The 143,887-nt window shown below is 40.7% G+C and overlaps 11 protein-coding genes across 14 annotated transcripts in view; 9 read left to right on the top strand and 2 right to left on the bottom strand.

Annotated features, from left to right (window-relative positions):
* Positions 1-31,244: 31,244 nt before the first annotated feature.
* Positions 31,245-37,180, top strand: cdcp2 (CUB domain containing protein 2; the record flags this gene model as incomplete). Its single annotated transcript, XM_084057583.1, has 6 exons — positions 31,245-31,311; positions 31,676-32,023; positions 32,494-32,835; positions 33,374-33,727; positions 36,169-36,347; positions 36,853-37,180. 6 exons carry the CDS (start codon positions 31,245-31,247, stop codon positions 37,156-37,158), a joined length of 1,596 nt encoding a protein of 531 aa, XP_083913709.1. The 3' UTR covers positions 37,159-37,180.
* Positions 37,181-37,254: 74 nt separating this feature from the next.
* On the bottom strand, positions 37,255-44,815 carry tceanc2 (transcription elongation factor A (SII) N-terminal and central domain containing 2). The gene is made up of 4 exons (XM_084057584.1): positions 44,601-44,815; positions 43,945-44,086; positions 41,273-41,466; positions 37,255-37,773 (listed from the first exon to the last, which is right to left on the bottom strand). The coding sequence occupies exons 1-4, from the start codon at positions 44,700-44,702 to the stop codon at positions 37,585-37,587; spliced, it is 627 nt and encodes a 208-aa protein (XP_083913710.1). The 5' UTR covers positions 44,703-44,815; the 3' UTR covers positions 37,255-37,584.
* A 505-nt stretch (positions 44,816-45,320) lies between these two features.
* tmem59 (transmembrane protein 59) lies at positions 45,321-50,977 on the top strand. Its single transcript, XM_084057871.1, has 8 exons — positions 45,321-45,545; positions 46,320-46,425; positions 46,693-46,787; positions 46,895-47,047; positions 48,523-48,595; positions 49,045-49,171; positions 49,496-49,613; positions 50,214-50,977. The coding sequence occupies exons 1-8, from the start codon at positions 45,390-45,392 to the stop codon at positions 50,364-50,366; spliced, it is 981 nt and encodes a 326-aa protein (XP_083913997.1). The 5' UTR covers positions 45,321-45,389; the 3' UTR covers positions 50,367-50,977.
* Positions 50,978-52,180: 1,203 nt separating this feature from the next.
* LOC311044990 (low-density lipoprotein receptor class A domain-containing protein 1-like) lies at positions 52,181-53,061 on the top strand (the record flags this gene model as incomplete). Its single annotated transcript, XM_084056799.1, has 3 exons — positions 52,181-52,331; positions 52,480-52,608; positions 52,852-53,061. 3 exons carry the CDS (start codon positions 52,181-52,183, stop codon positions 53,004-53,006), a joined length of 435 nt encoding a protein of 144 aa, XP_083912925.1. The 3' UTR covers positions 53,007-53,061.
* lrrc42 (leucine rich repeat containing 42) lies at positions 53,051-55,961 on the bottom strand. The gene is made up of 7 exons (XM_084057587.1): positions 55,340-55,961; positions 54,469-54,600; positions 54,227-54,348; positions 54,058-54,143; positions 53,871-53,984; positions 53,659-53,743; positions 53,051-53,546 (listed from the first exon to the last, which is right to left on the bottom strand). The coding sequence occupies exons 1-7, from the start codon at positions 55,744-55,746 to the stop codon at positions 53,242-53,244; spliced, it is 1,251 nt and encodes a 416-aa protein (XP_083913713.1). The 5' UTR covers positions 55,747-55,961; the 3' UTR covers positions 53,051-53,241.
* A 692-nt stretch (positions 55,962-56,653) lies between these two features.
* Positions 56,654-66,357, top strand: yipf1 (Yip1 domain family, member 1). Its single transcript, XM_084057297.1, has 10 exons — positions 56,654-56,798; positions 57,068-57,198; positions 57,926-58,080; positions 58,186-58,266; positions 58,477-58,564; positions 59,487-59,603; positions 59,757-59,923; positions 60,068-60,250; positions 64,324-64,432; positions 65,665-66,357. Exons 2-9 carry the CDS (start codon positions 57,165-57,167, stop codon positions 64,402-64,404), a joined length of 906 nt encoding a protein of 301 aa, XP_083913423.1. The 5' UTR covers positions 56,654-56,798; positions 57,068-57,164; the 3' UTR covers positions 64,405-64,432; positions 65,665-66,357.
* A 1,146-nt stretch (positions 66,358-67,503) lies between these two features.
* Positions 67,504-68,302, top strand: LOC311044989 (uncharacterized protein; the record flags this gene model as incomplete). The annotated part of the gene is made up of 1 exon (XM_084056798.1): positions 67,504-68,302. The coding sequence occupies one exon, from the start codon at positions 67,504-67,506 to the stop codon at positions 68,254-68,256; it is 753 nt and encodes a 250-aa protein (XP_083912924.1). The 3' UTR covers positions 68,257-68,302.
* Positions 68,303-70,113: 1,811 nt separating this feature from the next.
* Positions 70,114-84,742, top strand: ndc1 (NDC1 transmembrane nucleoporin). Of its 2 annotated transcripts, XM_084056596.1 has the most exons (18): positions 70,114-70,276; positions 71,941-72,061; positions 74,178-74,279; positions 75,628-75,802; positions 75,924-76,056; positions 76,250-76,358; positions 76,473-76,524; positions 76,808-76,940; positions 77,135-77,227; positions 77,336-77,417; positions 77,729-77,896; positions 78,636-78,908; positions 80,088-80,200; positions 80,345-80,395; positions 82,080-82,143; positions 82,309-82,409; positions 83,677-83,837; positions 83,941-84,742. In XM_084056596.1, the coding sequence occupies exons 1-18, from the start codon at positions 70,244-70,246 to the stop codon at positions 84,002-84,004; spliced, it is 2,028 nt and encodes a 675-aa protein (XP_083912722.1). In that variant the 5' UTR covers positions 70,114-70,243; the 3' UTR covers positions 84,005-84,742. The 2 variants fall into 2 exon arrangements, with proteins under 2 accessions (XP_083912722.1, XP_083912723.1); XM_084056597.1 differs by lacking the exon at positions 80,345-80,395.
* A 540-nt stretch (positions 84,743-85,282) lies between these two features.
* On the top strand, positions 85,283-121,133 carry glis1a (GLIS family zinc finger 1a). Of its 3 annotated transcripts, none has more exons than XM_084057483.1 (9): positions 85,283-85,413; positions 94,557-95,718; positions 102,044-102,205; positions 105,243-105,356; positions 107,464-107,608; positions 108,917-109,073; positions 118,423-118,574; positions 118,828-118,953; positions 120,172-121,133. In XM_084057483.1, the coding sequence occupies exons 2-9, from the start codon at positions 94,801-94,803 to the stop codon at positions 120,315-120,317; spliced, it is 1,920 nt and encodes a 639-aa protein (XP_083913609.1). In that variant the 5' UTR covers positions 85,283-85,413; positions 94,557-94,800; the 3' UTR covers positions 120,318-121,133. The 3 variants fall into 3 exon arrangements, with proteins under 3 accessions (XP_083913609.1, XP_083913610.1, XP_083913611.1); XM_084057484.1 differs by lacking the exon at positions 85,283-85,413 and adding an exon at positions 86,840-86,927; XM_084057485.1 differs by lacking the exon at positions 85,283-85,413 and adding an exon at positions 91,959-92,006.
* A 4,776-nt stretch (positions 121,134-125,909) lies between these two features.
* On the top strand, positions 125,910-134,977 carry LOC311045648 (uncharacterized protein). The gene is made up of 2 exons (XM_084057604.1): positions 125,910-126,024; positions 131,920-134,977. Exons 1-2 carry the CDS (start codon positions 126,012-126,014, stop codon positions 133,155-133,157), a joined length of 1,251 nt encoding a protein of 416 aa, XP_083913730.1. The 5' UTR covers positions 125,910-126,011; the 3' UTR covers positions 133,158-134,977.
* Positions 134,978-138,252: 3,275 nt separating this feature from the next.
* The window catches only part of best4 (bestrophin 4), a gene marked incomplete at both ends in the record, with an annotated part of 7,827 nt that continues 2,192 nt past the window's right edge, over positions 138,253-143,887 (top strand). The window contains 9 exons of the mRNA XM_084056797.1: positions 138,253-138,404; positions 138,484-138,584; positions 139,454-139,687; positions 139,955-140,109; positions 140,268-140,345; positions 140,510-140,662; positions 140,752-140,832; positions 141,306-141,454; positions 142,460-142,585. Of these exons, the coding sequence (XP_083912923.1) occupies positions 138,253-138,404; positions 138,484-138,584; positions 139,454-139,687; positions 139,955-140,109; positions 140,268-140,345; positions 140,510-140,662; positions 140,752-140,832; positions 141,306-141,454; positions 142,460-142,585 (1,229 nt within the window). The remainder of the gene's footprint in view (positions 138,405-138,483; positions 138,585-139,453; positions 139,688-139,954; positions 140,110-140,267; positions 140,346-140,509; positions 140,663-140,751; positions 140,833-141,305; positions 141,455-142,459; positions 142,586-143,887) is intronic.

The raw sequence follows: 143,887 nt of genomic DNA, 5'->3' as shown, positions 1-143,887 counted from the left end.
CTCACCACCGTTGCACATTATAAGCTACTAGTGCAAAGCTACCTCTACCGGTACTTAATACCAGTAGAGGTATTAATACTGTACTGTATAGTGTGTCATATGCCACAGTACACCACCATGCAATAAATCCTTAATTTAACTCTGATAGTGTTAAATGTAACCAAATGATGGACCTGTAAGTGTCCAGATCCTGAGGGACATTCAGTTGTCATAGAAGCTCTGCAGTGAGTGAGCATGAAACACATGAGTAGAGAGATACAAAATAAATAGTAAGGTACGGTAAGGAAACAATAAAAAAGAAGACTTAAATTCTGCAGTTGTACTGGCTGGCCTTGCATTATGTTTGAACCATTAGTAGATATAAAGAAATGAATAAGTAGCATGCACAATATTATCACAGGCATATAAAATAGGATTGAAGTTTATCCTGGCCTTTTCCAAGTGCCCGGGCTAGCATAAAGTATGAGCCATTTATAGATTTAAATAGGTATAATATCATTTAACAGATAAAAAAATATATAGGCATAAATATGTACAATTTGTCAACAGTAGTATGGGCATATATAATCTACCGGTACATTGTAATATGCACAGAACAGAATATCAGCAGTGGATATGGTGTGAGGCTGATGTGTACAGCCAGCTACACAGTATGAATACAGATAAATATGGATCAATATGTATCGTGAATCTACAGTGAATATATACAATAATGCCATCTGAACAGAGGTATAGGGAAAAACTTTGTTTAAAATAAGTTTTATGCTAATGTTCCTCATGTGTTCCATGTTGAACAGGCTATGAAACCAAATATCGCTCTGGGACAATAAAGTCTAATCTAATCTATAATGAGTGTGAGAATATCCAACTTGCAGCTGGAAACAGAACAGAGGCCTAGAGTATGGTTAACCGGAAGGTGTATTTATTCATCACCACAGAGACAAGAATGATACAAATGGACCAACTCTACAGGACCGTTGGCATGATGGTGTTTGGCTTTCCACTCTCAGCTCTCATCTGCTGTCAACTGGCAGCCATGCATACACCAGCTGAGCTAATGAGCTTGGTCTGCACCCTGTCAAGGGGTGTTTCTAGATCTACACATATAAATAAACATACCATAAAAACATAACCCACATACATCATCTTAAAACTTTCAATGAACACCAAGTAAATATCAATTCTTCACACTACTACAACATTACACTACCACAATATCCTTAGCAATTACAAATGTATATCACAACCCCCCTCCGCCATTCTGACTTGGTCCAGCCCAATTACACTGGCCCCAGAACAGCACCACTTGGTACATGTTAAGCTTTCAATAATCACTTAGCATTACCCATATTGCACCTCTCATACATTTTTCACTTGGTCTCTATTGCACTCATATATATTACACATTGCCCTTGCCCCTAATGATTATCATTCAATAAATACTTAAAATCATGACTATTAATTGTGCAAAATACAACTGTGCAAACTGCTATAAAGTGCCAAACATCAGTAACAGAAGACCTCTCTGTTACAATGATCTATATGGTGAAACATACAGCAGTCAGTCCAAGGTGGCCTCTGATTATTGTGTACATCCCAGTAGTCCATGACATGTATTTCTAAATACAGAAAATACATCAGCATCTTTTTGGAGGGATGCTGTTCATCCTGTAGCGACACGAGAGGCTTTGCATTCCAGTCGGGTACCGCGGTCAAGAAAGAGCCCCTCTCAAGGTCGATGGTGCCGTTACAACAAGCCTAATTGAGAATTTGATCTGGTTGCCCCGGGGGGTTGGACACAGTGCTGCTGTGAATGTTAAGGATGAGCTATCCGAGTTTGATCAGAAGTAATCAAAATGCTGGCCTACTTTTAGGTTGATACCTTCTTTACCACCTCAGAGTTTCCAATAGCCATACAGTACCTTCTTAACCCATTAAGACCTGAGGCCGATTCTACAAATGCCTTCTAAATCAGTAGTTCTCAAACCTTTTTGTGTCAAGGCCCCCGAAATGTATATATATATATGGACGCGGACCCATATGAAAATGTTTTATGCCAGGGACCCCCCTAAAGCTTCAAATAGTGGGTTTAGGCAATATGGCCCACAAAAAGGGCCCTTATTTTTTCTGTGCTCAAAATAGGGACACAGAGCAATATCACAAAAAAGTTCTAAAATTGGGGTGCTACCTACTACCTTGACCAAAACCCAACAAAGAATCATTTATTTGTGAGAGTTATGAGTAGAGAACAGTAGACAATAATCATTAACTTCTCTAACCAAACCAAAAACCAAACAAGCAGAGCAATTCAAATGACTCATGTGGAACAGTACTTTTACACTTTAGCACTGTGTGTGCTGTTTGCTGTTCAGTCCTGTATGTTCACTTCTCCTCTTTAGATGCAGTATTGGACTGTGTGATATTATTCCTGTATGTTCATATGCTTTGCATCAGTTCCTAAGAGTTTCAAGTGGGATCGTATGCCAGAACAATTGACTTGCATGGACCTCATACATTGCAATAACGTGTTGCTGATAGTGATTCCGAAATTATACAATCTAATGCAAGAAACCAACATGGAGAAGTTGCAAATGATCCTTGTCAGCCAAGAAAATTGAGACATATTCTTTTCATTTAGCAGAAGTTCATATGCCATCAAGAATTGCCGCAGCACCAGAAAATTATCATAAAAACATGGGGTAATGCATAACGGCATTTTATGAGAAAATCCACACATTTTAATCCAATCCGAGGAAGAAACAGCTGCTGGTACTGTAGGTACACCCACTGTAAATAGCTTGCATAATGAGACCCGAAGAGAAAGCAGGTACTGTATACGCCACAAACTGAATAATACGCTGTCTATCCCATACTGCCATTCATACTAAGAACCATTTACTATGGAAACTATTTGTGGGCAATGGGCATGATAGCCTATGGCATGCAGCTCATGTTAAATCTAGTTCAGTGTTTATTACAGGAAAACAGCGTTTGCATTCTGGGATACAAAGCAAAACGTTTATTTGCAGAGAATAACGGCACCCCAGTGAGACAGACAGGTTTGAATCATTCATTAGGTTTGACTTCAAAAGTAAGTTTGATAAAAAATAAAAATAAAATAATAATGAATACATTTTTAAAAAGAGTCATTTTTCAACCAGTGGCAGCAGTTTGTTTGATGGGCAGTTGAAAGAGTAGCTCGAGAGAAAGAAGAAAAACAAATCACACCCTGAAATCGAGCGAGGGAACTGCGTGTCCTGATTCTACATGTTGACAAGCCAGTAATGATTAGCTTTCTGCCAGGATTCTCCATAGGCAAGTGATTATGACAAGCTCCACAAAGTATGGCACCCCTTACCTGAAGCCCAAACAAAGAGAGAACATCACATTTTCGTGCTAGGATCACATTTTAGTGCTAGGAAGACGGAGTTTGGTTTTCACCCACCCCCGCCCCACCAGAGTTTGTTGTTATTATTCAGGTTGGCAACGCAGGTGGAAATTGGTTTTGCTAATGAAAATTACTTCCTCTGAAAACAAATGAACTGTAAATGCAAATTAAAAAAAGGTGCGTATATGTTCTCTTTTTCCCCTGCTTTTTTCTGCAGGTGCTCAAGTGGAATGAGTGTTGTTGAATACGAGTCATTTTTCTCATTGCTGCACTCAGTTTTGCCCCTTACTCAGGATATGAGCAACACTAAGCCTCCATGAGAGGAATAACCTGAAATGGAGGAACACTTCAATGTTGCCCTTTCCTCCTCTCCTCCACGAGTGATTATACAATTGATTTTTTTTCCACCAGTGGTGCCTGTTATAGAAGCAGTAATAACAATTTATCTTGGCCCCTTGTTCCATTATAGCATGGCTTCTGCGAAACCAGAGGAAAAGTGTTGTGTTTTATGATTTATGGGGCCTATTTGACCTGTGCTTATTAGAGGGATCTACAGAACGCGATGCAGCCCTCGGAAATAGACTGCAGCCCGGCTCTGCGATGGAAGTGTGAACACGGTTTTCAGAGAAGATGGAAAAGTTTGCTTTGCTTTAATAGAAACAAAACCCGATCTGGTGTGAACAACTGTGTTTCAATGTGCAGCAGTTCTGCCGCTATCCTACATTACACTTTGGCTTACTGTATGGTTAGGTTCTAATTTAGAGGTCAAAGAGATAGAAATATTAGAATAATACATTAAACCCATCCCCAAGACACTATTATTCATGAGTTGGCATGCCTTTCACTGTAAACCTCCACAATCACAGTTTGATAATAGACATCCTTATTACATTTCATACAGCAACACCAGCCGTTGTGTGTCCCAGAGGTTTGTAACTTAGCATGGATGGGGGGTAAGTAGGTGAGTGAGCAGTGAGATGCTTATCTTGTCATCCAGGTGTCCAGAAATTGTTAGGCCAGTGCCTCTGGGACACTGTGTGGCGGCTCTCAGGGACCTCTGGTTATCCCTCATTGATTGGTATTTATGGAGCTATTTAAGCAAAGGCAGCTACTCTCCCCTCTTTCCAAATCTGGGACCCTCCTGTGTCTAGTGATAATATTTAACTGCTGACTTTATCGTCTCTCCCTCATCTCCTTTTTTCCAGCGAATGTGCAGCATGTTAAAGTCTGACACAGCTCCATGTGTAGCATGCTAATTCATCTGTACCCTGTCGTTTATTTCCATTTACTCCGATCTTGCACTTTGTCGCTCTGGATAAGAGTGTCTGCTAAAATGTTTGAATTGTAAATTGTAATCTGTGGCCCGGCTGATTAAAGATGAATATCACTGCGGTGCTAAACACAGACATGCCACAGGCACTTTCATCCATGACTACATCTGCACAGGACTCAGGAGCATGTACAGTAAACATTTACACTCAGGCCAACATTGCAGATCTTGGGCTCAGTATGTAGAGGTCTAACTTTAAAACTGGAAATTTCAAAATAAGGTAGACATGGTGGACCATGGACATCAACATGTTCATATTAATTGTAATAAAGTATTAATTCATGTGCATGTTTGCACATGAACAAACTTGATGCCTACACTTTGTCAACGGCTAGCCAAATCGCTAAACAAACTAATAATATTCACCTTAATATATAGACATTTATAGGTTTATAGGTTATAGATTTAGGGTTAGTTATTATGAACTTTGAATTAAAAAGTCTAGGATTCAGTAAACATGGTCAACATCTAGGCACATTATTGACACTTCTTTTTTGTGATTTTGTGATTAATAAACATCCAGTTTCAAACGCTTTTTGCGCTTTGGACTTTGCAGAAACATAAAGTGAGTGACAACATTTTCTCTATGGCAACCGGGCTGGATATTGACATGTATTCTCCAAAAACAGAAAGTAGCTTAATCAAATATGTCACATGTTCCTCCCCTCTGGACAGAAAGTTTGAGGAAACTAACTTATTAAAAGAAAAAAATGAACAGAGCTGCAGGAGTATCAGAAAGACTTAACAGCCCTTCAAATACTGTGCATACAAGGAAAAAAAGACAGAGACGTAAAATCTTTACTTATCCTTTTGTGACTAACAGGAATTTTGAAGCCATGGTGCATAGAAGAATTGTGTAACACAATATTGTCATAAAGAAACCCTTTTAACGTGTGTCATAAATACACAGTAAATTACTTTCCATAGGGCCATACTCATAATTTGACTCATAAATACTGTATGGCTTTGAGAGGATGTTCAACTTGTCCAGCTACTTATTAGTGCACTGCACACTGTTGAGTGCCCACTGTTCAGTGCACTTTACAGTGCCAAGCCCTGGAACATTGGAGGCGTTTAGTCCAGCCCATAAATCTTTAGGTTTTCACCCGACAATTGCAATATCTTCAAGTTATTTCAGTAAAACAAATACCAAGAATATGGTACTGTACGAAGTACTCGTATCGTCACACTGACTTCTTTGTTCAATCGCTTTACTTTTTGTGGAAAGATTTTTCACGCATGCTCAGCATTTTCAAATCTGGTCCCCAAAGTCCTCGAAAATGTTCTTTCAACATTCCAGCACTTGGTTGACTAAATCATTCATAAGACAATTTCCATTTTTCAGTGGAAATTGTCACTGGACAAAAAAAAAGCACAGGGATTTAATACAGTAACAGTTATGCTTATATTTCAAAATAATTGGATGTTTGCAGGAGGTGGAGGTGAAGCACTGCATTTTTGTTAAATAACAGGTTGCGTGTGCTCCAGGGCACCCAGAGAGGTGACCTTATCTTCAGCTTATAAAGCAAAAACATCATGCCTCCGTCAGCTGATCAATAGAACAACACTTGAGAATTGTGCCCTCTTCCCATTGGTAGAACTGTCGCTATTTACTGGACAATCACTGCTGAGGCTACAAAAGCACAAAACGTTTGTTTTTTATATTTAATTGTAACAGTGGCATGTTAGCTGCTGCAAGATGTCACTCGGTGGAAAGTCACAGTCAAGAGCTTTTCTGCAGCTCTGTGAAACTGAACCTTTATTTCTACATAAAAGCCATCAGAGGTAATCATTATCTCCACAGGGGCCAGGCAGCAGGAGTGATCGGTACGCCGTAGTATCCTATCAGGTGTATTTCTCCTCTCAGCAAAGCTGTGGGGTGGTTGAGACTTGAGCACCACAGTCTTTGAATGCAAGCGGACTACTAATGAACCGGGGCAGTTCGCTGCCGTTACCCTGATGATTTGATCTGGCCCTTGCTACCATCTTCCCTGGCCAAACACAATACTTTGCACAGCTGAAATGAGCAGACCCTGACAAGCCGGTAACATTCCCTCACAGTCACAGCTGAGACAGAGCCAAGAATACAAAACTTTTGACTGACACAAGGTAGAGGTGTGTGGGGGGACTGATCTCAGAGTGCAACAGCAGATCTATTAGTAGATCAAATGTTCTACCTGATACCCTAAATACCTTGAATGGGATTTGTATTTACTTGATAAGCATTCTACCGAGCCATGGGGTAGTCCAACAAGATGGTGGAAGTCAAACGAAGCCCAGACTGAATATGCTTAAAGGAAATCTATGCTCACAACAACCCCAAATCATTCCCTCTCTAATATTCATAGAAACATGTGTTGAAAATTGGATTCCTCAACCTGGACTCTGAGGCTCAACATTTTGCAAACATAGTTCATCCATAGTATCACATTAGCATGCTAGTGTTTACAGAAAAGGCACACACAACCCAGTATGTTATAGCATGCATGATCAAATTTCCATCTAAGATTCTATGCGTTAGTATTGGTAAAGCCTGATTTAAACGTATGTACACGCCAGTGCTGATTCACCGAAAATAGCAGATCTACAAGCTCACAACACATTGTGATGAGGATGAGCTTGTAGATCAGCTATTTTCATGCGCCATGTTCCTCAACTCCAACCCTTATTTCCTACTTATGATAGCTGCACATTATGAAATGTGTGGCTGCCTGAGGGCTTTTATGGTTACTTTTAATACTTTCGTGCCAATTAAATAATTTGTTGAGCTGGGAAGCAATTGTGAAACTGTTTTAATGACTGTGTCTGTGTACAGTACAGTATGTACTGTACAGTAAGTACAGTATGTACAGTATGTCACTAGTCCTCAATGACTCAATATACTGTAATTGTGAAATCACAACACAAGGCATGAAACTTCATACCTCTTTGTCAATATCTGACTGACACTATATATGAGTGGTTCACAAAGTGGGGTCCAGGGACCCCCAGGGGTCCTTGGGGGGGTGCCAGGGGGCCTCCAGTGAAATGAGAAAGTTTAATTTCACTATTATGTCAATGTCTAGAAGTTAGTTCAATGAGAGAATGTATAAGAATTAGTATTCAGATCATACAGTAGGTTACACTCTCTTCACTGTTATCTCCCCACTTACAGTAGAACCGTTGTAGAAGTCTGTACTAAATCTAATCTAACAACAATTTGGTTATCAAAGGTCAAGAAGGTCAAGGACACAAATGTCATTTGGTAACAACCTGTTTCAGTAGATACACGCTATATTCTGCTTCTGATTATTGCTTACAGTTCCCGTGACAACCCCACAGTCCAGAATGACTATCGGCAAGCGACTGCAGGAGCGACTCTGAGTAGCGTGGATTAATGTTTCATGGTACTTTTCTACCGATCCTTTGCAGAGAGTGCATTATCTTTAAGTTGTGTTGCCTGGTATGGCTCATTATCCATGAATAATAAAAGCAAACTCATCAACCTTTCCAACCAGATAGCTGGGGTAAAACTTGATAGTGATGTCAATGTATGAGACCTGGGTACTCAAACAGGAGAAAGCTATTACTGGTGATGCAACGCACCTGCTATACCACCATATATATCAATACCACCTTATGCCATCAGGACGATGGTATACAATACCGACGTTACAAACTCAGGCTCAGAGATCATTTGTACAGGATTTTTGAACAAACAATTCAGTTCTGCACATAAGTGATGTCTCTGCTTATCCATGACTTTCTTTGTAAGGGATGTGTATTGTGTAAAATGTATTGTTATAATGTCTATGTATTGTCTGTGTGTTTCTGTGTCCTGATGACTACGTGGTGCAAAATGAACTTAGGACCAATAAAGAATCTATTTTTGAGCCATGCATTTTTTATGCACAGCTCTAGGTTGCTCTTGTTGCAATTAGTATCATTTACCCCATACACATTTCCCAGTGCTGCATCCCTGGAGCAGCCTGCAGTGCCTAGTCAATGGCATTTCAACAGCAATGGTGGACCCCTTAAATGTATGAATCTAAAAAATTGATACCCTCCAAATGCCAGTTCACACATGAAATACGTTACATCTGTTGGTGCCGGAAATCACACCACAGAAGCTGTGGTTGTTAATTAGCCTCTCCAGCTGAAGGCCAATACTCCACCTCTGTGACTTGGTATTTATGTACTCAGAATGGCCAGCACACTAATAGATCATGGCGGTCCATTTCCATTTTCCATTTTAGACCCCCGGCTGCCACATACGTGTCAAAACTGCCGGATGCCAATATCTTCAACTTCAATTTGTGGGAAGAGGAAGGGGCACAGGGCATTAGCATAAACCAGGATTACTATGCATGACTGTCACTTCAAAGATAATCAAACAAATTAGAAAATTCTTCAAGTGTTCTCGAGTGTTGGAATGACTCAGAGATAATCCACTTTACCGTTATTTATTTATTTGTTTGTTTCCTCGCCATCAAGAGCATTTGACACGATTATGTAACTTGGGAGAGGCGCTGATGTGGGGCAGCAGCTGTGTGAAATGTGAGAACAGACACAAAGTGAAAACGAAGAGGAAGGGAGACGGGAACAAATGGACAAAGGGGAATAGCAGAAGAAGGACAAAAGTCTAGACGAGGAAACAGAAATACGGGAAAAGCCAATAATCTACACTATCCCACTTTTAACACGCCGGTTAGTCGTTATCATGTCCAGATGGAGTGCTGTGCTGAGACGGGGGACACTGAAGGGGTGTGTGTGTGTGTGTGTGTGTGTGTGTGTGCGTGTGCGTGTGCGTGTGAGTGTGTGTGTGTGTGTGTGTGTGTGTGTGCGCGCGCGCGCCTTTAAATCCTAAATACATTTCCTCCAGATACAAGAACGCTCGCCCCAAAAGAAGTTCGCCCTGGTTCAAATCCGGCGACTTTGGAACAGTCGGACCCACGTATTTCTGGTCACCAAAGTCCAGTCACCCCAGTCAAATCCGACATCCTCGGAATGGTTGGACCCACCGGGTATTTCTGGCCACCAGAACCTACTTGGCCACGTTTGACGTCTCGGGGGTACCGAGACTAGGGGGGGGGGCGATGATTTACGATTCTGTCCCTATCGGGATGTAACTCGAACAGCGCTGAAGCATAGACTGTAAAAAGAATGGACAGCGTTACGTAGTCTGACCAAACACTTCACAGAGGTGTTTGTCACTGTTTTAGGTTTGTATCGAACTGCTTTTTATCACAGTTTTCTGTATCCTGTAATCAATTTAGTAACTTTTTGGCGTTCTGACGTTCTCTGTCGGCTTCTGTCTCGTTCCATTCACAGCTTCAATATAGCCTCCACACACATTTATCAATTTACATTTATTAAGTGGTGTAGACCAAATAATGGGCGTACGGCGAGATCATCGCAATTTTTGGCATTTATCGATCCATCGTGACTTTGTCTTCAGCGTACGGCCCGCTCAGATCTCACGTTAGGTCTGAGGACGTGTAGACTTTGGCTACACCCCATTCAGATAAGATTGCAAATCTGGCTACATTGACGATTTGAAACGAAATAAATGAGTTTATAGATCTGCTATTTTCAAAATTACGAGCGCTTATGCGAGAGCATTTTCGGGAGTCGAGACTGGTGCCGCTGCAATCTTTTCATGGACCGTGAGGTCTCCAAACGTACGGTAGCGTGTCCTATGGAGTTATGTGCAACCTGGGTTAAGGATAGAAACACAACTGTGATTCTTCATGCTGTGGATTTATTTGGGCCACCGGGAGATCGTAGATATAACCATCCAGCACACACCAGCATTCATCCATAATGTTTATAATTCATTCGCCAATCACTCCATAAATGTTCAGATTAAGACTGCCTTCCCAGGCTATCTCTCATTAACGTGGCGTCACGGCAGCCTGTGATTCACGGAGAATACATGATTGCTTTATTTTAGAGTAACTAGAATGCGCACTGCGCACTGCTTGTAATGGGTTACATTAATATACAAACGTATTCCATTCATGACGATGTGATTGGTGTCATTCATGTAACTTGACAAAGATTGTACCATCACGGAATACATGAAAGACTGCTGTTTCCACAGTGTGCCAATGCTACACAGTTGGGCTTGCAAGTAGGTGCCTGTATACGTTTATAGAGGTATCTAAAGAGCACAAAGTATGTTTCTGAATGGCTAAAGTACTGTCACCCATTTCCTGTCTGGCAACCAAATCTCGCGATACCTCCGAGACAGAAACAATACCTGCCGCTGTTTAGATGCCTCAATAAAATGATGTACAGTGCTGTGCACATCAAAAAGCAAGTGATTAGAAAACAACATGTGATATGTCTTCTTTTATTTTCCTGAACCGATTATATGACAAAGGTCGCAATCGTTCAGAAATAATGTTTGTTCGTGAGCTGGTCCAGCCGGCTCCATTCACTGTAATGTATTTCATCGAACTTCCGGTGCGAGGTTTGTAACCCATGAGTGTCATGGCGCATCCCCGGCGTCCAGCACATCTCTTCCTTTCAAAAGCTTCCTTGGTTTAGTGCAAGGAAGCTGGTGCGAGCGAGGGGAGACCGACCGACAGAGAATATACAGTACAGGAATAAATATCTGATAAAACAAAATGCAATGAATCAATTTCATTGGCTTACGCCATTCCCAATGTTACGTCATCAAAATATTATCTAATTAGATTAGCCTGATTACCCTTTTTTTAAATGTTTTTTTACAGTACAGGTACAGTTTTACTGTTGACTCGAAACATTATCAAACCATTTCCATTTAAACCCTTATTTATCAATTTTGCTGATGAATTACTTGTTAGTTTTTAATGAATTGTTTGTGATTTGAATGAACTATCTATGCATTTAATGAACAGTTCATATCTATTTATTGTATGTCACATTTTGTACACCCTCATTTTGAATGTGGGTTACACCAGTCAGTCAAAAGATTTTCTCTGTCTTTACTTAACCCAGTTGAAGCTAACAGAACTAAATCTCTATGGGCAGAGGCAGCCTAGTGTATATTTTAGAAAAGTGTGTTGCTACTAGTCACTGGGAAACTCTCTGGGTGGGACTGTTGATTTATCGTATGTTTATAGGATTCCCAGCGGTCTGCAAAGTGAATTCTACATAGCACAACAAAGTTTCAAACGGAACTAGGAATATCTAGGGGGCAGACTATTGAACAGCCGACAACACTTCTGCGTGCCCTTTATAAAGGCTCTTAACAACCAACTGCTCCAGTGGAACTGCTCAGTGACCTGTTATACAGACAGTATAAGGCGTAATAGTGCTGCTTCATTTCTTAGCTATACAGTAAGTGAGTGAATAAGCCCCACCCCACCCCAACTGCAAAAACTCCCCCAGGGCCTGGGGGAGTTTTTCCAGGCTGTCACTGTACATAGGAAAGTTTGGTCATTTTGCCAGGTTAAATGTTTAAAAGCTTCAGAAAGAAATTAATGGAGGAACAAATGCCTTCCATGCATGAGTAATGTAAACTAATGACATCATCTGTAAGAGCCTGAGGTCTCATCACACAACCATAAAGTTTAATAAAGTACAATAAAATGTGATTTTCACACGGTGCCATTCATTTCCATAAGCTCTGTGTTTACTACCCCCCTTGTCGCCTAGATGTCCCACTGGGGCTGTATGCAGCGAGAGGAGTGGAGGGGTGGGGAGGGGTGCTCTGGTTGGAGCGGAACACTTTCACGGCTCCATTTTCGTTTGATGTCATTAGGATTTCAATTCACAACAAATTACTTTAGAATTTCACAGCAGCCCCCTTCTGGTATGACCCACTTTTGTCTCAGTAGTAGAAGACAGTAGTCTATAGTGTGGATGCAGAAGCCCAACTTGCTCCAACAGATTTCTCTATTCTTGCTTTGGTGGGGATTATCTTTTTCACTTTATTTGTTTGGCCAGTGGCGAGGGCAGCCTGATAGCCGCTGCGCTGTCCCACAGTGACACTGGGCGACCATAGCAGCTTGCTATTTTCATCTTGTTCATAACGCAGTCTGGGATCTGTGGGACTCTGCCAACAACACTAACTCCACGGTGAGGCTGACGGCATGATAGAAAAATGGCACACATTGAAAGTGAAAAAGAACTTTCACCACCGTGGTGCATCCGGCTTTGTCGGGCGTCTAGGCGAACACAATTGGCCCGTGTTCCCCGTTCGGGGGAGGGAAGCCGGGCGGGGAGGGTGATATTGGTCACTGCATGTACTCCTGCGGGCTGTCAGCGGGGAGTGTTGGGGCGGGACGAGTCGAACGAAGGCTCTACGTCCTCCCGGTGGGGGCTCCTCAGTAGTGACAACACAGAAATGTGTGTGGGGAGGAATCAATTGGCACAATGACTAAATTGGGGAGAAAAATGGGATAAAAAATAATTGGCTACTCTAAATTAGGGAAGAAAAAAAAAGAACTTTCAACAAGCGCCTAATTCTGTACAGCAGAATCCACTGAGTGAGCATGCCACTTAATTATCCTAGTTTGAATCCCACACTCATGACATGCCTCATAGGTCATTGCCCCTCTTCTTTCCCATCTCTTCACTGTGAAAACAGTTGAATTATTTCTAACTAGAAAATATGGTCAGTAATATTCTCAGCCAAGATGTCATTTTGTCTTTGTTGTGCTTTTAGTGCCACATCGCCTTATGGGCAATATAACTTCATAACCCTAACCTCCCATCCTGCCTTGTAAATGGCACTATCACTATGGATCCATGATTTTTTTTTTAAAGTGCAGATCTCTCTTCAGCAGGACCAGGTAAGGTTGACACTTGTAACTTTAAGCGTCAAATCACTTTTAGCACACGTTCACTGCAAACAAGGCTTATTAAAGGTGATGCGGTATAAATCCAGTGCTACGCCTTTTTCAATTTCCTGCCTCAGTGAGCATTCTATGGTAGCTGGGGACCCCCGTCTCCAGGAAATACCTCACAAAGTGACATCACATGGGGGGTAATATGGCACATATGAAACATAGAAACAGCGATGCGACACAAAGGGAATGGGGGCTCTGACCAGGAGGATACTGAATCTATAGTTGAATGTGACTTGGATGTGGATTTGGTCCATCTCAGAAAGTCAGAGACTAAGAGCAGTTAGACCTTCAGGGTCCCTATAGCCTACCTAGTCAGAAAATTGGAAGGTCCTTCTTCAGTGAATTGGTGATATTTTTCATCCACATTGGCTAGCGTTCATCTGCAGCTGGTTGGAAGGACATGAAACTAATTTAGGTAAATTAGGTACATGGTTGTTTTCCGCCATATTTCTTCTGTTAAGAATAATGTTATTAATATTTCCGGCCCGGGAACTTGTAAGATGCGTATACCCAGCAACACCACATGAATGTATTGCATCTGCTTGAGGAGCTTAGAGAAGCAATATGACTATAGTCTATGTATAGTATACAGTAAAACTGTTTAAATAATTCACTATGGAAAGTATACACATTTTCACATTGCTGTCTGGCAGAAACCTCTCCAGATTTCAATGTTGTGTTTTTTTTTATTGTACATTAATGCCCTCACTTGTGGAACTTGTTGATCGGCTATTTTGTGTAAAATGTCTTTGTGTCTTTTCGCATGAAAGCTGCAACCATGCAGGTAGAATAAGCCACTCTGTTTGTCGGTTAGACTGTCGGTCAGCCAATCCAAAGTTTTAAAGCGTAAACTGAGAGCTGGTTGCAGTTTACCATGGATTATGTGCTTTTTATTTTTTCTTGTATATACTTTCTAGCTTTTAATACCTGTGAAGCAAGCTGTAAACATAATGTTTGTATTGATTATTATTAGTATTATTATTATTGATGTAAAAGAAAAACAGCAAAGTTGTAAGTGGAACCAGAACAACGTCTGACACCAGGACATTAAGTGAACAATGCTCCACAGAAAACGTCATATTCTGGGGAATGATTGAATACTAATGTGGCTAATGAATGCTCCACCCTTGAGTTTATTAAGTGCATGCCGGTATCCTTGAAGTGAAGTCTAGTTCCCCCCCACAGATGCTCTTAAACATCATCAGTTGCACGTGTGCCGGCTCTGACAGGTGGTCCCCTGCCGGGAAGCAAATGACCCCCCCGATGCTGTCAGTCACACTGACAAAGGTGACATTAGGAATGAATCCCGCCATGATAGAAAGGGCATCTGCACAGCATGCGCATCTCTTTAATGGCCGCTCCCCAGATGAGATGGGCACATAGACATGCAAATGTGATCACTTTTGAGTGAATATGCACCCACAGGCAGGACAGAATGTCTCCCCTCTCTCACTGCTGGTAAATTAATGCGTACGAGATGTCCACACGAGAAAGGACAAATAGTTTGTAACGTCAACAGTAGGAGTGATAAAAGCACCATTGGCCTGCACGCTGACAGAAGCCTTCAAATCATTTTTGTAATTGAAAGTATCACTTACACATTTTCACCTCCACTTCTCACACCCTGTCCCGGCAGTAGAGAGAAGTGCACCAGAGTGAATGATAGATAGTGTACATGTTGAATCCTTAACAGCCACCCTCTGAAAATAACCGTGCTTGCAAGAAATATGAAAAGGCTGATGTGTGGAGAAGCTCAAGGAGAGAAATTGAGCATCCCTGTGCTTGCTGAGCAAGATCATCTCCCGCAAGTGATGTTGGAAACAGTCACCACCCGATCCTCTCCTCTTGTCTCATCCTGTTCTTTCTCCTGTCATACCTTTGATCTGCAAGCCATATGGGTGTCATGATGGATGCTCCATTATTTTCTCTCTTCTTTGGTAACTGGAAAAGAATGAGATGTATGTTAGTTCAATTTTGTCAGGCTAAGCTTTTAACTCAGATGAGACTGCGGTGGTATCTGTCTGAACATAAACTAATACTACTAGTCTACACACCAACTTAGATGAGTTGCTAGGATGCACCACTGCTTACTTGAGAAACCACTACTAATAGGCAATTAAGTTTTCACAGTACGTGCCCACAGCAACGTACAGGGTGGATTCTAAAAAGCACACAATATTAAGAAAATGTTCTGCAGGCTTTTAGTATGGCAGAAGAGCCTGACACAGCTCTGACTTGCATGTTAGGAGAACCCCAAATGTCATTGATCCCCCAACAGATTTGAAATGAAACTAAGAAAGCATCCGAGAAACAGTTTTTTTTTTATCTCACACGTTCTCTCTATTCTGTGATTAATGCAGCAAGGCAGATTCAACATGGCTCCATGCCAAATGTGAATAGGATGATGAGTACACCTCCGGAGAGCAAGGATATTTCCCATGGCTCAGAAAATCACAGAACATTAATAAATAATTGATGTCATGTATAAAATATCATTTCTGCATTATTCACTATTGATAATGGTTTATCCACAGGTACATATTTTGTCTGGTACAAACTACAAATCTCTCATAAATTGCTATGAATCTTTGATGGAATCTATGTCAGTTATGCATGTTTATTGTAACGACATTGTGATTTAATGTCTTAGTATGCAGGGTTCTGCCAGGATCCAGGAATTTCAATTAAAAACATTTTTTTTTAAAGTACTTTCTTACTTTAGGAGGAATTTAGGATGATATTAACTTGTGATTAACGCCATATCAGGCTATCTGGAATTTGAAATTGCCAATCCTGCCAGTAGTTCTCTAGATATATTGGCAAAGCCAAAGTGCTGGACAGACCAACCAACCAACCGACCGACCGGCATAGCCAGCCGCTACGTGGGGCAAAAATCAGGCAGAACTTGTACATTAAGAATGGGTAATCATGAATGGGAACTTTCATAATAGCTTCCACGGTAGCTTCAGTTTTGACTCCTTCTTGGATCATATGATAGACTAAGAGACAATTTGACAGCTGGGAACCTGCTTCACAAATACTGGCAAACCAAGGACATCCACCATAGCAGCCCAAGTGAGAAGTCAATGAAATGGTAATATGATATAGTGAAACATCATCCGCGCACATACGCTAACCTAAAATACATTTCCATTTTCCATTCCTGGAGACAAAACACATTCGAATGAGGAAGGAATGAGGAAGGTACATGTGTGACATCAGACGTAGAGTTTGGAATGGAATATTTTAAGCTCAGTGGCTATGCAACCTTCCACATATAATAAGGTAACTAGGATGTAGAGAGGGAGGGAGATTGGCAAGATTGTTATCACATAGAAAGCCATATTAATCTTATTCCTAGCACACACAGCCATGATGAACATAAATAAATACAAAAATAACTTGGCAAAGGTTAATGTGTGGACACAGACATAATGTGTTGTGTTGTAATAATAATAATAAAATATAGCATTCTTATGCCGGAGCATGACACATTTCATAGTAGGTGAAATGGTGTTAAGTTCATACGTCTGTAAAAAAAAATATGATATGAAAAATATATACACTAATCGATCAAACTGAATCAGTTGAACCGAGAAAATAGAAATATTTGTGTCTGGGATTGTGTTTTCTCACATTATTCATAACATGCATCTGTCACCCGCTGGTCCTCCATCCATCCCTTCTTTTTTGAATTGTATACAGCAGAAAGATAAAAGAATAACAAAATCTCACTCACTGGAAATGTTGTATGTATTTAAATGCTCTTGACAAACAGATCACAGACCCACTCTTGCACACAACACAGCCATTATAACACCACCAAAAACTACATCTACTTGCCTCTCATTTCTGACCTTGATAACAACAACAATAACAACAAAGAGCCAGACCTTGCTGGCATAAAAAAATCAACAGTCAAGACCAATTCAGCTCAGCTTCTTTTTGACACTAGTCCGAGCTACAAGCCTTTATATCTCTGTTGTTGTTTTTGAGATGCAAAAGTATTCATCAGCAGATGAGAGTCCACTATCTCTCTCACCGTCCCACTTGTTCGGATGTCTTGCAGCTCGCCCCGCTGCTTATGGTAACGTTGGTTCTGACTAATGAATAAAGACTGCAACTGAAAGGTCATATTGATATGTAACAACATAAATCATACTCACTTTCCCTAAATGTACAAGTCAACTGAAAGAAATTGCACGCAGGCAAGTGAAAAACAAGAAGCCTCTCTTCTGAACAGAGCCATCAGGTAGGGGACCACCTGCAACGAGGACTATAACTAGACCAAATTGGTCCAATGCCTTTATCTATCCAACAGCGACTGCCGTTAGCAAAAGGGAAGCCACGGAACAAAAGTTTTATGATATGGCAGCGGTGGGCATCATCGAACCATCCAACATCCCCTGGTCCACCCATCATCCCTGTGCGTGAAAAGGACAATAACTGGAGGCTATTAGTAGATTACCGGCAGCTAAACGCGGTGATCCAAATCACATAACAAGCTCCAGCTGGTTCAGCTCTTCAGACCTCCACAGTGGGTACTGGCAGATAGTGCTATCCCCTGAGGTTCGGACGAAGACAGCCTTCTCCACCAGAAAGAGATTATAGCAGTTTCAGGGCAAGCCTCTTGGCCTCTGCAACTCCCCCATTACCTTTGAGTGGTTAAGGGAGGTGGTCCTGGCCGCTGTGTGGTCAACCTCGATGACCTCCTTACCCACGCAGCAGATTTTGAGGGAACCCTGTCCAGCTTTCTGGAGATATTCGAGGTCTCTGCATTCCTGAGCTGTGGTCACGGGTGAAGGGGTCACAATTTCATGCAGATATGGAAGAGACTACGAGAGAGGCACAAACTGACCCTGGAAGCACTCATCAAGGCTGGGTTCCTCCAGAAACTGACCTATTAATCCAGCTGCACAGCAGAGGACTTTGCTTTCGGGGGCTCAGGTGTGGGTGTTTCATCCGTAAAAAGGGATCTCACTGAAACTTTAAAAGAAATGGACGCGGCCATGTACTGTGGTTCCAAAACTGTAGCTTGGGGGGCTGTAAGATGGATTTCCACAGGGAAAAACACAGAACACAGAAGAGAACCGGGCGGAGGAGAGGCCCTCCACACAGGACGTCCCTCCACACTGGTCGCCCCTCACCCTGAGCCTCACTGGAGCCCCAGAGCCTTGGAAAGCGAAGGAGGCACATGCCTCAGAGACTTTGTGTCGGTGTGTGGGTCACTGGGAACAATTAGACCCCTCAGGTGGGGGCAGTGTAGCGTCCCAGGGCACGTTAACTCAGCTGGGCTGGATTTCCCAGCATGCCCACACACGTTATTATTTTATTATGTTCATTGTGTTGCTGTTATTTGTTAAAGGTTTCATGACATGCTGGTTTTACAAAAGATTAAAGTCTTTATCATGGTCCTTCAAACGTGTATTAAAAGATTTTAACTGAAAAAATCACTCCAGTGAGCCATGGCAAGTTTTTTTCTCTCTGTGTTCTGAGGCCTTTTCAGCTGCAATGAAAAAAACTATTTGCCTGCGGGTATCGCTGTTGAGGGATTTTGCCTGTCAATCATCACCTCTGCTCTGCCCCCCAAAGGAGAAGGAGAGGGGTGGGGAGGAAAGGGGGCGGGATTAATGGACTTTGACATCAAAGTACCAAGCACTTTTATGGGCCTAATTATTCAGAAAACCCCAGACCTCAGAAAATCCACTGAATGTTCAAAGTTCAGTTTTTTTGGGTGTAACTGAGGTCAGAAAAGCAAAAACAAAAAATGGAAAAAGGGAATATGTTGTGGGGATTAATGTGTTATGTTGTTGCCATGTCCTTCATTTTACTATTTATCTTATGGGTTATTTTGGTGGAAAACCATAGGCGTAAGAGGTAGTCGCTCTGAGAACCCCCCCTTTCCTCTGTTGCTCATGAGCTGACCTTAGTTAATAATAATAATAATAATAATAATAATAATAATAATAATAGCTTGAATTTATATAGCACCTTTCATGAACCTAAGGACACTTTACATAAAAACAATGAACAACCAACAAACAAACTACCAAACAAAACAAACAACTATTTGCCATAATATTATGTAGACTATAAGCCTGAGGGATTAGGTGTCTTTTCAAGGTCAAGTGTCTATTGGAGCGGGTCGTGTGCAAACATTTAAGTAAAACTGTTTCCTGCATTAATGTGTTATCCTGGCGTTTCCTGAGAATTATCAACTCACCGGTCATTACAATGTAGCATATATTTACATACCCTAGAAATTAAATTATAAAATGTGGAACAAAGAACTGGAACCATAACATAGCTATATCTCCAAGCTCACCGCCAGTTCACATCTCGGTCTTTATTTATAGATTCAGCGTAGGAGTCGCCTGTTCTGAGATTTAAAGGTAAGGTAACAAGCATGTTGTAGTGTTCAAAACGACAACCCCTGCTTTCCCACACAGTACTGTGTGCCATCAATCAGGGCAGCGGGGACTAATAGAGCTTCAGTGGCCATCAGAGAAGAGCGACCCACTGATAGATGAGGGAGCATAACATCAACAGCACGCCGACCCCCACCACACCACCCCTTCACTGCACTCCCATCAGTCTGCGTGCTAGCAATGATAATGTCTCCAGAGAGCAGAGTTTGATGACCTCACTGTAACACGCACCACGCACTGCAGGGGAACCGAAATGAGAAAAAGAAGAGGCGATATTAATTTCCTTTGTTTTGTTACACAGAAAAGAAAAATACATGTGATGTTTAGGAGGAAGACTGTTTAATTAGACCCCCATTGATCTAAGTAATTGGCCATTCAGCATCCCAGGAGTGAAACTGGCCAATAGCCGTTAAACCTTTATTTTCTGTCACCCTAGCTACCCCCCTAACCATTAATATATATTGGTGTAGCAGTCTATATTTCTAAATGACTCAAGGGTAGGATACTCACTGGGTTTCAATGAGGGGTTGATTATTTGTAATTGTTTATTCATGCAAGGTAGATTATTCCTCAAGAGGACCAAGTGTCTTAAGTTATGAATTCATATCGCATAAAAACACAGGGCTCATTTTGTTTTGCTGTGAATGCAAGGCTATATCTCCCTCTGCCTGGATTACAGTTTGCTCGATGAATAAAGACTGCGTTCATATTCAAAGTAGGGAAATGTCACAGAATAATTTAGCTGGGCTATATTTTTGCCAGTATGCTGTTATTAGTTTCTAGCTGAAGTACGTAAACTACTCGTATAGCAACACAGCAGCATGACCTTCAAACTCTCTTACATATTTAAGGCCGTGTGAAATGTGTTTTCATATAGTGAGATGTAATTCTTCACAATATTTACACAACATACTTTTTTATGTAGAGGTTGCAGTGACAGTACATTGTGGATCTAATGCCTATCCAGCCAGTATACAGCTGGTGCCCCCCACCACAGACCTGGAAATGGCTGGTACTCAAGCCATCTGTCAGGAAGTAGTGGGTTGCACCAGCCCCAAAAGGCCACCAAGGCCAGAGGGGTCAACAGTAGGGAGCATCATGAGTGTATCTGCGCTATTCTGACATCCGTTAATGGTACAGTGCAACAATTTCTGTATGTGACCTTGAATTCAGCAGGCATATGAAATTGCATGGAAATGGCTGTTATATTATGGTATTTGTAACCAGAGCTGCACCAAGGCTAATTCCAATATAAACGCTTTCATCTCAGACTTGGCATGGAGGATTTCTGTGTCGAACAATATCTTGAATCACAGGCTCTCAGAGCTGTCTCTGTGGGATATTGGCATTTTGGATATCACACCCATATGGAGTATGCTTCCTTCTCAAGCTGGCAAACTATCATGGGCATGGCATTTAAAACTAGTGACTGCAGTGTGGAAGGTTGTAGCTTAACAGCCCTGCCCGTAAGCCCACATGTACCCAGTATTGGACTGTCACTTGGCAGTGCCTGTCACTTGGCAGTGTGTTCCTTCATGCAGCTCCTGGTGTCTTCCCCTTAACCACTTACGGTAAGCCCTATATACTTTGTCGAACAACAAATACCTAAAATAGCTGATCTACAAGCTCAGAAATGTGTCGCATTGCGCCATGCTGTGAGCTTGGTAGACCATGCAGCTATTTTTGATAATTTTGAAATAAAATTGAAAAAATAAAATAATGAATTGGAAAACTTTTACCGTGGTTAAGCCTGATTTATAGGCCTACTTCACGATTCAAGACATTGTACAATGGAGTATGAATTAGGCATTAACTTTCAAATGATCAGTCTCAATAGAAAAAGCCTACTAAGGAATGATTTTAAGGAATGTTTCACTTATGATTACAAATGCACCAGAACTGACTGAATTATCGGCCCGGTTCTATTCATGACATTTCCAATTCCCTGCCCTCCTATTTGTCGTCAAACAGTGGAGGAGTTTACCGTCTCACTGATTTCTTTCCCCTTCCACTTAATCAATCCATTCTGCCTCTTAATTACTTGTGTGAATATTCATGCGAGATCACAGCAAGAGCAATCTTCTGATATACTGTAGCTGATGATTCAGATATTTAGGACCCAGTGAGGTAAGGGTACTAAAACAGCTTAATTAAATACTCTAAAATAAGGGCCATAATTGTACTCTGTTTATGTGCCAGGGCTCTCTATTCCCCCTCCCCTGAGGTCGCTGTTATCTGGAGTATTTACACTGGTTTACACCGGAGCATCACTACAGTGAATGATTAGGCTAATTAAAATGCTGTCACTTTTTTCCCCAAAAAAGACATCTACACAACTCTGTTAGAAATGATGTAGGCCACTCTACTTTTGATGAGACTCGATGCTCTTCAATCCATATTTTATCCATGCACTAATAGTAATGGGACTGGTTATTATAATTGCAGGAATATATTATTTTTTACAGTTAATGAAAGTAAACCCAAACAGGATCCTCTTAGGATAATTGGCATACTTGGAAAAGATAAGGCAAAATAACGTTGACTCAAGCAATAATGAGTAATTGCAATACGTCATGCTTGAAAAGATGTGGACCCTTTATTTGGTATAGTCTGTTCCTCACATTGAAGATGAAGATATAATAAAAAATATTGTTCTGAAAGGTGGGGGAAAACTGGCTAATCCAAAGGGGATCACATCAGGTATGACTTAGTTGTCTATTACAAGCAGTCTAAGGACAGTGTGTTTGTGTTTGCACACTTCCAGATACGGGAACCTGCAGTTCCATTATGAAACTAACACAACCTGCAACAAAGCTTCAGAACCAAATACTTTACTAGACTGTCTATGTTTGTGGAATCTGTAACACCTGTTTTAACACCTCATAGATGTATTTTAGCTTTGAAAATATTTGTAATCACGATGGCACTTCTTGGTAAACTAAAGGCTGTCTAAAATGATTATTGTTATTATTTTGCAATTCAGGTGAACAATCTCTTAAATATTTAAGATTTAGGAAGGTTGTGTGAAAATGCGCGCACACACACACACACACACACACACACACACACACTCAAAAACAAAACAAAACACATATCGCTCCTCTTTAACCACAAACAGGATAGCACCAAACACATTTACCCTAAAAAGTCAAAATAATTACTGTATCTAACAGTTACTTACAGTATTGATTCCATTCAGCAGAGACCTGAATGACATGGATCCCTTTTTTTCACATTTCTTGTTGACACAACTCCAGCATTGTGTAGTTCCAGGTTCAAGTTCAAGTTGTTTATTGTCATGCAACATTGCAGTCAAATTACTTTACTTTAAGCTTTTCTCAACAGTGTGAACTCACAATAGCTTAAATTCTACCTTCATTTTCAGTTACGTTCTACAGTAACGTGATCTGGCTTGTAAAGCAGAGAGGGGTTTTTTGTGCAGCTCAACTGGAAAAAAGGTTAGTAAGAAATTACACATTTTCACAATGTATAATCAGCCTCCCTTAACACAAACATTATGTAAAACACAGAAAAAAGGTATCTTGACCCTATCGATCTTTACAGCCAGGGCAGGAATTTCACGGCGGTAATGAAGGCTCGAATAGTATGCCCTGAGGCTGCAGTTGCCTTGATGCCCTGCCGGTACGGCCCCATCTGAATGTCTCTGCTAGGCCGAAGGCGTGGCCGAGACTATGTTTTGCCCCCTGTCCGTCCATCAGTCCGTCCGTCAGCTAATCTCCGTCACCGTTGGCCCGATCAACGTGAAACTGTGCACACACACTCCCCAGAACCTCTGCCCCAAATTTTAATCTACAGATTTTGTCCAAACATCACGCAAAACGGTACACAGTATCTCTATAGTCATGTGATCAAGACGGATCTGTCTTGAAACTTTGCAGGAGTGGTCCGTTTTTAACAAAATGCACAAAACCATGAACACAGCATGCAATTTCAAGGAAATTGCCTACACTCCCTAGGCCAAAGTAAAACCTCTGCCCTACATTTTTCACATCTGCTTTTATAGCGCCACCAGGAGGCCGACATTTGCGAAACAATTTTGATATTAGGGTACTGTCTAAGATTAGCATCTAAAGTTTGCAGGAGTGGCTCGTTTTAAACAAAATGCCTCAAATCATGAACGCAGCGTTTGATTGCCGTGAAACTTTGCGTGCACATTCCCACTAGGTTGAGGAAGAACATAGCACCACCAGGAGGCCAATTTTTGCAAGATGTTATGATACTCCTACACATTTTGTAAAAAAAACGCAAATCGGTACTTATTATCCCTATGATCAAGACGTATCTGTCCGATTTTTCATATTCCATCCTGATTGCCGAGTTCCGAACATTGCTGGCCCACCTACTACATGACCTGGCGGAGATTAGTTACCATATTTTTTCTGACAACAGTTTCTAAAATTGATGAACCACTGGAAAAACTGTCTTATTTGTGATAGTTTGACACAAACCTATCACTGATGTGCCAATACCACAAAGCTGTGACCTTTGAGTGAACTTCTGAGAAGAGAAATGTGGACTGAGAGAAGACAGTTTGATTAGCGAACAAATAAGACAAGAAAATCAGCATGTTACTCATTGCTCCTATATCACAACAACATAGACTTCGCTGCTCCAGTGGCCTAATTCTCATTGGCCATAACACACTGAAGTGCTATGCCTAATGAGTAATATAGACTCATCTTTGTAATATTAAACATAACATTAACTAACACTAGCTAGCTAGCTAGCTGGCTTTGGTTCAACATTAACGTATAACAAATAATCCCCCGGCCCCCTAGCAATCGTCATGCCAAACAAGCAGAGAAGGAGAAGCTTCTAAATACAGAAGAGGCCAAACATTCAACCATATGATCCAAGGAACACCAAGTCCAGTGACTATTGATTAGTCCAAAGCAGAGCTATGTGAACTTCTGACTCAGAATTTTGTATCAACATTGGTAACTTGCAAATAATTTCACTGAAAGTTATACTATGTAGGCCTATTGAAGATACATTTATCCTCAACCCTGAAATTCATTATTTCCGTAGACCTTGAATTGATTTGGCCTTTTTGCCGTCAAACATTTACACCTAAGGCCAAGTGGTCTTGCCCATAAAAGTATGAAATTCCAGGCTTGTAGCCATTGCAATAGCTACAAGCCTGGAATTTCGTATTTTTACGGAAGGATCAACAGATATTATTTGGAAACACAGGCATGCATGTGTTTCCAAATAATATATGTGTTAATCCTTCCGTGTATAAACAATATAGACTATTTTTCCAGAGTATGAACAATTTACATAATAATAATTCTGTATGGAGAACTTCAGCACTTCCTTTTTATTCCATGGTACTTTCTAGCTAATTTCTCCAATAATTATGTACTCTCATCATTTTGGAGTGAATCGTTGACTGAGATGGTTTATATAAAGGGAAGCATATTCTTAAACATAATATAATGTAGCTTCATCATGGATGAAAGTAATATACTAGGTATCTTTCAGACTGAATACATTATTTGATTGTCTGTGTGTTAATAGAGGCAGGCGCTCATTATTGCTGGCCATAATCACATTTTGGGCCCCATGACTTGCCAATGCCATGAAGTATCAATATTATTCTTGGTGGTGGGAAAAAGTGGCAATGTAACAAAGCATGTTTGAGAGAATTGGAACTTATAATGAGGGAGGAAAAAAACATGTCTGGCTGCAAGGGCATCAGCTGGGAATACAATGCACAAGGTTGTAGCAGTTCCCCTGTATTCATTCAGCCTGGGTGGTCTGCATGCTACAAGAAAATTGCCACCACCGCAATGGAAATTGGAAAATGTTAGATAAATGTCATAATTTTGCGTTTGACCAATCCCCTGCCCCTCAGTGCCGCAACATAGTGTATAATCATAATGTTTGGAATTGGAGGTTTAATCATAATCATTATACATATAAATACATGTACTCTTTTTATGTACAGCTTTAACACAGCCACCTGCAGTAGTACCCAAATCTGCACATAACAGAGACAAACCTGGAATTAAAATCCCAAATATTTCCCATCACCATTCCACAAACAACAACAAAAAATATTATTGGTTGAACACTCCGGTGGCAGTGTTTTCTGAACAGCAGATGTTAGCCAATTCAGAGCTTGCTGTAGGCTCTGGCTGCAGACATACCCCATAGGCCTATATTTAAAAAATATTAAAGAAGAAAGCACACTAACCAAGCACTGGGAACGCTCAAATGCGGGATGGAGATGTGCTCCTCTGTTTTCAGTCATGGATATTATGTATTATTTCTTCCATCACCTCCCCAAACCCCACCCCTGAACATTATAGTATAATGTAGCAAACTATATTAGACTGCAGAGAGTAATTGTCAGGGAGAACAGTATGAAACATCTACTGTACTTTGGTAGCAGAATATCACATAATTGGAATTTACAGCTAAGAGATATATTCTATTTTTCCAGTTTCTTTTTTATGTTTTCAAAATGCCAAAAAGAGAAAAGAAATATCAGCAGAATAAGCAGCTGCCTTACTGCTATGTTTAAATAAACTGTCAAATATCCCCACAAAGCCCAAGAGCACATGCACGCGCGCACACACACGCGCACACACACACACACACACACACACACACACACACACACACACACACACACACACACACACACACACACACACACACACACACACACACACACACACACACACACACACACACACACACACACACACAACAATGGCTAAAGAAGGCTAATTGTCAGAACCCCATCATTTTGTGTACTTTAGAAGCAAAATCATTCAATTAAGTGCCAAGAGACTCAATGGGCAAATATTTGGCAGCGCCTGAACACTGTATTTATTTATTTATTTATTTACTAAAGTGGCCCTTTATTCAACCTAAAGTTTTCATTAGTTTAAGACGCCTCCTTCTTTGGATTTGAATAAGTGGCATTTATTTGCTAATAGGTGATTTAATTGCTCCAAACAAACGATATCTTTCTGAAACACATTTCAGCACTGCCCAGTGCCCACATCCTTGAACAATGACAAGCATTCAGAGAGGATAGAATTAAAATTCAAAGGCGAGGCAGCTCATTTTAGTTCCAGGAACTGCTGTGTGAAAAACACTTGACTGATTTTAATCACATTCTTATTTATTTCAGCTTAGAGCTCTGCATGACTTTTTCTTTTCTTTTTTCAGAAGCTGGTGGTGAATTTCTGTGGTCTCGTGGTGCAACAGCACCATCTAGTAGGTTTCATGATGCATCTGCAATGCACTCTTTGGGCAGTAGATATGGATTCAGCCTGCACTCAAGGATTTGTAGCACTTCCAGGGTGGCACTTATTTATTTGAAGAACAGCCTATTGCTAAGGGTGTTTTGTCTTCCTGTCTGTTCCTCCCTCCATCCACTCACCTCTATTTTTCTGTCTACATGAGTCAGGTGAAGCTGCCGACAGGGAAGAATGAGTCAAGTACTGTAATATGACATGCAGTTAAATCAGAAAACTATGTCTGGAACATCACATCTGCAGCATTCCCTTCAACAGTAGCCAAAGGGGTAAACAGCAACCCACACATACACATACACACGCGCGCGCGCGCGCACGCACGCACACACACACACACACACACACACACACACACACACACACACACACACACACACACACACACACACACACACACACACACACACACACACACACACACACACACACACACACACACACACACACACACACACACACACACACACACACACACACAAAATGTTGTCTTCAAGTGAGACAACACTGACTCAGCTATATAAAGTGGTACAGCACTGCAGATTATGATGAGTGAGCGTGGGTAGCAGTCAGGCGTCTGAACTAAGGAATTACTCAACAACAGTATTATGTTCTCCGTCTCCATCATGAGGTTTAAATGCACCATGTTAAGTCCCAAGATCATGATAATAATAACAGGCTTAATAGCAATAAAGTATTTTTGTTCACAGTGGGTTTCTTAATGATATAGACCATAACACCCTGCATTTACCATCACACTTCATCATCACTATCCCAAATCCCTAGAGAGCCAGCCATACCGATACATTATACTGTATAATGCATAAGGAGTTTGAATCCAATGTGCACAATAATATGATTTATATGGTGTGCCTCTGCAAGAGGCTAGCCATGCAGTGTGTGAGTGTGCGTGTGTGTGTGTGTGTGTGTGTGTGTGTGTGTGTGTGTGTGTGTGTGTGTGTGTGTGTGTGTGTGTGTGTGTGTGTGTGTGTGTGTGTGCACGCGTGCGTGTGTGTGCGCAGGCGTGCGTGTGTGTGTCTGCCTGTCTGTCCAGAGCTAATCTCATAAACCTCTGAACCGATAACCGCCATACTTTGTATGCTTGCTACCAGTAGGCCACAGACATACTGAGCACTTATTTATACTTTGAAACATTTAACCTTAATTTCATAAAGGAAGTTATTGGGGCTGTCATAGGGTTGCCACCTTTCAGAAAATGAAATAAGGGACACTTATTACGGGCACGCAGCCAGCCCCCCAAACCCCTGAAATGCATAGAAATCTATGAAATCTATCAAAAATAAACATATTTATTTTTAATCTATGAAAAGAAATTGGGGAGCCAGCCCCCTAAACCCCTGAAATGCATAGAAATCTATGCATTTTGTTACAGTTATAACTATAACACACAATACAAACACAAGTCCTATTCACATAATAATCACAAGGAAATACAATGCTTCAGCCAAAACATGTATTGTGTATGTATGTTTTGCATTTTGAAATTGCCAATTGTTTCCAAAATATGAAAAAGTAAAACATGCATGCATGCATGATTTGAACATGCTAAATGTACCCTTCAACTTATTGTTTATGCCATAATGACATCCACAAGTGCTTTAAGTGCAATTATGCTTTAATTTGATTGACATGATTTCACATACCATATTAGCCGGGGGTCGCTTGGCAGACAAGGAAGTGTGTCAGTGCTTCCTGGCTTCTTCTCACTTTATGTTGTTTAGGCTACACCATGGAGTCTACCATGGCTAACTGAAAAACTTTGCCTGGCTTCTACATACTTTTCTGTCACACTTTCTAACCACCCTTATTTTATTCCCCACTCAGTCCTATACTTCTGACGTCTCAGTCAGTCTTTAGTTTTATATTTAGACGTTCAACTTGTGTTCTGAGCCAGGTGATACTGCGCATTGTCATGCTTGCAGGTTTGTTGTGGTTTGAATGGAGAGAAGGTGGGTAGGGGGTCGTATCTTAGCAACACTGAAAGCGCTAACTCTCATTGGTCGTGTCATGAGTAAATGAGCCAATGAGCTGCTGAGCGCACTCTCAGACACCAGCATCAGCTCACACTCTCACATCCAGGTCACAGCAACGAGAGGGGGCAGGATTACCTACCTGGGTTCCATCTTGCAGGCAAACCTCTCCGGTAACAAAAACGCAGAAAGAACGATCAAAAAGGTCAACAAAACAACACGCTATTTGTGGAGGATTGATCGTCTAGTCAGTAAGAATACTCTGAAGATTCCTGCAGGGGCTAATACAAGGTCTTTATGATTATGCATGCACTTCATGTTATCACAACACCTCCAAGGCCTTAAAAACAAGGCTCCAAACATCCCAAAACAAACTTGTGAGGCTACTTCTTGGCCTCAATCACAAAACCCATCTAACACCTGCTCATTTTGCTAGGATTGGATGGCTTAGGCTTGAGGACAGAGTACAGCAACTTGCTATGGGCCTGGTCTTCAAGATACACCACAACATTGGGATCCCCCTGTATTTGTCAAAATACTTCCAAAATGTTAATGAAGTCCATGATCATAACACCAGAGGCAGCTCCACAAATCATGTTCAACACAGATTTGGCTCAACAAAGGGAATGAACTCGTTCTCATGCTATTCATCAAAAATGTGGAATGCCCTACCAAAAGGAGTAAAGGAGTGTAAAACCCTACTCACTTTCAAAACTGCCCTAAAGATACACCTTCAGGAGGCTGCAATTCAAAAATGGCCCCTGTCCAAGTCCTAACCTACCCCCCTACCCCCCCCCCCCCCTCTCTCTTTCTTCTTTTGTACATATTTTTCACTCTTCATACCAGTAACCTGGAAATGATTGTATGACATTCTGTATAGTAGTGTGTATGTCTGTCTCTTATATGTCATCATGATTTGTGTGCATGGGGATCTCATCTTAAACAAGCTTAGTGCTTAATGAGTTTTCCAGTTTAGTAGACCTTGTATTGTGAATTTGTACTTCCATGTACTGTTATGTACTGTCATGTACTGTTCTCATGTCTTACTAAATAAAGTACATCAATCAATCAATCAATCAATCAGGAAGTGGAGCAGGACAGCAGAATTATATTACCGCAATGTCTCAAATAAATCACCCTGTCGTTCATATTGATTCCATGACTTTAAAATACGGAACAAAGTGAGTCTGGTATCAGTTCATTACGAGACACGTCTTTCAGTTTCCAAATACGGGACTATTTTATGGGACGGGTGGTAAACCCTCTGAGATCGCAATGAAACCTTGCCAAATTTGGAGTCATACGTCATAGATGACTGATGTCACATGCTGGTCACATGAAGTCAGAGATCCATTGGAGCCAAGTGTGAGATCCACACTGGAGCCTCGCCATTTCTACGTGGATCCCGAGACCCACATAATTACCTAGTTAGTTTTCCCCCATTTTTTCCACATCCGGTAAGTTGCTTCTCAGAAACATCACCTCTTGTGTTGCAGTACACATGTTCATTAAAGATTTAAATACAGATTATGCTACCATCTTTGTACTTAAATCAATCAATGTATGACATCAATAGTATTGGGCCCTTCTCTAACCCTAACGCACACATCCTGATCCTGCTAATGATGCCATTTATACAAGTGACAAATGTGACTATCCTCTCTCTCTTTTATCAGGCCCACAGCAGCCGGTGTCCAGTGTGAGTGACAATCATAAAAAATGTATACCATCTCTGCAAACAGTGTCCTGACAAGCCACTCAGGCACATTCGATAGCGGTCATTAAAATTTAGCGAAGGAGGCGAAGGGTGGCCTTACTATCAGGTTCCCCTTTCAGGCTGTGGATGAATTTTTCAACGTCCCATTACAACTACTGGCACCTTTTGCTGACGTCTCAAGGCTGTGAGCTCTGACATTGCTGTTCCCTTTCTCTCTTTCTCTCTCTGTTGCTATTGTATGTGAGGCGTGACAAAAGCAGATTCAACAATAACAACATGAGTCTCAGGGTGGCTATATTGATTAATTTACTTTTGGTCGTTCACAAGGCTGACTCTAAAAAAGGTGAGTTGCTATTTGTTATCTTGATGGTAGCCTGCACTTGATGGGAGTACTTCATCTTATAGGCACTGTATACACTGTAAGTTGGACCTCCATTGTTCAATGTCAGTTTTTATTGCACCATCAAAGGTTGTATCAAGTTGTTAGGAAATGGGAAATATCCAGTAAAAAAATAAGTAAGCAGGAAAGAGGAAACCATAAATTATGAAGGCCATGTACATTACCATAGCTCAGGTAATACTCTCTTGACAAACTGTTTGTCATGGGAATGTGAACCAAACAAATGCATACATGGCATGCTGTATGCATCTTCCTGAGTTCTTTTTAGAAACTGACAGATTTGTATTTATTTTTTAATAACTTCCAGGTGTCAAATGCGGTGGAATTCTATCGTCTTCATCTGGCAATATAACTAGCCCCAACTTCCCAGGGTTGTACCCCTACAACATTGAGTGTGTCTGGCTGATTGTTGTGGCTGAGGGCTCCTCAATTCTGCTTACTTTCCACCACTTTGAGCTGGAATACCATGCCAACTGTGCTTATGACTACATCAAGATCTACAATGGTATATCTGAGGATGAGGGGAACCACCTGGGGACATTTTGCGGTGACATCTCCCCACCCCAGTTCACCTCCTCCTGGAATGTCATGTCCATCATCTTCCGCTCAGACCGTCATGTGGCCCATAGAGGATTTGTCGTAGGCTACAGGAAAGGTGATCTCTTATATTCTAATTGCTTGGCAAGTAGTGTGATCCAAACCTTTATCTCAACTGAGAACTAATAGTTAACATAAACTTTTAGAACAAGTTTAACATTTATTACTGCATACATTATATACATGTTGTGATCTTCATGGTAATTGTTTAGGTTCATATCTTGGCCAGAAAATGAAACCCCTTAGTTGGAAACATATTAAATGGAAATACCAAATATAAAGGTAGTCTGTGCAATTCAGATTGAGTGCAAAAATATCCATGAATTAAAATGTTGTTTTTACTCTGTGATATGGCAAAATATATAATGCATCAGATATTACAAACCATTGCACACTTACATTATTTCCTCATTACTCCCCACTCGAGGTTTGTTGTATTGTTTCAACATAGAAAGTTCAGTGATGTCATTTGTTTTCACATCGAACCGATAACTGCAACATCCACATTTCGATTCCACCCCTCTCTAGATATGTGCGGTGGAGTGCTAACTGGTCTGTCAGGTGTCATCTCCAGCCCGGGTTACCCTCAGGAATACAGCAACAATGCTGACTGCTCCTGGACCATCCACGTCTCCAACACCACTGTGGTCAGCCTGGTCTTCCTTGACTTCAAGCTGGAAAATAACGAGGGCTGTAATTTTGACTTTGTGGCCCTATTTGATGGTCCCACCATCACCCACCGTCACCTGGGTAACTACTGTGGGGGGGATACACCCCCCAAAATTGTCACCACTTCCAATCAGCTTCTGGTCGTCTTCAAGTCTGACTTCAACATCGGAGGACGGGGATTCAAGGCATATTACTACTCAGGCAAGGCGGTTTTCCCCCCTGTCAGTTTGAAATAAAAAGCATGATATAAATCAAATGATAGAAAACAAAATAATATAATGAACTTAATTCATAAAGCACTTATCAAGACAAAGTTACAGTGCTTTACATAAAACTGAATAAATAATCAAATAAAAGAATATTAGAATAAAAACATTATGTGTACAAAATGTGCCGTTTCTAATAAGAAACATTAACAAGATCAAACAATAGAATTTCAAATAGTTCATTTGGAAAGGCATTTTCCAAAGTATTACGAATATAATATAATAAGATAACTAAATCCAAACAACACCCCTTTTCACACACACACACACACACACACACACACACACGCACACACGCACACGCACACGCGCACACACACAGAAAACATGTTTACGATGCCAAAGCAAATATGTTAAAAAATAAAATTCATCATCACATTTGTATATACTGTGTCACAGTACAAATGTGATGATGAATTCTATTTTGAACATGCAAAAACAGTAATAATGTCTTATTTCCTGTATTTTTGCAGGAGAATGCCAGCAGGTACTTTCATCATTAAGTGACAACCTCAGTAGCCCACACTACCCCAATATATATCCAAACAACATAAACTGCCACTGGACCATTACTCTAACAGCTGGATATCGGGTCAAACTGTTCTTCCCATTCATGGAGTTGGAGGATCGCAACAGTCTAACGGACGAGTGTGACTATGACTCCGTTGCAGTTTATGATGGAGACAGTCAGACAGACACCCTAGTGGGGCGCTGGTGTGGCAGGGAACAACCTCCCACCATCATCTCCAAGAGCAACAAGCTACTGGTTGTCCTCAGCACAGACAGAAATGAGGCTCACAGGGGCTTCGCTGGCTCATATGTTGGAGGTGAGTGTAGGCTCATCAACATTCAAGACACCTATTCCAACCATATTATACACTCACAAAGACAAATATTCACTGGGTAAGAAATATGTGGAATTTGGCTCGGATATACTAGGATTAAAACAGAAATTCAAATATATGGCAAACCAATATTATTGCCTCAGAAAATAGCCCCTTTACAGTCTATGACAGTGGTTCTCAACTAGTGGTCCGGGGACCACCAGTGGTCCTTGACGGGGTTCCAGGTAGTCCCCAGCTAAATGATGGAGAGTTGGTAACCAAATGGACCCTTATAGATCTTTAACTCTTGAGAGTGTACAATGATCAAAATGACTTGGTTTCATTTTACGCTCTCAAGAGTTGAATTGTTGTTAAATCTGTTATTACTTAATTAAAGAATTGTTATTTTGATCAACGTTTGCCTGTTATCTCTCCTACATGGTACCACAACAATACAGCTTGGAATTGTGGACAAAATCGTATCCAACAATAACTAAATATTCTAAGTCTTGGGTGTGAGAGGCTAAATCTCATCAAATGATGGTCCGTGGCTCAAATGTCGAATAAATAATGGACCTTGATATGAAAAGGGTTGAAAACCACTGGTCTATGAAATATAGCACTTTCATCTACAAGGTGAGAGCTATAGTCCAGGCAAACTAGCTAATTTTGGACTTCAAAATCTAAGTAATTGTAACAGAATTATTTTCTTCACAGACCATTTCTATTAAGTCACCACAAGAACTACAGGATGTTATTACCAAAATAGTCTAGCAAACTAGCATTTCACATCAAAGTAATTGTAACAGAATTTTTCAGAATCATTTCTATGAGGTGTCCAAAACAACATACTAAAAGTCCTAAGAAATCCTTGTTGCAGAAATATGTTTAATTGCCACCAATACAAGATGTCCACCCATTATTGTCAAAAAGCCATTTAAAATTATGGTGAGTTCAATTTTCATTCCTGAGATTTGAATTGACTTCCAAATCCATTTTGAGGTGAGGAATTTAGATAAAATACCCTGACTGAAGTGCAAGGTGTTTTATTTGGGTATTTGCATCTCTTTATGGCTTTTTGACAATAATTGGTGGACATCTTGGATTGATGCCAATTAAACATATTTCCGCAAATAGGATTTCTTAGGACTTGTTAATATGTTGTTCTGGTGACTTCATAGAAATGGTCTGTAAAGAAAATAATTCTGTTACCATCATTTTATGACTTTTTGACAATAATTGGCAGACATTTTGGATTGATACCAATTAATCATATTTCTGCAACTAGGATTTCTTAGGACTTTTAGTTTGTCGTTCTGGTGACTTAATAGAAGTGGTCTGTGAAGAAAAAAATCTGTTACAATTACTTTGATGTGAAACGCTAGTTTGCCTGGACTATAGTCTACTCTCTCCCCCACGCAAAGCATTCGTGGAGCAACGCATCGCTGTAACACCTGATTGGCCGCTACAATTGTCCATATACCACAGTCTTAAAGGTACAGTGTTATTACCTTCACATTCTTGTGTACCCCACACTTTAAAATCCAATTCTAAAAATCCAATTATATTCAATTTTTCATAATTCTACTGCACACTACCAATAATGTATTTGTCATGAACACTAGTGAACACCATCTTTGGCTGCATGGTTTAATGTTTTCAAGCATTGGAGAGCACATCTCAGTGTCTCACCATACATTGGAAAGTTTCATACTTTATTAGACAGGCAGATGTCTAATGAAGTCTTCACATAACACCTGGTTTCATATCCCATTGTTTCCCAAACATTTTAGCTTGAGATCCAAAAAAAATATTTGGTGTATCCCCAGGACCCAAACTTAAACAATACACAAATTAATTAACCACATAAACCTTAATAATGATATAAGCTGATCTAAAAGCTCACAACGCATCGTGATGTGAGCTTGGAGGTCTATTTTCCCTACATCTGAAGTTTTTTACATTTATGATCATTTGTGTATATATTTGGACAATTCTGAAATTATTTTGAAAAGTTTTTTAATGAAATTAAATTTAAGGAAACAAAGAAAATGATATTTACATGACCTAAAAATGGAACCCATTGTTTGGGAAACACTGTATCCTAATACCATAATAAGACTTATTGGTTTTTAACCTTATAGAATAGAATGCTGCACAATGAGCATACAAGATATGACAGAACACTACACAAAGGCTTCTGTTGTTTGCAACCTATTGACAGCACAGCACAGCAAAAAAAACATTATATACTTTGTAGTATTGATTGATTGCAAAAAGTACAGAGGTACAGTTATACAATAATGCTAAAAGGATAACACAAAAAGCCCTGAGGGCTTGTTTCCATTGTGGTCCTACAGTATGTACTGTATTAAATTCATCAAGCAGTAGTACTTTTCTGTCATTGAATCATCTAATCTCACCATATGTGTCGTTTCTCTAAGTGGTGCCGGTGAACATAAGCTGCACAAGAAGTGAATTTTCGATCCTGATACCCCAGCAGTCCTTACCCCAGCTTGACCGTGAGAGCATTTACCTGGGGGATCCATCCTGTGCAGCCCAGATGACAGCCACATCATACAAGATACTTGCCCGTTTTGTCAACTGTGGTACTGCTGGCCAGGTGACTATCTGCTGATATTCCACCATACATTCCACATGAACAGTGGACTGTAAATCTACAAAGTGTCATTAGGACTGCATGTTTATAGTTAAAATTATAATCCTGATAATTTTTGTGTGGAAATATGTCGGTTGTGTTTATCAGTATCACATCTTTGGTCAAGTGGTATGTAATGCCAGTGATTCTATTGTGCCTCGGTTAGCCTAAAAGGATGGGACATGGGGTGTACAATGTTCTGGTTATTACAGTAACTATTGTGCACTGGTGAATTTCACCTTGTGAAACGTAGAATCACTATTTCCAGTTGTTCTATTAATTGTGCAACACAAGTATTAATGTCCTTTATTTGTGCACCATAATATTTTTCCTGTTTCACTTGTCAGGACATTATATTAACTCTTTGTACTGGTATCAGTACAAAGTACCATTTTGATTTAATGGCTTCTTTATATTTGTGCAATATAGCAAGTTACTTCTGCTTGTACCAACTTCTGATCCACTACAGAAACGCCGGAACATCACCGTTCTGGTAAACATACTCTACATCGACTTCTCTGATGGAAAAAAGCAGAACGTGCAAGAGTATGAGGTGCTGTGCGATGCCCAGAGGAAAGTCGCGACAGTGGCCATCATCTCAACAGAAGAGCGTCAGAGGCAAGCAGAGAGAGCTCGCCAGGCAGAGAATGCGAAGGGGACAGGGCCGGCTGAAGAGGCTGAGCCTCCTGACCCCAGTGACATCGTCTTCATCGCCATTTGCGTACTGGCTGTCATTCTTATGGTGATAGCCATTATATGGCTGGTGCTTCTTTAGAAATACAATTCTTCCGTCAGAAATTAAATGAGGGACAAAGACTTTAAAAAAAATCTGTCGTACTGGTTCTATTTTTGCAACAAACAAAACAATCGAAAACAAAACAGTATAACAGTATAAAACAGAGCACAACATGAAGAATGTTTACCCTCTGAATTAAATGTAGAAAAACATTATCGTCTCTACTCAACATTAAATTGCTCTATGCAATGATTCACATACAACAATAAATCAGTACAAGTCTAATCATGTGCCACAAATAAAAAAAAAAAGCTTTTATAAAACGTATTTAGAGGAAGAAATGATCTTAAAAACTGGACAAGGAAGAAAAAACAGCAGCAGTCAAAATCCATAATGACATCTTGATAACTACATGTCAGAGTTCTTTGCAAAAGCAGTCTTCTGTGTTCAGAGCAACACAGCTGGTTATTTCTTATAATCAGAAACCAACTTATTAACAGAGACCGTGCCGTCTTTAACTTGTGTTCCAATCTCAGGCTTGTGTTTGAAGGCAAAGACCAGTGTCCTCACAGTCCGTCTGTATGAACTGCTGACCAACCGTGAGCTCTGGTGGAAAACTTCTCGCTCAATGTTGTCTACTAGACCACAATCCTCCTGTAGATCAGATAAGCAACAATCATCAAGAAAACAGATACATTCATTACTCAGGGTTTGTGGTTATTGACCAACACAGTAGCTTTAGATTCATCCTATATTGAAATTGCCTTGTTGGTAGACGTTGGGTTGATGGACGTCACAAGCGTAAAATGCCCATGTATGGGGATGTTCAGGCCGCTTTGTGGCATTAAAATCTCCATGACACAAATATATGGAGACTATTCTGTCATGCCGAGTGATGCACCAAGTGGAAAGTATGTCGAATTAGTGGATCTAAAAGAAATATCAATAATTCCACAAATCCCCATATATGGAACTCCATATATGGGTATAAAATGGATTACTCAACCATCCAATCTATAACTGCAACACTACTGCATGCCATGCTATCTGCATACACATCAATGTACATATTGTAGAGATGTGTAGTCTAATCTATGTACAGTATTATATGTTTTTGTGCTGTTCCCTAGCACTGAATGTGAGCGCCTGTTGTCCCCTGTGCACAAACACTTTGGTTGTAAATATTCTTGAAATAAGATTACCTGGGCAAATTCCTGCAAAGGCCTATTTATCATATTTGTTTAATAAACCAATTCTGACTCAATCTGATTATGTAAAAAGAGGCTGTAAGTGACTGGTTTAAAAATGACTACAGTGAGAACAACCCAGTTTCATTAAAATCCCTAACACTGCAGGGTAAATCCTTGTTACATTATGCTATGTGATGTTATGTTTCTCATTTCTCATTGTCTCAATTAATTTTAAGGAATGCACACATGGGCTATTATGACTGAACAGCATATGATTATTTTTCACAATGCAAAAGGAAATAGAGAAGCATAGTATGGACTAGCCCTAGAATGGCTGTGATATTAATGTAGTTATGTTCAATGTATGTTCAGGAGTGGAGACCACCCTCTGCTTATCACGGCCACTGTCCGTTCTCTAGCCACTTCCCATTCACACCTACACCTGCCTCCACTCACCACAGCCAATCCTTGTTGCAATCACCACAGTATAAATACACCTGCCATCTCTCAACCAACTTGTTTGTTCTGCTCCACGAGAGACCAAACATGTGTTGTGAGTACTGTACTGCGCTTGTAGATCGGCTATTTCTGTTATTCATTGCTTTCAAGTTTGTCGTCCTCCTCCACCCCAACCTCCTCCTTCCTCCTCAATTCTCGCTCTTCTTCCTTCTGCCTCTATTTCTCTAGGAATCCAGGGGGGGCAGTGACGGAGCAGAGACAACCGACCACTCCCCGAGTAGAGCAACGATCGCCGTCAGCTCCTGAGACTACACCCCCACCCTGAGTCTCGCCCTACCTTGGGTTCCTCATCCCGTTCCACATTCATCTCGTTACGTTTCAATAAATTGTTAAACTTGAGTAGAGGTGTGGTCTCTTACTAGTCAACATTTAATTTCAAGTGAACCTGTAACCATGTGACGACAACCCTCGGAGCATTATACCAAATTAATCACCTGTGGGTGCGACATCACCCTATAAGTGGGTCAATCACCCACACACTCTTCCTCTTTCTTCCTCCTGGTCGGTAAGAACCTATACCAGCTTGTGATTTGACTTTGATTCCTCACAGTGCTGGCTGCCTACTCTGGGCTGCCTTGTATGTGGCACCCTTTTGGCGCACCGTGAGGTTATCTCATAGTCTGTATTGTTTGCTTGAACTCACATGCCAGTTTGTTGGTAAGTGAGTAACATTTCCTCTTGCTAGCATAGTCTACTAGCAGCACTCCACAGCACTGGAGTAGGCTGTGTTAGCCTAGCTCTGCTTTACACTGTCAGCTGACAGTCGTTTTCTTTGTCATAACACAGCAATTAAGTCCGCCCTTGAATTGGGCTTGCATGTTACATTGCTGCACGTGTGTTTCTTATTTAACTCTCCAGATTATTCAGTGAGAGGCGTATTGGATTTCCCTGCCATATGGAGTTTCAGGGAAGTGATGAGCGGGGAACAATGGACCAGACCATGGTGTGCCACCTGGCCAGGGTCCGGTTCCTCCCAGTTCGGATGCTCCGGCTGTAGGGAGGAAAGCGAGTAGGAAGCGTAAACGGACTGAACAGGACCCCAGAGCAGACCTCATGCAGAGGCACTTGGAGGATATGCATAAGACCATTAAATAAATGTATGGCTGCACAACAGCGCCGCCTTCTGGATCGGCCACACCAGGCTCCTCCATCAAGGCTTCCAAATCCTGATGCTGTTTCTATTGTTTCCTCGGGTAACCTGGATAAGACCGACAGCTCTGGCTTTTGCTCTGTTGGTTGGGGCTCCAGCCACAGGCAATAGGGCTGCCTGTCACCCAAATAAAAAATGCCGGTCCACTGATGGGTTGGTGCTGAAGGCTTATCAGTCTACAACAGGGGTCCTCAACAGGCGGACCGCGGTCCGGCACCTCTCTGTGGACCCTGGGAAAATTATAATTAAAAAAAACGGATTTTTTTTTTAAATAACTATAACCCTAACCCTAAAACCGAATTAAAGTAAGAAAAAACGGGGGGGAAAGTACCCGAATCCGCCCAAATCCGCGAAAAAATCGCGCGCGCGCGTGCATGTGCGGACCCTAGCCTTATTCAAAAACGGATTTGTGGACCTTCAAGATTTGTTGTTGAGGACCCCTGGTCTACAACCATGGCCTCTAGACTGGCGAAAACAAATACTCTCCTGCTTGAGTACCTGGATGCTCTGATACAGGACCTGGGGTCCAAGGACCCAGCTGGCCTACCAGAACTTGATAAGGTTGCACTCAAGCCACGGTTCTTGGCAATTCCTTGGCACGACTGACCATGGCCCAACATCAGATTTGGCTGAGCCAGTCTGACCTGGCAGGTGCAGACCGAGCTGTTGTCATGGAGATGGAGGCCTCGTGTTCGGGCCTGCAGCAGAGACTGCGATGGATGAGGCCCAGGAGAAGGATGATGCCTGAGCAGTTGATGCCGGTGGCTCGGGAGCCTCCAGAAAGGCGAGGGAGCTTCCAGCAGCCTTGTTTTGGAGACAAAAGAAAGGGACCAATCTCGTTCTGCCGCTCTGGCCAATGAGGTTTCTGCCTTGCTGGTGCACACAATTGACAGGTTGACCTGTCAATTGTGTGCCCCATACCTGTGTGCTTTCAAGGAAGTTTTCATTTGTTCAGTGCAGCAATCATTTCGGGCAAGTCGCAGACGGAGAATATCGTCCATGTGCAGCTTGTGGAAAGATTGAGACCAAACACATGTTTTCTGCCAGAGCTTTCAAATGGATATGAAACTAGAGGACAATTGCGTGAGTACACACGCAGCACGAATCGTTTTATGCCGCTAAGATCAGGCTGCTACCCGGGCAGGCATAGGAGCTATCTATGGCTGTGTATTTGGAATACATGTAATATTACAGCCATTCTAGGGTTCTAAGTATGGACAAAAAGCAGGAGAAAATGACTACATTGGTATTTGGTATTTTTCAATCAAAAGCCCAAATGCCCATCAATTCTTACCTTTACTTCCAGAGCATCAGCCATTAGTCTTCTCGCATTGCTTCTGAGTCCTTCAGATTGTTTGTCAGAGCGGACTTCAATAGATGGCTTATTGGAATTTTCTTCAATAAAGGTTTTCCACTGAGTATAAACTTGTGCTGCCAATGCACTCACATCAGGGTCAGCATGCTTTCGCATTTTGTTGACAGTGTGACCTTTGAACAGACAGAATAATGCATTATATGTATGTATTATTACTTGATATGGTAATTTGCATGCATAGAAGGCGCTAAAGTTTGTTGGCTATTGTTACCTAAAGGTTATGACACATAAGGGCAATTGCCATAGCATGCAGTGTAAACATACCCAGACTTCTAAGCATTTTGAAGTAATTCTCTCTTGCAGAGAACACAGAATATTCTAGACTATAAAAGGGGATTGTGTGTTGTGTATTGGATGCCATTGCTTTGATTGAGTAATGTTCTACAGCGTGTGCTAGGGCTGCGCAACTGGCTAAAATGATCATCCAGGTTAGTTTGCTTAATATTGTATTCATGATTATTATTCATAATTATTTATACTGGTGATTTATTGTGTGGAATAATATGTATTTAAATATAATTGGCCAAATAGTCTGTACTGGCTTCTATACTGTGCCTCTGTGAGAAGGGTTGTACAATATTCAGGTTATTATATTATGAGGACAAGGTTAAACTAAACACCTTTCCAACGATGACGTTTGAATTAAAAGGTGGGGTAAGTAGTATGTTTTGGTTAAAACAAAGACGTTTGTTAAAAATGTTAAAGCTCTAAATTCTGATAGTAATCATTGAGTGTTTGTTCAATAACAATGGTCTCCCCATCTCTTCAGTAAACAGAAAATAATTTTTCAGGTGGGCTGCCAATTTCAGCCAATCAGGGGAGAGTAACCATTTATCGGCTTTAATTTCATAGTGTTCCAGTTTCAGTGTGTCTGCTCATTTCTTTGTGTCGTTACTTCCAATTTCACTTGTTTATCCTACATCCTGTATGAGTTGATTGATTGATGGATTGAATACTTTATTAACAATTTGAAAATAGTACAGTGGTACGATTATACAGTGATGCTAAAATGATAACACAAAGAGGTTCAGGCCGCTATGCGCCCCCAACACCTACGTTGTAATATAGGATACAATAATATACAAGACAAAAAAGACATCAACACTAGAAGCAATACATGTATATGTACAGTAAACAGTTGGGGGGGGGTCATTTCTGGTGTTAAGCTTTTTTCTAGGACCTTACAAATTGGAGACAGGCGCTCTTTTATGGCGGTTTTGAAGGAGGGTAAGGAGTCACTCTTTTTGATGTCTGTTGGTAGGCATTCCACATTTTGGTGGCATAGCAGTAGAACAAATGCAACCCTATGTTTGTGCCAAATCTGGGTTGAACGAGATCAGTGGAGCTCCCTCTGGTGCTGTGCCTGTGTGTCTTTCACATTATTGAAGTAGTTTGACAGGTACATGAGTATCCCTGTTCTCTTGAGTATCTTGAAGACCAGGCCCATTGCAAGTTGCTGTACTCTGTCCTCTACCCTGAGCCATCCCACCCTAGCATAATGAGGGGTTAGGTGAGTTCTAGGTGTGACGCCAAGTAGTAACCTGAGTTACCTGACCAGTTTGTTTTGAGAGGTCTAAAGCTTTGTTTTTAATGCCTTTGCGTTGCGGTGCTAGAGTACCATGAGGTGCATGCATAGTCAAAATGACATGAGTGCTCCAGCTAGTGTCCTCAGTCAGTGTATTCCTACTGACCTGCTCAAAAATCTTGTTCTTTGATTGACTTTCCTATTTACTTTTGTTGCCATTTTTTCACTGGAAAGATTGTCCTCTAAAATACAAACCAAGTACGTGATTTCTTCTTTCCTTGTGATAACATTGTCACCCACTTTGACCGTGAAGTCTTTCACCCTGGCAGAGGCCAAAGACTCCAGATAGGATTTCATCCAGTTCACTGATGCACACAAAACCGATGCAATCAGTATAGAGTGATTTAGCTACAGTGTCAAATGCCTTTTGGAGGTCCAGCGACCATGCCACAGTATTTGCCTGAGTCCACCTCCAACGTTTGATGTAGTCAAATAGAGTAGGCAGGTGTCAGTGGAATGAGATGTGAAGCCAGATTGGAATTCGTACATTCGGGGGGGGGGGGGGGTTAAGCAAGATACTTTTCGACCTGTTCGTATAATAACCTCACTATAACCTTCAAGATAGATAGGAGTTCTCTCTCCTAAAATGAATTTTCTGTTAATTAAGAGCTGGAGAGATGGGGAGACCCTGTTACTGACCAAACACTGTATAGCAACTTTTTAACAAAAAATTGTAATAAACCAAAATCATCATTTCACAGCAGCTTTAACTCAACCCTATGTATTACCTGACAGTTATGTATTCAATTCTATGAATTGAATAAATAGGACCGCAATGGAAACAAGTCCTCAGGACTTTATTGTGTTATCCTTTTATCCCAACTGTATGACTGTACCTGTACTGTTTGCATTTCTGTCTAATAAAGTATTCAATCAATCAATCATAAAACCCTGTGTCATCATCCGAAATAAAGTGGTGTGAATCTTTTGGAAGTGTAGGCCATGCAGGCAGCAAGGAAGATGACTTGCAGGGAGATGAATTGCAGGATATAACTCCTCAGAATACCTATTTTTGTGGACTTCAGGACCTCCCTGGATGGTGTCTTTTTGTTCAGTTCTGTCAGGGCATGCAGGAGGTTGTCCTTGTTCTGATCAGACAACTCCAACATGGACTTGTAGCGCATGACATCCTCAATCACAACCACCCTCTGAAAAGGATGCACACAAATGACGATTATTGTCCACTGGACAATAATTCTGGACAATGTCCAGAATCATGTTTCCAGACCTTCCTTTCATTATCTGATTATGTTCACAGTCAGTCAAACAGTGGTTCCCAAACGTTTTAGCTCAAGACCCAAAACAGAAATCAGAAATTTGCCCAGGGTCCCAAACTAGTTAAAATAGCTGATCACCGCAAGCCGCGTTGCGAGCTCGCAGGTCAGCTATTTTCACTACTTCTTAAACATTTGTATTCTAATTTAGGGAATGTCTTTTTTTAATGAATTTATTTTATTTTATTCATGAAATTATTTTTTGAAAAATGAATTTGTTTTCAATTCATTAAAATGTGTGATTTTGTTTGTGTGGAAATCTTTAGAAAATATTATAATAATTCATGACAACATTTAGGAAACAGAAAATAAAGGGATATTCACTCGCGACTTGGGTCCCGAACCACTGTTTGGGAAACAATGCTGTAAAACTCTCAGCAGTGCTCACCCGTAATGACTCGATCGTAGTCTGCCGATACCTCTTTCCTCCCGTACTCTTCACATCATTGGATGTTTCACCTTTGGGCAGGCGCACTACGAATTTATCCATTTCCACAAAACACCAAAGATATCTGCTTCTTAATAAACTAGACTGAGAACAGAAACATACACGTTTATTTCGTGGCCAGTGGCTTCCTCTTCGCTAGTAAACATAGCAACTCGCTGCATCTCTAACCCATTGGCACAAATCTCGCGCGACTGGGAAAACAAAAGGGTACAACTGCAGACCCGACGTCTCTCTTGCTCTCTTGCGTGAAGAGAGCGCTCTGATGTGAGGAAACATTTTAAAATAAAAAATAAAAACAAAAACAAGGCTTTACAAAAAAAGATAACTAACTGAACTGAAAGTTACAATTGTGTGTATTTACAAAACTAACTAAAATTATTACAAAATCAGAGTATAATGTCTTTTTTTTAGACTTACAGTGCTATTTTCTTGTTGAATCACACCCCCTCCCCAATCCATATTACAATAAAAATCGAATACAATTAATAACATTAAACTATTTTAAAAAATACAATAAAGTAAACTAGTAACCACAATCGCTTTAAAAACTAATCAAAACTAAACTGAAATTGAAAACAAAAAGTCACAACGAGCGCTCACAGCACAGCTCCCTCACGCGAGAGCGACGCTATTGTTTCTCTGCACAGTTCACGCGATATTAGCACCTATAGCAGCACGACGGAGGAGGAAGACGAAGAGGGTTGTTTGTTTAGATTTGACAGAGACAAGATGGGGACTTATTCGTCCTTTTACTCTGCTTTGGGACTTCTCGTCGTGCTCGCGTGCACACTGGCGTCTTCCGACGTCTTTGACAGCGTTTTAGGAAGCACAGCATCTTGTCACAAGACATGTCAAATGACATACAGTTTGCACACTTATCCCCGGGTGAGTAGTCATTGTGCTACCGTGTTAACATCTGCTAGCGTAGCCACAGTGGGCCTTTCAGTGCTTTCACACACTCATTGGCAACGCGTTACCATAATACGATTTGACAACGATAGTGTTGTAGAGAATACTGTGCTACTTATGCACAGTATTCTGTCTTGTGTGTCAAAGCGCTGAACTGGTGCTGTTGGTTTTATTTGTTTGTCAGTGGTGTAAAGTAATTAAGTATATTTACTCAAGTACTGTACTTATGTACAATTTTGAGGTATTTCTTTTACTTCACTGGAGTATCCACTTTTACTTCTACTCCACTACATCTCAGAAGCAAATATTATAATTTTACTCCTACAATTATTTGAAAACTTAGGTTACCAGTTACTTTTGGTGGATTTTGATTATTATTACATTATTATTACACAACAACCACTTCAGAGTTCAGTCCTATTTAAACGTTGGTTATTTGAAATAGCCGATCTACAAGCTCACAGTGGCTCTCGATGTGAAATCTTGAAATGGGACATTCTGCATAATGAGTACTTACTACTTTTGATATTTTAAGTAGATTTTGATACCAATACTTTTGTGCTGAATTCCGGACTTTTACTTGAAACTGAGTATTATTTTATTACAGTATTGATACTTTTACCCAAGTATAAAATGTTAGTACTTTTTCCACCACTGGTAGTAGAGAATACTGTGCTACTTAGTATGCAGCCATTATGTAGGGTGTGTCAAAGCGCTGAACTGGTGCTGTTGGTTTGTTTGTTTGTCTAGGAAGAGGAACTGTATGCCTGTCAGAGAGGATGTCGTCTGTTTTCTATATGCCAGTTTGTTGGTGACAGCGAAGACCTGAATCAGACCAAAGCTGAGTGCGAATCAAGTACGTTGAGATGTACAGTGGGGATTTTGCTGAAGAACTAATTGGTTGCCAGTTGCCACCACATGTTCACATTCATCATTTTATATGATATAACTCCAGGATCTGTAATGGAGTTATGCTCAAATTTGCAAGTCTATACTACTCAGTCCCACTCAATCCACACTACCTTTTTCAATGAGTCAACTAACAGTTAAGACTTCTATGACATGTGTCCTCCATAATCCTGTCTTACCATCTGTTACTTCTCCCAACTCTAAATGTACGTAGCCTGCCGTGAAGCCTACACCCATTCAGATGAGCAATATGCATGTAACCTGGGCTGCCAGAGTCAGCTCCCCATTGCTGAGCAAAGGCAAGAGCAGGTACGAAAGGGCAGCAAACCACTTTACAGTGCTTCTAGAAGACTTAGTTTGTCTAAGTGGACAAATGTGTCATCAAACCTACCTCTTTGTTTGCTTTTGTTTCACAGTTGGTGGCCATGATGCCCAGGATTCACATGCTACAACCACTGACACTGGTTAGAGGGTTTTTGGATGATGTAATGAGCCAGGCTCACAACTTAATCACTTCCTCGTGGACATTCTACCTTCAGGCTGATGATGGCAAGGTTGTCATTTTCCAGGTACTGTCATAGAGTAACTTAATAGTCTGTTAAATTACCTGACAGTTCATTAGAGTTGTTCCGATACTGATACTAGTACCGGAAATGCCTTTGATATAGCCTATAAAATGCTGGGTCGGGTATCGGCGAGTACGCAAGTTCTCAGTTCGCAAGTCTATGCACCGATCCAATGTCATGATGATAGCTCATTTAGGTTACACTGGCAAACAACAACATGTGCCATGCTAGTTGAACTTGAGAGTGTAGTTAGTTAGTTAGCAAAAGGTCAGCAATTTGGTAATATCTCAAGACATAATTCTTTTTTTCACCGTATGGGTTCCCAGATTGGCAATTTGGAAATATTTTCACTGAAAAATCCCATCAATACAATGATGTGTACTAGAGGTGCGCGGGTCGAGGTTTTACTGCAGTTTGGGTGGATTTGGGTCAATCAAATATAATAATTAATTAGTATTGGATAAATCGTGGGTGAAATAATGCGGGAAATAGATTAATGACATCTATCTATAGACCTATTATAGCTTTTAAAAAGCACAAAATCTTGTCAATAGAAAAATTCCATTGACCGGATCTGTAGAGGGCGCAGGGGAGTAACTCAATTATTTTTCCATCCGGTGGATTATTTTACATTTTGGTCAAAAAGTGTATTTTAGATGTGAGGTGGGGGGGCACTAAGGAAAGTAGGCTTTCAACTCCATAAAACAGTCTTTGTTTTGGTGAGTAGCGAAAGTGTATTTTTACTAAAGACGAGAGGTTGCGGCAGACTGCGCTACCCGGGGTGTACGCGCGAAGGCTCGAAAGTACCATAGCATTAGAAGGAGTTCTCCTTAACGCTATGGTTAAGGAGAAGAAGAGTTAGTAACATACAGATACTTAGCAGAGCTAAGTTAGAGTGGCCTCCGTAGGTAAGCACTGCACAGAAAAAGAAGAAGAAAAAGGACGGAGAGACCTCCCAATCATTTGTTAAACAATGCATTTCTGTGATCTCACAACTATGAAAGCTAACGTCAGGGAAACGATAATTATTTGACATGCGATCGGTGCGGATCTATAAATAGGATAATATAATTAATGCGGTTGGATGACGGATGGATAATGAACGTGTACACACGGATTAGGGTGATGAAAAAGCCCATCCACGCATCTCTAATGTGTACAGTATGCAAGGTTCTTTTTCCCCTAGGGGTGACACTGTTGCCAATGTTGATTTCTCTGTATTTGTTTACAAAGGGTTTAACCTGAGCCAGACCATACAGCAATGAAAGCAATCATAATGTATCACATCCATACAGAGTTAGTAACATACATACACTAAACATTTTAATGCACTGGTAAAGGATCAGTAGGTACCCATACACAAACGAGTTCAAGCATCGGGAAGGAGAAAATGCTATCGGAACATTTCTACGGTTAATGCAACATGACAGTGAAATGTTGAATCAAATATATATACAGTTTTGTTTTCTGACCAACAGACTGAACCACAGATCCAGTTTATTCCCCAGTTTGAGCCGGAGAAAGAAGCCAAAGAACAGCCACAGGAGACATGTATGACCCTCTCATACTGTTCATAAACTAGGGCGGGAAAATGATTTTAAAATATATATCGAAAATATATCTACAACCAATAACCAAAAGAAATATGTATAGATTTTTTATAATCGACTATATTGATTAGTCTGATTAAGCACTTACACCTGTATTATACTTTATTGTTCAGCGGTGGCGTACAAAAATAGACGATCTACAAGCTCACAACGCGGTGCATCGCGACGCGTTGTGAGCTTGTAGGTCGGCTATTTTCACTGCTGCTTTTAAGAAAAAATAATCTTAATTGAGGCAAAAGTTTGAAATAATCGTGACATTGATTTGAAGTCATATTGCTCAGCCATTTCATAATCACTATGTTAACAAGGTTATTCATTTTCAATGAGCAGCAAGCACAATGCCTTCATTCAATGTGGAAAAACATATTCTCTCGTTCTCTCGTTTTTAAGTGCCCGGTTTGAGCAGCCCAATTTACAAAGACTACCAGCGCAGCTTCATCCAGGAGAGGGAGAGAGATATGTTTGCAGACCGCACCATCAACTACGACGACTACAACATCTTCAGCTGTCTCTCAAGGTAACACACCCCTTATTACACTACTTATTACAAAAAAGTTGTCTAATTTGTATCTTATTAAAATCATGTGACCAGTTAATGTTTTCAAAGGAATTAAGCGTAGGCCAGAACCCTTTCCTTCATTGTAAGACAATTTGTACTTTTAATTCTATCCAGGAAAAGTTAGCTGAGCATGAATGTTCTTTTACAGCAGCGCCTTCATATGCAGTTATTTTCCTTCACACTTGAGTGGTGTCCAGTACAATCACAGTCTTATGTTCAGTCACAGAGCTGGTCCATTAACTGTGATTTATGTTTAATCCATTACCCCGTTTCCTTTTTTAGGAACCCCTGGCTCCCAGGTTGGATTCTAACCACAACTCTGATTCTGTCTGTACTGGTGCTGATCTGGATCTGCTGTGCAACTGTGGCAACTGCTGTAGATCAATATGTACCCGCTGAGGTCAGTCTTTCTGCTTTTACTCCCTCCAGCTCTTATTTGGATTCCTAGCACTTCCATTTTGTACATGAAAACTAAGGGCATGCAGTATTTCTTACATCTATTATGCGGAAGCTACGTGTTCAGTCTTAGCACTACCATGATTAGTTGCTTGTGTTGTGATATTGACCATCTAGGGATGTAGCTATCTTCTGCTACACTCATTGTAAGTCACTCTGGATAGAAGCATTTAAAGAGTAGGCAGTGGCGTTTGTAATAGATTATGCTTATAATTGCTGACTCTCCCTTTGCGATCTGGTTTCTGGTGCAGTGGACAGCCGGTTTCCAGATTAGTTATAATGATGCCCTGAATCTGTATTAAAAGTGACAGTGCATAAGTATTTGTAACTTTACTCTCTTTACACACTTACCTATCTTTCTCAGAGTGAAAATTGTTCACAAATAAAAGAGGGAGAGTAGTAGATACAGAGCACAACTGTTCATGTGGGGAGGAACCATTTCAACTTAGATGATGATCAAGTTAGACAGATGAACTGTTTATTTGTTGTCACTTTTGATAAAGACTCCATACCAATCGCTGTGTTTTCCTTTGGTTGCTTTCAGAAGTTGAGCATCTATGGTGACATTGACTACATTAAGGATCAGAAGTTGACTCCATACCCAGCATCCTCCCTGGTGATCATCACTTCCTCAGGGCAGGAGGAAGAGGCTGGCCCCCTCCCTTCCAAAGTCAATCTGGACCAGTCTAACATCTAGGAGCCAATATAATTTTAAATTAGGGTCATTTCTTCCTAATAATATAAAGTTGCTCTTATCCCTTGGGCAAAAGACCCTTGTATCTTGCTGTCTAAATGGGAATAACTACTTTAAGCACATTTTCTATGACTGTTGTGTAATATCTTTCTTGCATTTGGAATTGAAGTGATGATGAGCAGGGTGTTTTTTTCTGTATATTGGTATAATTGAGGCATTACACTAAAGTAATGGCGGTACAAGCCAAATAGCTTTTGGGGATTTTTTTTCCTACTGTTTTCATGTTTTCATTAGTACTCTGTTGATGTACTTATTTTATTGAATAATGCTTTGTTAAACTATTTGTGACTTGAAGTAAAGATTTCCAGGAAAAGCCTAAACCTAGGGTGAAACTGATTTGGTTTGTAATAGATTATGCTTATAATTGCTGACTCTCCCTTTGCGGTCTCGTGTTTCTGATGCAGTGGATAGCTGGTTTCCAGATGAGTTATAATGCCCTTAATCTGTATTAAAAGTGACAGTGCATAAGTATTTGTAACTTCACTCTCTTCACACACTTACCTAGCTTTCTCAGAGTGAAAATTGTTCACAAATAAAAGAGGGAGTAAAATCCATGTTGATACTGTTCCTTTCTTTTCTTTTTAAAAACAAACTACAATACAGAAGACTGTAGAGTCCATTAAGACTAGAAACACATTCCTCCATGTTGGCTGTAGAAATGGCAATCATGTAATCAGTCCAGTGATATACAAGGTCAGAAGTCTACAGTAACTAACCACTTTCCTCAGTGCAATACACATGTTCACACTACGGCATATTGGTTCATTTATGGGTGTTATCAATCTTTGGTCCATAAAAATGACACCTACCCAATTTGATGGTGAAATATACTATAGGTTTATTGTTTGGATTTGGTGGGCATTGAATTAGGTGGGCATGTCTGAGCTGGCATCAGAAAAGGTGTAGTCCTCTAATGTTTAAACTGTAACCAAGTGATGACCACCAAGCCCTCTTTGTCATACAAACAACAGTGCTGTATAGCTGAAAAGCCAAGCCGTATTCTTCAATGGCAACAGTTTATGGATTGGCAAATTCAATATGAAATCTAACAGGACCCATCCACAGGTAATGTAAAGTCAAATGCAATATGTGTGATGTGACAGTACGTATTGGGGTATGTACTTATTTTGTTTGATGACTAGATATTATGGTTCTTTTCCATGTCAGAGACATTTGGATGTTCATTCAATTGGAACAGCTACAACACTTGAAGACGGTAAGCTTATTGTTTAAAGTGCTTCCAGTATCACTACAACTCTACAGTTACTGTGATTTAATGATACATTTGTATTATTTAACTACCTAACCGAGATGACAACTATATCCCATACAGGAAGCACGTTTCATCCCCTCACACATTTGTCATGTTCTTAGAAGTAGGAATGGTTCTGATACAAATAGCAAGTTATATCAATTTTAACTTAAGCACATTCTTTGAAATCACTAATCATTGTACAATCTAACTATACATTTTGTTTATAAATCATGCCAACTCATTGTGGTGAAAAGTACCTTCTTATTCCTAGACTGCTGTGGGGAATGCTGTGGGTTCCACTTCTGCAGCAGAAGGACCATCTGTGTTTCTAGTGTTGTGCTGCTATGTCTTACTTTAATTGTGATGGGCGCTGTACTTGCCTTGCTATTAGGCATTCCCAAACCTCCTGGTAAGACACAATGTTTTTCTGGAATATATTGAAATTCTGTTACTGTCATTTTACTAAAACAGTGTTAAAGGTATAGCATTTGTGTTGTTTTTCATGAATCCTACAGTGAACCGTTTATGTTGGACAGAAAAGAATGGCACAGGCTTCCTTTGTGATGACAGAGTGACCTGCATACCACCCTCAGACCTCTGTGATGGAGTCATGAATTGTCTCAGTGGAGCTGATGAGGACAGAGCCATGTGCAGTAATGTACCATGACAGAACTTACTCATTGTATTGTGAATAGAAGAGCGTTGGAAAATGAAATGGGGGCAGGGACATAGAAGTCAGTGGCAAAATTCACAACTACCTTAAATGTGTGTTCTCTTAACTAAATGTGTTTATGTTTTTAGTTGATCTACCCATCCACCTTCCTGGCTATCTTGTCTTTCGATGTGGGAATCCATCCAACTGGATTTTCATTGATCAAAAATGCAACCACATCAATGACTGTGGGGATTGTTCTGATGAGATTGGAACATGTAAGTTTAATATAAAAATCTAAGCTTATTCTACAGCACAGCTGTATACTATTTTTTATGACAGTTAGCTCAACTTATCTCCTCTCCACATAGCAGAACATAATGTATGAATATTTGAATGTGTTTACTTCCTTCCATAGTTTAATTCAGTAGGGCGAGAGCATAAATGAGCTTACAAATCTGTTGCTTACCATTATTTAACTTGTACATGATAAATTGTGTGTAAACTGTGTGTCTTGTTAGATGCTGACTGTCCGCTTTCCTGTAGCATGGGATGGTGGCCCTGCAGTTCTGTGGAATTCCAATATTGTGACTGCATCCCACACAGTTTATGTCAAGATGGCCAACAGCACTGTCACGACTGGTCTGACGAGTACATCTGCACGAAGATAAGCTAGGCTGTGGGCCCATAGAATATAAATAATAGAAAGAACAGTATTCATACGAATTAAAATACATTTATTTGTAAGAAAAAAATTCAATTACCACGTACCAATGTGGTCAAGAAAAAGTGTAGCAATACAACTCTGCACACAACTTTGGAAATGTTTCTGGACCAACCTCAGCTTAAATATTAAGAGCGTAGCAAGTCCAGCATGGTTCCTATTCTCAGTCCAATATTAACAACATGCCTCAATAGTTGTCCAGCAGGTCCATGTCCTCTGCTGTCAGAGTTGACGAGGAGAAACGCTTTGATGGAGGACTATGATGTTGACTGTGACTGTCATTGTTCTGTGATTCACGCTGCCTTTTTTTGACACTATGTCTGGAAAGCTGTTTGTAAAACCTTGATGTGCCAGACAGTTTAATCTCAGTCATCGGATTGTTCTCTTGTGGTTTGCAGAAATGCAGTCTGTCCTGCTTGTCTTTTTCTTCCATCTCCTCCTGTGCCAACGGCATTGCGTGCAAAACGTCTCTGACAAATTTCTGCCTGCCAACTGGAAAATAAAGCATTTTAAAGACTGCTATATCTGGTGAGTGATGTTCATGCTGGATAGCAGTAAAGTTTATGGCTGCAATGCGAATGTCATAGAACAAAGGACAACTCACAAAAGTGAAGTGCTGATTTTCTGGATTCCCCAATCTCTTTCTGTTTTGGCATCTGCGTTGCATTTTTTTCCCATTGGTTTATAACCTGAAAATAAAAGACAAACATTTGTTTATTAATATCATCAATTTAGGTTCTTGACTGATAGATGTATACATGTATACACCAAGTCTAATACTGTATTCTTCTAACAATAAACTTAAAGACATTTTACCTGTTCTGCCCAACCTTCCGTTTTACATTTTGAATGATCAAAAATCTCCAGTGGTTGTTCAGAACAAACAAGCCCCATCAGGTCCCATAGGGTTGATTTTAGTGACGTGCCAAGCTGTAAATATGAACAACATTTAAAATCTCAACACTGCTACATTGCAGGCAGCAAAATATCACTGTAAACTCACCTTCAACTTAGCCCCTGATAAATCAAGCTTTTCTACTTTCGGGAGGCAGGCAAGATATCCAATAGCCCTTTCAGAGATAGGGTTGTCTGTGTAATAAATTTAAAAAGTAGAATTGATCAACATCATTCATTACATTTTGATGAATGAAGGGGTACAGACAGTGACTCACAGGATAGATCCAGGACTTGTAGACGGCTCAGGCCCCTTTTCATCATAATCCTGATGGGTGCGGTCAATGTTTGTAGGCCAACATCCGACAGATTGTTCCCTCCGATGAAGAGCTGAACCAGGCTACGGCAGAGAAGATGAAATCAGACAAAAGGTAACATTTACAACATGCATTGTTTATATTTGGTTTCCTATATAATTTATCCAACACTTTTAAAACCAAGTACAGTATGGAAATATTACCTGGCCAATGACCCAGATGTGAGATGCTGGAAAATGTCATGACTGTCTCCTAGTCCGCATCCAAAGAGATCCAGGGACTTCAAACTATGAAACGTTTTGATTTCATCTATCCTTTCTGACAAGAGAGCAAACCTACAAAAGAAATCAAATGCCCATGTTGCTGCTCAAGACAACACTTACTGTGTAAGATGGGGGCGCTACAACACTACAGACCTAATCTTGGATCACAAGACGGTCCTCTGTCATGGCCGTTTTGGATGATCTTCAAAATAGTGTTTGCACTGTCTCCCTTTTTGGTCCGTACATCTACATAAACGTTCAGGTTTCAAATATAAAGTGCTTACCCCATGGCCACGGATGTTACAATTATGTTCGGGCCCTCAGAAGTACATGCATATTCCGTATTGTGCAATAAAAAGCATTTTAATCCGATTGGTGCCCATTTTATCCGTATGCTTTCAACTAACGCGACCCTATCGGTTGGGAGGTGTATTGCACCCTGATACATTATAGCGCTGAGAAAATGGCCACCGATCGGATTAAAATGCTTTTTATTGAACAATACGGAATATACGGTTACTTCTGAGAGCCCGTACAGAATTGTAACATCCGTGGCCATGGGGTAAACACTTTAAATTTGAAATCTGAACGTTTATGTAGATGTACGGACCAAAAAGGGAGAAAGTGCAAACACTATTTTGAAGATCCTATCATACTGTCAGATGACAGTCTGGTATCAAGGCTACGTACTGCTACCGACTCTATCCGATCTACAAGCTCAGAACGCGTTGCATTGTGAGCTTGTAGATCTACTATTTTCAAAAGATTGTTTTATACAAAACTTGTGAAATGGGACATTCTGCACGTATACCTGTTTCGTAGACAAAGGGATCCAAGTATCATGTCCCCATAGGCATCGCTGAACAACTGCAGGGCCCTGGGGGCCGTGTCTGGCTCCAAAAACACACGTTTCTCCTCAGATGCTGCGAACAGCCTCTCTCCTATTTGTTCAGGGAAGCCGACCAGAGACTCCACACAGTGGATGTTGTCGGCTATGAACGTCAGGCAGAGATCAAAGAGGGGTTTGGTCGAGTATCTCAGACTTCCCTCTGCGTTGTAAGTGAACATGAAGTGTTCTTTATTCAACACTAGAGGTTTTGTCCCTTTGCATGATGATGACACAGACTTTGTCTCCTTGAGGACAATGCCTTTGACAAGGCGGAGCTTTCCTCTCTCGCGGACATAAACCGTGCTGTCAGCATCAGGATGATCACACATTTCGACTGCAAAAAAACGAGGTTGTTTAGGTCAGTTTGTTGGTTTAGCCACTAGCTAGTGGCCAGAAACTGCTGCTGCTTGCTACTACTTTACGTCAGTATCACAGTTTTGCCAGAGGGAACCAAACGCGATTTGGATAAAACAATCTTCTGCCCGATTTGTTTTTGTTTAGTTTTGTTGTAGCCGCCGTCTGATTCTAACTTCTATGACTTGTGTAAATACTGCGCGTAAATAATATCTAACCGGACGTTACGTACAAGGTTGCCATATTTTGTGAGAGAAATAAGCAGCCAGGTCTAGGAAAACAAGCCCAAAAGAAGTAATAACTAGGACACATGACACGAGCACTTAAACCTATGTCCATTGGCTATTTGAAAATAGCAGATCTACAAGCTCACAACCCGTTGCATCGTGACGCGTTGAGAGATGGTAGATCTACTATATTCAAAAACTCTTGAAATAAAATGTGTAATATGTGGAACATTGTGAAACATTCTAACAACACAAATGCTCCCTGACACAAAACATTTTCATGAAAAAAAATTGAGAACCACTGGTGTAATTTTTTTTTGAAGCAAGCCTAAATAAGCAAGTACACTTTAGAAACAATTCCAAAAAAACGCAACCAGCAACTACCAATATTTACAAACAAATTTACAGAAATAATAAGCCCAAAGTCGCTTATAATAAGCGGACATGGCAACACTGGTTACATGCGTAAATAAAACCTTACCGGACGTGACGTAGACATTCTTGTCGTTAGCCTCTTTGCTTTGATATCAAAATAAAGGTTCACATGAGAGATGAACGTTGTAGTCATTCCGATGCAATCGTTTATTTTAACTACAATATAATCAAGATTAAACGTGCATAGATACACAATGTGGAAATAAATGTGCACATATTTCCTTCGTATAACCATGCTCTAAATCGTATTAATTAAAAAATATATATTCCTAACTCTTATTTTGAAATAAACATAAGAACGCTAATGTTATGTTGTCCTGAACTGAGAGAGGAGTGACATGATTTCTGGGACCAAACAGAACAACGTAAGTGTTTCATGACTATATACATTACTAAATGATAAATGTACACGTATTATTTTATATACGATAAAGCCACACATCCTACTGTAGTAGCATTAGTGATAGCAGTATTGTCAAAACAGAACGACGTGGCATTGTGTACACAGCTGAGCTAACGCTAACTTTTGCATATGTATGCTTCACTGTATGTATGTATGTACTGTAAACATGTTTTGCTTGAAAACGGGGAATGATTAATATATCGTCTATTATATGTTTTATGCTCTTCACAGCTGACTTAGCAACAAGTGGTTGTTAAACTTCCTAAATTGGGGCTAAGCTGTCCCTTTGAGATCGTTATCTTCCGGATAATACAGAGAATCCTTCTAAATGGCGTCCCTAGACGATCATTTTCAATTTAAAGGTGTGGTTACATTTCTCCCTGATTACATAGTTGAACTGGTCTGATTAGTCATAATTGGACCTAAACGTTGACTGAGCATCCATCTTCATTGAATGCTCTCTGCATATGCAGTGGTGGAAAAGTACTATTTTATTTTTTACTTAAGTAAAAGTATCTATACCATCATGTAGAAATTATCTGTTACAAGTAAAAGTACAGTATTCAAAATGTACTTGAGTAAAAAGCACAGAAGTATTGGCATCAAAATATTCTTAAAGTACCAAAAGTAAAAGTGCTCATTATGCAGAATCATTTCACGAATGTATGAAAATCCTTTGAAAATAGCAGATCTACAAGTTCACAATGCACCCGTTGTTAGCTTGTAGATCGGCTATTTTCTAATAGCCAAAGTATATAGGGCCGAAGTGGTTATGTTTTGTAATCATAATCAAAATCTGCAAACGATTGTGGCGTAGAAGTACAATATTTGCCTCTGAGATGTAGTGGAGTAGAAGTAAAAGTATTGAAAATGGAAAATACTCAGTAGAGTAAGATTTGTACTTGAGTACAGTATCTCAGTAAATTTACTTAGTTACTTTCCACCACTGTGCATATGTATAGTTACATTTAGATATAACATTAATATCATAACCAAATAATGACTTTACCTAGCAGTAACGTTACTTTTTCTTCAAACGTTTTTTTTTTTTTTTATAATTGAAAGACCTGCATATTTCTTTCTTGTAAGACTTTGAGGAGGCAGACAATCTGCTGGGAGGCAACAGAGATGCCATCACCATCAGCATTGAAGATGAGGATGTCCACACACACAAGCAGAGCAGACTATCTGGGATGACTGCAGAGGACCATGAGGACACACTTGCTGATGACGACAAGGCTGAGGTATGCACACGGGGAGGCATTAGCAGTCATAGTGCAAATGTTACAGGCACCTAACATATTCAATATGATTTAACAAATACATATCTGTTTAAACTTTCTTTTTAGCTACTCGGTGGACAAAAGAAAAGTGCCCCTTTCTGGACGTTTGAATACTACCAAACATTCTTTGACGTTGAGACACATCAGGTAGTCTGCTCTCTGTCATACACTCATTTATGAATCGCTTTGACATGTATCCGAACAATGTGTTATAGCATGTTTAGTCCAAATCATGAATATTTACTGACCTACAACAATGTTTTGGAAATTGCAGTAGTTCATGTTGCATTTTTTAAATGTATTTTTCAATTACTTGTTGAGCCCTAACAGTATGTCAATGCTAACATTATCATTCAGGTGAAGGATAGAATCTTTGGATCGGTACTGCCATGGCCCGGAAAGAACTTTATTCATCTCTACATTCGCAGAAACCCTGATCTCTATGGTTAGTAACAACAATCATCATCTCATTTTCATTGTGTGTCCTCACTTATTCCCACATATAAAAGCACATACAATATATCAGGCTCAAGAGCAGGCTCTAGTGTCTTTGGTGACAGATTTGGATGAAAGGATGACCTAAATAGATGGTGTCGAGTTGGGTTTTCTCATTTAACAAGTAAACCATTGCATACTCTACCCAAGCAACGTGTGCAACAGCACAAACGCAAGGGGAATTCCTTGCAATCTTGTGTTGTGTAGTTCCAAATTTGTAAACCGTCATTTCAGATACTGCTCAACAAGCCACTACTAAAAAGATCTTCATCTGTATAAACAGAACAACATGGTTGCACACTTTGAAGAGATTCTGGCAAAAATCAATTTGTGGCTTCAGGCATCTTCATGAAACTTCATCACTACTGCATGCTGCCAGGAATGTGATGATTGTTCTGTATAAAAGCACACATTCCTCCACAGGGGCCAGTTCTAAATACCCCTCTCTAGCATCACATTGGCCTAAGGTAGTACATCAATGAACCCAGAAAGCTTGCATATGTCATACACTTGTGTTAGTGTATTGCACACCTTGTGTAGAGTACTGTATGTAACAGGCCTAGAGTCTGAAAGCCCAGCTGGCGGCACCTAGAGGCTGTACAACTCTTTACATCCAACTGGATCAAAGGGGGTTGAACCCGCTGACCCAGAGACATTAATACAGGTATCCTTAGGATTGTACATTATTGGAAACGCTGAAACATTACATTTAGTTGATCTGTTGTAGTTCAAGTACACAAGAGATGTTAATATACTGTATATTATCAGGATTATAATTTCCCCCCCAAAAAATCATCCTAACCTATGATTTATCCTCAGTCCTTTCATGTTCCTCTTCCCCTTTTTGTAATGCTTTCTTCCTGTTATTTTAGGACCATTTTGGATTTGTGCGACCCTTGTGTTCGCCATTGCCATCAGTGGAAACATATCAAACTTCCTAGTGCATCTTGGCAAACCAAAGCACAAATACGTGCCTGAATTTAAAAAAGGTTTGTTTTATTTTCTTTGCCATTCATAAACAGAACAGGCTGAATATTAATATTACTCAACATCTTCAGCATAATGATGGTAAAAAAGAAAATTATAAGCACTTACAGCTCTGCCAGAACGTCACTTTATTTTTCTGTGTTCTGTTTTTCCAGTGACCATGGCAGCAACAGCGATCTATAGCTATGCTTGGCTGGTGCCTCTTGCCCTCTGGGGTGTCCTGTTGTGGCGAAATAACAAGGTCATGAACCTGGTGTCGTATTCCTTTATGGAGATTGTCTGTGCCTACGGATATTCCCTTTCCATTTACATTCCTGCAGTGGTAGGTGGTCTCAATTGTAGCATAGTTTACCCAGAGCTACTTGAAAATGAGTTGTCCTTGTATTTGTGAATTTGCCTGTGGTTGAATTTATTCCATGTATTCCATGAATTTTTATTTGTTTACATTTCCCTGTTTGGAAACCAGGTGCTGTGGATCATCCCAGCTGAACCGCTGAGGTGGTGCACCATCGCTGTGGCGCTCTGTCTCTCTGGCTCAGTACTGGTGTTGACTTTCTGGCCTGCGGTCAGGGACGACCACCCCAGGGTTGCCATAGCAATCATGGCATCCATCGTGGCTTTCAACGTCCTACTGGCCGTGGGATGTAAGGTAATCGCACATGTTCAAACAGTGTCCAGCTACAGTTGCGGTGCTGATTCCACATAATTTTTCACGTGACGTAGACCCTGCACTTTAGTGATATGGAAAGTAAAGTTGTTTTGGGGAAATGAGATACAGCACCCAATGGCCTGCTTTGGTGAACCACATCTTTACTGACCCAGTTTAGCGGAAACGATTGCACCAATCTCATTTGCCCTCAGTCACCCTTTAACTCAGCTGTATGCGACTGCAGGAGACCAAACTAAATAAGTCGCTGAGAGGCGATGAGTTGGGCCATTTTATTGTCTGACATGCTCCGCTTAAACAAAAGGAAGATTAGCTGGACCCAAACAATGCGTTTTAAGGGGTTTTATTAAAGCTACATAAAGAACTTACTAAATGGTTCTCAAAGTTATAGCAAGACAATCACAGCGATCAAAACAATAAAGCAAATATAGCAAATAAAGCGGTCAACAAAAAATACGGCTTCCCACCCACCCCCTCTCTCTGTCGGTTCTCAGCAGGTGAACAGGTGAGGCTTTTGAGGTAACCAGGTATTCGCCCTTATGCCCGTGACCAAATATATAAACAACCAACATAAACAAAACATAATCAGAATAACAATAAACCCATTCATGATTGCAATAAACCAATTCATGGCTCGTACATCAGCTATCTGTCTTTTGAATGCTTTTCCACTAGGCCATATTTTGAAAACAACAATTTATTGAGGTTTTCACATTAAGCAACTATGGGCTTGATAATACGTACGTTAATTTGGATCAACGGTGTGGTGGAAGATCTAAACATGTACGATAGGTGGTTATTCTGCTTACATTTATAACCTTCCAAATAATTGCAGCTCCATGACTACACAAGAACGTCCTCCTGTAACATTAATAGTCCGCTGTCTGACTGACAGCTGTCATTGTTGGTAGAACCCATGTCTTATTGTGGCCACTTTTTAACGTCATTTTATGTCACAACCACCAATCGTGGAAGGTAGCGGCAGACTAATATGACCCTTTTTTACTTCTGTTGGTTGTTTTCACACATTATTAATTACTTATACGTGTCACTCAAATGAGAAATGAGTGACGGAAACTCCTGTGTACTGACGGAAACTCCTGAATACTCATTTGCAGTACAGTTCTCTGCTAATGAGCTGTAATGTCCCTGCAAGTAACATTAGATAAAGGCATAATAAAGGACATTATTTGTAATGAACGCATAACAGTATAATAGTTTAAAGTCATGAATTTGCGGTACAATTTTATTGTAATAATTAAGTGGAAATAACATTAAATAAAGGCATAATAAAGAACACATTATTTCTAATTAGGCTTTGTTAGGCTTTGGTCTTATGCAAATTCTTACTAGACCATAATATAGGAATTATTTTGTATAATTAGGGTATACCAGTGTCTAATAAAAGGCATATTCTTTCCAATTACAAAGACATTATTTCTAATTATGCCTTATTACATCTAATTACGTGTACCGCAAATTGGGCTCTGACCCAAATAAATGTGTACAAGATATTAGCGTTTCACTTCACTTAATTTTACAGTGGCCCATATTCAGGGATTTGCTTGCTCCTTTGTCATAATGAAATAAAATATAATTAAGTCTAGCCATATAGTCATGCTTCTAAGACTGTGTTCTGAATACTCACTACTAATGTTATAGTGTACTTGAGGTGTCAAGTAAACCTGTGTATGAGATTAAACTAAGTTTATGTATACTATAATAATGATAATATCTCAGATTTATATAGCGCTTTTCCTGGTACTCAAAGTCACCTTACCTGGGGGCTGGGGAAGGGAGAAATAAAACAAAAAAGGATCAACTTTAATAGGAAAATCAGAGTAAAATAAATCAAAACAGTAGAACAATAAAGCAATATTAAAGATGTGGGTTTTGAGAGCGGATTTGAAGGATGGGAGAATCATGATGAAAGAATGACTGGGAGCAAGTACATCAACATGCTGAGTGTAGTTATAGTTTTGCACCACCTCATAAATTATGTACACATTTTGTAACACTTAAATGAACACCTATTCTCATACATATTTACTGACTTATTTTTTAATGATACTAACCTGACATGCGAGAAGGGGTATAATATTTCATTCAATGAAATCTAATGACAGGCATGTGTTTGATTGAAGGAAATTTAATAACAAATTAATATTTTATTATTCAGATTAGATTGAAAATGTTTATCTATCATGTTAAATGTTTTACTCTGTGTCACTGTATGACTAATAGTCTCTGTCTCTCTCTCTCACACACACACACACACACACACACACACACAGACAAAAATGAAAATGTACATCACAGAAAATATTAAGTGTAATCATTGTGAGAGCGTTTGTGTGCGTGCCAGCCTGCGTCATGTGTGGTTAGCGATTAAAATATGGGCTAGAAAGGGGAAGGTCTCATACCAAGTGGACTGAAATTGAGAGCTTTTCTTAGGAGCAGTTTCATCCATTTTCACTTTTCAGCAGCAAACTGAGCCGAGCGGGTACAGTGATGAGTGACGCACATCAGGCGGGGTTGTTTGCACATGCATTGCACATGAAATCAGGAGATTAACAGAAATTACAAATTGGGAGCACAACGGGAGAAGGGGTTAAAAAGAGGGAGACTCCCGCTAGATGACCTGTGTGTTGCGGAAATGTTCATGTCCGATTCGCAGGTTCATGTCAATCACGGCTAGCAATATGTCGGCAACTGACATCACTGACAAGTAACATTTGCTAGGAACATAGTATTCACTATCTAACAAACTTAACAAACAATTCAAATGCTACACAAACAAACATATGATTGAACTTTAGGAAGACACTGGAGCAGCCAAGACAGACAATTTTAAGCCTTTTTATTAAAGATGCTGTGTTTAGAAGGCATGGCTAATGTTTAGATGTTAGTACATCTTCATCAGAGTCAGCTATGACTGCTGCTGCTCCAGTGTCTTCCTTACGTTTGCTGCTATGTCTCGCTTCTGTCACTCACCCAACCTGTACGTTTGCTGCTGTGTCCCTCTTCTGTCACTCACCCAACCTTTACGTTTGCTGCTGTGTCCCTCTTCTGTCACTCACCCAACCTGTATTTTTAAGCTCTCATTACTGAGCACATGCCCAAATAAACATATTGAGGCCTGTCCTCTGTATTTAGAATGGCCTTGATGAAGCAAAAATTTTGCCTTGTATTTTCATGTTGACATCATGCACATGATTGACAGTGGGGAAATCACTGGCTTCACTGTAGGTCACTCAACATCACCTCTGCCAGAGACGCAATGCTGCACAATCACATTTTTCAGGTCATGTCTAGGTTCATGAGAAGAAGGTGTGGTGGGGGTGGGGTAAACAGTCCTGTACACAATATCTGAGCTGAAGAGACCAGCGTTGTTCAAAGGATTCAAATTGTCATGCTGATAAACATAGCTGTCCAAATTAATATGTGCCTCTTATCATGTCATATATTATTGCCCCAGGATCTGTATATCGTGTGATCACTCTTAACATCCTAATTTCATGTCAGATATTATATGTATGTTTTATCATCCAATTATGATACATTTCTGATAGTGGTATCAGTGTTGGAACAACGTTATCATTAGTGGATCATCTTTTTGCTTTTTATTGATCAAGTCAAGGACGTATGGTCACCACACTAACCGGTTGTCCACCAGGGTGCCTATACAATGCCAATTTTGATATCTCTTCCTCTGTGTGTAGAAGGATTATTAGTCGGTGTCAAGTTTGCAACCTAGAATTTATGACCCGGGTCTTTAAAGGTCATTAAGCATATTGGGGCATTTCCTTGTGTGAACTCAGTCAGGACTGCAGAGGGATCAGATGTCTAATTAGGTTCATGTAATTAGTCTGCGAAGCTTGTTAGTGTCTGAAACCATTTAGACACTAACAAGCTTAATGTGAATGTGAATGGGTACAAATGGAATCAAATGGACCCTTACGGAGGACACATTCTGTGTTACTGTCTGCTGTTTGGATTCACTCATGCTCATGTTTTGTTAATCTCTTTTTTCCTTTTTCTTCTTTCCTATCCAGGCTTATTTCTTCAGCAAACCAGAACCGGTTATGCAGGATGACGTTACAGCTCCAGAGGTCAAGGCATATAGTCCATCATAAAGTCCCTGATCTCTTTCATTGTTTAAAGGTGAATAGCAGTGTCATAGAATAAGTTCTGTTTTACTGAAATTGTAATTTTCCTCAACCATTGTTAAGGCCTTTTTGGTATTTTTAAAACGAATGCATCTCCTGCACACAATTATTTTATACATTAAATGGATTCTAGGTAACTTTAAGCCTAAATTTAAAAATATTTATACATCTTTTTTTTTTGCATTTTTTCCCCTCTATCAGCCACTATATAATGATGCTGGGTTGTTTTCCTGCATTGAAACACAGTCCTCTTTCTGAAATCTGTATTTTCCCTACTATTTGTGCGCGTCCGTGTGAACTGTCCTATCAGCGTCCTCGCTCAATATTCTGTGATTGACAGCGAAGGTTGGCCAATCAGGTGGCGAGTTCAAGTGAAACCGAATGGAACCGAGTCCAGCCTGAGTGCACCCGAGCAAAAACGAGTGGCAGCCATCTTGTTATTTTTTCCGGTTTTAAAACGCTCTCAAACTTCTTTTTTGAGGCACGGAATTTACCTTTAAGATATCGTTTGGATAGAATTTAGTTGTTTAACTTCATATATGTGGTCAATTTATCATGACAGAGCCTATTTAAAAATAAAAATTCAGAGCAGGGGCGGGCATTGACACGCATTGTATCTGAATAAAGCAACCTATTTTCTGCATGGCCCGTCCACCCTACTAAAGGAATGTGTACACACGTTATACAGTATCCATTGCCACTGCACAGACAGAACTGATCTGTGTTTTAAATGGACCCTCGTTCACATACATTTCATTAGCTTAAAGGGATTGTTCACCCCCAAAATTACTTTTTTCTATTGATTAGTCACCATGGAGACTTATTTTTTGTTTTTTGTCTGAAATTGATGACCGGCGGTCTCTCACCGGATACATCTTTCCACCGATCAAATTATTGGCTTAGGAATGAGACAAAACAAAGAAATCTCCATGAATTCACAGCTTCATGGTGTGTGTAATTGATAGAAAATAAGTACTTTAATTTACTACTCCTTTAATTTATTATACAAATGACAATAATGATTGATTCTTATTCTTCTGATTATGATTAGAATATACCTTTTCATATGTATGTACATTCTCAATCAAATATAGCCACATGTTGATATCTTTTACTGTTTGAACGGCTACAAGGGACATTATATGGGCTTGTTTACACGTGATACCAGACTTCCTGTACAAGATTTCGTCTTCCCCACATCAAGTGTTATTTGTTTTTGAATTGCAGGTTCTCCCGTTGCCTTATTAGAGGGAATCAGGTTGCCGTAAATGGTGAAGTCATGGGTCGTCTGGATTTCACCTGTGCTTGCCTATTCTGTCCAAGCCATTAAGACTCAATCTCCTTGGTCCAGCTGCGTGACCTCTGAAAATGAACACTCGTAGCAAGTATGTTATTTCTAATGGGATGGGTTCTAAACTTCCTTAAAGATATACAGCTTATACATATAAGGTGTTACTGAGCTGAGAACATGCTCTCTCAGTATGATGTTATCCTCTTTATTGTTAAATATTTAGATGACCCCTGCTTACTGTTTATGGTTTTGAAGGCATTTTGTATATACAATTTCATATTGTTGTTTCCCCCCCTCCCCTTTTAATGGTATGTAGCCAGTACATTCGTTGTACTTTATGTACAGTATATGTGCTGCAAGAATGACACTTTTGTTAGTTTGTATATGTCAGATTTATAACAAGCACAAAAAATAACTGCATTTTATCTGGATTAGAATATACAAGTGCCCTAATTTTAATGCCAAAGTCTCATTCTAATTTCACATGGGATGTGTAATTTGTGTAACTATCTCTTAAGGACTTTGTCTTATTGTGAGACATTGTATTTGACTGGAATCAATGTGTGTTTTTCTTCTAATAATGTATCTGTTCATAAGTGTTGGGGGGGAATAAAACACATACAATGAGACATTCAATGTACATTTGAACATTACTTTTCTATCACACAAAAGGAAATATATTGATTATTGAAAGAACATGAATATAATGTTTAAAAGTAAATAAATTGATGATAAATTAAATCTTCCCTAGACCTAAGAAGCTTTTTACACAAACACAAACTGAAGCTTCAAATAGTATAAACCTGAAAAGCAACTACAAATTATATTGACACTGGTGGGACCAAGTGTAGACCACAAATGTGGTATATAGTGTAAAGGATTTTAGTTATAATCGATTATCTTGGGTCATTTTGAATGTTTAACTTGATATAATTTGTTGGAAGTTAGAATCTGTTAATTATACAATATATATAATTGTAGTCATTACAATGACCTTTCAGACTTTCCATACAACTAGTGCCAGTCAGTCCAGGAGGTCTGGGGAAAGTGTATCTATGACTGTGTATGTCAGCTGCAGACAATGTCGATGCAAGCTAGTACATCTGTACAATTTGAAATTTTAAATATTTAAGGATGCGATTGTAACCAATAGGGGCACAAGTAATTGCAGCATCCCTAAGGACAAGCCCTTACTTAGTGGACCTTTTGGCTACTGCTACATGTTTTCCAATGCATCAATCTGAAAAGATGTGTGGTCTGCAGCAACAGATAGAATCTACAGTATCATTGTTTGGCTGCTTGGCTCGACTGCAGTGGAAAATTATATTAATAGCCTGCTCCAGTATTTTGGGCTGTTTTTTAATCTTGTGGTCAGAACACAAATATCCCAAGTCAAGTGTGTGTATTTGTAATCGTTTCTGACACAAAAAAAAGGGTTTAGGATTTGCCTTAATTAACAAAACAGAAAAAAATGTTACTTGAAACTGTGTCAAGGGGTGGTGGTGGCCTAATTAATGGTCATTCTAGCCCTAGCTTTGAGTTACACTGGAGCTGGCTCTCAAACAGATAACACTAGTAGCAGAATGTCACCTGCCTCAGACTCGTGCATGCAGACTGCCGCTCTTGTTTTTTAAGTGGATTTATGAGTGGATGGTGTCCCAAATGAGAATTATTTTCAGCCATTTGTAAGTAGTAATGATTTGTCATTTCCATTGGATGTTTTTTTGTAATAATGCAGTTTTGATTACTTTGTGACGGTGAGACTTGAATTCAAGATGGCCACGTCAAATGGCAAAGACAAAGTGTCCAAATTTGAGACGTTAAGACTGTTGGAAAAATGCAGAAAGGAAAGGGACGATGCTGTACACAGAGAGAGTGTTTTCAGGGAAAAACTGAGATCGTACGAAACAAGGATGCGCTCCACAGAGGCACTAAAACAGAAATTTAAGACTCTAACCACAGACAACAAGGAGCTGAGGAAACAAGTGAAAACTCTTCGTTCTGAGATTGGACTTGAGGCCAATCCCAAATTCAATGGAAAAACCACAAAGGACATAATCAGTGATCTGCATGAGAAAGAGCGTCAGTGTGCTTCCTTGGTTGAAAAGGCTGGAAAACTGAGCTTGACTATTGATGATTTGACATCAGAGTTGGCAAATACAGTCACCTCTAAAACTCTTCTGGAGGACCAGGTGGTATCACTGCAGCAGAACCTGAAGGATATGACAAATAATCAGCGTCGTTTGCTGAAATTGTGGGAGGACAAGAAGGGTCAAAGAGAGCAGCTTTCTCTTCCTGCAATTTCCCAGAGACCGGGACAGAAGCCATTGGTCCATAAGGCAGTCCAAACTGAGATGTCCATCAGTTCATCCCAAAAGCTGCCAGTCAATGCATTTGAGACCAAGCCGTTCCGTCGAGATAGTGATAAAAAGTCCATGTTGGATAAACACAGTTTCACAAATGGCAATAATCATCATCATGACAAGAAAGCTTTTGTACATGATGAGACTAAAGGTTTTCATAACTGACAATGGCACATTGACTGATAATCCTTGACAGCCTGATTTATATTGTTCTTACTGCCTCTTTCAAAAAGAACCACAGAAACACAGTCTGGCTGAGCTGGATGTACATGATGCAAAATTAAGGCTCTTTTGTCCTGCTACAATTTTGTAATTATTTTACCATTCATAACTCATTTTATAGGCTAGGTGAATTCACCTGACCCTAATGTATTTTTTCTACTTGTATATTTGTATAAATATTGACACATTGTTTTGTTTTTATTACGTGGCTACGGATGTAAATTAGCATTCTTGCTAAACTCTGGCATGTTTACATCTTATATTTTTATACTGACTGTCTCTATCAAATAAACCAATGCATAAAATTAATGCTCCTTTTGTGAGCTTCAGGTTGCCTAATGACTGTATGTGGATATAACTTTTAAAAAATAGACCTAGGTGATGTAGTGCAAGCAAATTGTTTTGTAATGCAGGACAGGCTTCATTGAGAAATCTGATGTACAAATTAATTTGATGACTGAATGATTTTCAGAATGCCATATTTTTGCTGCTGTCGGATCCGTGTGGGGTCAGCCCTATGATCCATCAGACCTATGTTGCCTCCATCAGTTTGGGGTTAGGGGCAGTGGACAGTAACAAGGTACATTTACTTGAGTGCTGTATTTAAGTACATTTTTTGGAGCATCTGTACTTTATGACTTTCACTCCAATAGGCTACATTTCAAAGACAAATATTGTACTTTTGGCTCCCCTACATTTCTAGGAAGGGGAATGTACGTTATGAATTAACCACTTATTTATTAAGCCCTAGTTCAAATATAGTGGAAAATAGCAGCTCAACAAGCTCACAACTACACATTGGTGAACTTGGAGATCTGCTATTTTCACTATCAAAAATAATTGAGAATTTCTGGAAAATATTTTTTGAGGGGGAAATGTTAAAATGTTAATACAGTATGCATTGATATTAAAAAGAAAATGTACTTTGAATACTTACATTATAAAATATGTAAAATATATGTACTTATCTACAAATTAATCACAAAATTTGTTCTAGACCTAGACTGGGGTTAAGGTAATAGGTTAGGTAGGTCATTAAGGTCATAGGGTTGAGGGAACATAGACATGCTCCGGTTTTAGTATATTTTTTGTGTAGGTCTACCTGTTTTTGAGTTGTATGTTTTTAAAATGCACTGAGTCTGTAAATAAATAAAATCTCTCTTTCTCACTTTGAGGTTGAGCTATTTGCCATTTTATGTAGCTTAAATATTTTTGTTTGTTCAACTTTGTGTGCTATATAATTATGTTAAGTACAGCCTACTGTATTTATGATCCAAATAATGTAATATCCATGTACGTGTTAACCTGATTTACAGTGGTGGAAAGTAACTGGATACATTTACTCAAATACTCTACTTAAGTACAATTTTGAGGGTTTTCAATACTTTCCAGTTTTCAATACTTTTACTTCTACTCCACTACATCTCAGAGGCAAATATTGTACTTTTACTCCACTACTTTAAAAACTTTAGTTACTAGTTACTTTGTAGATTTTGATTATTATTACAAAACATACTGTGCATTAACCACTTCAGTCCTAATTTCAGGCTCAGCCATTTGAATTTTTTAAATGGGACATTCTTCTGCATAATTAAAACTTTAACTTTTGGTACCAATGATACTTTTGTACTTTTACTCAAGTACATTTTTAACTTTTACTTGTTGTAACAGAGCATGTCTACATTGCAGTATTGATACTTTTACTGAAGTAAAAAAAAATTGTATGCACTTCTTCCATGACTGCCAACAGGCAGTAAGCGGGACAGCCTACAGGGGTCCTTTGAATGCATGTGGCGCGCGATATGGGAAACAAGCTGAAGCTGATCCGTCCAACATGAACAACATGACGACCGGCTTGTAACTCTGAAAGCAGGAGAGCCAACAGTGTTTCATACTTCATTATTGGCTCTCCATCATCTATCTCATCAACATGTCTACAGAGCAGAGTGGTTGGTTACGGAACGTAAGTGTTAGAACAACCAAAAGTATTCTTCACCCCTAACTCTTATTAGCTACCGTTAGCTATCGTTAGCTAGCTGCTCTTATTTACAAGCAGCTCAGTGGGAACCATAGGGTTCTAATATATAAACATTCTGGCCATTTTTTTTCAAAATGTAAACAATAATATGATAAAGAATTTTGTAAATCATCTGAAGTAATTTAAAGTATATATGCTACATGATTTAATTGAACATGCTTATGGTACACAGTGGTGTAACTATTTTAGTAAAATTGTAGGAATATTTACTTTACTGGATTTCCAATGTTCAGTACTTTTACTTCTCCACTACATCTCCGAGGCAAATATTATACTTTTACTCCACTATTATTTGACAACTTCAGTTACTTGTTACTTAGTAGATTTAGATTGTTATTACAAAACACACAGTAACCACTTAATTTTGGCCATTGAAAATAGCCGATGAGCTTAGTTGATCTGCTATTTTCAAAAGATTTGTATACATTTGAAGACTTTGATACCACATTTTGATACCAGTTCTTTTGTACTTTCAAGTACATTTTGAATTCCGGACCTCAAAATTAAGTACTTTTTCCACCACTGATGGTACATCTTTATCGAAGCTAAAGCCACTTTCAGACAAACACTGGAAAATGTCCTGAGAAAACGTGTTTATGGCCATATCCCCAGTAGCATAGCCCTGGACAAAGACTGTCAGACTTCTTTTATCGAGTCTGACTGACGTTTGCGTATATTGCAGAAATGTTGACTTGATAAAGCAAATCTATGACAGCCTTTGTCCAAGGCTGGACTAGCAAGCAATTTATTTTGTAGCAATTTTAGAAATATTGGGCCTTTTTAATGAATGTTCAAGCATGTTCAGTAATTACATTACTTCAGACAATTTTTGGATTTTAATTTTACGTTTTGGGAAAAATAGCCAAAGGTGTCCTCTGCCCACAATGTTTAGGCATCCACTCTTCCTGTTTCCCTCTGGAAAACAACAGTTTTGACTTTTTGTAGACTCAGTCAGTGTATTTGAAAAATATCATGACCTCATCCCAGTCATGGTGTCGAGCCATCGTATCTTAATTGCTGTTGGTCTGCTAGTTTGATTATTGAATGTTTTGTTTAGATCAGGGGTCTTCAACGTTTTTCAAGTCAAGGACCCCCAAGCTCAGAGAGAGATGAATCAGGGACCCCCCACTACATATTGTATAGAATGGTTTTGCAGAGTTCATAGATGGCTTCATAGACTTGTTTGACAGCACTATCATCAGTGTATGTTGGATTCATGTTAATGTGTATTTTCAGACATTAAATTAAACTGTTTAAGTGGTTAAATTTTAACCACTTAAACAGTCAGTCAATAGTAATCCTGACCTTTCGTTCTGTACTTTTTCCCTTTACACCAAACCCCTTTGCCGAAAATAGCCGATCTAAAAGCTCACAATGCCTCGCAGCGCAAGGCATTGTAAGCTTTTTTGTAAGCTATTTTTGGCCAAATTTCTCAGAATAGGGATGCAAGTGGTTAATGTAATATAAAAAAAAATCACCCTAGGTTGCCCCCCTATAGTAGCTCCCTAGGGGTCACGGATCCCCTGTTGAAGACCCCTGGTTTAGATGATCTGCTGCTGGAGAGTTTTATGTTTGACTGTTTTATTTAGGTGATCTCCTGGAGAGCTGCGGCCAGCATCGCCTGGGCTGTCTCGTTGATGCCTCCAACCACAGCTCTGTTCGTAGTGATCAGCAGGTTGAGTCTGCTCCACCCCATTCAGTGGATATCAGGTCAGCTGGCTCATTGACTTTAGAGTGCATGGTTAGATAGTAACCGGAACGCTCAAAACACACTCGGCCCCATTTTTTTGCGAGGAACCCAGCGGTGGACCCACTTGGCCCGCTTGCCGCAGAACGTTCGTCCCCAGCGGGGGACCAGTCGCCCCACTTGGCACGGAACGCTCGCCCCCAGCGAGGCGGACCACTCAGCCCGCTTGGTGAGAACGGACTACAGCCCCTAATATTAACACATTAAACGCCAAGAACGTAGTCCCTTTTTTTTTCAATTTTCTACACGGACCATTTTCAGTGTAACACCACCGGAACGGAACTATTTGCGATCCGGTTTTGCCGTTCCCGTCGGCCTCCATTCTAAAGCGCACACAAAAACGCCATTTTCTCCCTTGTATTTTTTTCTCCTCGGTCATCACTGTTTAACATAAACCGTTCTAACTACAACATGGATGCCCCGTTTGACACGTGGTCTGCACTAGTAGACACAGGGACATGTGCACGATGTTTACAAACAGTGCATCGCGCATTCACAAGGATTCTAACGGGGTCTATGGCGACGTGAAAAAAACAACAATAAAACCTTGGCACTGGTGAGTACATTTTGAGATTTACCCTTGGCGGTGGATATTAAGTTAGGAAGTAGTTTGGCAAAAAACTGTTACAACGATAGAGGTGCACCGTCTGAAGCGGACTTGAGCCACGAGAGGCTCCGGCGAGCAAGCCGTTAGGCGAGCGAGTTGCCATGCCGAACGTTGCGAAAGTCCTTTTTAGCCGACTCAGTGCCATTAGAGTTACGTTCCAATAGAGACAGAATCGTAAATCATCGACTTTGGTGTCCAGAAATTAGGGATGGGTATTGGCAACAATCTCACGATACGATACGTATCACGATACTTGGGTCACGATACGATTATATTGCGATACGTATCACGATACGTGGGTTGTATCACGATATTGCGATATATTGCGACATATTGCGATATATTGCGATATATACATATATCACAACTACATATTGTTTATATATACACTACATATTGGGTAGCTGCAGATCTGTGATAGGTTCTTTGAATGTTTTTCATAAAGCCTGCCCTGTATCTGAAAAAGCAAAAAAAAAATAAATAAAATAAAAATATATATTTTTTTTCAAAAAAATCGCGATATCGATACTGGAGTATCGATACAGTATCGCGAAATAAAATATCGCGATATATCGCGAAATCGATAATATTGCCCATCCCTACCAGAAATACGTGGGTCTGACCGTTCCAAGCCATCCGAGGTCGCCGGATTTGACCGGGCCGAGTGTGGTTTTGGGCCGAGTGTTCTTATAGATAGATACCTATATTCGACTCTCAACCTTTTCTTTTTTTTTTGCAGAATGTGATTTCATTGTTAACATTTATTTGAATGAATCACTTACAGACAACAACTAAAGTAGTTCTTCCCTCTTCATCGCCACAATAAAAACCTTCATGCTGGTGGTTATATTTCCCCTGGAGAAGGCAGGGTAGCACTGGCCATGACACAGGTAGATGCCAACTCATTAATTCTCTAGGCCCTGACCTTTGTTGCGGGTGATTGAGAAGCCAGGCAGCATGACAGAATGTTACCTCTGAGTATAAAAGTTCCAGGCTGGCAGCTCAGTCCTGATGATGTGCTGTCTGCTGTGCTGTTTTAATCCATTCAAACCTAGAAAGCATCTGTGTCATTTTTTTGATTTCTTTGGCTATTCAAAAAAAGCAGATATAGAAGCTCATAGCGCAGGACTGAGTGCCACGCCACAAGCTCGCAGATACGACACTCAACCTTTTTAATTTGAAGGACCCCCCGTTTGATATGCATTAGGTCACGGACCCCCATTTGATACAATTATCCCAGAATCTCTGGGATGCCAAACTACAGTGTAAAATCCTCATTGTTAATTTAACTCAAGACTGTACAAATGGAACCAACATTTTGCACACACTCTTAAGTTAACTGGAGACCCCCTGGAAACCCCTCAAGGATCCCTGGTGGTTGGTCCCTGGACCCCACTTTGATAACCACTGTGCTATATTAAATCATAGTGTAAAAACTTACTGTAGTATTTTTTTCCCTTTTCTTTTTTTAGATTGCCTGGCCATCTTAACAAGTGCTAGCGCTATCTTCTCCTTCATCCTGTTGTTCGCAGTGATCCTGGTCATTGGGTTATTGAATCTGGAATATTACACAGGTGAGTGACAGATTGAAGGCAGCTTGGAAACCCAACCAACCAAAGTGGGGATTTAAGATTTGTTTTGGGTTCAGCCATTTGACTCATACACACACAAGTCAAAGTTTGTCATCAGAGATGTTGCGCTGTATTGGATACGTTTGAATAGATAGTTTGATTGTTGTCATTCCTGATTTGTTAGCCTTTGTAATAATTATGATTTTATTGTGCTGCATTTTGTTTCACAATGATGCAGTCCTTATGTTTTGTCTTATAACTCAAGCATAGCCCTATACAGCAGTGCACTTTCACCCCTCCCTAATAGCCCAAAGTCACCGTCAGTTAAGGCCGGAACACACCATGTTGACTTGTCCTGACTATGTCGGGAGATCAGATTGGGATCATCCTTCAAAACTGCCCTCAAAACCTACCTGGTCTTCAGAATTGCTCAGTAACTTGGACAAATGCAATTGATTTTGCCCCTGTCTTCCCAATGCATAATGTTGAATTGAGTGATTGGGACTACCACGGATGTCACACTGGCGCTAATCGACCGTGTGATGTCGGTTTGTCATCGATTCCAGTGTGGTTAGATTGCTATCCAATTGTAATTTGTCTGGCTACTGTGAGACTAGGCTGTGGCATGTTTTCAGCTTGAGCCCAGATAAGGGAAAGAGAGCCTTTGGTCAACAAGAAAGGTAAAACCAAAGCAACTGTTTTGGAAACAACTTTGGTTTCAAGGAGTCTGACGAGGAACTTCAAATATTGTGCAAAATTTATTACACAGTCCTTTATTTATTACACTCACACTCCTTGAGTTGGCGCTGACCGTGACCCATTTAATACACCTATCTGACCATATAGCAGCTGCACCATGGCCGTCTACCAAAATGTATTTAACATAGCTTTTTTTCTTATTATTGCTTCCTTTTATCATGTTTTAATTTCCAAACTGTACATGAAGGTGAATGGAAGGTGGACTTGTGTTATGTTTGTCTTATAGTGGCTGTTTTATATAATCTGAAAAACCTATGTATGTGTGTGTATGTATATTATATTACACAGTGGTTTCTGCGCGAAGGCAATATTTATTTATTTTGTATATATTTTTTATAATCTGAAATCTGCAAAGTGGTCTATGAACAAACAATGAAGGAGCAAAAATCTGTAAGTTTAAAGAAAATCCACTGTTAAAGACAGGTTTTCTTCTAAAGGTTCAATAAATGTATGATGTTTCCTACGTCAAGAGTAAATGTGTTGAAATAAGCCTTCTTAACATTGACCAAAATAATCGTGATCATAATCACGATTATTTTTGCCATAATTGCACAGCACTAATAACTGTTGTGCCATTTTTGTCTCCTCCTAGTCGTCCCATCTATTGCCTGTTCAAAAATTGAACTGTTGGGTCAGCTACTCCACCCTCGCCAGATCATCCATTCCCTGTTGCATTGCGTCATGGGAATGATAGTGGCCTGGTGTTGTTCTGTAGCCATTGGAGGAAGATATCGGACACTTGGCTACCCATGCACACAATGTGATAGGTAAGCAGCTGAACACAGTTCACGATGTACTCGGATAGTGTTCACAAACATATGTTTCTGCCTTTTTGGGAGCCCAACGTTCATCAGTAGTCTTAACGGTGGCACTTTTTCTTTAATACAGTGGCGGTACCCCTCAGTTGTATCTGAATGAGCACCTCCTTGTACTGCTGTTAGCAGGAGCCTTTAGTGGCCTCAGTCACAGCCTACTGGGAGTGATCCACAACATGAACTATGTGGCCTTCCACACTGTTCAGGTATGCTATATTACACTATTTTTACACATTATTCAATGATACAAAACACCTGCAAAATGTCTATTCTTTCCTTAACTTGTAAAATGTAACTTTTCATATATTTACATATATTAACTTTTTAACTTTTTATGTTGAAATGTGCAGCTTTGAGTATAAAGGTCAATGCCAATGATGTCTCCTATTTCCTTTTTAGCAATACAAGTTCCTTCGCTTCAAGGGAACGTTGCCTTTGGTGGTGAAATGCAGTGCCATCCAGAGCTTTTATTTTGTCAGGAACTACCTTGCTGTATATTACTTCCTAGGTAATTGTTTGTTGTACCATTTTAAGATCTATCTGTGCACAATCTTGAGATCCCATGTTTGTGTCTGTGTGCGCATGATTTATTTGTTAAGCTTGATGTCTCCCTTACTCACAGGATATGTTCCAAGAACATGGATCTGTAAAACACTGAATCTTCAGTTAGACAGGTTAGTGAATTATTTATATGATTGATGAAATTATAATCACTGCATACCTGCCAGAGTGGCAGGGTATTGTAATTGATCCTCTCTGTTTGTTTGTGGTTGTGTGTGTTAATTTTTGTTATCGAAATATAACTAAGTTGGGAACAGTTGGTAGATGTTCATGAAACGTGGTGGGACTGCTCATTAGGCTACACTGAAGAGATGATTACATTTGGGGTTGAATAGGTCAATCAAGAGAGGTATAGACATATTGATGCATTAAGTTTAACTTGGTGTTTGTATGTAGCTCTCTCCATCCTCTTGACACCATAGCTGGGCTGCTGGACATCTCTCTGCTCTACCACCTATGGATCTGTGGTACCTTCCTCCTGCTGCAGTGGTACATCACCGTGCTGCTCTTCAGAATATTTGTCACGGAGGTATGCAAGTGTTTGACTACTAATTTTTAACACCAGGGGGCAGTGTTGTTACTGCCCAGTCCCCAAAGTCTACTTGTGTTTACTGAATGCCATTTGTGTTATAGATTGGCTTTTACAGGTATTATATTAATTTGATTGTAGTTAATTACCTAAAATTTTGTTCATGCTTAAAATATCGGATAATGTTTTTGCAGGTGTTGAGTTTTCCGGTGCAATCATCTTTTACTGAGGATGATAATCATTGTCTTGCCAGAGTTCTCACTGGCAAGCAGCCAATGATTTTGAAGGTAAATCAACACATTTACAACAGCAATAACATTATCAGTAATCCAGTTTTGTGTTAGCTGACGAAGCTTTGAAATGCAGATTATTACAGGTCTCCCCTCCTATGTCAGTGTTTAGCTCTGCAGGACTTGGCATTACTGTCCCAGCACTGTCTTTCACGACGTCTTGAGGTCTTCAGTCTTAGTCAGCCAGGTTTGTTGCTACTTTGCTGCCTAACGCAGAGCAGATGTCCATGCTCAACTACTAGTATTAACATTTGATATTTTATTTTAGTGCCATGCACTCTTAGTGTTCAGGCCTCATGGGATTGAACAACAAATGCACAGGCCTACATCTGGTTTAATTGTAAATGCTCTTTAGTGCAAGTAAAACCCTTTCCTAGTACAGTATGTCATACTGTGACATAACAATCCTGACATGCACTTTGCATCAGGACAGAAGTAGAAATGTATTTTCTGTTCCTTAAGGTGAGAATAATGTTAGTCTTCTCTTGTCTTTCCCAGGTGGCCATCCTCATAACTGGAATGCCATCAGTAAGGAGTGTCTGTCTCTGCTAGCTGACCTGACTCAGAGGCTTGTTGCCCACCATGACACTGTAGCCACAAATGGTAGGGCCAAGACCCAGTCTACTGGCAGTGACAAGACATCTTCTACACAGTCAAATAGTTCCGGTATGTAATACTCAATAATACACACGACATAATGACTCAACTGTCCTGTTCTAATGCACTTGACTGTGTATTCATGTGGTTTTAAGCCCTTTTTTTCACGTAGGGAATTAGTTGGAAGATTTTTTATTTTATTTAACAGAAATATGGCTTCATTGACAGCCATAGAAATAAATGTATAGAATGGACTTCCCATTTATGGCAATGCTGTGCTTAACAGCATTGCCATAGCAGCCTCCATGCCACATCTGTTCAATGTGAAGATGAGTTAGTTATGTATACATGGCAATAAGCATAATCGGGTGCCCCAGCAAACAATGTGGCAAAGAACATCGAAGTAAGACGCTTATGACCCATCTACACTTTTATATCTATATTTAGGCATTTAGCAGACACTCTAGTGACTTATTGAACATGTGCATGATCAGAGTAAAATGCATGAACAAACATCAGGGTAAATGGTCACATAAGTAGAGGGCAAAGAAAGCATTTTAATGCTTCAAAGAAACTAGGATACGAGGTAAACATCAAACCAAGCATCTGTCTAATCGACATGTAAATTACATAACTAGCATTGTGGTCAAGCAAAACAAACTTTAAAAAAACAACAACATTATTGTGAATAAGTAACCTCATAAAGATGATTGAGGAAATTGTTGGCGTGGGGGAGTATAGAATTAGGAAATGACAAATAGAAACCCCGAATCTATTTAATCGTGTATTTGTATTTAATTCTTATTAGTAAGTTCTGGTACAGAGGAGGTGATGACTCCCAGGCCCGGGGCCATGATCAGGGCCTGGACCCCTGCCTCAGTCTTGATGCGCTCCATGGGGGCTCCATGCAGCCCGGCTCTGAGCTCTCCGTTCACACCGAACGTGGACAGCCCTTTGTCCTCCCCAGCCCTGCGACGCCTCGCCGGACCACTGGAACCGGCTTCACCTTGGTACGGCTCCGCCTCCGTGCAGAGCCCGCACATTATGAGGAGGGGCCCCAAACTCTGGTCCACCTCCACAGGTGAGATGTATGTATAATATACATATATATTTTTTGTACAGTATATTGCCATCTATATAATAGCAATATACTGTAAAAAAAAATATATATATATTTTACTGTGGCTGCAGTCTATTTCTACAGTATGTATAATCCTGCATTTTGCCACTGTACTAAAGGTCTTACTATTAGTTTGTACTTCCAATATTAAGAACCGAAATGTCCTGTAAAGCTGCAACAGATAATTAAACTAATCAAATTAACTGATTTACATTATTATAAAAAATAATCGATCTGGGGCGTTGATTTAATTTTAAGTACAGATGTTGTGTGCATACGGTGTGTGATATGAAATGTAAGCTTACCATATAAACGTAATCATTATTTAGTTAACGCCATTGACTGTCTTCCATCCTATGTTAAGGGCTTCTGGAGAAACACAACCCATGGGCTATCGTCTGGTGACTATTTAGCCTCTGGGGGCAAGTGACAACGTTTCTGGGCTTCTGTTGTAGCCAGTCCAGGGCCAAGTCCTCCTCTACCGTGTTACTGTCATTGTTTACAATCCGGTTAGCAACTTGAGACACGAAGAAGACACGAAGAATGACAATGGAGTTGAGAGATGACGTGTAGGACCAGATTGTTTCACAAGTAGCCAGTTTACACCCTGTTAAAAGTTCGTAAGACGATATCGAGTTGAGACTGAATGTCAGGAAATGCATTCCACCTTTTTTGTGCTCCACACAGACAGTTTACCTGGATGCTAACCTCACATCGCCAAAGCCTGCTCAATCATGATTGGTCAGCACTACTCGCACTACAAACGGAAACCCAACACCAAAAAACATTGTGCCTTGCCTACAGATTCTACAATCATATGCAGATACATTTATAGAGATTAGGAGAAACAAAACTGCTCATTTGCTCATCACTTCAGCTTCACATGAAAAGGAGGGATAGTCCATAATGAAATTATCTCTAGGCTCAAGTACTTGTGATATCTATAGATAACATTTGAATATATTACACACACAATACAGACAAAAAAAAGACATCCTATGCTGTTTGTACATCAGTAAGAAGTTACCAAAACGGCACATGGGATAATTAGATTGGTTGCTCTGTATTGGTACACATCTCTCTCACACACACACACACACACACTCACTCTCTTTTTCTCTCTCACACTCTGCTCTGCAGATTCACAGGCCAATGGCAGTCCCCCATCAACCCCAGCCCCGGCACCAAACCCAAAACCAGCAGTCTCCAAACCCAGCCTCCTGGCTCAGTTCCTCCAGAACAGACAAGAACAGGTATTTCACCATCAACACTATTCGAAATCACATGGTAGATAAGCACCATACCTGTTACATGACACTCTTTGTCCTGTGTTTTATTTTCTGACAAGCTATAAAGAAATGAAATAGTATCTTTCTACGTTTAATTGTCTCATTCAGGTTAAACATTTCTTGGAAAAGCGGGTGCTGATAATGTATTTGTTTAGCAAGGTAAGGTCGCGTGGAATGTGCATGCTGTCTCTCTCTTAGACTGGTGAATTGTGTGTGTGTGTGTCCCTCCCCGAAAACGGAATTGGAATTGGCTTTACTCCTAGATCCTTGTAGGCATCACTAATCCAATCCCGTTTTTCAGACCTACACCATACAGGCATTACTAATTAAACTGGTTTTCCACCCATCTTACCATGACAATCAACCCTGCTAATTCCTTTAAGAGCTCCAGTTAAGAAGAGTCATGTAACACTTGGCAGTTATTTGACTACGATAGGACCCAATGGCAGGAGTGGGCAACCTTTACGGGCACAAGATCACTTGGCTGTTTTCCAAAGCTGGCGAGATCATCCAGTGCCAGAGAGTGAAAACCACTTATGTCTTATTATAGGCTGCTAATTTTAATAATGCTAGCATAGAACGAGTCAATAATTTTATAATAAAACTTAACAAAAGAATAAGTCAATAATGTAAAATGAATTATAATTGTAAGATAAATTCTGACTGACTTGAATTTTAAAATCAAAGTTTAAGAAAGAAAGACATTTATTATCAAGAGGTTTGTTCGACAATATGACACCACAGAAAAAATATATTGCACTACTATTCTTTCAAATATAATCGAATCCCTTAAAGAAACACCTTGAATATCTCGCCCTCCCGAAATGATTTCATATGTTTGGCATAAGAATGACACACGATAGGACTCGGAGGCTGCAGTGCAGTGGTCTTATTAATTTTACCAAATGGCTTTCAGCAAAACAGACTGCTGTGTTGCTAGGTGGGATTTCAAATCCTTCACCTTTTGCAGTTGACTGTTGGCTGGAAATGTCCTGTCAAATGATTTGTGGTTTGTCAGAAAGTTTTGTCCAAGTTTCCTTCTTCACATTGTTACAGATGAGACAAGTACATTTTTCATTTGACATGGCAAAAAAACTATTCTCTTCCCATTCTGCGTGTAAATAGTATATCTTCTGTCTCTTGGCATCTGTGTTCTCTTCTTAGCTGTATAGTACTAAACTTGTAGCACACCTGCACCATTGATATGCTGACAGGGGCATTTGTATGCTAATATGCAGTGCACCGCTGCCCTCCTGTGATTCATTGGGATTCACTTAATTTTTTTAACTGCTGTGCGATCACTCGACAAACCATTGAGATATGGGAAACCGGTCGAAAGAAAAAACATGGTTGCCCACCTCTGCCCAAAGGTGTTCTCCGGTTATCAAATCCTGAATATGTTTTATTTTTGATCATTGTACCACCCTTTACTGATAAGGTAACCACCCTTTACTGATAAGGTAAACCCTATCTCTCGTCCTAATGTCTCCTCGGTAGAAACTAAACTGGTGATGTCATCTGTATCCTCCTCTGTAGAGCTTTTGTGCATCCTTTGTCCATCCTCCTAGTCATACTGTAGTGCATGATGTAGAGCGAGCACCTCACTCTCTAAGGCTTAATTTATACTTTGTTTTTCGGCAAGTGTCTCAACGAAAATACATATTGAGGAAATATATATTTCCCCAAGACTGCATGTCCTTCCATCCAACTACCACCTTCAATCAATCCTAGTCAAAGTCTGCATTCAACTAATCCATAGATCACTGCCAGCTAACCTGGTTTCTTCCCATACAACAGTAGAATGATTCTGTTGACACAAAATAATGGTCATCTTCCACCACAGCTCCCAGAAGCTTCCAGTCAAGCTCTCTTTGCTGACAGCCAAGCTCACATCTGGGCACTGGAAGGTAAAATTAATTTAATAATATGAAGTCAGTTTATATACGGTATCTAATGCACTGTAGTAGTTGTTGAGCTGTTCTTTTGACAAAGCCACTGCCTGTAAATGAAAAGTATAAATTGAAATGATGAAGCGTATAACTTGATCTCTCATATTTTGTAATATCCTCTAGGGCTGTCTCACCTAGTAGCAGCCTCCTTCTCCGAAGACCAGTTTGGCGTCGTACAGACTACGCTACCCAGCATTCTCAGCAGCATGCTGGTCCTTCAGGAGGTAATTTGGCTGTTACTTTTGGACACTATGCGTAGGGCATAAAATGGGAAAAGGAGTTTAGTTTCTGATGTGTTGATCTGGACAACTAGAGGTTTTGCTCAAATTGCTTGTTGAAGGGTGGGGCGTGTGTTGGGCTGGGGGTGACTGCAAATGGTCAATGACAGTAAATCATTACACAATCTTTGCGGAGGTGGCAACAGAAATTGGAGCGATAAAAATCTATTTTGCTACTATCAGATTTCACCACTCCTTGCTGTACTCTTGGCAGTATGAAATCCCACTTTAGTGTAGCATACTAAACCCTCTGAGACAAACTGAATGAACTTTATTTACATGTCACCTTGACAACCAAGTGTAGCCCCTTCAAGTTTGCCAAGAGATGTCAATCAACATGTTGAGTAATCAAAACGTCATGGAGCTTGAGTAATCAAAAATGAACTATACATTTATAGTAAGTATTTACATACCAAAAACAACTACATTTCTGGAATGCTTTTTTTCCCTTACTTTTTAGGGTTATTAACTATTATAACAACTCCTCAATTCACGGTACAGGTTATTTTTCTCAGTTCAATGACCAAATACAGCTGCTTACAGGACAGATGATGGCTTGAAATTTGATTGTGACACATCTGAAAGGGCTGCTTAACCCTGAAACATATTTATTTTAGTTTGCAAATTATGTGATGTATAATATGTATCATTATGCCTGCACCTGTTTCTGGTCCCTACCTCAGGTGTTTACAGTTTACTAATAATAAATAATCTGAGTGTGAGACTGGGGGGAGAAGTTTAATTTACCGCTAATGCATCTTTTGAATATGTGAAGGAGGTGTGTTCAAGCTAAAACAGAGTGTTTAGTTCCTCTTTAAGGTACATGTGAAGAAGGCGTGTTCAAGCTAAATGAGTTTTTACTTCCTCTGTAAGGTTGCTGCATTGTCCACCTGAACAGTTCGGTTTGGAGAGCGCTCCCCAAACCAAACTGCCCACCCTCTGAATGTCATATTATTTGGTGATTGTAGCCAGCCGAACCAAACAAATGTAATCTTGTCTGGTGTAGTATGTTTTGGGCTTTAAGGTACCTTAAAAAAAAAAATACAAATTAACAAGTGTAGCAAATGATGGAGGAATCTTTGTTTCACAGAAAGTTACACACTGACTCAAACAGAATAAGGTCTTGCAGATCCAGTGCAGTTAGTAAGGATGTTCAGTAAAACGCATGAATTTCAATTTAACTGAATGCAACTGTCCCGTTCCTTGTCTTCAGGCAGTGGACAGGCACTTCAAGCTGCCCCATGCTTCCAGCAAGCCTGTGAGGTCATTCTACAGCATGGGAGACCCTACGTACAAAACGCTGCGCTTCGCCCTTAGAGCCACCCTCAAGACTGCCATCTACAGGATAACAACCACCTTTGGGGAACACTTAATGTATGGCCGCCTCCCACGTCCATAAATGTCTCCTGTATAGTGAAATTATTTCTAAGTATTTTCCCCATTCACATCATACTAAATATTTATTTTATGTCTTCAGTGCTATACAGATGTCGGCGGAGCACCGGAAGAGATTGCAACAGTTTCTGGAGTACAAAGAGTAACAATCATGCAACTTGGCTTTCAAGCCTTTGAATCCTCTTCAGCTTGATTCAAAAGGACCAAAGTGACAAGCTGAATCTCATGAAAGTGCCTCATTTTCTTATTATTCATCATGATGCAACTATATGATGAGGCACCCAGTCCTATACATAAGGATTAAGCAACTCTACAGTGACAGATGTGTGCTCCAGAGTCACAGCCTATTCATGTATGAAGGACTTAAGAGCTAGCCCATAGAGGATTTTTGTATGAGTACCCCATTTTCAAAGAGGTGTCGTTATCAGCTGTAAGACGTCATATCCTGGACTTCGTTTTTGACTTTTGGTACATTCAGATTAGATGTAAAGGTCTCTTTGTATTTCCTTTGGAAACATGAACATGTGGTCTTGGTTTCATGCTTCATTCTACGCTCTTTCGTTGAATACACATTGTACCCACAAGATTTCTAAATATTTCGTTCTGTCCTTGAAGAGCAAGAGATGGTATGATGATTCAGAGATGCCAGTGACTGGAGCTGTTTGCTGTATTTGTGTCATATGAGATGAAACCGCCACAGTCACAATTTTAAAAGAGAATGTTTCTTTTGTGGATTGTTTTCGGAACATCTGGTTTTGTTTTCCACACTTGTCCCAGGAGGCTTGTTTACAGCCCTGTGCATCAGCTTTGGTATCAAAATTATATATCTGACTTGCAATTTTACTGTAAACACATTTACAGATTAAAGGTTCTGAATGATTGTATGTGCTTGTGTTTCTGTCAGTTTTGCGGTAAATTACAGCCATGTATACAAACGTATACATCCATCATCACTCTGTGTAAAATCTGTGATAGGATTAGTTCAATAAGAGTGTGGAAATAGGCCTATCATCTTCAGTGTCTGTGTCTCTGCCAACAAACATTGACTTTCAAATGGCAAATGGCCGCCAAAAAAATACAAATAATTCTTTTCTTTTTTTTAAATACCGTATGTCACGCGTTTATCATTAAAAGCTACCCCTCACGGACCCGAGTGCGCAATCCAGGTCCATTTGTCATGGAGGATTGCTTTGGGGAGGGAGAGACAGAAAGAGGGGGGGGGGGGGGGGGGGGGGTTAATGTGATGAGTGATTTCCCCCAGCGTAAACGGGCAAGAGTTGCTCCAGAGAATCTTACCTCCCATGGACTGTACTTTGTTCATGGATACACACTGTTACAACAGAGAACAGCCTCGATCTGGGCGCTGCTTGTACAGTGCGTTACACGTACAATAAAGAAGCGCGTGTAATTCCAAGTGCTTTTAGTTGGAAGTTGGAATCACGTGAGAGACTAGTTGTCCAGAGCATGGACCCAGCACATAGTTAGAATGACCCAGCAGCAGCAGCGCAACGGACAGACGTTGTCACGGAGCGAGTTGTAAGGCAGCGCAGCAACGGTAAGGATTCATGGGGAACTTCCTATATAGTGTTGCATTTTTGTACAGTGGTGGGAAAAGTACTAAATGGAAAAAGTATCAATACCATCATGTAAAAATACTCTAAGTAAAGGTCCAGTGCTCAATTTACTTGAGTAGTACAAAAGTATTGGCATCACAATAATATTTAAAGTGCCAAAAGTAAAAGTACTCATTATGCAGAAGGTCCCGTTTCAAAAATGTATAATTTTTTATTTTTTAATCTTTTGAAAATGGCAGGGGATGTAGTGGTGTAGAAGTAAAATAATTGGAAATTGAAAATACTCCAGTAAAGTAAAAAAAATATCCCAAAAGAGTACCTAAGTACAGTACTTATACTAGTTACTTTACACCACTGCATTTTTGTTTATAGCTGTATATTATTAGCTTGTGTGAAAGATTTAGTGTCTTTATTGTGAAAAGCAAAACCTTTTTGGGGTGCTTTCCAACCAATTAGTCTTACCTAATTAGACTATAACTTATTGCTCAACAATTTGCAACAGAGAAGCTGCATCGATTGTCATATTGCCAGCTTGTCTATTAACACACCCCAGGTTAGCACTGTAATTGCACCTACACTTAAACCAAGAGACCTATTCGTCAAAATGTAACTTTTAGTTGGTAGGAGTGGATGCACAGAATGCATAATTGCCTGTCGGCTGTCATTATTATAGCTAATCAGTGGTGTAAAGTAACTAAGTACATTTACTCAAGTACTGTCAAATGTTCAATACTACTTATTACTTCTACTCCACATCTCAGAAGCAAATATTGTACTTTTACCCCACTACAATTATTTGAACACTTTAGTTACTAGTTAATTTGTAGATTTAGATTCTTGTTACAAAACATACAGTAACCACTTCAGCACCGATTTATTTGTTACTTTACTTAACAGAGTATTTCAACATTCCGGTATTGATACTTTTACTTAAGTAAAAAATGTGAGTATAGGGCCTACGTTTTCCACCGCTGGTGCACAGTGACGAATGCTTAATTGCCTGTCGGCTGTCATCATTATACCTAATTAGAAATGCTCAATTAGGTGGCCAAGTGTCTACTGTTCCTGAATTCATAGAAATATCACTTTCTTGAAGCTATTTTTATCTGTCCCAGGACATACGTGGATTAGATTACACAAGTTGTTATGATTGTGCAACAATGTGTTCTTGAAGACTAATAAATACACTCTATTGAACTAGCACCAAATAGGACACTGTGATATACCCCTCCTCCCCCATCAGTAATCAGACTCAGTCCTTCCCACTCTGCTTTCTGATTTATGTAATGTGGCTGGAATGAAGCAGCTATGCAGGGGGTGGAAATATGACTTTACAGAAAGCCCAACAGACGTGGAGGCTTGTTTTGTCATTAGTCTTTATAGTATCACTAACATGGAGCTTTTGGAGAATAACCCAAGGATGATAGTCTACTGTTCATAGAGGAGCCAATGTTTCCAGTCATCATCTATTTAAAGCTTGTGAGCTCTGCTGAAGGTGTGAGTTTATGAGCTTCATAACTGGCTTATATCTTGAGGTGCTTATGTTTGTGTTCCATAGATCACTACTGGGAGGAATACAGTGTGTGTTCCCTCATTACAATTTAATAACATTATAGATAGCCTTTCTTGGGTGTGCTTAAGTCATTAATTCAAAACTCATGTGAGACTAATTTGTCATCTAAAACTTTGTTTTACTCATCTCTGAAACTCACCAGATTGATGCATTAATGAATGAATTGATTTTGATCCTAGATGCTGGATTTATAGTGATGATGAGACAATTTGTTACTTGTTTTTTTTCCTCAGCTGCATAGCCCCTATTTACTTTTCATGAACATCAACTGATCAACTGATTAGGCCTACCAGATGAATAGAGCCCATTTGCTCATTTCTGGTGCATTCAAAAATATTTTTGTTGGCCGGTTAGTCTTTTTACAACTCCCATGGGTGACAGAATTGGATATTGGACTCACTGTGAGTATTAGAGGTAATTGTTTCAACATTCTTTTGGTGTATTTATTACAGGCTAAAATAGTTTTGAAGCATGTTTACTTGGGGTAATTATTTCAGCTTCCAGAATTCTGCCTCTGCTTGCCCTCTGCCTAATTTGTGGGATAAAAACAGGACCGGGTATTACACGGTTGTCTCTTTATGTCTTTAGCCTTTAGCTTATGTCTTTAACATATGATGTAAATTCAACTTTTTCCTTTAGAGGCTATTTTCAGATCACTTTAATTTATTTTAAAGAATTGGTCTCTCTCTCTCTGTGTGTGTGTGTGTGTGTGTGTGTGTGTGTGTGTGTGTGTGTGTGTGTGTGTGTGTGTGTGTGTGTGTGTGTGTGCGTGTGCGTGTCTGTCTCTCTTTGGCTGAGATCCCTTGGCTAATTCCCCCTATTTATTATGATTTTGTTTTACTTCTAAAGAGATGTAGTGTACATGTACAGTACAGCTGTCATGTTGTTAAGTGTCTGATTCTGTGCAATTGGATTGTAAGGGGTGATTTATACTAATAAGCGCAACACATTGTGAGCTTGTAAACGGCCTATTTTTGGTGCATATTGCATAACACGGCACGCAACCATGTATAAATCAGGCATTAAATATTTTATGCCAGATTGAAAATGTGTGTCTGACACAGATCTACGTTTATGATCCAGTAGCAACAGGAGTGTTTTCTATTAGTAAGTGGTTGGTGTTGGGAAACACACACTCACAGAGAAGAGAAAACCAGACAAGTTGTTGCAAAATAATAATTCAAATATTTTTACTGGAAGCCACCTAATGCTAACATACAAACATAACAAGTAGAGCAGTTACATTAAAGAGCTCTGTCAAGATTGATGAGGCTTCAGTGAATAGGTGGAGGACACATGCAGTACGTAACGTTTCTCGTTTCATCTGCTCCCAGAGGAAAGCACATTTACATTTCAAGGTTTTAGTATGAAAAATGAATGATGAATGTTTCTTGGCCTCTCTGGGGGCCGCTTGGATATACAGTCGGATAAGTTATGTGAATTTCACTGTGGCTTTTGCTGTGATTTTCAGTCATTACCTTCCAATAGAGTTTAGATTATTCTTGGACAGAGTGCTGGTACTAGTCAGGACGGGACACATATTTCAAATTATTTATTTGAATGATATTGAGTCAAGGAAGTATTGCAAACTCATGAAATTTGTTTGAGATGAATTGTTTTGTCATCATTTCCTCATCTTTCATCTTTCCCTAATGTATTTACAATATGACCCTCAAAAAGGTTGATTGCACTTTAATGTTTTTTGCTGTAATCTGATGGCTGTGTAAAATTCAGTCGTCCGATGACATCAAGTGTAGGAGTGGCCCACAGTCTGTCAGAGAGTACCATATCCTGCCATTTGATACAGTTCAGCCTATGATGTATGGACTCGTATATATAAATACACCGGCTCGCCAGAAGATGAGTCACAAGCTGCTCTTACCTCAACCTTTGTTGCACCCCCCAAAAAAAACTCTAAACCCACCCTTAAGATAATTGATTTTGAATCATGTAGTGGAGTGAGGGTTTAAATATACAAGGCACAGGATGCAAACAATCATAAAAGAGTTTTAACAGGCATATTTTAAAGCTGCTCCTGTTTCAAAATGTTGGCAAATTGTGGACCCCATGAGGAGTCCATAGTCTCTGGCCCTGATGGTTCTGGTCCACTGACGCCACTCTCAGTAACTTGTGGTTTTGGACCAAGTGACTGTCATTTCACTGGAATTTCCTGCCATCTGTGCACGGTCGCACCTGCTTGTAAATGTTTAGGTCTGCCAGGATGAGAGAGTTATATGACAGGTGTGTAGGTTGATCGAAGATGTCAGGGATCCACCTATTCTATTGATTTGAGAGCGGAATAATAATTAATCGTTTTAAAGGACATTTGTCCCTGTGATTCATGGTAGAGACACATGTAGGAAAAAAGATTCCACACCTGCTTCAGGAAGTGACATCATTTGAAGCACGTGTTCCCGTTTCCAACACATTTCCATTCATATGTTTGTAATGTTATTTTTCTCTCTCTAATATGTGCCTGGCCCCTGCAAGATCACCTGGTCCTGGATAGGGTAAAAAAAGACAAACAAAACCAGACTGAAAAATAATGGGAAACGCTTATTTTTTATGTTGTGGTCTACAGTGACTGCCTGCTTGTCTGTCTGCTTGTTTGCTTGCTTGTCTGTCTGTCTGTCTGTCTGTCTGTCTGTCTGTCTGTCTGTCTGTCTGTCTGCCTGTCTGCCTGCCTGCCTGCCTGCCTGCCTGCCTGCCTGCCTGTCTGTCTGTCTGTCTGTCTGTCTGTCTGTCTGTCTGTCTGTCTGTCTGTCTGTCTGTCTGTCTGCCTGCCTGCCTGCCTGCCTGCCTGCCTGCCTGCCTGCCTGCCTGCCTGCCTGTCTGTCTGCCTGTCTGTCTGTCTGTCTGTCTGCCTGCCTGCCTGTCTGTCTGTCTGTCTGTCTGTCTGTCTGTCTGTCTGTCTGTCTGTCTGTCCGTCTGACGGATGAGGCTGAAACCTAGCCCAAATATGGAGATGATTGATGCCATCGCACGTCATAGTACTGATGTCATAAATTGGACGCCTGATGTCATGTAGACGGGCCACATGACATCACAAGAACCACAGGGAAGTCATTCCGTTATTATTAGTCCCTGTGCTGGTTTATTGTATTGCACTTTCAATTAAAAATAAAACAGAAGAATATACTTGGTCATCCAGAAAATATGCCGTTATACAAATGGAATCCGGTCTGGTCCTTGTGATGCCAGCCATCCTTCACCATTATAATAACAGCATTATTGATTTGGAATGTTATCTGTCTTACCTCAGAGGAGCATTAAGGACAGCCGGTCTGGTCATTGTGAGTGAGAGAATAGAGAAGGTGACATGAGAGTGGTGTACAGTTCTGACTGAAAGGCTACACTGCCTCAATGTCAGTTCTCATTCATTAACCCATGTAGTATTCATTAATATATCTAGTGCTTGTTTATGTAAGACTCTGCTGTTCTCATTTTGTGTTATTTGGGTACAACCAGGAATATAGCCTTGCAAATAGCCAGCCATAATCTGTGGAGTTTTACTGGAGAATATTAAATTGTGACATACAGTAGGCTATATGTTTTGATAACCAAATTTGAGATATTTTGAAACAATAACTGTATAGAATACTAGATAATGTGCTCAGTGGAGCAAAGTCTTCCGCCAAAGTCGTATTTTCTGAGGTAGTATAAGGTGTTGTGGTGCTTTTCGTGCCATATCACTTTTAGTAATGTAAATAGAACTTAATGATCTTAACGCATGTGACCAGTTAATCAGTTCTTCCTGGGCCTTTGATTCAACGCTTGTGGAGTTATGCTAATCTGTTAATAAGTTATGTGCATTATTATGAGAGAACTACCACACCCCCTTTTGGCAAATTGTCAATCTTTCCAACACGTTTTGTGCAAATCCGTTCATAACTGCTTGAGATATCCGGCTAAGATTCAGACAGACAGACAGACAGACAGACAGACAGACAGACATAATACCCTTTAAACATATACATTCTGTATTGTTAAAATTAGTAAATATTTATTCACCTTTTATCCTCATCAAAGCAACAGAGAGGCTAGTATCTCAGAGGGGAACTGTGGGCTGACATAGGTGGAAATGGTGGCATTGTTTTTTGTTTTAATTCCAGGCAGAAGAGGCTAATACGGGTTAGGCTGGAAATACTTATGGCACATTCTGTACTGTATGCACAGCCACAAATTATTCCATGTTATTTTGACTTCAGACCAGGTGTTAGCAGATGTTAGAAATAAACAGTTGTGTATCAGATGGTATCACCAGCAGAGCTAATGACCTTTTACCTACCCGCTATTACCCCACAAGGATTCTCATAAATTGTTAGATGTCATTTGCAGTATCTTTGCAGAAGGAATTGTACATCTGAACATTTGTAAAGATTCGCCAACCACTTACTAATAGAAAACACTCCTGTTGATGCTGGATCATAAACGTAGAACACATTGCAGCTGGACTTTAAAGCTAAACTATGTAACTTTTTATTTTGTGAATAACCTTTTATTTTGAGTATATTAATGTTTAATATAACTTATACAATTTTGGTTGTATTTGGTCTCCCTGTTCTTCAATTGAGACATTTATAGCCTATTCTCTGGTTTGACCACAACTGGTTGACAAGTGGTATTGCCCCCCCCCCAAGCAGGCAGTCTCTACATACATTTGAGCATGTAGAGGGGACCCAGGTTCGAATCCTGGACAAGACATGAAAGTTACAGAATGTAGCTTTAAGTAAAGAGAAAGTTAGAGCTAAAGATAGGAAACTATGATAACTACGATATAGACGCTATGGTTAGATTAACATGAATAATCTCACTTGTATTATGCTGTGTGCAGAAGGTAATATGGTATATGGATTTCAAATGGGACTTGTTTGTATTACGTGTGCAAACCTTTGGCTGAGTGATATGATGTGGCTCATTGTGTTTTAGGAAGTGGATAGCCATATGCTAGGTTCTTTGAACCATATGTCTCAGCGTGACGTTCCGGTCCCATTTTTAAAGGTAGGCAGCGGTGGAAAACATCATCACTATTATTTTTTTTAAATTGGATCCCATTGTGATGCACACAGCACCAGTTACCTTCATTAAAACATTACAGCGTGTCATTTTTCTCTGGTTTTCATCTGCCTCATTCCTCAAAGGACGTAAGCATGCCTTATGCAAAAGGCCTGGTTTATGTTGTTATACGACGGTGTCGTGTACCAAAAATAGCCAATCTACAAGCTCACCACGCGTTGTGCTGCGTCACATTGTGAGCTTGTGGATTGGCTAATTTCGGACTAAGAATTCCTCACAACACTACCTGTCTGTCTCTCTTAATGACAAGGCTGTTGTCTGAGCCAAATCATAGTGGCATCAAACAGTGTGAAACCAACGAAAGTGGGTGAACTGCTGGTTTGAATTTGTATATGTTTATTCAAAATTGCATTACTTTCACAACATATGACATGACAATTTGTCAGATGTGTAAACATTTGGTTTCAGTTATAAGATGTTAGAAAAGGCTGATTGTCTTTGGCAAGTGACCTTCACACTGATTACACTGCATTGGAAAAACGCTTATTTCCTCATGGTCTGGTAATTATCAACTTACTCTCTGCTTTACACATTATATGTTTAAGTGGCAGGACTTTGTCAAAATGAAATGAAGAAATAATGCATTTAGTGCAAGTAGTTTGTTATTTTCTATCATCATCATCATCATCAAGATATTTGATGCTAAAAACTCATTCTACAGAAGCATTCTAAGGACGTGAATATCCTTTTGTGGAATTCATGCCTGTTGAGGAACCTTTTTCCCATGTTTCAGTTCAACAAAAAGTGTGTAATTCAAGAACCGAAGTGCTTATTGTTGAGACAAGTACACATTTACTTGTCCTGAAATGCCACAGCTGTGTTTAGCTAACCTCAGTGAGCAAGGCTTTTTAAAAGACACCATATGAGATGCCTGCTATTTTACAAAGTCTGTTGGATAAGTTGGGGCTTTGTGGGACACTTTTCTTAGGTTTACTGTCTGACTCGTCTTTCTGGATCAGAACCAAAATCATCCTTGAATAGATACCCTGCTGATTTTTTAAAAATCCCCTTTTTTCCCTCTGTGTGCAGCAGAGCTTATAGTTATGCCCCACTCTTTTGCTATTTTAACAGCATAAAGCATAGTTGCATGAGATTCTGTTTTGGTGAAACATGATTCTGATTCTGATGATTCTGATTATTATCACATGATAGAGATCAAATGGTAGGTGAATATTCAATAGTTCTTTGGTCCTTCAGTATTCAAAAGCTATTTGGTAAAATCGCGATTCGACTGTCTTAATTGCAGGTCATCTGGACGCCCACAGATATCCCACTAAACTCCCATGGATTTGTGTGATTTATGCTATAACACAGGTACCCAATTAGGTAATCATTTCAACCAGAGCTTGCCAAACCAACTCTGTTACATAAGTATCATTAATCCTGCTGTTCTCCTCGACACACACTGACACATTTGGGCCCTCAACAGCAACATCTCTAATTAGCATCTAACCACAGTTCCCACGATTGGCCCGCTACATGACTCTGGTGAGGGGAACTCCAGCGATTTACGGGAAGAATCATAAAACTGTAAACCAGAGTGTACCAGGAAACTAAGGGCATAAACCTACACTTACTGCCTCCTTCCTCAGCTAATATAACTAGAGAAGTTTACGTACTGATCATCATGGTCTTGTCGTTTTTTTGGCTCATAAAAGGTCTTCCAGACACATAAAATCCCATCAAATCTTTCCGATGACCAATTATATATGGCAATGATCCTGTTGCATATTAGATCATCAGTGTCTGGCAGATGACACAGAGCAGTGTTAGTTAACTCTATCCCAATGAACATGCAAGGACCATTGCACAGTAGAGCTACTGTATAAGTGATGGGAGGTGGGGCCTTCAGTTTGGAGGTCTCTGTTTTCCAGGCCCCTACGCTGCAGGTTAGTTAGTGGAGAGATGCGGTCCATTACCCTCCATCTCTTCACCAGTTCCAGGCCAGCCGCCTCATCTGGCACCAGGTTCCAGGCAATCTGCTGCTGTACAAATGCCTGGCTGTTCGCTGTCAGGGTGGCCTGTACGCCTGCCATTATGAACCAGGCCCGACTACCAGGGCAGCTCAAAGGAAGCCAAATATACACTCCTCAGTGACAGACTCCTAGCCAGTTTGATTGAGGCCTGTTGACAAGAAGGTGGGCTGTCCCCTGTTTGTTTGGGTTTGATTTCATCCCTGACCATGTGTGCTGGTTACCGTGCTCCATTTAGTGTTAATGACTGGATAAAGATTTGCAGGGGGCTGGAAATTAAAGGAGGAACATGCAGAGTGCGACAACGTTTCCCCGAGGGCCAGTTTTATGTTTCAGTAATTCATGGCAGGTTGTCCAACAAAATATTTGCACTTTCGCCAATTCTGCTCACAGTTGTAATTTGTGGTATTGTTACAGTGTGTGCAATAATGTTTTATATTAGTGTTGCTTTCTATTAAAATGACTCAAGTCAAGGTTTGTTTTGTTTTTTTGTCTCCCACAGTGCACAAAGGAGATATTGACCATGCACCAGTTTGGCACATATGAAAGAACGTTGAGTAAACCCGATTCCAAATGAGCATGGCCAGCGGCAGCGTATCGACTCATGTACTGAGCATTGAAAGATGCTCTGGATCTCTTCTCTAACGATGGAGACTTAAACAGGGTTTTCATCAGCTCCATCTGAATCAACAACAACAATTTCACTACAGGGATCTTTTATTAGGAGACGGGAAGAGGAGGATAACATGTGGCCCCCAGACCTTGGACCCACAGACACCCAATTAACCCTACCTGGTTTTGGCAGTGTATTCGAGGACACAGAGGATTTTGAAGCTCCATCGTCCCCTGGAGACCTCTGTCATTCACTTCCGTCTATCCATTCAGGGGGTCTTGGTCTGTGTTATCATCCAAGGACTTCCCTGTCCCTTACCTCCCTGGGGCTGGACCTCACCTCCCTCCTCTGCTCTAACTATAAGACAAACGGATCTCCTATAAATAGGACTTTGGAAGACTTTTCACCTACATTGCACACAGAGGCCAAGCACAGTGCCCAGAGGCAGGAAGGTTTTCATCAGATGCACTCCACCTCCCCCTCCTCTTCCTCCTTCTGCTCCCCCTCCTCTTCTGTCTCCTCTACCTCTTCTTCATCCTCACTATTGCTGACCTCCTCTTCCCCTCTTAGTAGCACCGTTGGGGCCCACATAGCCCTCAACAAGTGTCGTCAGCAACAGCAGAAGCTCCAGGTTGAGTATCACTCCATAAAACAGGAGCCAATAGATGACTTCCTAACATGTGAGGCAGACTTGTTTCAACTCAGCAACCATCCTCAGGGGGAGCTGTTCCATCTGAGCCAACCCCTCCAAGGGGAGCAAGGCCTCCCCGGTCAGGACCGATCCCCCCTTCAGTCCCCGAGGCTTCCTGGACCTCCTGACGCGACAATGGACCAACAGGGCCAGTGTCGCTGGATCGACTGCAGTGCAGCATATGGCCATCAGGAGGAGCTGGTGAGGCACATCGAGAAGGCGCACATAGACCAGCGGAAAGGGGAGGAGTTTGCCTGTTTCTGGGCGGGCTGCGTGCGACGCTACAAGCCCTTTAATGCACGCTACAAGCTTCTCATCCACATGAGGGTGCACTCTGGAGAGAAACCCAACAAGTGCATGGTGAGTGTGGCCGGATTCATTGTATTTAAATGTTACTTTGATTACAGTGGCCATTTCTCTTTGGTCAAACATACGTAATTGTATGGAGCTGTGCTGATAATTCCCTTAACGAATGGCTGTCCGTACTTAATTACTTATCCATCTCACATATTAACTGGGAAGCTACTGTATATTAGCCTGATTATCAGCCTGAAGCTGCGCGGAGATTCAGTCTGACATTGGCTGCAGTGTCCGTGATTACCAGGGGGAGGGGATTCAAATGTCCCTAAACCAATCACAAGAGATCCACGGATCCGCCTACATCTGACGTCATCACACAGCTTGTTTTAGCAGATATTCGCTGATTGGCTTGTCGTTAGACCACCCCCACCTCCGACTCTGATTTGACAGGTTTTTCTTCGACCGTGAAAAGCCATAGGCTCACATTATGACACCAGACCAAAAGGAGCAGTCCACTCAGAGAGTGGGCAGGGTCTATGGTCTGGAACCAGGCTAACTGTATATGCCATTTTGCACGTTGTATACTAATATTTATTGCTATGTACTGTATATCACATAGAAGAAACCCTTTCATTCAGTATGCAAGCTTTTATCTCTTCTATATAAACGCCACTGTGGTCTCCCATAATCCCGGTGAAGAACAGCCTCTTAGGGGTTATTGCTAGATGTACATCTTTCCTTATTGGTGTCATTTAAGAATGAACAGAGTTTCAAAAGCTTCAACCTAGCTTGGTTTGAGTTCTTACTGTACATCACGCCACGCCTTAACTCCAGACTGCTCAGCTTTAGTGATGGAGAGACTGTCTCTGAGAAGAGAGAGGGATGATGATCAAATGGTTTCCTCTCCTCGAGACGGGTTTCCCTTACTCATCTGCACCAAAGGGACAATCGTGGCTCTGTGCTCTCTCTGTCTAATGAATAGAAAGTGTGCCAGCTGAATGAAGAATACAAAGATCTGCTTGTTATTTTCTGTTATTTTCTATTTTTTAGTCAAATACACAGCATTCATCTCAATTAAACAATAGTACATATCAGCTGTCATTGAAGCAAAACACCCCAAGACATCAGTCTTGGGGTGTTAGAATATGGATTCATTTCTAACCACCTGACCATGTCACTGACCCCAACGTAATATACAGTAATAGCTGTTTTGTCAAGACCATTCTGTAGATGAGACCTGTTCAAGTCAATCCTTTTTTAGTTTATTTAGCTTTTTCCCCTTTTTCTCCCCAATGTAATCGTTATGCCAATTGTTTCCTCCCCACACACATGTTGTCACTGTATCCTACTGACTCACCTACCAGTGAGGAGCCCCCATGGGGAGGACGTAGAGCCTTCGTCCTTCTCCTCCCGCCCAACACTCCCTGCTGACAGGTGCCGCCCCAGCCTCAAGCATCAAGTCAACACTGATACCTTTAAAAACACAACCAGCCCATATAGGCTCCATTCCCACCCCACAGAATCCAATCTTTGAGCGAAGCCATACTGGTGTTTCTGGGTTGTTGTTGTTGTTGTTGTTGTTGTTATTGTTTTACATATTCAAATAAGCTTTATATTCACTAGTTTTATAAAAGGACAGAATTATGGGGAAGAGAGCTTTGAGACTCATGAAAAAAAAAGACCTTGACAAAGCCCACGACAGAGACGAGACTAGGGCCACGTGTCTTTTGGACTGACGACCTGTCTTTTAAAAAGTACAACACAGTCCCCTGGGCCCATGCATCATACTCCACGGGTCATATCCTGAAGCACAACCTTGGTAATTCTTGGGAGGGATGACCAGTGTCTTTCCCATCATGACCTTGTGTTTTGGTGCCAAATCTCTCTCTCTCTCTCTCTCTCTCTCTCTCTCTCTCTCTCTCTCTCTCTCTCTCTCTCTCTCTCTCTCTCTCTCTCTCTTCCAGCAGCCTTCAGATGAAGCGTGAGTAAGTCTTTCTGTAATTCCCCCATGGTTCCACCTCTGTCATCATACCGCGTCTTCCATTAGTGCTCCATTCAGACAAACCTGCACTACTACAGGACACATTTCCTGTGAAATTGAATTAGTTCATTAAATATGACCTAATCTGCCGCCAGCTTGTAAATATATTAATGTGGAGTTTTGCCCACTGACAGATTAATATGATTAAATAAACAGCAGAAAGCATCGCCACAGAAAGGAGTTATTAGTCACGCTCGAGAGACTTGTATAAAATCTCAATGTGGAATAAGTAATTTTATTTTCATAAAACACCTGAGCCAAAAACATGAAAATTAAGTCACTCCTATTGCAGTGGTGGAAAATGAATATTTCTTATGAATATAGTCTGTGTTTGTTCATGAATTCATGGTCATTTACCAGCTCATAACGTCAAGTCTAAGATTAGACAGGTAGGCCTACTATTCATGTTGTAAACAAGGGCTCCCAATGGCGATTTCAACTTAACTATGGAAGAATCAGCCATGCATATCTTACAGTGTTTGGCCTACATACTGTATACTGTGTTCAGCATGTATGGTGGCTTTACATATAGCACATGCATTACTTTCCTGCAGAAATATATTCGTATTTCTATTACAAGTATCCTCTGAGATGTTGCCTCCAGCAGGAATCAGACCAGACAGTGATGAAAGTATGCATGAAAATGAATTATTGCATGAAAACAAAAACATTCATCTTTCCATGGAGAATATAGTGAGGTCAATAGGGCTGGGCGCTATGACTGCAAATCAATCACAATTATTTCAAACTTTTGCCTTGATGATGATTAATGAATGATTGTTAAAAAAATAGATAATGACATGAGCGTGATGACGTGGTCAGCCCGCCTGCCGACCGGTCCTCCCGTTGGGCAAATTTTAATATAGGATAAACCTAGTGAAAATAGCAGATCTACAAGCTTGCAACGCATCGCAATGCTACGCGTTGTGAGCTTGTAGATCTGCTATTTTCACTGTTTTTGTACGCCACCAACAATGTATAATACAGGGTTAAGTGGTTAATCAGAATAATCGATTTAGTCGATTAAAAAAAAACAGTTTGTGTTGTTTTGTATAGCAAATTAAAAGGGTTAAGGTTAAAAAGACCCTGCTTCTCGATTATTTGATTAACCTACATGAGCTAGATTGAGTCGGTTACTGGTTCAAAAAATTGGTTTCAATATATTTAGCCCAGCCCTGGGGTCAATGTCTTTTCAATAAAAAAGGATTAGAGTAGAGGTCTGTAAAGAAAAGTTTGAATACATAGTCCACATCCACATTGTACAGTACAGAAACTGTACGAGATACAGTATGTATGTGTTTTGAAGTCACTTTGAGAGAGTGAGTGTATTTTGGATGTCATTAAAATTCACAATTTATTGAAAGAATGCTTAACTCAGCTCCATAGCATGTGGAATTAATGGAAAGCATTGTTTGGTATGAAGAGTTCCATTTTGAATATTCAGAGCCTCTCAGAGAATGACACATTATACTCACAAGCCAAGGAAATAAAGTGCATAAACGTTTTCATCTGAAAGCTTAGATAAAGCTGTGCTTAATTTTCTAACCATGTGAACAACATGAGAAATGTTTCTTCTTAGGAGCTACATATAATCGGACGGATATAGTTTCATTTGTTTTATTTTTTGTTTCATGGCCTTTAAACTGTGGTAGCCATGGGGTTGAATTGTAATGGGGAAGATTGGATGCATATGTAGCATCCTGCAGTTCAAACATTTCCCTTCAAATCACTCAAACGAAGGTAACTGATGTACTGTAAGTGCAGTTTGGTATAACTTGACATAGTGGATTGTAAAAGTTGCATAATGTTTGTTGTGTTATCCTCAGCTACCCAGGACATAATATATCGCATATGTTTGTGTACATTTGTGTGTGTGTGTGTGTGTGTGTGTGTGTGTGTGTGTGTGTGTGTGTGTGTGTGTGTGTGTGTGTGTGTGTGTGTGTGTGTGTGTGTGTGTGTGTGTGTGTGTGTGTGTGTATGTGGTGCGCACGCGCGCAGTTGATGTGGGCATAAATAAACCATTCAAATGTTTCAGAAGGATCACCTCTACAACCCTGTATTTTTAATGAGCTGCTGTTGACTTTAGGTTATTGTGTGCAGGTTCCGCAGGCCTTGGATTAATCAGCATACATTTTGTTGAAGCTCGTTAAACTCAATGAGCTGAATGACATTTATTATCTCATTAGTGAGAGCCAGTAAAACTGTGGAATGAACGCAAGGAAGAGAAAAATGTTTGTTTTTCTTCGCCTGGATTGTCTTGAAAAGGATACAGTATACTGTATGCTGTCTGTGTTGTAGTATATAAATCAGACCCCGTTTAAATTAGTTGTAAATAATTATTTCGATTTGTTTTAATCAGTTTGGAGCACCATGTGGGTTGGGTTTAACACATTGGCACAGTTCACATAGTGTCAGGGGATCACAGAAATATGTGTTCAATTGACTTTAAAATGCCCTCCTATCGTTATTTATTCTAGCACATACTCGCTGTATTGTTCTGTGTTGCAAACCCGCGCATCTGGCACGACAACATGGTTAAAACAAACACTAAACGTGACTTTGCGAATACTAACTGATTCAGGTCTAAAATGCATCGCAGATTAAATCATGAGATTAAAATGTATGAGACATTTGAGATGGTGGAGGCACTGTTGCTAAAGTTCACATATTTCTATGGGGTTATGGTTCTATAATACCATGCTATGGCGTGTGTAGTGACTAGCTGTCTGTGAGGCATCAGGCGAGGTGGCTGCCCACAGAGTGTGTGGTATTTACTTCTTGTCTGGCCCATGTCCAAGAGAAATGCTTTTACCAGAAGCTACTGTACCAACGCTTCTCATATCACACTCTTAACTTTATGTATGTGTGTTTGTGGTGTGTTTCTACGTGTCTACATGTCTGTATGCCTACAGTACGTAGTGTGTGTGTGTGTGTGTGTGTGTGTGTGTGTGTGTGTGTGTGTGTGTGTGTGTGTGTGTGTGTGTGTGTGTGTGTGTGTGTGTGTGTGTGTGTGTGTGTGTGTGTGTGTGTGTGTGTGTGTGTGTGTGTGTGTGTGTGTGTGTGTGTGTGTGTGTGCGCGCGCGCGCGCGCGTGCATGTGTGCGCGCGTGCATGCGTACATGCATATGTGTGTGTGTGTGCGCACTTTTGGTGTGGTTATGTTTTTGCATGTGTGCATAAAGTAGAGTAGTATATGCTTATGTGAGCACAACTTTGCACTGTATGCCCATACTGAAGATACCTGCCTGAAGTCTCATTTGTACTCAGCCGATCTACAAGCCCTGCATTGCATTGTGAGCTTGTAGATCTGCTATTCTTTAGAATAGTCCTGCTATTGTTTATTGCAAGTAGATCTGCTATTGTAATGTGCGTCACTCACACGCAACCAAATATGAATCATGGCATTGGCTCCGTCTCTGTATTGTGTTTTACTGGCATTTTGAGACACTTTTTGTCCCAGGGCATTTACATCGAATCTGAAGACCCACTTGTGGATTTATGAGTCATCACAAATCTATTACTTGTGTATTTCCAATTACATTTTCTGAAAAAAACGGTGGCCATGCGATGCGTTCAAATTTTGTATATCTTCTATTGTTGCTATTTTGGGGAGAAAAAAAATACATTTTTGAAAATACTCTCCTATAATGACATGACCAAAATAGGGACGCTACTTTAAATGTACAGTATGAGTGTATGGTTGAACAGAAGAAATCACATCTGTAACGTGTGTCACATGTCGATGGATGGGCATAAAATATCTTATACAAACGCTATAGGGTTCCCCTGGGACCCCCAAAGGACACCCCTGCTGACAAATACAATTATACATACTGTATGTCAGTCACGGAAGCCTTTGGAGCGTCTGCTAGACGAGCTCAAGCTGAAGTTTTTAACTTTTTAAACTTCCTCTTTTAAAAATCCTACCTGTACAGGAAAGGTTATTTTCTTTATGTAATTGTTTATGTATTCTGTTGTTTGTTTTTCTGTTCTCGTTAAAGTATCATTAAATCTATATTTTGTGTAATGCCCGGTGTAACATTGATTTTGAAAAGTGATATATCATATTAATATTAATAATGATTATGAATTATTAATTAAATTAGTATTGATTATGATGATTATGATGATTATTATGATTATTATCATGATTATTGTTATTATTATTACTATTAATATGAAATGCTTTAAGCTGTGTGTGTGTGTGTGTGTGTGTGTGTGTGTGTGTGTGTGTGTGTGTGTGTGTGTGTGTGTGTGTGTGTGTGTGTGTGTGTGTGTGTGTGTGTGTGTGTGTGTGTGTGTGTGTGTGTGTGTGTGTGTGTGTGTGTGTGTGTGTGTTTCGCAGTTTGAGGGCTGTTCTAAGGCGTTCTCACGTCTGGAGAACCTCAAGATCCATCTGCGGAGCCACACAGGAGAGAAGCCCTACATTTGCCAAAACCCTGGCTGCCTCAAAGCCTTCAGTAACTCCAGCGACCGTGCCAAGCACCAGCGCACTCACCTGGACACGGTCAGTAAGCTGTGCCATTCTCCAGTGGTGTACTCAAGTACTGTACTTAAGTACAACGTTGAGGTACTTTTACTTTACTGGTGTATTTCCAATTTTCTATATTTTTACTTCTACTCCACTACATCTCAGAGGCAAATATTGTACTTTTTACTCCAGTACAATTATTTGAACATTTTAGTTACGTTTGTTTATTTTCAATTGATTGAATACTTTATTAGTCAGAAATGTAAACAGCACATGGTACAGTAAGACATTAAAGCTTAACAGGATAACACAAAAAAATCCTGGGTCCTTTGTGTTCCTATGTAATTCAATTCATCAACATAGCATACAAAATGAACAAATAAACAAATACTTAACAAATTAAATGATAAATAAATAATACATATCATCAACAAATACAAACACTATAAGAGATGGGACATATTTTGGTCTCCAGTGTTATACATCATTTAATGGATGTTGTCAGGGCATTCCACATTTTGGTGGCATAGCAGTAGAATGAGAACTTTCCCACGTTTGTTCTAAATTTGGGTGGTACCAGATCATGGTTGCTCCCTCTAGCGTTGTGGCTGTGGGTGTCACTCACTTATAGATGTAGATTAAGAAAAAAACATACATTAACCACTTCAGCTCTGTATATAGCCTACTTCGGCTATTCGAAATTAATTGCATTATGAGTACTTTTATTTTTGACACATTAAGTATATTTTGATGCCAACACTTTTATACTTTTACTTTTGTACTTAGGCTACTCAAGTACATTTTTACTCAATTCAATTGACTACCTTGTGGTATTGATACTTTTACTTAAGTAAAAACACTGCCATTCTCTGCATCCAGGCACCACCTTCCAGCCATGCATGGCTTCAGATTTGACTGAGTTTAGCTATGTTGATTGTTTATTGGACCGCAGTGAGTACTGTAGTGTGTATGTATGAACATACACACCCATGTGCGCCCATGTGCACACACACCATTTCCAAATATAAATTCAAGTCAAGCACAAAGTACAAACTTTCTCTGTCACACATGTGCACACATACAGTACACAATAACATACACAAGTATGTATTTTAACCACTTTCACCCTGGCATGATCAATATTTTGGTGGAAATTTCAAAAAATTGTAGGCATCTCTAAAAAAAAAAAAGATGTAGGCATCTCTACAAGCTCAGAACGCATCACATCACAAGCAGTGATGAGCTTGTAGATCAGCCATTTTCAAACAAATTTGAAAAAGACTTAAGTGGGTCATTGGAAGAACCGCTCTCTTGCTTCTCTTTTATCTCCATTTTCTATAGTTACATGAAAAAACACTCTCATTCCTTGAGATTGTGCAACTAGATTTCTCTATAGCAGATCTGTTCCATAAACCACTTTTTTCCTTCTTTTTTTTTTTTTTTACTTTTCTTTAGAATGGCAGGTTTGAGTGGTAATCCAGCCAAATGCACATCTCCTGTTACACTTTAATGACCAGGGAGAGGATAGAACAGTACATTGCACTCAATTGGTATTACGACATGAGGCACAAGCCATTTTCTCCATTTTGTGGTTTCATACTGGCTAATAAAGGCTTAATCAGTCTGTCCATGATATCCTGAATCAATTGGAAATCTCTCAAAACCCTCTGGATGTATTTGTGTATACAGTATATATGTACTGGTATATGTAATATGTATTTATGTAAATGTTTTATTTTGGAACAGGTAATTGTATATCGATATAGATGATTTTTTTCTTCAACATTTTAGGACACTATAGAGTAAAGCACATAGATCACATAGTTTACTGTAAATACAATACATTTGGGGCATATGTAAAAATGTAACTCTAGAAACCGTATTACGTGTCGACATGTACATGTGCATCCAAAGCATGCCTACCTAATATTTTCTAAAACAGCCCCTATATGTTTATTGCTTGAGGGTTTTGACAGGAAGATGACATCTTCAAGGGTGTGAGTAGTTGTTATTTTATTATCCCATTTACTTTAAAGTAATGTCATTATCTGTAAATCACATTCAGTCACATATTTAACAAAAGATGACCAAAGACCAACGTCACTCTTTAACCGCGTGGGGCCCTGTGTGCGAATGTTAGTGCGTCAAGATTCCAGCAACAACATTCTGAACATAAAATACATTGCATTGTTGCCTTTTAATAAAAGGTTTTCATAAAAGCATAATTCACTTCAACTTGGCAACTGCTATGCAGACATGTTTGAGTGATAGCTACAGTATTTAGTAAGAGTGCCAAAGTGTTTTAACTGGTGGTAGGCTACATCAAGCTATATATCAAGGAAGTCTTGCAATGAATTTAAAAACAAATACTTAAATACTTTAGTAATTTGTACAGAGCAATTTGTGCAGTGTTGTGGGAGAGATCTAGGGTTAGAAAACCTGAAAACAAAACAAGAAAATACATTTTATGTTGACTAATATGCCATAGCACAGGATTACATTTTCTTTGTCATTTAAATGGTGGGATACATTATTTTACATTAGAATTGAGCTGCACTGAGACAAGACCTGCTCATGTACATAAATGGGTTGAAACAGCTCACGTGAATTTCACCTCTCCTTTCTCCCTCTCCCTTTAAGCTTACAGATGAAATATAGTAGGTATGGTAAGATTTACTACACTGGGAACCATATGTAAAATGTTTATAAAATTGGGTGTACACGCTAAGCCACGTAATCTAAAATATTTATCCTAAATACTTGTATATATTTAGCACTCTCCACTACTGTATATAATATCCCACTTGTGACACACCTGGAAGTGATTCCGGATCACCTAAACCTGCACCCGTATTATTTGTATACACTTTACTACTCAAACTTGTTTGACCCCAATATCCAACGCTACAATCTTCCCCAGGTGTTAAACTTTGCTTTGATTTAAATGATGTACATATGTTCTTGACACGCTCTTATACATACGAACGTTCCTCCCCACACCTGTTTTCTTCTTCTTCTTCTTCTTCTTCCTCATTCTGTCTTTATATGCTACTTTTCAATGGTGGCCTCACAGAAGCCGTACGCTTGTCAGATCCCGGGCTGCACCAAGCGCTATACGGACCCCAGCTCCCTGCGCAAGCACGTCAAGGCCCACTCAGCCAAGGGGCTCCAGGAGAGGGAAACGAAGGTACCAACAACACTCAGTTCGGCAGCTGGTTGTCGTGAAGGGGGGTAGTGGGGGTGCGATAGGGGGTCAAAGAGGGGAGGAAAAACATCTTATGAGGGATAGCGAGAGAGCAGTTAAGGGGGAGAGTGTGAGGTTGAAGAAGAGAGAGAGAGTGATAAAGAGAAGAATGAGCCGCACTGTTTGTGAGTGAAGAATAGGTTATGAAAGATAAGGAGAATATAGAAAGCTCAGAGGGAAATGAGCAAGAAGGATTCAGAGGGGATTTTTTGGAAGGAGGAGAAAGGCAAAGTACACAACACTTTTGTTTGCCCAAGACAGAGAGAGAAGGGATAGGGAGAGAGATATGAGGGGAAAGGTAGGAGGAGAGGGGAGAGAGAGAGAGAGAGAAAGAGAAGAGGACACAGAGAAACGACCATCAGCAGTAAAGACAGAGGAAGAGGAGGCATGAGATGGGGGGCTTAGTGGAGAGAATAGGATATGTGTGTGTGTGTGTGTGTGTGTGTGTGTGTGTGTGTGTGTGTGTGTGTGTGTGTGTGTGTGTGTGTGTGTGTGTGTGTGTGTGTGTGTGTGTGTGTGTGTGTGTGTGTGTGTGTGTGTGTGTGTGTGTGTGGGGGGGGCTGTTGGCTGTAGTTGGAGTGTGTTTAGGATTCAGTAAAGATGAAATGCAGCGCAACACACTGTATTATTCGTTCACATTCCCTGGAAGTGGGAATAGGGGGCCTATTGTTCGATGTTATCTGGCGCGCTGTTTGTTTTCTACGGGCCATAAGTGACAGTGGACCACTTTGGCGTGCTATTCCTATGCCTTGTTTCATTTAAGCAGAGACACGTGTGCTTGTAAGTTTGTGACATGCGGGTAACACGCATTGGACCTGAAGCTTTTCCCCCCCAGGGGCTTGGTTGGGACTTTCTCTTGTCACAACAAGCACTTAATTAATTCAACCACTTACAGCTCTGTGTTTCCTCAAATAAATGCAGTCACAGTTTTTTGAAGTCTGTGTGTTCGTAAACACTGGTTTATTGGTTTGATTTTTTTGTACTGATTAAGCGTCGCTTTGCCCTTATTGTTTTGTTGTTTTCCGATTGTCATTTGAAAGTTTCCTTTTAAGTACCGGAGATGTCTTTGGGTTTGTTCTGGAAAATCCTGCGGGGGGCGCTTTTTTGTTTGAACTTTTTGGAACAGTCTTGCCTAAGAAGGACTCTAGTCATGCTGCATTGTAGTTGAATGACCAAAAAGCCAAACAAGAGCCAGGCTGTGTTTCATAGAAAATGAACAGGAGAATACCCTTGTGAAGAGAACGCATCTTACATCTTCAATTAGTCTAAGAAATGAGGATTCATAGCAAGAGAATAAGTGAATTACCTCATAATTTAGGGTTATTTGGGTTCCATTACCCAAAATTGGAAAAATGTGTTCCTCCACAAAACAACAAGGCTTACCGTAATCTCCTTCTCCTTGTACGCATGTGTGCTTTCACACGATATTAAATATGCAGTATTACCTTTGATAAGTATATTTGTGATTCAGTGCCATATGGATACAGTATATTTACAAAATGCGTGAATAACCTTATATTGTCCTGAACCATCTGTTCTTGTGGTCTCAAGTGTTTGCAACCAAGACAAATTTCCTGGACAGCTACTGTTCTGGTCTAGATTTCTAGGAATTCTGTGTGAATATATAATCTGTGCGAAGTTTTATTTATTTTGACCACTGTGGTAAAATAAATAAATCAGGGTCTGCACTCTGCACATATTCCTCCTGTGATGTGAAATGATTGAGTACTTAAACAGATGGTACACTTATTGTCCATACCTTTTTGGCTTTATTATTATTCTGTAACAGTGGGTTTATGAGTAATCTCTGTAACAATTTTATTTTTTCTCATTATTCCCTACGTACACTGTTTGTTCTATGTATGTTTTTCAACACCTAGCGAATAACAGCCCATATAATGACAAAGGAATCATGATGAGTTATGACATGTAGCAGGGGACTATATATGGAAGGACTAAACAAGTGTTTGGTATTGATCTGACAAAGATCCACTATGGATCAAAACGCTGTCTATACCTTTTGTTAAATGAAGAATTTTTCATTTGACAGGTTCAAGTGCACTCTGTGCTGGAGCCGGACATGTTGAGCGAATGTCTGGCTAGGCAGCATCTCCATGGCTCTGCCCCCGCCCAGCTTTGTCCCAACGGCGGCAGAGGCAACAGATCCCCCGCTCCCAGTCTGGACGACTACACAGGTACAGTGCTAAATGTCCAGATGAAACGGTAGCGAAATACGGCGGAAATCTCCATTTTGGTGTCTGACACCTCTGAGGAAATGAACAAAAACAAAGAAAATGGTAATAGACCAAACACACCTGGGCTGTTAAAAAAAAACTGTTAAGCTGTCTCTCTCATTTTCTCTCATGCCCTCATTTGCTCCTTCCCTCCCTCCCTCTCATTCCTTCGATGATAGCTCATCATGCCAGTGTTTACCTTGTCCAATTACCGGGCAGTGACTGTGGGCAAGTTGGCCCTTCTCCCTTTGCCTGTCCCTCAAGCCTCTCCAAACTGTTTTTCCAGCCAACCTCTCCTTTTTTACGCTCTCTCCCTCTCTTTGAATGGCTGAACCGGACTCAAGAAGCTGTCAGGTACGCTGAGGCTCAGTTGGCAAAGGAGGAGAGAAAGCGTCCAGGAGAGCTGTCCATGTCTATTACTTCAGACTACTTGCAGTCGTACCCAGAAGGCTTTGAGGGAAAAGTCCTCAAACGGCACACTGCAAGCTGTGTTTATTCAGGGCGAAACAAGCGTGCCAGTGTTTAATGTTGAAAGTGCCCAAGAGGACCGTGTTCTTATCAGCACCGGGCAATTGTTCCACGAACTGTGCCATAAGCTATTGGCTGCATTACATTTTCTATAAAGAAATTACCTCTTATATTCATTGCTTGTTTGGCTACTCTTTTCTGCTCTTTTCTTTTCTGTTCTGTTCTGTTCTGTTCTGTTCTGTTCTGTTCTGTTCTGTTCTGTTCTGTTCTGTTCTGTTCTGTTCTGTTCTGTTCTGTTCTGTTCTGTTCTGTTCTGCTCCGTCTGGCTGTGTGCCTGTCTGACTTTATTCTTTGATTTATTAGTTGAGCATGTGAAGCAATTGCAAAACTATTGTAATGGCTGTTGGTGTATATATGGTTTGCCACTCTATGCAATGACTCAATGCATTGATTTCACAATCAAATCCCAACATATGACGATGAAAAGTCATGTCCTCTTGATTCTTGTTTGATTCTTGATTAGTTACATTAGATCTCTGATTAAATCAGATTCCAGGACACTGAGGTCATCTGGCAATGGGCGACGCAGCTCAACTACTGTATGCATACTTATAGGTTGCCCTTGTCAATCATTAATTTGCTTATTTGCTGTCCACTTTACTGTTTTTAGTGACCACTTGTGGCCACTAATAACAGCATTGGTGACATACGGTGCAGTAGTCGGCTGCCTGAAAACAGATCTCATGTAGAATTACACAAATTATATATCACGACTTTAGCATCTTTTCTTCTCTTCTCCAGGCGTGTACTCCGTTTCCAATGCTGTCCATAGGAGAGTTAACGCTGAGATTCTCCCACAGTCTTTGAATCCTTGCTCCAAGTATGCAGGGTTGGAGGGAAACTTCAGCGCCAACAGCCCGCTGTCTTCACTGGTGACCCCGGGCAGCATGAGAGGAGGGTGAGTGCCAGGTCTCCACTGATATGTCCACAATCTGATCTCTGTTTGAAGAGTTTCTCGCTTAAATGTGATACCCACCATAATAAATACAGTAAATTGTAGAGCTTTTTAAAGTGTCCTTGGTAACTAAGGTCCTTTTTTGTGGTCCCAGGGAGCGATCAGTTATTCTTTATCTTTTTCATTGTTTCTCCCCAATTTAGTCATATGCAATCCCCCCCCCCCTCCCATGTATACAGTCTCTGTTACTGCCAACCCCTACTTGTTGGTCTTGGGGAGGGTGTAGACCACATGCCACATCTCGTCCTATACACATGAAATCACCGCCCGCTTCTTTTCACCTGACAGTAAGGAGTGTCACTGAGAGGGCAGAATACATGCGCTGGAACACATTATCCCTCCCAGTTTGCTCCCTGCTGAAAAGGTGCCAGAGTAACCAGGATTCACTGTTGCAGCGACAGAGATCACTCTCCAACCAGCATCCCACCCATGAACATAGTCAATTGTGTTCATGCAAGTGCCCGGCCAAGCTAGAGGCACAGCGGAGGAATCAAACCCCAGTCTTCGGTGGTGGGCAGGAACCCTACCCTGGTGCCACCACCATATGCCCCATAACTAAGGTTCTTAACTGACAGAATGATATTTATATGTCTGTCTGATCAGTTCTGATCTAGAGATATTTAACGGTGAGAATGGTATTTTGGAAAAGAACTGCATTTTCCCTGCAGGTGAATCCATTGGAGTAGGAATTTATGTGCTTTGTCCCAGTAGGCATTTGTAACAAACTATGCCACTAGGCCATATTTCATATCTATATTTCAGCTTATTTTTAATGCCTGAGAGCAGCTACTTATTTAAAGATTTCATGCTCATTTTTGCTTTGCCTCTCTCCGTCTACTGAGCACATTCCCAGAAATAGAGACAGCGATGTGTGCCTATGCATACTTGAGTAGACCAGAGACTTTATCACCAGAGCTAGAGTTATGGCTTTGCGGTTGCTCTGATTGGGTAATTGGAGGCCGCAGAACTTATGTGTCCCGTAAACCGAGACACGTCTCATTCAGCCCAATGAAAAAAGTGATGGAGAGACTAAAAAGGCGCAGCTGTAATGCTTCAGGGCAGTGGTTTCCGGACAATTAGCCATCAAATCATTGCTCATTGTTGCCTTGCTTGTACTATTAGCTGCTATTGGCGTGATGCACACAATAATTTGCCTTCCATCAAGGAGGGGTAATTAGGCCTAGTTCACATGGGTGATGTTCGATACTTGCACAAAGTATCCGTCAATTTCAGTATTCCTGTCTTTTTCATGTTCCTTATAGCAATAGCAATGTTTCCCTTTCTTTTCCTTTTACTAATAAAGCACATAAATGTAAAAATTAACAAAAAGGCGATTTAAAACTAGGTTATACAGACATACTACTGCATCACTGTACCACTGACCTGCTGTGCATGTTAACCACTTAAGCCCTATATACTACGTCGTACGACAAATAGCGGATCTACAAGCTCACAACGCATTTTTTCTTTTAAATTGACGCGTTAATGTGGTTAAAGATATACGGTAACTGGACTCACGTTGACACAGCATCTATTGGACACTATAGTCTGAGAATATGTGCCCAGAGTCTCCATAAATATACTCTCTCTCTCTCTGTGTATTGACGTTGTCTGTACAGAGGCCGAGGATGTCATAGAGGCTCAGTGGTGCCCGCAGTACAGAACGGCCTGCCAAAGCCAATACCATTCAAGCACTTGTTTTTCCCCCGCAAAATGGTTTAGCAAGACGTTAAACACGTGAAATAAATGAGCTTTGCTTCGTGGCGCGGCGCGGCCGGCATCAAGCTTCTTACCTCATGGCCAAGTGTTTATCCTGGCCGCCGTTAGGCGTTTTAACGTCTTTTAATTATTGAATACCGGTGGGATTCAGAGGCCCAGGTTAAAGCTTGTCCATCAGCGCGTGTTTGTGATGTGTAGTGTTTGTGTGTTTTGTGGTCAGGGGACTGAGCCCAGACCTTTTTTTGGGTGGGTGAGTGGGTGGGTGGGGGGGGGCTGTATATCCATTAGATACAGGCAGACTAGCTGGGATGGCTTCCACACAGAAAGTCTATTATATACATACTAAGGAAGGAGTGGTAATAAAGTTTACATTTACAGAAGCTCAAAGTGGCATGGCATTCAAGTGGGCTGATTTAACTGAAATGTTTGACAACCCAAAACATGTATACTGTATGTTAAAGGGCCGACAGTACTGTAGCTTAGCTGTTAGAGGGGAAGTGGGATCGTGATTGGAACATCATCGGTCTGGAGCCCACGGGGGGTTGGGGGGTTGAGAAGTGTCATTCATCATCAATGTCTACCGTTGAGGCGCCCTTGAGCAAGGCACTTAACTCTCAAATTCTCCACGAGACTCCCTCAACGAATAATAGTTGTTGGTTGTACTGTTCCCAGGTGTTGCGGGTGTTAAAATCCAGGGTTGCTCAGTTCCCTGGGTAAGAAAATGAAGAATGTCATGTTTCTGAAGGCCCAGCTGTTGGCAGAACATTACACTAAATCGTTGTGTTTGTATCACATAGACTAAATTATGTCCATTGGAATCCAGTGAATCTGTATCTATAAGGGACTCCTGACCGGATTCACATAGATCTTAGCACAAGAGGCTGTCAGGTTTTCCTGGCCAAAACCATTAATAGCTGTTTGGATCGCACAGACTGGCACCTATGGTAAACCTACTCATCCCTTCCTCTGATCCAGCCCAGCTCTACTGCTATTGAAAACCATCCATGGATTAACGCATCGTTGCACATAATATACATATAATCTGTGTGATGACTAAGTAAGACTTTAAATGCTGCATGAAGGATTCTTCTCATTCCGAGTGCCTCCTGTGAGGGACGGCAGCTGGCAGTAGTTAGCTTGTGATTCACCCTGGACCGTGCAGAGAAAGAGAGAGAGAGTGAGAGAAAGAGACAGAGAGAGAGAGAAAGGGAAAGAGAAGGTGAGCGAGAGAGAGCAAAGAAGAGAGTGTGTGTGTGAGAGAGAGAGAGAGAGAGAGAGAGAGAGAGAGAGAGAGAGAGAGAGAGAGAGAGAGAGAGAGAGAGAGAGAGAGAGAGAGAGAGAGAGAGAGAGAGAGAGAGAGAGAGAGAGAGAGAGAGAGAGAGAGAGAGAGAGAGAGAGAGAGAGAGAGATAGGTAGAGCAATAGACAGAGAGAGAGTACTGAAGGGGTTTCGTTGTAAAAATATGACCAGTGTAACTGTTTCCTGAGGTTGTGCTGACAGCCTCTCTCTCTCAGGACTGGCCTCTCTGTTAAAATCATGCAAGTCAAAAAGTATGGGCACGCTGACCGCAATAACGACAGATCCAGCAAGCAGACCACGCAGGGCATGGCTCAGACATCTCAACTATGTTGTTGCAACGTTGCAGGAATGTAAGCGATGGAACAGACACGGTTGTTTATAGTTAAAGGTCAATTCCATACGAGCCGTAGATTATCATTTTGGGAGCCGTCAGCGGGGAATTTAGGGAAGTGTCGAATTCTTGGGGCGCGCAGTCATCGTGGCACAGCCGCGCGTGCATTTATATCAACGGCTCATAGTATATCAAAGCGCAGATTTGTTTACGTAACCCTACACAAAGCCTGGTCTTTATTACCTCGGCAAGCCACAGCCATCTGTAACTTATATCAGTTTGGGTTTCTGAGAGTCCATCTGATTAATTTTGGCTTTTTACGGTACTCCATAAGAGACTGTAAAATTTAAGGTAATGTCATTTGACATGGGAAATGGGCAATAAAGGGAACTGGGGAAGATAAATGATAGATATGTAAAGAAAATCTCCAAACATTTCCCTTTTTATGGCTGGTCAGACCCGAATATAGGGAACGCATGGGCCCGCAGCCATCAGTATTCTCTGACAAGGCCTGGCTTGTTTATGAAACCCCCACTAAAACCCCTTCCAGCAGAAACCAAGGCCATCTGGCCCTCTGGGGACCAATACGCTACAGTACATCATCCAAGAGAGTTCTCAGGCCCTGGCCCACATGAAATGCTGAGTGCAAGCTCTTTGAAGGAACAGAGGGGGGGCTTTCAAATACCATACGGGGGGTTTTAAGCTGCCTATCTCCTCGGAGAGAGATTCCATTTGCGAACTTTTTTTCTCGTCTTCGACTTGGCTACCCTGACTCACTCGTTTCCATGTTGAGTCAGGACACTGTTTGCGCACAGTCAGCACATTCTTTCAGCGTGGCGATGGATACGACTCCCTACACAGACCGCCTGTATACCCTCCCCCCAATAGAAAATGTTCCACTATAAGTTTAAGTTTGTTTTTAATTGTGTGTGTGTGTGTGTGTGTGTGTGTGTGTGTGTGTGTGTGTGTGTGTGTGTGTGTGTGTGTGTGTGTGTGTGTGTGTGTGTGTGTGTGTGTGTGTGTGTGTGTGTGTGTGTGTGTGTGTGTGTCTATACTTGTGAGGGTCAAATGCCCTCACAAGTATAGTAGAATTTGAGAAATAGCCATTGTGAGGACCATTTTCCTGGTCCTCTTCACATGAGAAAAGGTTGCTTTCATGTTTTAAAAAGATGTTTAGAGTTAATGGCAATTCCAAAAAGATTCAAGTTGGGGTTAGGGTTAGGACTCGACATTTAGATGTTAGGTTTAGGGGTTGGGGTTAGAGCTATACCTGAGAGAGAGTAATATTTTATAACATATTTTAGTTGCTCGCTGGGTATGTTGCACCGGAAAAGTTCCGATCTGATTTTTTGGGGGCTATTTTCAGCTATTTTTGATGTCCTCACACATATAGTAATATAAGTGTGTGTGTGTGTGTGTGTGTGTGTGTGTGTGTGTGTGTGTGTGTGTGTGTGTGTGTGTGTGTGTGTGTGTGTGTGTGTGTGTGTGTGTGTGTGTGTGTGTGTGTGTGTGTCTGGTAACACTTGTGGTCCCCAGGAAGAATAGCACTCCCCTTGATGCCAGCTGATGAGCATCCAACAAAAACAACCTCACTGTTACCTCATTTCCAGCTTAAGATTTTTAATACTTGGAAATGAAGCGCTCGTGCGTGTGCGTGTGTGTGTTGTGTGTGCGCGTGCGTGCGAGTGTGTGGACCCAGAAAGAGAAGTTGCTCCCTTTAAATAACCTACTGGGAATCTCTGTAATTGATAGATTATAATACAGTATGAGTATTACAGTGTTAAAGATAAATAACATTTTACATGTATGTGGCATATACTGTAGTCCTCATCATGATGTTTGCAATTGTGTATTTTTGTTGTGTTATGTTAACAGCTGTTTTTTCTCACACTGCCAAGAGCTGGTAGCCTGGTAAACCCTCCCTCCGGAAATCTCATTTCCATTTGATTTCAGGAGAGAGTCTGGCCTGAACCGCCTTTCTGCAATAATCGCTGTGGGCTGGAGTTGGGCGGGAGTAATACCGTTGACTGACAACCCCTTCAACCAATGATCGTTTTTCCCCTTCAGCCAATCAGCAGTTCATGTTGACGAGCTCCAGACTATGTGACGCAACGGGACTTTTGGGACGGCCATGCCGAAAATAGGTTGCCTTATTGGGATACATGCGTGTCACTCCCCGCCCCTGCCGGTTCTCTAAATTTATATTTTTAAATAGGCTCTGTCATGATTAATTGACCACATATATGAAGTTAAACAACTAAATTCTATCCAAACGATATCTTAATAGTAAATTCCGTGCCTCAAAAAAGAAGTTTGAGACCGTTTTAAAACCCAAAATAAGAAGTCACGGCACTCGCAGAACAACAATGGCTGCCGTTCGTTTTTTTTCGGCCCCAGTCAGGCTGCACTCGGCTTCATTCGGGCTCACTCGAACTCGCCACCTGATTGGCCAACTGTCGCTGTCAATCACAGAACGATGTGCGACGACGCTGATAGGCTCGTCAGTTCGGCGTATAGAGCGATTATTGCAGAAAGGCGGTTCAGGCCAGACTCTCTCCTGAAATCAAATGGAAATGAGATTTCCGGAGGGAGGGTTTACCAGGCTAAAGAGCTGGGCGATATCTTGATTTATTACACGGCTTGCTTGAATGCTTGATTCTGATTGGTCAATCACTGAATGGGCACCTGGCTCATATCTATCTGCGTTGCTTTATTTTTGCTGTATCCAACATGGTGGCCATGCACAAACACACACAATGTCATTTACAGGCTAAACAGCAGACAGAATATTGATTCATCTTCGATCAACATTTCCTACCAGTGTTTTCCGAGCTGACCGTATTGCACTGGACGCACCTGGGATACATTTATGGACTACTATCAGACACGTTGCTAGGTCTCTACTAGGTTAATTTTTTATTGGTGGCTTTGGATAAAACATTAGTGGCTATAGCTACCGAAGCCCCCGCGTAACGACGCCCCTGACTACTTTCATTGCCGAAAGCAATTCAATCTTTTTAAAACCAATCAAATCATTTTGTTGTTACTTTTGGATCAATTTATTAATATATTCATTAAGTAGCCTTGTAATTAGTGGGATACTCAACAGGGAGCAAGTCATTAGTGAGAAATAAATCCCTTCAGGGTGATAAAGACCTAATCACTCTGTCGGAGTTTATTTCTCAATAATGACTGGCTCCCTGTTGATTATCCCTTGCATAATAAGCGCAATATGAGCTTTCATCTGGGACTTTGGCTATCGTAATATGATATAGTTTAAATGTCGTCTGTTCCTGGTTTTAAAAGGCTGCTTAGACTGTTTGCCTCAACCTAATCTCTCAAGAACAGATTCTGCTCTGCGTTTGAATCTGTCGGGGGGGTTCGTCATATCGCGTACGCACTGGCCGACAAGTGGGCGTGCCTTCAGATCAGGAAGCAGGCCGCGCTTTACCCAATCAAATGTAGTGGGCAGGATTTACGTGTCTGCCGATCCTTCCCCACTAGAAACAAACCGAAACTCATTTAACAATAGCGTCCTCGGAGCAGACAAAACCACGGAAAGATATTCACATTTTAACTTGCTCTTTCATCATAGATCACTCATCATAGATCACTCCTCCCCCGGCTGATGCCCTGCGCACTACCCACACCTGTCTGCCTTCCACCCCTCCCTCCCTATCTTCATCTACTCCTCCTCCCTCTCCCCCACCCTCTCTATCCCACTTCTCTCCCCTCTCCTCTAAAGAGGTCCTTCTCCTTGTTACCTCTAGTCGCCCCACCTCATGCTCCCTGGACCCGGTCCCATCCCCTCTGCTGCAGTCCTCTGCACCTGAACTCCTTCCCTTCTTAACCCACCTTATTAACACCTCTCTGACGTCTGGCTACTTTCCCTCTGCTTTCAAGACTGCCAGAGTCACCCCCCTCCTGAAGAAACCCACACTTGACCCCTCTGAGATCAAGAACTACAGACCGGTTTCCCTTCTATCCTTCCTATCTAAAACTCTCGAACGTGCTGTCTTTAAACAACTGTCTTCCTACCTCCACCAGAACAACCTCCTGGACTCCAACCAGTCGGGCTTCAAAGTGGGTCACTCGACAGAGACTGCCCTCCTGGCAGTGACGGAGTCGCTCCATGCCGCTAGAGCGAACTCTCTCTCCTCAGTCCTGATACTCCTGGACCTGTCTGCAGCGTTCGACACAGTGAACCACCAGATCCTCCTCTCCACCCTCGAGGGGATGGGTGTCTCAGGCTCTGCACTCTCCCTGTTTGCATCCTACCTGACGGGTCGCTCCTACCAGGTGATGCTGAGAGGGTCTGTGTCAGAACCACACAGGCTCACTACTGGGGTTCCCCAAGGCTCGGTTCTGGGTCCTCTTCTTTTCTCCCTCTACACTACATCTCTTGGTGCTGTCATCCACTCCCATGGCTTTTCCTACCACTGCTATGCCGATGACACCCAGCTGATCCTCTCATTCCCCCCCTCTGACACACAAGTGGAGGCACGCATTGCTGCTTGTCTGGCTGACATCTCGGAGTGGATGTCGACGAACCACCTGAAGCTCAACCTGGACAAGACCGAGCTGATGTTCATCCCGGGGAAGGGCTGTCCTCACCGAGACATGGCCATCACCATTGAGAATGCTGTGGTGACGTCAACTCGGACTGCGAAGAATCTGGGTGTGACCCTGGACGATCAACTGTCGTTCTCGGCTAACATCGCATCAGTGACACGGTCCTGCAGATTCCTCCTCTACAACATCAGGAGGATTCGCCCCTTCCTCACGGAGAAAACAGCCCAGGTGCTCATCCAGGCTCTTGTCATCTCCCGCCTGGACTACTGCAACTCCCTCCTTGCTGGTGCTCCGGCATCAGCCATCAGACCTCTGGAGCTTGTTCAGAAAGCTGCGGCTCGTCTGGTGTTCAACCGCCCCAAGTTCTCCCACACAACTATCCTTCTCCGTTCTCTGCACTGGCTCCCCGTAGCAGCTCGCATTCAGTTTAAAACCCTGGTGCTAGCCTATAGAGCAGTGAAAGGAACAGCTCCTTCTTACCTCCGAGTTTTGGTCAATGCCCACACCCCTGCCCGACCACTCCGGTCTGCCACCTCGGGGCGACTGACTCCCTCGCCACTCAACGGTCCTTCTGGTCGATCGACACGGTCACGACTTTTTTCTGTTCTGGCCCCACAGTGGTGGAATGAACTTCCCACTGAAGTCAGGACAGCAGAGTCACTGCCCATCTTTCGCCGCAGGCTGAAAACCCACCTCTTCAGGAAACACTATCCTTCCTCTTTGCCTGGCCTACTTGTTGTTAACTAGTTGTACGAACTCTTGTTTTATTTTTGTATTGTTTTATTGGATCTTGTTTAGTCGATACACTTATTTGTTTTAGCTCGTGCTCATTTGATTTTGCCATTTTTGTCTCATCTGTTTAAGAAAGTAGGTAGCTGATATATTGCACTTTTACCTTAGCGCTAGGTATACTCTTGGTTGCTTGTTTTAGCAGGAAATGTACTTAAAACTTCTGGTGATTAGTAGTTTTCGTTCCCTACCTATGTTGAATACACTTATTGTAAGTCGCTTTGGATAAAAGCGTCTGCTAAATGACTGTAATGTAATGTAATGTAGAAACAAGTGGGCTTATAACCAAAACGATCCATGTTCTCTGGGAGAAGTGGTGTTAGTGTTCCGTGTAGAAATATTGTTAGTGGGAATGAAAACATAGTCGCACCACCGGAAGTGAAAGGCTGAAGGCAGACCAAAATCCTGGTTTCCTTGCGTACGTGTGCTACGTCGACTTCCTCCCAGAGCCAAGTGAGATAGTAAAAAACAGCAGAGGGCGCTGTTCTTCCTTTTCATTTGGCGATGGGTTCCCAGATTGGCCTCAACCTGTTTGGTCATCATATCCACATTACTAACGGTTAAAAATGTTCATTGCTATAGGGATATCCAAGCATCCTCTTTCATGCCCACTGATGGAAGCCCAGTGAGGACTTCAGTGGACTGCCCTGCTCTGCCAGACAGACCAGACATCATACGAATGCATGGCTTCCACAGAATATACAACCAACAGGAACTTCTCTCAGAACAGCAAGGTACATAAACCATCAAAGAGCAGATACTTGTCAATGTTACTGGCCTCACAGGATGTTCATAATGTGCATTTACTGCTTTGTTTTTATTATTTAATTGTTAATTAATTGGGTTTGAGGATGATGTTTTATGAATATAATTGTATTTCTTACCTTACTGATGATCTCACACCTGTTTTTCCCCTCATGCTCCTCATTTCCCCTGTTTTATTTACGTTTGTTTATTATTTTATTGATTCCTCTCTGTCCTGGTAAGGCTGTCTGTATGGAGATGGGAAAATGGAACAAACAATAAGCGATGGAGGCTTTGAGACGGCCAACTATATCACAAACCCCTGTGCTTCACACTCTGCAGCTCAGTCTGCAGTAGATCAGATGAAAGGTTTGTATGTGGGGTCCATCCTCAACACTAAACAAACTTACAGTGAATTGTGTGTAATAATAATAATCATAATAATTATTATTAGTAGTAGTAGTAGTACTATTACCTTAAACCTTGACCCTTAACCTTTTCAACACAAAAGTTAAGCATCCCTTTGGAACAGCCTACTAATAGGGGAAAACATAACCCCCATTCAGCCCTGTTAGTGGAGGTAATAAACGTTATTTGTTCACCTTTCTTAGCAAGGTTACAAACTGCAAAATAAAACAGTATAACAATAGAATACAGTAAACAGTACATACATGTGGGTACATGGGTTTGAATACCATATCCTGCTATGTTGTTTTATTACTCTTCATTCTCTTTCCTTGTCTTCTTTTGCTGCTGCTCAAGAAAACTGCTCTTGTACAGTCAACAACCGAATGAATTAACAATGCAAACAATTGGAAGTTGTGTTGCTCACCATCAAACAAAAAATGTCAGTTACGAATTAAAATGATTGGATGATAAGAACCCCACTATACAGGAGTAGATAGAAATAGAAATAGTAAATGACATGTATGTCATGGAAATAATTTCTCCCAGGTTTCATGACAATGTGTTCATTAAATCCTGGACTAACTTGGTTAAGTATGTACGGCACTTACAACCAGATTGTGTAGAGGTACAGATGGACTGATGCTATAAAATTGTCTCACTCAGGTTAACTGCATTATATTTTAAATATTTATTTTATTTTCTCTCAAGCCCTCTCAAGTTTCTTTTTCCCCCCAGTGCTTTTATGTACACAATTACTCTCTCTAAAATCAAATTTTACAAATGTAAAAACATGTTTTTTTATACTGCTGTCACATTAGCTAAGAATAATAATAATAAAAAAGATTAAGATACATTATTGTCATTGTACTGCTGTGCAAGACAGAAACACAACAAAATGATGATGGCTCTCCCTGAATTTAAAACAATATTAATGACAATTAAAGCAATTAAAAGAAATCAATCTAGTACTCAAAGTGCAGTCCGGTGTGGAAATAAACAATAAACAAGACAGCATACATTTTGCAGCAATATGATAGAATACACACAAGTAAACAAGTCTGGCATTTGGGCAATTATGATCAATCAGTTATTCTGTCCGTTTCTTTGTTTTGTTTTTTACTTGACAGCTTTGGGGAAAAAAGCTGTTTTAAGCCTTCTCACCATTTCCTCTCTTCTCAGGTTTTGACTTGTTGCAGGACCTCCAGGGTCAGGCTGGGGGTGGGGGCTATACCACCTCTCCCTGCCCAGATGACAGCTTTCTCTTCCAGGCAGGAGGGGTCGACCGCTGCCTCAGCCAGATCTATTCCATATACCTGGACTCATGATGATGCAAAGCCCCATTGGGTCTGACCAGACCACAGACATACACCAAAAAGCAAGCTTTTGAGGGGACTAACTCAATGTGACAGATCTGCATTGTAGTGATATGAAACCCAGCGATCCAATCACAGTTGTGATCCACAACAACCAACAACAGCCTCCTGATCATTCAAACTATTGAAGTGCCCTTAAACATGATGCCGAACCACAATTGGCTCACTACTTGGTTAGACTGGTCAGCTAAGTACCATACATAAAATTAAATGGACAAAAATTATAGACTTTGGAACAAGAGAGGTGCAGCCTCTGTCTCTGGAATGACTTGCTGCCTGAACAATACTAGTGCCAGACCCAGTGATACAGCATGGATCACACTTGAGGCTAATAAACTGCCCAAAATAATCAAAATCAAATTGTACCTCTATTAGTTCTTCTGGATACGGACTGAGCCTGAGTTGGACGGTGTACAGAGGCCCTGACAAAGGCTTCATGGAGAACAGCCCAAGTAGCACACCATTTATAGTGGCAAACAAACACAGACAACACAGTTACCAGACATGTCCTGTTTTCTATTGCTTTCGCCTTTTTGTTGTTGCATGCACACACTGCATTTACATGTTTGTTGTCTTGTCTCTAGCAGCATCTGTCGTTTTTGTTTGTTTTTTATTACGAGAGAGTGAGGTGTGCATTGTTTACAGGTAGTGTTTGTGCACTCTTTTCTGTTTTATCAGAGACAGTTAGAAAATGACCAACCAGAAATGTTTACATTGATTCTGTAGCAAAAGGGAATCAGATATTTCGTATTTCTGTTAATGTATACTGTATAGGCATAAACAAATAAACAGCAATTGTGTATGTTCTTATGAATCCTAAATGTTAATTCTTGTATACAAACAATGAATTGCTTTATGATTAGGCTATGTAGCAGATCCACATGTGCTTCCCTATTCAGACTTCTGATGTTCTTTCCAATACTGCCATCTAGTGGCCACAGGGTTACAATGTCATTACTGTACAGGCATTTTGTTAGAAAAAAACATCTCACAAATTGCAACAGAACATCTTGACAAAAGTCCTCCATAACTTATAAAAAGTCCCAAAGAGATCCAAGAAAGTATTTTTCAATGGTGTTTCTTAACCACACCCTGTTACCACTTTATTTCATACTAAAATGTTAAAGCAACATTACTGTGTTAGCATAATTGTATACAATGTAACTAAAACTGCCACGTATCCATGTAAATGTTGGCATTGATTAACATAAATTTAAAACAATTTATTTTACATATTATTTAAAATAGCCCTTTTTATATAACTTAAAGAATATTTGTCAACACTAATCAACATGTTGGCACTTATGAACATAAACTTAAACATGTTAACTTTTAAGTAAAAAATAACATTGCTTGTCATCATCAGTGTAAGTAGTCTGTCTCATCTTCATCATCATCACATGCAGCCCGGTATGGATTTGCCCATCCCTATCCTTAGCAGTTGCTACATGCAACAGAGCACTCAATGTCATGTGTCTTGTATGTGCACCAATAGGCTGCTGCAGTGTGTCTTGGAGGAGCATCTGATAACCTGGTGGTGTTCCAGTTGCACTAGTAAGTCAGTTTGGACTTTGGAAAGCTATGGTCATGAAATGTGGTTCATGGCCAAAAGAACAAAATCGTAGATACTAGTGATTGAAATGAATGCACCTTGTTCTCATCTAGATTGCAGATGACAGTGATAGGCCCAATCACATAAACGATAAACCCAATGGTCATGGATTTCTTTACCCGCCAGCAGAGGACCCAGACCCACACCCCCCTCATGATGAACAGGACCCCATTGGAGAGGGTACCTCAGTGTGCACATCACTGAGGACTTGTCATGGACGATGCACATGGACACTGTGGCGAGGAAGGCTAGGCAAGGACTGTTCCACCTCAGACAGCAGAGAAATTTCAAAATAACAGAAGGTCCTAAATCCTTCTACTCGTCTACCACTCAGAGCATTCTGGTGAGGTCTGTCCTTATTTTTAACTCTATGGGTCTATCACCGTTTGGTATAGGAATGGCTCCTCTAGGTGCGCTCAGCTAAGTGCACCATGGGGAATTAAGTCCCATCCCTGCAGGACTCATACTGTACATCAGAAGGTGTTTGAGCAGACCTAAAATTATTTTAAAGGAAATACACCATCCCAGCACTGGACAGTTTGTGCCGCTACAGTCAGCCTGCGTTATCATTAGAGAGACAGAGTTTTGTTTTCCCTCAGGCTATCAGAGCCCTTAACAATGACCAAACTACCAGGTCAAATGTCTTTCATCTGTAAATAGTCTCACTCACAACAGAGCACACACAGAGTCCTTCTTCTTTTTCTTTTCTTTTTTTGGGGGACAATTCTCTTGCACATAATTAATTGTATGTATTTGGATTGTATCTTTCTCAGAATTGCTACACTTCAGCACATAATATTTAATGCTTCTGCATTTATGTATATTCTGTATATATTTTAAATTGTCTGTACATATTTATATAGTTTTTTGCACACATACTGTATCAGGTTATACAAAATTCTAAACACTTACCCACTGACACACAATTTACACTCTTGATGCACTTTACTCTTTATCACTTTTTTAGTTATTGCTGCTTGTAGTTTGTACTCGTAGTATTTATTTATTTATTTTTCCAGCCCTGGCCAAAGCTACCTTGAAATCCAGTGCGTGGGTGAGGAGGTCATCGAGGTAGACCACACAGCGGTTTTGAGGGACCCTGGCCAGGACTGGAAGGTAGCGGGGGCGTTTCAGAGGCCTTGGGCTCAGCCTCAGGAGATAGCTCTATCTGCACTGCGGTGGTCCACCGAGCTGAAGCAGCTGGAGTGATGTGGTCGAGTGCATCATCAATGAGGGGAAGCGGGTAGGAATCCTTATGGGTCACAAAGTTTAGCTGCCAGTAATCCACACAGAACCTCCAGTTATTGTCCTATTCACGCACCAGAAAGCGCTCAGGGGCTGTTGGAGGGTTCAATGATCTCCTGCTGCTGCCATTGCCCACATCTTCTGTTATGCTGTTGCACTTTTTTTGCTAAGGGCAGTTGCTAGGGGGCGAAGGCAGATCTCAAGTTGGACCAATGTGGTCCAGGTAGTCCTTGTTGTGGTCAGTGAATGTGTTGAGTAGGTCCCATAGCTGAAAGCTCTGTGTCGGGGGAGAGACTCTCCTTGCTCTGCTGAATGGGCTCCCACATGGCTGCACGGGTCTTCTCTGATGGGCCCTGTGCTGGCAGTACTGGAACCTGGCTGTTGAACCCCCCCATTGACCGGCGTCACACTCGGGGCAGGCTGGCAGCTGACGTGGGTGACTCAGGGACAGGGTGAGCCTTTCCAGAGGTGGAATGCTGACATTACCAGCTCTCACGCCACTGCAACGCTGAATCACTATTGTCACTTAACACATATAAAAGCGGGTCCTCGTGATATTCACAATGGATGAATGGATAGGTAGGTAGGTAGGTAGGTAGGAAGACAGCCAATAGAAAGACAGACAGACAGACAGACAGACAGACAGACAGACAGACAGACAGACAGACAGACAGACAGACCGTTGGCTTGATCGCAGCAAAACTGTGCGCACACACTCCTTGGATGCAAAGCAGAGCAGAACCTCTGGCCCAACTTTTTCACATGGGCCTGTTATAGCGCCACTAGGAGGCAGATTTTTGCAAAACACGTTTTTTTTACTGTACTCCTACAGATTTTGTCCAAACATCACGTAAATCGGTACACAGTATCTCTATAGCCATTAAACGAAACAGGCCTTTCAGATTTTTCATATTCCATCCTGATTGGCTTTTCATATCTGCCTTTTATAGTGCCGCCAGGACTAATGTAAAATATTTTTTGGGGATATTACTCCTTCAGATTGTATCCAAATTTCACGCAAATCGGTACACCTCTAGTCTATAGTCATGTGACAGATCCGTTTGATTTTTCATATTCCATCCTGATTGGCTAAGACTGACATGTAAAGTTTGCAGGAGTGCCCCGCTTTGAACAAAAAAATATTGACTTAAATTTTGTCCAAACATCACACAAATCAGTACACGTTATCTCTATAGTCAAGTGATCAAGACGGATCCGTCCAATTTTTCATATTCCATCCTGATTGACGAATTCCGAACATTGCTGGCCCACAATAACCTACCTGGCCTGGCGGAGACCTGTGCTCCGAGGAGCACTTTTTCTAGTTTAAGTAATAGACTTTATGCCACATTGGATGTCTGGGGACTTTTAGTTATAAATGACATATTTATTAGGCTAGAACAGTTGAAAGTGTTTCTGTTGTAATTTGTGCAGGGTCATCATGCATGGCTATACAGCTAAAAGCCTACTTTCCTCCCATGGTGTGAATGGTTCTGATTAACAGAAATTTAAGTCAATTTCAATTCCCACTGTAACCATTAAGACTTACATAACCCTACTTAAATAGTGGGGATTTCCCACTATTTAAGTACAGCTATGTCTAATGGGTGTGGTGGAAAAAGTAGGCTACTATATTTCTTTACTTAAGTAAAATATCAATACTGCAATGTAGATATACTCTGTTACAAGTAGAAGTCCAGTTTTCAAAATGTACTTGAGTAAAAGTGCAAAAGTATCAACATCAAAATATACTTAAAGTACCAAAAGTAAAAGTACTCATTGTGCAGATTGCAGAATGTCCCAAGTTCAAATTCTATGAAAAATCTTTTTAAAAATAGACAATCTACAAGCTCACAATGTGTCGCATCGTGACCCATTGTGAGCTTGTCGATCTGCTATTTTCAAATGGCCAAAATGTATATAGGGCTGTAGTGGTTAGTGTGTTTTATAATAATAATCAAAATCTATAAAGTAGCTAACTAGTAACTAAAGTTTTCATATGATTGTAGTGGAGTAAAAGTACAATATTTCCTCTGAGGTGTAGGCCTAGTAGTGGAGTAAAGTAAAAGTATTGAAAATTGGAAATACCCTACAGACAGTACTTGAGTAAATGTACTTAGTTACTTAATTTCCACCACTGCTGGTTACAGCAGTTCATCCACGAAGGCCACCAAGGTTCTTCTTTTTTCTAAGGAGTATTGGAAATGTGGATTGATTTATGAATGATGCTTTATTTAAATATAATACGATGGATCTTATCTTATCTTAATACCTATTTTGAAGCACTTGTTGACACCTATAAACATGCTTGGACGACTTTGTAACCACTTATTAGCCACCAGAGCGCGCACTACCATTACAAAGTGGTAGTAAGATACTGACTAACTACTGCTTATTGGAACAAAAAAATAAGCGCCCATCTAAATTTACAGTCACTGATGATGATGAATTCACGCTCACACACGCACGCCCGCCACGGCCCACGGCCACGCACGTTAAAAGTAAAACACGTACACACGCGCACGCACGTCGCACGCCTGCCGACACAAACACGGGAAGCTGAATTTCCACATTCCGCTTGGAGTTTAGCAGTCAGTGGAGGGAGCGACACACCCAGATCCTGTAAAGGTTAAACAGCAGGCTAAAAGCTGGCTGTGATGCGGAGAGGAGACTGAGAGAGAGAGAGCGAGAGAGAGAGAGAGAGAGAGAGAGAGAGGTCCCGTTGCACTGAACGCTTCAGCTGCCCATGAGGGCAGCAGCACATAGAGGGAAAGCAACAGGTTGCAGCCATGGCATTCAAAGGTAAGGGAAATCCTCTTAACAACTTAACAGCATGCTCACACTGTCACACAATAAATCACAGTCAAGTCCATTTCTTTTACAATCCATTATTTAGGTTATAGACTATCTTAATGTGCATTGCAACAATATACATATATATATATATATATATATATATATATATATATATATATATATATATATATATATATATATATATATATATATATATATTTTTATTTTTATTTTTTATTTTTATTTTTTATTGATATATATATGCTAGTGTGTGTGTGTGTGTGTGTGTGTGTGTGTGTGTGTGTGTGTGTGTGTGTGTGTGTGTGTGTGTGTGTCTATCATCTCAAAGAGTCTCCTACTGACCGATGACCCAGTCATCAATTTATTGGCTCAGGAATGCGACAAAAACAATGGGGTGTGTAATTGATAGAAAACAAGTCACTTTTTTGGGTGAACTACTCCTTTTAAACCATCACCCTTCCATGCTCTGCTTTAAAGTGGTTCTAATATCTTGATGTGGAATATCTTGCATGCATTTAGAAAAATGCTCATTCAAACAGCAATGTAAAGGTTCGATAGAAAGCAGGCCGTTATCTCTGAGGAAAGTCTCAGAGAGGATGTAGCAACTCACATTGCTACACAGTGAGGTCATTTTTTTTGTGTGCTCCAGAATTAAACCTTGCTCCTCTCTCTGGTTGTACACACCCGAGACATTCCAGAGAATCCCTACTGTTTACATAGCACACACACACAGAACACTGGTAAGTGGACCACGCCACAAATTAAATAGTCATCGCCTCACACTAATATAGACAGTGAAATCCTCAGTACTCATGTAACTCTGAGAGTGTACACACTCTTGCACACTCTCAAGAGCAACACAAAAATTGCACACGACTGGATTCTATTGTGTTGGCTGTTTCCTGAAGATTGAAGTCTGTCATACATATAGATCCTTGACCTTTGGCTCCAGACTCCAAAGGTAAACTTCATCAATATTTAGAATTAATGGTTGACCTGACTTCCACCAAAACAACTAAAGCATGACTGATTGTCTTGTTTAATCTTATCAACCTCGTTGCCTAATGAATGAATCAAACCTTCAGACTGTGATTGTGTTCCCAAGCAAGATATCATTGTTTCAGATATGTGTAAGCACTTAAACCCCATAGGGTCCTCCAGTGATCTATCCTTGGCCCCCTCATTTTTTGCATTTACATTTGCATTGCGAGGTTGTAGATATGCGTTTTTCACTGAATGTTAGCCTATTGTTTTGCCAAATGTTCTCCTATTATGACATGCATGCCCAGGAATAGGGATGTTAGGGTTTGTGTTGGTCAATGCACTGAAGTTATGAATAACACAAAAAAGTGGCTAAAAGGACATTTGAAGAAAAACACCACATCATTGCCTCCAAGTAATAATGCAGTAGTACTCTATGCAGTTGTGTCAAACTACTTTTCTGTGCCTTTTCACAGTGACACAAAGCTTTGAATATATAACTACTGATAGCTATCTTTTTTGAACAAGGCAAAGAGCCATGTTGGATGCAAATGAGTCAGGAGATAATGTCCTGCACATGGACAATAGCCATCATAGACACCAGTTCATAATGTAAAATCATTCTGCCAGCCTGGGACATATAGTGAATAAACAAGCAAATGTATGAATGCAGTGGCACTCACACGCACGCTCACACACGCTCTCTCTCTCTCTCTCTCACACACACACACGCACGCACGCACGCACGCACGCACGCACGCACGCACGCACGCACGCACGCACGCACGCACACACACACACACACACACACACACACACACACACACACACACACACACACACACACACACACACACACACACACACACACCCAGCCCCTTATCTCAAAGTGATGAACAAACATGCACTTTCTTTCTTATGCAACCTCTTTTGCTTATTTGTTTCTGTGCGCTTTGTTTTCTGTGAAAACATATTAAGCTGCATTGTTTGCAGATCAGTTTGGCTAAGTTGACACCAAAACAACAACAACCTGTCCCTTTGAAGGTGCCTCCAGGTGGACTTTTATTGAGTCCCCAGTTGGAAATCAAACCTAAAAAGAACAGGCAGGCAGTGTTACACAGTGAAATCCTCAGCATTCATTTATCTCTGAGAGAGTAAAAATGGGCCATTTTACTGTATACTGTGAGTGTCAGAGTAAAATGGACATTGATGATTTAGTGGTGTGGTGACATCTTTAACCCATTGAGTTTCACCGGGAATGGATCACATAAGCCAGGCATTGTAATCGTCATGCTTTACCTATTGAGCAACAGAGAACTACAAAGCTCATTGAAACTCTGAAGGGACTTTTTTCCCTGTCGCCTTGAACGACCCGCTTAAACATCCCTATTCTGGGGCGAACATTTGGTGAAAACAGCACATTTACTAGAAAAAGTGCTCCTCAGAGCACAGGTCTCCTAGCCTGGTAAAGCCCCTCCCTCCGGAAAATCTCATTTCCATTTGATTTCAGGAAGGAGTCTGGCCTGAAGGCTTGTCTGGGCGTTTCTAGCCCGTTCACCAAATGGACGAACCTATCAGCGTCGTCGCTCATCATGGCGAAAGTTGGCCAATCAGGTGGCGAGTTCGAGTGAGCCCGAATGGAACCGAGTGCAGCCTGAGTGCAGCCGACCAAAAACGAACGGCAGTCGGCAGCCATCTTTTTTGACCGCAGTGTTGTCTACTCTCTTTTAAACTTCAAAACGCTCTCTAACTTCTATTTTGAGGCACAGAATTAATCATGACAGAGCCTATTTAAAAATAAAAATCACACCCTGTGTGAAGGTAGCGGCGCCTTTGATACATTTTGTCATCGATATGTGTTTATAATGTGTTTATAGCCATGTGTCACGTGAAGCTTGACCAATCACTTTGTTGACGGGTCTGACCAATCAGAACGTTGACGGGTCTGACCAATCAGAACGTTGACGGGTCTGACCAATCAGAACGTTGACGGGTCTGACCAATCAGAACGTTGACGGTGAACACGGACAAAGTCAGGTATAGAGCGGCTAGCGCCGCTAAAAATTCAGAGAACCGGCAGGGGCGGGCAGTGACACGCATGTGACTATCCGAATAAGGCAACCTATTTTGGGCATGGCCGTCTCAAAAGTCCCGTTGCGTCACATTAGTCTGGAGGTGGTAAAAATGCACTGGCTGAAGGGGAACACAGCTGATTGGCTGAAGGGGTTGTCAGTCAACTGTATTACTCCCGCCCAACTCCAGCCCACAGCCAAAGTGAATGAATGGGCGATCATGCCAGACTCACTCCTGAAATAAATTACAAATGAGATTTCCGGAGGGAGGGTTTACCAGGCTACGGGTCTCCGCCAGGTCAGGTAGGTTATTGTGGCCTCCTGGTGGCGCTATAATGGGCCAATGTGAAAAGGGTGCTATTTCTTCTTAGGCCTTTCAATAGGACAGTGCACTCATGATTTGAGGCTTTTTGTTCCAAAAATGAGTTTTGCTAAAGTAGACCTGCTGTAACAGGCCATTGTGAAAAGGGTAGCCTAGTGGGAATGTGCGCACAAAAATGTGTACGCACATTCGGAAATCGACAAAATCTGTAGGAGTGATATCTAAAAATGTGTTTTGCACAAATCGGCCTCCTGGTGGCGCTATAACAGGCCAATCTGAAAGATTCGGGGCACAGGTTTGGCTTTGGCACCCAGGGAGTGTGTGTGCACAGTTTCGCAGCGGCCGGGCTAGAGATGCCGGAGATTAGCTGTTCACAGACAGACACACGGACGGACACACGGACACATTGACACACGGACACACGGACGGACGGACAGGGTGCAAAACATATTCTCGCCATGCCTTCTGGCCTGGCGGAGACAAGAAGCTCACAGCGTTGTGAGCTTGTAGATGAGCTGTTTTCAGCAAAGATAATTGGTGTAGAGGGGAAAAAAGAGGGGGCTAGTACAGATCCGTGGGCCTGAGGGAGTGATGTGCAGAGTGGGTTCCAGATTTGGAACGATGCAAAAAGTAGGGTTTAAATGGTTAACTGCTGCTAATGATGTGTGAGGAGAGCTGAAACATTTTTCAATTATACTAACATTATGCGTACTCACCATGCCTGTTTATTAAACTTGGATGAACAGCCCTAATATCAGCAATAAATAGACACAATACAGTTTATGACCTGTAGTCACACTCTGCCTCAAGTCAATTTACTACAATATTTATTCCTGTGAGCCTTGATCATGCTTCACTTTGATCAGTATGAGATCAAATGAGAGAGCTCTTTGTATTTAAATGAGGTCTCAAGATGATATACTGTATATAACTTACTATGTAATGCAGTGGAGGAGCGTCTTGCTTATCCTCTTCATGTGCATGTTTTTATTATTTCTTTGTTTGTTCTGAGTTGAGATGCTGCTATGACCAAATTAAGTTTTTATTTTCTCTTTTTTTTATTTCGCCTGCACAGATTGTTGACCGTTTTATCTCACACTGCGATTTTGTGAATACAGCCCTTTCACATTATGTTTGTTAGTTCTCTGTCTTCCAACATGGCTGCCTGTAACATAGCAACCATTGTTTCTTTAAACGGCATTGAAAGAGACAGCGGTTGCTATGTGTTGATATATGAGCAAAAACATAATAGTGTCTTGTTACTGGATCTTGTAAAGAAGTCACAGTAACATGAATATGCTTTTCCAGTGTTTACCTACTCCATCATCACTGCACAGAAATTATGAACCATTTTCTTTAAGAAGTGGTAACCAGTGGTTGCAGGCAGCCACAATTGGGGGTGGGGGGGTTCATAAAAAAAAGCGTTTTTTTCAGCATTAACTACTGGACTACTGTGTCCCAGCATGCATCTACCTTCAGCTGACTAGGTCGACTCCTGTTTTAACCCCACCAAATGGAGTGGCTGTGTGTTGTTGGGGTGTTAGCACATTCCATCCTTCTCACTGTGGAGCCGCTTTCCACTTCTATTGTGAAGGGTGAGGAAGTGTGATGTCACTGGCAAACACAGGCACCACTCCCCCCCCCCCCCCCCCCCTCTCTCTCTCTCTCTTTCTCTCTCTCTCTCTCTCTCTCTCTCTCTCTCTCTCTCTCCCTCCCTTTCTGGTGGCCTTTCTCATCCTCTCTCACGCTTCCTGTCTGATTCATATGAAAGTGACCCTGTGTTGAAAATGCTAATATCTTCACATAGCATCCCCAAGACCATGCAGGAAGTTTGCTGCAAATAACGAGTGACGTGTATCTGCCTGTATTTATACAACTCTGTTAAAACTGTATATTCAAAGCTCTCCTACTATTGTCTATCTTATTTACTCGTCCTTACACCTGCGTTTCTTCATGTGGCTCCAAGACTGTACAGTATCTGTATCTTGCTTTAAAGTAATTGTAAAACACATAGTTTGGCACGCCAAAGTCATCGCACCTGTTTCCTCTCTCATATCCTGCTATGAAGGTCTGAGGTGGACTCTTGCTCCCCAGTCATCTGCATCACCATGGCAACGTCTGTGCTAATCACAACAACCAGGAGTCCTTAGAGATGTTGCTAGGTACCAGGCCCCTTCTACGTCTCTGTGGGACTGTATGGAGAACATCCACACAGACTTGTGTGTGCGTGTGCGTGTGCGTGTGTGTTGTATTTTTCATACGTGTACATAGTGCATGGGGTTTGCTGTTGGTCTGTGTGTATGGAGGCTTGTGCACCACCATCAGAACAACAGATTAGAGAGAGTGAGGAAAAAGAGAACCCCCCAAAGCTGAGTCAAACTAAAGACTAATAGAGAGGCTGACATTGATGAACTGTATTCCAATGACTTCATTCAAATTCCAGTCTCCTTTGTAATGAAGTCTCACAGTCTAACTTGTCCTGTGTCCTGTTCTGTTCTGTTCCAGAGATGGTCTGCCATTGGGGTGTCCTGTTGCATTTCATGTTGCTGGTAAATAATGGACTTGTGGATGGATGCCTGTGTCCTGAAGCCACCATTTTGGACCAGTTTCCCTCAGAGCTGCCCACAGAGACTTGCTGCTTGAACTACTCTGGTTCCACGTTTGGCCGCTTGCCTTGGCCTGTGTTTACCAATGAGACGGCCATAGAAATCTTGGATCTGTCCCATTGTAACATCAGTCACATTGACATCATTGGCACCGGAGTATCTGTCGTGAGAGAGGTCTACCTGAGTCACAATGGGTTAACCACACTGCCAGGGGAATTCCTGACCAGCCAGATCAGCCTGAGGCTCCTGGACCTGGACATGAACCTGCTGCAAGAGCTCCCTCAGGGCTTCCTTCAGAGCGCTGACAGCCTTCAGGAGCTACGCCTACAGGGGAATCATCTCCGCTCTCTCCCAAGCTCTGTGCTCCAGAAGCCCGACCTGCTGAGGCTAGAGCTGGACGGTAACCCCTGGGCCTGCTCCTGTTTCCTGATTGAGAGCCTGCAAGCAGGGAATCATGACAATAGGACCACCGGCCTAAAGGATCTAGTTGGGAACCTGACCTGCGCGTCTCCCAGGAAATTGGCGGGCCGGATCGTGTGGTCAGTGAAGATAAGCGACGTGTGCCGCCCGCCTGGCCTCACTGCGCTCTTCATTCTCCTCCCCCTCCTCATCCTCTCAGCCCTGGTACTCTGCTGGTGCTGTGGGAGGAAGAGGAAGAAGAAGGAGACTCCGGCCTTCAGCACCTCCAAGAAGAAGCCCTCCGGTTCCAACTGCAATGGCCAGAAGCACCGGTCCAAGCAGAAGCTCGCGCCCGGAGAGTCACCCGTCAAATCCGTGAACGTCGGAGGTGGGGGCATCCTGAAGAACCAGCTTCTGCTACTCCCGGCCTCCGCCCTCCTGGGCAGCACCAGAGACATTTATGAGGAGGTGGAGATTAAGCTGGGCTCAGTAGAGTCCCTTACCCATGCCTCCTCTGCCCGCGGCTCCACCGCATCAGAGGTGAGACAGGGCCCCCATGGGACGGAGACAGGCAGCAAGGCAGAGCTGGACACAGTGAGTGTGACAGAGGTGATGAAAGACTCGTCTGACAGGGAGAAGGCCTACATGACCCAGTCCACTGAATACTACAGTCTTGTGCCTGCCATCGACCTGGACGACTCTGACCATGCCGAGTACGAGAGTGTCGACCTCTCGTGACACTAGTGTAGAGGCGGTAAATGGTCTCTGTATGCGTGTGTGTGTGTGCATGCGTGCGTATATGCGTGTGCGTGTGTGTGTGAGTGTGTGCTTGTGCGTGCGTGTGTGTGAATGTGATAGAAGAGACAGTGAGTTATCTGTTGTCACACAGACAGTCTGGTCAGAACACTGATGTATCACAATGTAAGAGGAAGTGATATAATCCCACGCTTTTCCTGTGGGACCTGAGGAACGCTGTTGCTGTTTGAAAGGGAGGCCCACTTTTTCTCTTGCAGTGGCTAACCATGTAAAGACTTACATTTCACTGCAAATGCAGACTTTTTGAACGATGACTTTTGACAGAGGTTTACACAAAGACTTCTCTTAATTTCATGTTCGACTCCATCGGAATACACCAAAGGATGTGTTTGACCACCATACTATATGCAATCAACAGAGCTTGTGCCATCTGCATTGCTTCCTCTTGCCACACCCAAGTAAAACCGACATGTGTAGTACTTACAGTCCAGTACCAGTTTTACCAGTTACATAGGATTTTCCACACTTGATGCTCTGGAGATTAACATCCTTCACCACTTTCAACGTGGTGTTGCTATTTTGGGCTTGTCATTAATAAGGGTAAAACATTTCAAAACGTTTCCAATGTTTCAATTGAAATTGTGAAAATAGCAGTTCTACAACACATCACATCACAACACCTTGTGAGCTTGTAGATCAGCCATTTTCACTGTTTGACGTATGACGAATCTTAAGTGGTTATGGCTACCCCACTAATAGGTGCTAAACAGTGAATCAAGCTACAATAGCTACTATTAATTGTATGTGACATGAGGAATGTACAGTATAAACGAGAAAAATTAATAAGTCCACATTTAGAAAAGGACACTATGAAGTAGACATGAGAGGAAAATGCTGACTTTCTGCCACTCCACTTGCAGAAATGCACACTTACACACTAAAGTCCTCACTCAGTGTTAAATTAACACTGAGGTTTCTACTGTGTAGGTTGGAAAATGGCAGGATCAAAATGCTGGTAAAATGCTGGTGTTAGATAGTAATCTGTGTGGTGTGGCGTGATTCAGGTTGGCTCAGTAAACTGAGCTACAGAGGGCCACTGTGTTAAGGTGCTAAGCATAATGACAGTGCCGGGGAACTACACAAAAGAATAACTAGTTGCACTAAATATTGGGGTCAACAACAAGGTGCAGAATGTACAGACGCTATTGTTGTTAGGAGGTGGAAACTAGACTGAATGTTCACTCTCACCCATTCTGGTTTTGTGTATTAATTGAACCTTGTACAATAAGAAAGAGAGAGGAGAGGAAGATGGGAGGGGAACTTCCTGAAAAAAAAACTTGTTTTCATCACCTTTCACCTTCTCTATATATTGTAAGATTTTAATGTATTTCAAATTATAAACGTTTAGGTCAAAACACTTGGGCAGATGCAGCAGAACTTGACAATGACTGATGATAATGTGTTTTATAAATCTGGGAAACTTTTGCACTGTACTAAAAACTTTTTAAAGATATACTATGACCATATCAGCCCACATGAAGGAGCATGAGAGAGACTGTGGAATTTATGGCAAAAACATTTTGTTACTACAGTAAGCATTTACACTGTTTCAATGACAGCTACTACATGCCATGAGTTGATGAATGTTGCATTAACTTTCAAAATGGGACTACTGCTACCCAAAGGCACTGATATTTATCCATGTTGACATGTGTATTTTGTTGATAATGCTTATTTTTTTTTCCACCGTGCATTTCATTGTTTTTTGTTGTTGTTTTTTTGGGAGACAAATAAATATTATTTTCAAATCTTTGCCTCACAGGACTCTGATGTTGACGATAACAATACCCTGGCAAGTTAATGGCACATCAAGTAGGCCAAGACATACCATGCTAGGCCACCATAAAGGCAACTAAAGTTCAATTAACATTGAAGATTTTAATGTGTATTGTCTGCTATTTGCAATTAAGATATTCTACAGATGTGTATGGTGTTCTGTCTCTCTCATGACCTTCAGGCATGAGTGAAAAGTTTTAGTAAGACAGTGAAAGGATTTTTTTGGGGGTGAATATCTTGAGGACAGCAAATCATAGCTATATTATTATAAGCTAACTGTTCTTGTGGGAATAATGTCTTGCTCTTTTTATCTGAGCCTCCTTTGTGGCCCCTCAGTTTTCTCTGTCCCTACAATGACCTAAGGCAGCCTCAGCTACCTGAAATCCTGCTTTCTACCCAGCTCTAATTTCACTCACAGTGGGAGGTTGTAATTATGGCGTTGGGTTACCCAAACGATCAGCATGGAACCCACACCCTCCTCTCTAGTTCTCAGAGGTCTTAGCCCCAATCAGTGGATCATTTGGCTGAGGCCAGGAAATGACTTGGCAGAAGTGGTCAGGGTCTCCTCGGATGCCTGTATGATGTATTTGATCTAGAGCAAGATCACAGAGCACCCATTGTCCTTAGGTCTGATACAGAGGACATCAAATTCCCAAATGAAAGTGGGATACCCCTCACCTTGTTGAATGAATGCAGCAGTGAATAGTTGTCCATCTTAAAGTGATGATATTAACCTTAAAAACACAAAAATGAAATTTTAAAATCAAATAGAAATAAAAGTATGACATGTATATACACTCCTCACACCAAAAAAAAGTATATACGGTACGTAGGCTATATGAGGTATACAATACAATAAATTAAGCTATGATTCTGGGTGCAACAGTTAATCAAACTAATCGATTTGATCGATTATGAAAAATTATCAATCCATTATTTTATAAAATATTTATTTATAGAAACTCTGGTCACTATTTTTGCATGACACCGTTGTGCAGCAAAGTATAAACTAGGGCTTAAGTGGTTAATCAATTGGTTAATCGTTTTTTTTATTTAAAAAAACGATTTTCAATTATTTGATCAATCATTTTTGATAGAAGAAAATAATTGATAGTAGCACAATTTGCAGGCAATTAGGATTGGTAATCAATTGGTAAAATCCTTGCTTCTGAGCTAGATGTGAATAGAACGTGGCTTTTTGTACAGTTTCCCCCCTTTGTCTTATTTTATTTTATTCTATAACCTTTTTGATTCATTTATGAGATAAATAGCCTATTGGTACGGCCTGAAGCAGGGCTGCGGCCAAGAGTAATGTTCCGAATTACAAGAGTGACATCCAGTGGTAGGAATGAGAAGTGCAGCATGTCAGACGCGCTGAGAATGGGGAAAATACGTCACCACGACAATAAATATACACATAGCTAATAAATGCGTTATAATAAAACATACACAGCATCTGCCTTAGTTAAATGAGCATGACTTGGATGTGTACGCCGCTAATGACAACAAGAGGGGGAAGTATAATAGTTAGTACCTGTCTGGGCTCCGAGGAAGAACAGATTGCCCCATAAATATACTGTCAAGAGAGAGTAAACAGAGCAGGAATAAAACAGTCCTGGAAAACAGAGCCTGATTTACAGTTGACCAGTGAAACGATGTGAAGAACAAATAAGTCAACTGAGCACAACAGCCAATGACAAAGGTTGAAGGATGGGTGGGATTTGAGATATTATGCATCAGACTGACTGTGTTACTGTTTTGACACAATGAATGAGCAGTGGTGTAAAGTAACTAAGTACATGTACTGAATTCATGTACTGAGTACTGTAGTATAATGTTGAGGTATTTTACTTTACTGGAGTACTTCCAATTTTCAATAATTTTACTTCTACCCCACTACATCTCAGAGGAAAATATTATACTTATACTTCACTACAATTATTTGAAAACTTTAGTAACTTACTAGTTACTTTGTAGATTTTGATTATTATTACAAAACATACAGTGACCACTTCAGCCCTATATACATTTCGGCCATTTGAAAATAGCTGATCTACAAGCTCACAATGCGTCGCCATGCAATGCATTATGAGCTTGTAAATCTGCTATTTTCAAAATATTTTTTATACAATTTATACATTTGAAAACTTGTGAAATGTGACATTCTACATAATGAGTACTTTTACTTTTTGCTTTTGTACTTTAAGTATATTTTGATACCAATACATTTGTAGTTCTACTCAACTAAATGTTTAATTCCGGACTTTTACTTGTAACAGAGTCATTCTACATTGCCGTATTGATACTTTTATTTAAGAAAAATATGTGAGTGCTTTTTACAACCACTGTGAATGAGTGGTTGTTATCAGTGTCACTGACATGACATCTGTGATCAAACTGTAAACAGCAGTGCTCTGGACTTCCATTTCCCAGTAAATTGCTTGAATTACGAATTATCTTATTTTACCGGGTATGGTGGGGTTTTAGACTGAGTGCACAATGATAGAAATAAGCATGTTTTTATATCATATGGTTAGAAAGAAAGTATTTGAAATAGACATTTAGTTTAATCGCTTAAACCCTTATAGACTTAGTAAAAAAAAGGACCTGAGTAGGCCTACTCTGTACTTGGACCGCTTGTTTCCCTCTGCACCAAATCTCTTCGCCAAAAATAGTGATCTATAAGCTCACAACGCAACTAGTTTGGGCTAATGTTCAAGGATGGATGCTCGGGTTCAAGTGGTTATAACAGATATTAGTTCATCTGGAGACCCTAACCCATTTTCAACATGTATACTTCTATAGCTAACCATAATTCATTATAATATCACTTATCATTATGTTACCCAGAAATTATGTTTCTTTATCAAAAAAATAGGTAACCCTCAAACAAAAGTGTCAAAGATCTTGGATTCTATGAACAAAACCATAAGGCGTTTCCATAGGCGCTCAATTTGATTTCATACATTTGGTTCCCACACAATAAACCTCACATGATGGATGATGACAGCACTACACCAAGCTTTATAATGAGAGGTAAGGGTGAGTCCTCACAGGACACTCAAACCTGATTCTAGAACGGATACAGGTGGCTTTACAGGTAAAAAGAAATTCTCCATCCTTCTATAAATCTATAATGTTATAATGAAACTATTAATCTAATCTATGTTCAATTTCAAAAGGTGCCCTTGATATTTTTCACAGGACTTTCCCGCTCCTGCCATACGACATAAAACCAAATATGACGGTTTCCTACAGCCTTGAGGTGGCCAATGCAAAGTTTGGCGGCTTCTCCAAGCTCCTGTTCCGATGGAAAGGAAGCATCTACAGGCTGCTTTATAAGGAATTCCTGGTGTTTTGTGTCATGTATTCCTTTTTCAGTGTGTTTTACAGGTGATTGCATATCTGATCACTTTATTCGACTGTTTGATAACAGTGAAGGCTCGCTCTAATGATGTGATTTTCCTTGCAGGTTTTTTCTCTCACCAAAGCAGCAGGAGCAATTTGAACTTGTGGCACTTTACTGTGATCAGTTTACCAATACCAACTTTATCCCTATCTCTTTTGTGCTGGGTAAGTCCCGCCAGTTTACATCAATCTGTCTCATGAAAAGTCATGCTTTGAGAGAGGAGCATTTTGCAGCTCAGTCAGTGTTTTACACTATTCTAAATTACCGTGGCATTCAGTGTGACTTATATTCCAAAAAGGGCATTAGTTCATTTGAATGGAGTACTTCTTGAATGTGGTTGAAAGGTTTGCATAGGTTTTAAAGGGCAAATTCAAGCACATTTAAAGCCCTCTCCTCCATATCCCAAGTTTAACAGCATAGTAGTTTCAGCAAGTATGTCGCTGAAAAGCCAAGCCTCTCTAAACATAACTATTAAAGCATCATCAAGAGCATAATACGGTACATTAAATCAATTCAACAATTTTCCAGCACTAATGTCTAATCAAAACTCAAAATTAAGTCAAACTGAAACTTAAAAATGAAAGCAGTCAAATTCAAGCATAGGCCCTCAGGGATTAACTGTGAATCCTGTAATGTTTGTGGCACTGCCATCAGAAAGAAAGTGACATTTATTGTGTAAAAGTGGATTAATGACTTTCATAATGACTCACTTTTTGAGACTCTTAAATGAAATCAGAAAACACTAGAAATGATGCACAAGAAGTGTCATGTTTTGGTTCATGGTGCAGTAATCTCTGCAAATCCAAAATTGCTTTACTCCTGCAAAAGTAGAGCCTGAAAATCTGTTATTTTCAATGAGCTACGCCCCTGCGACAAAGTGGCTCCCAGCAAAGTGAATTGACATACAGCACTCACAATAGTGAAATGCACATTACTTTCAGAGGTAAGATTCACACATTAGACTACACTGGACACCAGGCGAAGCATAATATTTTAAGACCATCTGTGGTTCTTTGTTGTTCTTTGGTAACAGGATTCTATGTGAGCCTAGCTTTCAACAGATGGTGGGGTCAGTATACCAGCTTCCCGCTCCCTGACAACCTGATGATGGTGGTGTCTGGAAATGTCCACGGAAAAGATGAGAGGGGTCGCTTGCTGCGACGCACGCTCATGAGATACGCCAACTTATCATCAGTCCTGATTCTGCGTTCCATAAGCACGAGAGTCCGCAAACGCTTCCCATCTTTTGAACATATTGTGGAATCTGGTAAGAAGTAGGCAGTGTGTAGGCCTACTGGCTTATTTATGTGGACCCTCAAGAAGGACTTCTCAGTAAAAACCTTTAATTCTGAGAGTGTACAAATGATGTAACCAGATGAACCTCAATGGATAAATGAACACTGTGTATTTTATTGTACAGTATGGTGTTCGTGTAATGTAGTGGGGTTTTCTTTTGCTGATTTTGTGAATTAATTCCAAAAAAGGTTGTGAGTAAGATATCTATATGCAATTATACATTAATCTCTGTTTGTAGGATTTATGACCCCACAGGAACTCAAAATGCTTGAGTCACTGCACAGTGATTTCAACAACTACTGGATGCCTTTGACTTGGTTTACAAATTTGGCATCCAAGGCACGAGAGGAAGGCCGGGTGAAGGATGACATAGCTTTGAGACTGCTCATGGATGTAAAGTGTTTTGTTGTTTCTGTAAATGGACTAAAGAATAACTGTTCAAGTGGAAACTTTTAGATATTCTGAGAGGTTACTTGCCTCTAAATCTCTATTCTAATCTAATCCTAATTGTTTATAGAATGTAATTGCATTATGTGGTACTCTGTCTGCAGGAGCTGTGTAACTACAGAGGAAAGTGTAGTCTGTTGTTCCACTATGATTGGATCAGCATCCCTCTGGTCTACACTCAGGTAGGCTCATCAGTACAATCAATGTTCAATGTTAGTTCAGTACTTTTTTGTGGGGTTTACATTTGTTGCAGTGCTTTGGGAGCTTCTTTGGGAGAAAGTAAACTTGAACCGTGAGCCCTTATCAGAAATTAAGCAATAATAATGAACTCACTAATCAATTACAGGTTGTTACTGTAGCGGTGTACTCCTTTTTTGGTTTCTGCCTGATTGGCCGACAGTTTCTGAACCCTGAGAAGGGATACAAGAATCACAACGTGGACATGTACATACCCGTCTTCACTCTGCTCCAGTTCTTCTTCTATGCAGGCTGGCTCAAGGTGAGATGACGAGTGAATTCTTGAATCAATAAAATGAAACTCATTTTGTTATGAAAACTGAGACCTCATTAAGTATATATTTTCTACAGGTGGGGGAACTCATTATCAATCCATTTGGAGAGGATGACGATGACTTTGAAACAAACAAACTGATAGACCGAAACATCCAGGTGATCCAACAAGGCTTCTTTTCAATACACAGTACAAGCATCTACACAGTAATATCCTAACTCTGACAGTGTAAAAATGCCCTAAATGTATCTTTACACCCACATTCTTTGTTAAATTAATACTGAACGTTTTTACTGTGTAATCTCCCAGGCAATTCTTATCTTATTGTATCTACACTGTTAATACATCTACATCCAGCTATATTATGTGTCAATAATCACCTTGAACCTTAACCACTTAAACATTACTTAGTTGACAGGGATCTCCCATGGGTCTCAAATCTTTGAGCCTTCTACTGTAAATCTCCCCCATGCCATTTCCATCTCAACTTCCCTACTGTCCATCTCAATAGAAATGTCAATGGGGAGTGGACTATCATATATCGCTTAATGAAACAAACTATTAAGGAAGACATTTTACATTGATACTGTATAGGTTCATACTGCTATTTGATTTTCTATCCTATCCAAAGGTGTCAATGTTGGCAGTGGACAACATGCACCAGAATCTCCCCCCAATGGATAAGGATAAACATTGGAAACAGGGATATTTCTCCATCCCATACACAGTGTCCACAGTCGACACAAAACCTGCTTTCAAGGGTTCCACATATGACATGAGGTAAACTTTCACGTTTTAGTGCTCTATGACAGTGATTATCAAACTTTTCAATTTCAAGGCCCCCCAGTTTGATAGGTATTAGGCTATGGACCCCCCCCCCCCCTCCCCATTTGATATGATTGTTATCTCATAAACTATTCATTCATTCATTCATTCATTCATTCATCTCTGAGACTACACTGTAAATCCTCAGTGTTCATTTAACCCGACGAGTGTACAAATCAGATCCATTTGGCTCCATTTGTACACACTCAGTTAACACAGAGTTACAGACCCGCAAGGGTCCATTTGGTGCCTAAATATCAATCCTTTAGCTGGGGGCCCACTGGAACCCCTTTGGGTCCCCGGACCTCACATTGAGAACTACTATTCTATGTCACAAACGGAACAACACTCAACAGTGTTCATCCAATTGCATGCATGGCTGTTTTTTGTTTTTTAGTTCTATCTCATCTGTTCCATATTTTAGCAGGTAACTAAGGGATGAATTAATAAAGCCTAACTAGCCTGCTTATGCGTTATTATTCAGTAGGTAATAACAAGCTAATGATTCGGAATCACAATAAAGTTATAAATAATGGATTACCTCTAATGACACAGAGTCACAGACCACACCTCCTGGAAGAAGTATTTTGTGTCCTTTATAATAATTAATTAATGATTACCCATGCTGATTACACCAGCAAAGTGAAAAGCATGCATGGTAACCAATGGTGATTGATCATCCTTTAATACGGCTCCAAGGTTCATAACCTCTTTCAACCTGGTGTCTCTATTTTGGGCATGCCATTATTGGTGGAATTCTTATAAATAATGTATAATAATAATAATTTATCTTCTCTGCGTATCCTTCCCCATCTTTCTCTCCACATTTCCTGTCCCTCTGCACTGTAATTGTCAATAAAGGTAGGCTATATCTAAAAACAGGTGGTTTTGATAATATATTTATCTGTGTGGATTCTCTGTTGTAATAATAAACGAATTTGTCTTGTTTGTCATGTTCAGGATGAGTGCTGAAGACCTTGAGATCCACCAGCCATCAGACACACCATTAGAGACCAGACGATATCTGGGTGATGGTCTTATGCGTAAAGCTAAGGGCATTCTGCGAGGAGGGAGCCTTCCATCCCTGTTAGATTGCCCAAAAGAGGGAGATTGTCTAGATACTGATGGGAATAATGTCCTTCTCCTCTCTCTCGAGGCGGAAACGAATGTCTGCAATCGGGAAGAAGCAGAGAAACCCATGATTAAGATTTCTGTGGAACATATTGAATGAAAAAGAGCCTAAATGTACCTGTTGGTAGGCTACCAAAAAGCATTGAATTGGTTTGAAGAATGCAAGAAGAATCATATACCCATTGGGACAAATAACTTTTGTTTGATTTGACACATGTGAATTTGTATTACCGTATTCAGTCTTAAAATAAAAAAGAAACCTGAGGAAACATTCAATGTTATTTTCTCTATGTAATTACAAACATCCTGGGTGTCACTCATTCATCATATTTGCCTAATGTAGGTATATTATCCTATGTTAATGGATAACAACAATCAATAACAATAAATAAGGGATTACAGCCTTCACTGTCATTCCCTGGGCAGTGTGCCTGTGTTTCATAGAAAGAGGATGTTCACACAACACTGTGCTCTGTTCACTCAATGTACACAATTTATTGTATAGCCTATTGTAGCTATCTGGCTATTGCAATGTGCCGTACTCGTGATCTTCATATGTCAAATAATGATCGTCCATATACAATTTTGAGGTATTTTTTACTTTACTGGAGTATTTCCAATTTTCAGTACTTTTACTTCTACTCCACTATCTCAAAGGCAAATATTGTAATTTTTCTCCACTACAATTATTTGAAAACTTGAGTTACTAGTTACTTTGTAGATTTTGATTATTATTACAAAACATACAGTAACCACTTCACCCTATATACATTTCGGCCATTTGATCTACAAGCTCACAATTATGCGTCGCAATGCAACGTATTCTGAGTTTGTAGCTCTGCTATTTTCAAAAGATTTTTTACATTTTATATATTTGAAAACGTGTGAAATGGGACATTCTGCATATTGAGTAGGCTACTTTCTACTTTTGGTGCTTTGTACATATTGATAACAATATTTTTGTACTTTTACTCAAGTACATTTACAATTCTGGACTTTACTTGCAACAAAGTATTATTGATACTTTAACTTAAGTAAAACAAAATATATACTTTTTCCACCACTGGTCAACTATCTGTTCATGAATGAAAAGATGAAAGGTGCAGTGTAACATTTTATTGTGAAGTTTGACTTTGAAACACTGACGAACAGCACTGCCTCAGCTCAGCTCACGCCTCACGGAAGGCGCAGTGGAGCTTTTATTGTGACGTGTGGAAGACGGCACCACGGTGCTCACGAAGGGTCAAAAAGGATCAA

Source organism: Gymnoscopelus microlampas (assembly GCF_963454915.1).
Source record: "Gymnoscopelus microlampas genome assembly, chromosome: 5".
Taxonomy (NCBI): domain Eukaryota; kingdom Metazoa; phylum Chordata; class Actinopteri; order Myctophiformes; family Myctophidae; genus Gymnoscopelus; species Gymnoscopelus microlampas.
The sequence above is the reverse complement of the archived record's forward strand: the minus strand, read 5'-3'. Positions and strand labels throughout refer to the sequence as shown.

What these genes read in the sequence shown, in the direction of transcription:
- tceanc2 (XM_084057584.1), bottom strand. Translation starts at nt 44,702, where the DNA reads ATGGATAAATTCGTAGTGCGCCTGCCCAAAGGTGAAACATCCAATGAT. An exon ending in CTACGATCGAGTCATTACGG is followed by an intron (nt 44,087 to 44,600) that starts GTGAGCACTGCT and finishes CATCCTTTTCAG; the next exon opens with AGGGTGGTTGTGATTGAGGA. An exon ending in CTGATGCTCTGGAAGTAAAG is followed by an intron (nt 37,774 to 41,272) that starts GTAAGAATTGAT and finishes TCTGATCTACAG; the next exon opens with GAGGATTGTGGTCTAGTAGA.
- tmem59 (XM_084057871.1), top strand. Translation starts at nt 45,390, where the DNA reads ATGGGGACTTATTCGTCCTTTTACTCTGCTTTGGGACTTCTCGTCGTG. An exon ending in ATCTTCAGCTGTCTCTCAAG is followed by an intron (nt 49,172 to 49,495) that starts GTAACACACCCC and finishes TTCCTTTTTTAG; the next exon opens with GAACCCCTGGCTCCCAGGTT. An exon ending in ATCAATATGTACCCGCTGAG is followed by an intron (nt 49,614 to 50,213) that starts GTCAGTCTTTCT and finishes GGTTGCTTTCAG; the next exon opens with AAGTTGAGCATCTATGGTGA.
- lrrc42 (XM_084057587.1), bottom strand. Translation starts at nt 55,746, where the DNA reads ATGTGTGATCATCCTGATGCTGACAGCACGGTTTATGTCCGCGAGAGA. An exon ending in ACATCTGGGTCATTGGCCAG is followed by an intron (nt 54,349 to 54,468) that starts GTAATATTTCCA and finishes TCTCTGCCGTAG; the next exon opens with CCTGGTTCAGCTCTTCATCG. An exon ending in TATCAGGGGCTAAGTTGAAG is followed by an intron (nt 53,985 to 54,057) that starts GTGAGTTTACAG and finishes TCATATTTACAG; the next exon opens with CTTGGCACGTCACTAAAATC.
- yipf1 (XM_084057297.1), top strand. Translation starts at nt 57,165, where the DNA reads ATGGCGTCCCTAGACGATCATTTTCAATTTAAAG. An exon ending in CCATTTACATTCCTGCAGTG is followed by an intron (nt 59,924 to 60,067) that starts GTAGGTGGTCTC and finishes TTTGGAAACCAG; the next exon opens with GTGCTGTGGATCATCCCAGC. An exon ending in TACTGGCCGTGGGATGTAAG is followed by an intron (nt 60,251 to 64,323) that starts GTAATCGCACAT and finishes TTTCCTATCCAG; the next exon opens with GCTTATTTCTTCAGCAAACC.
- ndc1 (XM_084056596.1), top strand. Translation starts at nt 70,244, where the DNA reads ATGTCTACAGAGCAGAGTGGTTGGTTACGGAAC. An exon ending in TGGCCTTCCACACTGTTCAG is followed by an intron (nt 76,057 to 76,249) that starts GTATGCTATATT and finishes TTTCCTTTTTAG; the next exon opens with CAATACAAGTTCCTTCGCTT. An exon ending in ACTCTGGTCCACCTCCACAG is followed by an intron (nt 78,909 to 80,087) that starts GTGAGATGTATG and finishes TCTGCTCTGCAG; the next exon opens with ATTCACAGGCCAATGGCAGT.
- glis1a (XM_084057483.1), top strand. Translation starts at nt 94,801, where the DNA reads ATGTGGCCCCCAGACCTTGGACCCACAGACACCCAATTAACCCTACCT. An exon ending in AGAAACCCAACAAGTGCATG is followed by an intron (nt 95,719 to 102,043) that starts GTGAGTGTGGCC and finishes TGTGTTTCGCAG; the next exon opens with TTTGAGGGCTGTTCTAAGGC. An exon ending in AGCGCACTCACCTGGACACG is followed by an intron (nt 102,206 to 105,242) that starts GTCAGTAAGCTG and finishes GTGGCCTCACAG; the next exon opens with AAGCCGTACGCTTGTCAGAT.